Source organism: Pseudorasbora parva, chromosome 4 (assembly GCF_024679245.1).
Source record: "Pseudorasbora parva isolate DD20220531a chromosome 4, ASM2467924v1, whole genome shotgun sequence".
Taxonomy (NCBI): Eukaryota; Metazoa; Chordata; class Actinopteri; order Cypriniformes; family Gobionidae; genus Pseudorasbora; species Pseudorasbora parva.
The window spans coordinates 3860686-3987319 of record NC_090175.1 but is presented as its reverse complement, the minus strand read 5'-3'; the positions used below and the strand labels follow the sequence as shown (position 1 = coordinate 3987319).

The 126634-nt window shown below is 39.4% G+C and overlaps 9 protein-coding genes across 12 annotated transcripts; 5 read left to right on the top strand and 4 right to left on the bottom strand.

The window, feature by feature from the left end:
• The first annotated feature begins 11266 nt into the window (after positions 1–11266).
• LOC137072698 (polymeric immunoglobulin receptor) lies at positions 11267–21964 on the top strand. 2 transcript variants are annotated; one of them, XM_067440623.1, is made up of 7 exons: positions 11267–11480; positions 11671–11970; positions 12103–12426; positions 12537–12563; positions 19494–19595; positions 19704–19747; positions 21096–21964. In XM_067440623.1, exons 1-7 carry the CDS (start codon positions 11432–11434, stop codon positions 21246–21248), a joined length of 999 nt encoding a protein of 332 aa, XP_067296724.1. In that variant the 5' UTR covers positions 11267–11431; the 3' UTR covers positions 21249–21964. The 2 variants fall into 2 exon arrangements, with proteins under 2 accessions (XP_067296724.1, XP_067296725.1); XM_067440624.1 differs by lacking the exon at positions 12537–12563.
• Positions 21965–22835: 871 nt separating this feature from the next.
• On the top strand, positions 22836–29407 carry LOC137072701 (CMRF-35-like molecule 4). Its single transcript, XM_067440628.1, has 7 exons — positions 22836–22941; positions 23032–23361; positions 23978–24289; positions 25858–26025; positions 26106–26200; positions 26337–26392; positions 26506–29407. Exons 1-5 carry the CDS (start codon positions 22887–22889, stop codon positions 26180–26182), a joined length of 942 nt encoding a protein of 313 aa, XP_067296729.1. The 5' UTR covers positions 22836–22886; the 3' UTR covers positions 26183–26200; positions 26337–26392; positions 26506–29407.
• Positions 29408–30614: 1207 nt separating this feature from the next.
• On the top strand, positions 30615–36114 carry LOC137073720 (CMRF35-like molecule 6). The gene is made up of 4 exons (XM_067442424.1): positions 30615–30996; positions 32565–32732; positions 33044–33099; positions 33213–36114. The coding sequence occupies exons 1-4, from the start codon at positions 30615–30617 to the stop codon at positions 33462–33464; spliced, it is 858 nt and encodes a 285-aa protein (XP_067298525.1). The 3' UTR covers positions 33465–36114.
• Positions 36115–36283: 169 nt separating this feature from the next.
• On the top strand, positions 36284–47658 carry si:ch211-114l13.12 (CMRF35-like molecule 8). 3 transcript variants are annotated; one of them, XM_067440612.1, is made up of 7 exons: positions 36284–36391; positions 36482–36811; positions 37384–37695; positions 46055–46264; positions 46369–46464; positions 46564–46619; positions 46735–47658. In XM_067440612.1, exons 1-7 carry the CDS (start codon positions 36337–36339, stop codon positions 46969–46971), a joined length of 1296 nt encoding a protein of 431 aa, XP_067296713.1. In that variant the 5' UTR covers positions 36284–36336; the 3' UTR covers positions 46972–47658. The 3 variants fall into 3 exon arrangements, with proteins under 3 accessions (XP_067296713.1, XP_067296712.1, XP_067296715.1); XM_067440611.1 differs by lacking the exons at positions 36284–36391; positions 36482–36811; positions 37384–37695 and adding exons at positions 44266–44371; positions 44462–44791; positions 45405–45716; XM_067440614.1 differs by lacking the exons at positions 36284–36391; positions 36482–36811; positions 37384–37695; positions 46055–46264 and adding exons at positions 44266–44371; positions 44462–44791; positions 45405–45716.
• Positions 47659–54125: 6467 nt separating this feature from the next.
• nlrp3 (NLR family pyrin domain containing 3) lies at positions 54126–67543 on the top strand. Its single transcript, XM_067440551.1, has 11 exons — positions 54126–54362; positions 60720–60924; positions 61000–61143; positions 61300–61329; positions 61502–63287; positions 63730–63903; positions 63980–64154; positions 64443–64612; positions 64688–64861; positions 65401–65447; positions 65549–67543. Exons 2-11 carry the CDS (start codon positions 60798–60800, stop codon positions 66091–66093), a joined length of 3372 nt encoding a protein of 1123 aa, XP_067296652.1. The 5' UTR covers positions 54126–54362; positions 60720–60797; the 3' UTR covers positions 66094–67543.
• A 9045-nt stretch (positions 67544–76588) lies between these two features.
• On the bottom strand, positions 76589–80184 carry LOC137072717 (pyrin domain-containing protein 1-like). Its single transcript, XM_067440649.1, has 3 exons — positions 80112–80184; positions 76976–77254; positions 76589–76899 (listed from the first exon to the last, which is right to left on the bottom strand). The coding sequence occupies exons 2-3, from the start codon at positions 77241–77243 to the stop codon at positions 76733–76735; spliced, it is 435 nt and encodes a 144-aa protein (XP_067296750.1). The 5' UTR covers positions 77244–77254; positions 80112–80184; the 3' UTR covers positions 76589–76732.
• A 4668-nt stretch (positions 80185–84852) lies between these two features.
• On the bottom strand, positions 84853–87810 carry si:ch211-114l13.9 (uncharacterized protein LOC796649 homolog). The gene is made up of 3 exons (XM_067440648.1): positions 87694–87810; positions 86473–86751; positions 84853–86396 (listed from the first exon to the last, which is right to left on the bottom strand). Exons 2-3 carry the CDS (start codon positions 86738–86740, stop codon positions 86230–86232), a joined length of 435 nt encoding a protein of 144 aa, XP_067296749.1. The 5' UTR covers positions 86741–86751; positions 87694–87810; the 3' UTR covers positions 84853–86229.
• Positions 87811–88701: 891 nt separating this feature from the next.
• Positions 88702–94587, bottom strand: nxnl1 (nucleoredoxin like 1). The gene is made up of 3 exons (XM_067440640.1): positions 94354–94587; positions 91446–91851; positions 88702–89972 (listed from the first exon to the last, which is right to left on the bottom strand). The coding sequence occupies exons 2-3, from the start codon at positions 91769–91771 to the stop codon at positions 89651–89653; spliced, it is 648 nt and encodes a 215-aa protein (XP_067296741.1). The 5' UTR covers positions 91772–91851; positions 94354–94587; the 3' UTR covers positions 88702–89650.
• Positions 94588–96657: 2070 nt separating this feature from the next.
• colgalt1b (collagen beta(1-O)galactosyltransferase 1b) lies at positions 96658–111847 on the bottom strand. The gene is made up of 12 exons (XM_067440592.1): positions 111422–111847; positions 106021–106131; positions 105094–105211; positions 104439–104573; positions 101497–101701; positions 101305–101424; positions 101144–101220; positions 100202–100308; positions 99958–100090; positions 99125–99252; positions 98788–98994; positions 96658–97705 (listed from the first exon to the last, which is right to left on the bottom strand). The coding sequence occupies exons 1-12, from the start codon at positions 111625–111627 to the stop codon at positions 97438–97440; spliced, it is 1815 nt and encodes a 604-aa protein (XP_067296693.1). The 5' UTR covers positions 111628–111847; the 3' UTR covers positions 96658–97437.
• Positions 111848–126634: the final 14787 nt, after the last annotated feature.

Here is a 126634-nt window from a genome sequence, read left to right as displayed (position 1 = left end):
TATAATTACCCCTTTATTAAAAAATACTTACAGTATAATAACCCCTTAATTAAAAAAACTTACAGTATAATTACCCCTTAATTAAAAAATACTTACAGTATAAATAATTTGTAAACTTTCCTGATAGTTACCCCTTTATACCCCCAATATTACATATTGTTCCCATATACTTACTTTATAGTTACACTATAATTACCGAAAGTAATGCTGTAAATTCACTTTAATTATGCAGTACTTTCCGGGCCGTAATCTAAAGTGTTGCCACCCTCATTCCCTGAAGGGAACAGAGACGTACGTCGGACTGACCGACGAATTGGTATCAATTCTGGGAGCCTCTATCAGCTTCGAGATGTAGAGAACGGGCCACTGACTCGCACCCCGCCCCGCAGCGCGGGCATAAAGCAGAAGCGACCGCAACACACTATTGTTTTTCACTGAGGAGCCTAACTAGTGACTCAGCCTGCAGTGATGGTACAGAAGCTGTGGCGACGGGACGTATGTCTTCGTTCCCTCCTTCAGGGAACGAGGGTTACCATACGTAACCAAGATGTTCCCTTTCAGTCGGTCACGTTCGACGTACGTCGGACTGACCGACGAATTGGGATCCCTTTGGAAAACGCCACGGTTACTACCACTTCCATGGGGAAATTCCATGGGGAAATTCATGCAGGGAGAGTCACGCTGCTGTTCTGCAAGACCCATTCAGCAGACTATTGGATAAGACTATTGGTAAGATGATCCGCCACGTCTGCCTGCCACGGGTTGTGGAGGACTCAACAGGGTTCGCCATTCTGGGGAACTCGACTGGAGCATATAATCGCACGTATCCGTTACATGAGGAAGGGAGTGGCGCTGCAAGCCGACACAAGAACGGGCACTCCGGTGCTACCGACTATGAGAAGTGAGTACACGGGAAGATACCGGCTCCCCATGTAGGCTATAGAACCTAGCGAACGTGTTGGGGGTCGCCCAGCCCGCAGCTCTACAAATATCTGTCAGTGAGGCGCGACAAGCCAGCGCCCAGGACTGTTCCCCCGCTGTGGAGTGGGCTCTAATCCCGAGCAGGCAGGGAACGTCTTGAGATTCAAACGGCAAGACAATGGCATCCACTATCCAGTGGGCCATCCTCTGCTTGGAGACAGCCTTTCCCTTCTGCAGGCCTCCACAACAGACGAAGAGCTGCTCTGAGGTCCTAAAGCTTTGCATTCTGTTCACGTAAGTCCGAAGGGCTTACCAGAGACAGGTCCCAAGAGGGTATAGAGGGAGGGCGAGGTGGATTTAACCTCCTCGCGCCCCTCAGGAACCTGACGATCAGGTCATGCTTCCCCAAGGACTTACCTTCTACTAGCTCGTGATTGGCAGCGATTGCGGCCACGTACACCTTGAGGGTGTAGGGAGACAGCCTTCTCTCCAACCCATCTTGCAGAAAGGAAAGCACGGCCCTGACCGAACATCTTCGGGAGTCTTCTCGATGAGAAGAGCACCAAACGACGAACAGGTTCCACTTCAGCGCATAGAGGTGCCTCGTAGAGGGCGCTCTAGCGGAAGTGATGGTGTCTACCACAACCTATGGCAGATCACCTATAACCTCCGTGTCCTGTCCAGGGACCAGACATGGAGTTTCCAGAGGTCCAGACGTGGGTGCCAAAGGGTGCCCCGTCTCTGTGTCAGGAGGTCCTTCCTCAGAGGAATGGGCCAAGGAGGCGCTGTCGCGAGAAGCACTAGTTCCGGAAACCATGTCCTGTTGGGCTAATACGGAGCTACCAACAGGACTTGCTCCTCGTCCGCCTTGACCTTGCACAGTGTCGTCGAGGTAGTTGAGATGGGAGCAATGGCTGCCTCCACAACTTTTGTGAAGACACGAGGCGACAGGGACAGCCCGAAGGGTAGGACCTTGTACTGATATGCTCGTCCGACGAACGCAAAGCACAGAAACGGTCTGTGTCGAGGGAGAATCGAGACATGAATGTATGCATCCTTCAGGTTGATCACTGCAAACCAATCTTGGTGACAGATGCACCTGAAGATGCGTTTCTGCGTTAGCATTCTGAACGGCAGCCTGTGAAGGGACCGGTTCAAGAATCGCAGATCTAAGATTGGCCGTAACCTGCCGCTTTTCTTGGGTACAATGAAGTACGGGCTGTAAAAGCCGACATATCGGCTGGAGGGACCGGCTCGATTGCGTCCTTTGCCAGTAGGACTGCGATCACCGCCAGAAGCACCGAGGCGCCCTCCTTCGACACAGAGGTGAAGTGAACGCCCCTGAACTTGGGGAGACGCCAGCGAACTGAATAGCATAGCTGAGTCTGATGGAACGGATGAGCCAGCGGGACGGACTGGGGAGCGCTAGCCAGGCCCCCAGCGACCGAACCAGCGGGACCAATGGCACCACAGACGTACCCACAGCGGGGCAGCACAGCGGCAACCAGGGACCCAGCTTGGGTGGCATGGTAGCGGCCCGAGGCGAGGTCTAAGTGTGCGGGGCACACAAACCTGCTTCTGCTGAGGAGGCATGGGAATGAGGGGAGGCCGCTTGTGGGCGTCCCGCGCGCCCCCTGCTGGCGATTAGAAAGGCGCTTGAGGGTGACCAGGCATGGTAGCGTCGCCACCGCCAAGCGCGCTCTCTGGCACCCAGTGGTTTCGGAACTGCTCTTAAAAATTTAGATTTTTGGGTACCACTGGCTTTTTTTAACACAGTGGCAGAACAGAATATATCAATGGTTCTCCACCCGGCCCTCCTCCGGGAATTAACAGCTCCTGACCAAATCTGGGTGACCTGTGCCAGCTGACTGACAGCCGAGACGGGTGGCATCAAGGGACCGATGCCCATGGCGACGAGCAGACTGAGGGGTCGCCAATGTTTCTGGACCAGGGTGGACCTCACCTGGCCAAGGGCCAGCGCTGTGACTTTAGATATAAATCTGTCACTGTGCACAGCTCAACCTTGGCTCAGAACTACCCTCGTGCACCCAGAGTGCTGGGCAGAGGTAGCCGGCCAGTGGCACAGCCGCCTCACCAGTGAGGGCAGTGAGAGAGAGGAAACAATTTTACATTGATTATGGCCCCAATGGTGCTCCATATTCTGGCACCAGTGGCTCCAGACTGGCAAATTTTTCCCAATGCACATCCGGGAAAAAGGCAAGGGGGCAGGCAAGGTGTCGCACCATGCCTCGGCCAGCCAGGAAAGCATGGCTGTCAAGTATGAATCTGATTCAGCATGAGCACCCACTATTATAGTGGGAATCTCAGCCTTATCTTCATTTTCAACCCATAACAGCCCTCTCTTCGATGTAGCGATTGACATCTGTCCACTGCTAGAGCCCCAAATGAAGCGTCAGGTCCCTCTTTTTTTTAAAAAAAATTCAAAAATTTTAGGGACCAGGGACCCCACCTGTAAGCTACCAGCAGGCATGCGAGATAGTGAGCGTGGCTGTGAGACGGCACACAACGCGCTGAACACTCAAACCCTTTATGAAAAAGGCAAGCGAACAACACGCCAACGTGGTCATGAACCACCCACGAACAGCATGCTCGTGATGCGCTAGAGGAGTGGGGGGCCCACGAAGGTGTACTCGGCAGGGTGGCCCCACTGTAATCCTCAGATCACGCAGACTTATCAGCCAAAGTAGCTCTTTTCCAGATCCCCAGAAAAGAAACTAGATCTGGGTATAAGTGAAGGGACTCTTCCCCATTTGAGGTGTCATAGTCTCGACCCCTCATCTAGAGCGCCGAGTGACGCGCGCTGGGTTGCCGTGGCAACGCGCGATGTCAGCCGGCATACGGCTGAGAGAACATGGATTCATTCCAGAAACGCGCGGGTGGAATGACGTCTTGAAAAAGGAACGACCCAGGAACGACTGCGGCAAAACACAGGAGATTACTGCAGCCCTGTGTCTGCACTCACCATTTGGAACGCCCTCACCAAAGTGTGTGAAAACAGCAGTTTATCACTGTATCAGTGAGCTTGCGGCCGTCGCTGATCGCGCCGTCCTACCAGCACTCAAAGAAGCATCTTCTCTCGTTCTCTCTTTCTCTCTCTGATGAAGCAGGAACAGTCTTCTTCATCAAATCCGTGTTCGGCTCCTTAGTGAATGACAATAGTGCGTTGCGATCGCTTCCGCTTTATGCCCGCGCCGTGGGGCGGGGTGCGATATGTGAAACACGCACGCCAATAGTCATTGGCCCGTTCTCTACATCTCGAAGCTGATAGGGGCTCACAGAATTGATCCCAATTCGTTGGTCAGTCCGACGTACATCGAACGTGACCAACTGAAAGGGAATTCATGTTATTAATTAAACAATGTCATTTTGGTGCCTGATCTATCGTCTATATGTGGGTGATAATGAAAAATCAAGAACAAACAGTGAGTTCTTTAACATAAATATCACTGAATATCACAGAATAATTCTGCATTTGTATCAATGACAATGTAAACCATAAAGTGATGATGCTGTGGTTGACCAGATGCAAAATCCTGGGAGAAAAAGCACTGAATAAATCATACACATGATTCGTTGTCAGTTTAACAAATGTGAACCAGGACCACAAAACCAGTCATAAGTTTTTTGTTGTTGTTGTTGTTTGTGTCTCAAAATTGAGATTTATACATCATCTTAAAGCTTTCCTAAAAGGTTTAGGTTTAAGTTGTTAGTATAGGGCAATATTTGTTTGAGATGCAACTAGATACAACTTTGAATATCTGGAATCTGAGAGTGCAAAAAAATCTAAATATTGAGAAAATTGCCTTAGCAATGCATGTTACTAATAATAATACATTTTATATATTTATGGTATGAAATTTACAAAATATCTTAATGGACCATGATCTAAATATCCTAATGAATTTTGGCATTAAAGAAAAATCTATAATTTTGACCCATTCAATGTATTGTTGGCTAGTGCCACAAAAATGCCCTTGAGATTATGACTGGTTTTGAGCTCCAGGGTCACTTATATCATATACTTTAAATGGCTCTTCGAACGACTTTAGTCTTATCTGAAAACATCACTGTTTTCTCCAGAACGACTGTACAGCCGAATCAAATTGTGTTGCAATATTTTCCTGTTTAACACTGTGAAGCTGTTTTGAAACCATTGTCATTGCGCTATATAAATAAAGTTGACTTGATTAGTGGTGGTTGTTCATTATCATATATACACTCAGAAAAAAAGATACAATAGAGGTTAAAAAAAATCCCTTGGGTAACAAAACATATAACTGTACCTTTAAATGTACACAATTGGTCCTCAGGGTACAATTATACCATTGTTTTCCTCAGTTCGGTCCTAGTGAGCGCTGTCCTGCAGAGTTTGGTTCCAACCCTAAAAGACGTCTATAGAAGCTCTTATTGAGAATTAACAGGTTTAGATGTTGATGTTTTATTAAAACTGTTTGGTCACCATTATGGAGATCAGTGTTTCTTTTAGTTGGGCAGTTTGACTCTCGGCTTTTTATGTGAGTTTGTGGTTTTGGTGTTAACAAAACACATAATCTGTTCAAGACAAAATAAGACATAACCAAAATGTATCATGAAGATTAATGTTTGACTAAACTCATCACTGAATAAAAATAATAATAAAGAATATTCACCAACAATACTTTCTTGCCACAGATCAGACATTCACAATTTAGATTTTTTAAAAACATTATAAGGGGAGAAAAGTTTAGACACACACAGATATCCAGAATCAGCATATGACTCTTGTGTTTCTCAGGTTCATCTGTGATTATCGTCACTGCGGAGGCTTTGGTTTTACTCCTGATAGCAGTTCCACTGGTTATAGTGGCTGTTTTGAAGAAAAATGAAACTGAAGGTGATATTTTACACCAAATACTTGCTTGTGTTTTTAATATGACATGCATGCGAATGTTCTACTCATGAACTAAAGATAACTGAAGAAGTGAGTATCTAAGAAAGACTAATGTTGATCTGTTGCTCAGGTCTGCTGTCGTCCACCATTGTAGAGTTTAATCCAGTGATTTATGAACAGGTGAGTGTATTTTCAGTTTCTTGCATAAATAGATTCCCTGAAACACAATCTGAGTTTTACTCAATAAATAAAGAATTTCCAAGACACTCAGATGGTGTTGAAAAATTTAAAAAGCCTTTAATTTGTCATGGCTTATTCATTTAAAAACAGGTGACAAGTACACCTACGCGTTCCGGCTTACAAGCCTTCATCAGGGTGTGAGTTACAAACACAATCTCAAGTTTATTATAAACAGCTATTAATTAGTCTTATTATAATCACCTAGTGCTGTGCAACCTGAGGAGAGAAAGTTAGAGGACATGTCTCATACAGCATAGAGTTAAATCAAATGCTATATGATAGTAGAGTAATAAAGAATGAAAGGAGGAAAAAAAACACAATTCAATAAATGTAATGACAATCTCGGTTTTGACAATTTGAGTTTTATTTCTTGCTTGACTATGGTGATTTTCAATCTCCAGCAGCCAGATTCATAGATTCATAGAAAACAGATTCATCCCCTCATTGAGATCTTTGAGGGATCTGTTACCTAACTAATTAACTAACTAAAGTTCCCTGTGACTGTAGATCAAAGACACTGGACGCCACTGTAATCCAGAGGACAAAGACACAGAAACCACTGTGATTTACAGCTGTGTTTCCTCAACCAACACCACAGCACAAATGACTTCATTTCAAATAATATAACACCATATAATATAATGTACATGCACAAGCACAAGCATATTAAGAACCAAAATAAGTCATCTTCCTCCTTCTCATAATTTTCCTTGTATAATTTTTAAGCTCATTTTGTCTTTTCTACTCAATATTTAGAAATACCAGGCTCATCTAGCTTGATTATTTGGTATTTTTATTGTTATTATAGTTACTGTAGTTATACCATATTGTTTTTCTGAATGTAACATGTATACAATGTATAATGCTAAATACATCTTTGTGAGAATTCACACAAAATGTTTCATTTTCATGTACCTGATGTGGCTGCCTGATTGAAGTGAATGCTTTGCCCTTTATTTTTTGTCAACATAATTTCCTGTTCTGTCTCCTCCTCTTCACTTTTTGCATTATTAATGCTTTAAAGAGTGAAAACAATTGTGATTGACTCTCTAAGAGGCTGATTATTATGTATTTAAATCAGGGAGGATTAAAAGATCAGTGGAACTACTGTCTGCTCTCCCGTGTCTAACTACACAAAACACAACGCAGACAGAAAGGCAGATAAGTCTGGCTATGTACTGACATACTTGGTGTAAAGTAACGAATTACAAATACTCTTGTTACTGTAATTGAGTAGTTTTTCTCTGGAATTGTACTTTTTCAAGTAGTTTAAAAACAGTGTACTTTTACTTTAGTACATTTTAGGTGATCGGTCAGTACTTTTACTGCTATATTTTCCCTAAACCTGTCGTCGCTACATTATATTTATCTATTTTTCCTGTCAGCGTGATTGGTTAAGACAAGTAATCAGTCCTGTTACTCCATGCGTCACACGCGAGACTCTCGTCAAATCAACCACAGTGATCCGCCTAGAGTGAGAGGCACGCGCGCTTTATGAAAGAGGGTTAGTGCTGGCTACTGTATGATGACTGAAATCGTTATATCCCCTTAAACAATTACTACAAATGGACCACAGAATATTACATTTTCTAATACATGCATAAACAGTATGTATTCTGTTAGCGCTGCACAAGCTTGTGGTGCCATCTGCTGGAAACTTCACATTTAGCTCGATTATTTGCCTGGCTTCAGTGCATTAAGGGTCCTGCACACTGTGCGGTTTTTCAAAATCCTTTGCGAATGCCCCTTGTCAGACTGTATGAACATGATCCCCGATGTAAGCCATGTCACACTGTAAGATCTCAGTTGGCATTAACGTCAGACTGCACGATACAGAAGGCGCGCTAAAAACGGACGCGAACAAGAAAACTTGTCCGGAGTTTTATATCATCAGTGAATGACGCGTTCGGTGACGGTGAGCTGCATTACACGCGGGACTGAAATGGTGGCTACAAAGAAATCTCTAGCTCTCGTTTTGGTCATAGTTTGTCTTTAGAAACGGAGATATTTGACTGTCGTCGTAGGAGAAGTCACACTGCAGGATTGTGTGCCAAATCTTCTGACACTGCCAGAATTTCGTCTGAGGTAAAATTTGATCGCAGCGCTCATTAATCGGCTGCTGGTGAACACGTCAAACTAACAACCAAAGACGTCAGACTTTAGCCTAGGATCTGAGGAATCTTTTAGGATTTGCTAAATTTGTCTCAGACGGCCAAATCGTGGGCAAAATCGCACAGTGTGCACCCGGCTTTAGGCATTAACCGATAGTCACTGCTAGATCTTTGTCCCATACGTTGATTTCGTTTAACATGTAAACGCATTAACCTGCTTTCTGTCAGCTTACTGAAGTGCATATTTTAATGTAATGTGTTCTCACGTGGCAATTTATAATTGTAGGGCATGTATATGGCAAATAACTTTTATAAAACATCAGATTTATATCTAAGTCATGTTTATTTTTTAATTTCAAGCAAAAATAATCAGTGGTGAAAACTGTGAGTAACTCGATTCTGATTTCTATTATTTTTACAGAGAAAACATCCATTGAAATTAAAGCAGTACAATGAATGCGTCTTGAAAATAAATATTTTTTAATTTAAACATTTTTTACGTAAAAGTGTTAATGTATTATAAAGATGTCCTTTTTTTAATTAACCGCAAGAAAACCCCTACAGAATAGTTGTCATAAATGTTACCAGATTATTGATTGATTTCTCAAATATTACATGGCTGTATTTTTAGTGCTAGCAGTCAAAAATAAAAATAAATATTTAAAGAAATATTGAAATATTTGTGATATGTTTTTTGTTCTTACTGAGAATCATTTATAAAAGAGTAAGCTACATTTTTAATTTGCAGGGTATAAAGTGGACTAACATTCATAGCATAATACTCACTACTGACTACTCTTGAGTACTTTTAAAACGGCTACTTTTTTACTCCTACTTTGAGTAGTATTTAGGAGAGGTACTTTCACTCTACTTAAATTACATTTTTTGGAAAGTAAAAGTACTTCTACTCGAGTATGCTTTTTCAGTACTCTTTCCACCACTGCATACTTGCCTGTCAACATCCTCAAAGTGGCATCTTTGATGCGGCGTATAGGCTGGTTGTCAGTGAAACAAAAAAAAGCATTTTTTAAAATTTTGTTACTGATTTCAACTTCGGCTCCCCATTTTTGCAAAAGACGAGTGCAGCGGTTATACATATCCTTCCAATGAGTTCACATAGGAAAAAAAATGGAAAAGATGTGCAGTCAAATGAAAATTCACATTCTGTAAGAATAATGAAGTGTAGTGTATTAGCGCTTGCCCTCTGACTTCAGGGAGAACTGATGTCTTTTCAGTGGTGATTGGCCAAAGGAAAAACATTCAAATCACCCTGGATCAGATAGGTAATGTGGATCAAACACCTGTGTTTTATGACATGCCAGCATCTGTCACTGTACATAAAATAGTGAGAAATATATTTATTATCCATAAAGTGTTTATTTCTGATCATTTTATCAGTATTTACAATACTTTGCAGTAAAATTAGCTTGACTGATTCTCGAGCCAGCAGGAGAGCAGGTTGGCTGTTGTGAGCGGCTGAAACGGAGGGCCGCTGAGTGCCTCAGCACAATGGCAGGTCCCAGAGAGGGATGGTGTTGTGGCAGATTTAGCCTCATCAGGTCATGTTTCCCAAATGACTGGCCAGCTATAGGGGCGTGGTAAACCACGATAGCTGCTGTGTAAACTTTGAGACTCCTGTAGAGAATGGAAGTTCAATATTACTTTATTTGTCCCTAGGGAAATTTGTCTTGGACATATAGGCTGACACATAAAAATACATACAATTATAGTGCATTAACAAACACAGAAACAAGTGCAGGCATGAGTGCATTTAGTGCCTACAACACAGCCCCTCATTTCACACCCTCCTAAATTAAGTAGATTCACTCATAAATGGATGAAAAAGTTTTAAATGAGGTAGAGACCAGTCAGATGCCCATGCTGACCCCTGACCCTGCCGAAAACAGTGGCACTTGAGCATCAGAACTGGGCCGCGGAGCAATGGAAGAAGGTGGCCTGGTCTGAGGAATCACATGTTACATCACGTGGATGGCCGGGTGTGTGTGTGTGGCTTACCTGGGGAACACATGGCCCCAGGACGCACTATGGGAAGAAGACAAGCTGGCTTCAAGCTAATGCATTAGCATAATGTTTAACATGGCTTGGCCTGTCAGGAGCTTTGACAGATGCTTGTGCTGTTTAATGGGTATGTAACAAAGTTCGTAGATGGGAAGGAAGGAGGCGGGAACTGGCGAACGTTCAACAAAGACTTTTACTTCAAAATGAACAAACAAAACGAAAGTAACCCGGGCAGCCCCCCACGGACGACTGCCCACACACACACAACAGAACGTAAACAAAACAACATAAAATCCCGGCCTGGTCCTCTCTCGTCTTCCGCTGCCTTCGCTCCTCCTTTTCTGCTCCCGTCCCTCGGCCGCGAGACGAGACTGGTGTGTCGCGCAGCTGGCACTCATTAGACCCGCTCTCGCGGTCCCTCGCCTCGCTGCTTGCCACAGTGTGATATATTTCCTCAGCACAAAACTTTCATTCTACGATTATATCCTTATATGTAAGTATTAGAGTGCATCCGGGTGCCATGAGTTCCCCAGGTTTGTGACGCACACAGACCTGGCCATCCACGTGATTCTCTCTCTTATCAGCTGGTAAACTCAGTTAAACTCTAATTGACTTTTCTGTCCATTCTAATCCTCCCTGATAGTGATTTCACAAATCATCCTATGTTACAAATTCATGCAAGTCTTTCCATTTTTCATGAAGGCTTGTTCTGACAGTGTGCCTTAAACTTCAGACTTTACTGAATTAGCGCCAGATTGCATATAGCACAGACATAGCTATATTCACTACGTATGTTTTAATAGCGCTCAGCTGACACGTTTGTTTGAAGGACAGCATTGGGCAGGATGTGGAATAGTTTGTTTTGCCAATAAAAGAAAAGAAAATTGGGCTATCTGATTAATCAATGAAACATATCAAAATGATGGTGAGTTGCAGCCCTAATATATTTAGAAGCTGGCAGAAGCTTCAATCCTTCACATAAGACAAAAGAACAGAAAGATGGTCACTATCTTTGGTTCAGCTTTCTGTGCGTCAGGGACAGCAGGACTATTTCATCACAGTGAGTCACAAGAGTTTAGCAAGAAGGAAAAAGGAAGAGGCAGAGCCGTTGGTTTTCTACAAAACTCTTTAGGAGCTCAAGAGAAAACGCAAAATCAGACGCAACAGAAGAACTGATAGAGTCTCTGACTGCTGAACACAATACAAGCGGATCCACGGGGGCCAGTTCACAGGTTTATCATTCAGGATCATGAAGACCGTCCTCTTCTTCCTCTTCTTCACTCTCTGCCTGATTAAAGGTCAGACGTTTTTTTAATTATAATATCACAGCCTGTATGTGACAATCTCAGTCTATACTCAACTGATATTGAATCGCAAGCATTGTTTTGTGTGCTATTATGTGTTTTATCTGTTTTTATTTGTGCATTTCTTTCTGAGAGAGTTTTGAATGTAAGACTCTTAAAAGAGGAACTGATTTTTGACTGGCAGGTCACATGAGTGATGCTGCTGACGTCGTGACTGGAGGAAGTGTCATCATCAAGTGTCTATATGATCCAAAAAAATCGCAAACTAGAGAAAGTGCAAAAAGCTTTTGCAAAGTGTCTGGCAATGAATGTACAACCATGACAGAAGTGAATAATGATTTATGGATCCCAGAAGAGAGATTCTCTATGACTGAGAATAAATCTGTGGGCTTTATTAGTGTCCTCATTAGAAACCTGACCGTAAATGACAGTGGAACATATAAGTGTAAGGGGGTTCAGGACGTGAATTTGGATGTGAAACAAGGTAAGAATGAATATTTACCACATTACTCGTTTGCTGTGTCAGGCCTTTGGGTTTAACACTTTATCTTTATTCCTGAGATGTAATTTTACAGGATTTGTTGCCCTTTTTAAATTGAGAGTCTCTTGTTTTCAGAGCCGTGTTGCGGTAGCTCAGAGGAACTGACTGCTTATATATTAACTACAGCCGTCATCCACTGCAAATATCCAGAGAAATATAAAGATCATCCCAAGCTATTGTTCAAAGTGCAGAATGGATCATTAGAGGTTATTATTACTGTATTTGGAAGTTCGACCACCGATGGGAGATTTTCTCTGAATGTAAATGAACAGGAACATTTCTTCACTGCCTCTATCACCGATGTGAGCAGACATGACGCCGGGGTGTATTTCTGTGGAATAGACCACAGTAACCAGATCTACACTCACCTTCTCACAGAGATCCGACTTCATGTTTCAGGTGAGGAACAGTTAGCAACATATTACACATTAAATGAATGTTAATAATTAAACAATGTCATTTTGGTGCCTGATCTATCGTCTGTATGTGGGTGATAATGGAAAATCAAGAACAAACAGATGCTTCAGTCCCGTTTGGTGAGTTCTTTAACATAAATCCCATTGAATATCACAGAATAATTCTACATTTAGATTAATGCCAATGTAAAACATAAAGTGATGATACTGTGGTTGACCAGACATCTTGAGAGGAAAAGCATTGCATAAATCATACACAGGGCTCTGTGAAATACTTAAAAGGTTACTTCAGCGATTAGCATATGGCTTTGTATCAGTAGAAACCCTGGAGTATATTCAAATGATTGTGCTTTCCCCCCTCATATCCCCCTGAGACAAGAGATTTATGCATTTTATTTCTGGAAAAATTCCTCCTATGATGCAAATTGACGGTATTTGCATCATAGGAGGAATGTTTGGCCAAAGGCTAAAGACTACAGCCAGCAGAGGGAGCCATTTCCTCATGTTTTGAATCCGCGCATGAGGGATGGAGATCACACTCACAGCTCAGCTCAGCTACAGGCACTCATTTAAACGCAGCTATGGTGAGCAATGTAAGTCTTCAAACTTCTCAAATTAATTTCTTCGAAAGTTAAGCTTGCAAAGGCATGAACTGAAACACGCCAGACTGAACTCGCGTTGTGAATGTATGCTGCGAGTGTAGTCGCGATTACCTCAGCTCTCATCACGAGACCTTATTCAGCTCATTTATCTCACTCCTGCAGTTAGTGCTCAGTGCTGTGAGACTCGCGCGCCGACTCACTCATTATATTGAACAGACACGTTCAGTTTTTAATTGTAGTGTCTTCTCCAACTCAGTCACAGTGATCCAGTAGCAGTGGCTGTGGGAGTGGCCTCACAGGGCAGCGAAGCATTCTGGGTATTGTAGTCTTTCATCCCCATGAGACAAAAATACATTTTCTGTCTTTTCTCAGTCTAGAAGGCACCAAATTCAAAAATAATTTCACATTTCTACTACATTGATGACCCAGTTTAAATATACAGATTTATCTTCCCAGCGCTGAAGTACCCCTTTAAGTCTGATTAGTCGTGGCTGGTCATCATCAGCATAATTAAATGAATCATGATTAAAATAAATAAATGTTATTGCTTTGCGAGTGATTTATTTCAGTGCCTCCTCTGACGAGCTTCCTCTGATTCGGATTGGTCAGTTTGAGGATATTTTCCTAACATTCACTGTCCTCCATAACAACACTGTATGTCTGAGCGCACCGCCCATCTCACTACTTTCTCTTGTGTCTCATGCTGCCTTATGCAAAGTTTACAGTGAGCCCCAATATTCACTTGCTGAGGCTAATCTGTGCTCATTTATGCGATTGACAATCACGCAGTGTGAATTATCAAAGATATGATCTGAGAGAATTGCTGATGCTCCACCGACGGCGTACTTAATTATATTGGCATGCTAAATCCTGCTGTGTGAAATGTGCACTGTAAACCCTAACTCTCAAAAAATGTATGTGCTTGAGTAGAGCCAACTCAAATTAAACAATTTCATTAACTTTTTTTAGAACTAGTATTTAGAAATTTCTTTCTCTTTTGAGTTCACCAAACTGACATGTTTCTCTAATCTGAATTGTTTGAGTTTAATTTCTAAAGAAACAAAAGAAGTTGTTTCTTTTAAATTTAGACAAACTTAAATGTAATTGAAACTGGACTGTCTCTCAGCATGCTTGGTCATGACACTCAAAAGGTGTCATTACATTAAATTAACTGTTATATGTTTTTTGTGCAAGATTAATGTTAAGTTACTACTTAATAAGATATTAAGTTGTGTTTAATGTTTTGTTATGTTGGTTAAGAAGAGTTTCTGTTATGTTGTTTTTTGTAGGGATGAGTGGAGTATGAGCATATTTTCAGAACATATGTAAAATGTTTTACACCGAGCAAACAACATTATGGCAGGTCAAGTAAATGACACTGATGATCTCTTCATCACGGCTCCTGTTAGTGGGTGGGAAATATTAGGCAGCAAGTGAACATTTTGTCCCCAAAGTTGATGTGTTAGAAGCAGGAGAAATAGGAATTTGAAAAGGGCCAAATTGTGATGGCTAGATGACTGGGTCAGAGCATCTCCAAAACTGCAGCTCTTGTGGGCTGTTCCCGGTCTGCAGTGGTCAGTATCTATCAAAAGTGCTCCAAGGAAGGACCAGTGGAGAACCGGCCACAGGGTCATGGGCGGCCAAGGCTCATGGATGCACGTGGGGAGCAAAGGCTGGCCCGTGTGGTCCGATCAAACAGACGAGCTACTGGAGCTCAAACTGCTCCAGAAGTTAATGCTGGTTCTGATAGAACGGTGTCAGAATACACAGAGCCTCTCAGTTTGGTGAGTATGGGGCGGCATAGCCGCTGACCAGTCAGGGTGCCCATGCTGACCCCGCCCATGATGACCCCTGACCCCGCCGAAACCACCAACAGTGGCCTGTGAGCATCAGAACTGAACCACGGAGCAAAGGAAGAAGGTGGCCTGGTCTGAGGAATCACGTGTTCTTTTACATCACGTGGATGGCCGGGTGTGTGTGTGTGTGGCTTACCTGGGGAACACATGGCCCCAGGATGCACTAGCTGGTGGAGGCAGTGTGATGCTTTGGGCAATGTTCTGCTGGGAAACCTTGGGTCCTCCATCCATGTGGATGTTACTTTGACACGCTCCACCTACCTAAGCATTGCTGAGACCATGTTCAGCCTTTCATGGAAACGGTATTCTGGTAGCTGTGGCTCTTCCAGCAGGATAATGCTCCTGACACAAAGCACAAATGCTTCAGGAATGGTTTGAGGAGCTCAACAACCAGTTTGAGGCGTTGACTTAAGGCTGATTTATACTTCTGCGTTGGACCTATGCCGTATCCTCTACACCGCAAGTTACACGTTGTTTTTAATTTATACTTATGCGCTCTTGTCCGCGTCAATATGCAATTACACATGCAGACCGCTAGTGGGCAGTGTCCACAGACATGCTGATACTAACCCCCAGTCTCAAGGCAAACGCAGAAGAAGAAGGCTTGTTTACACTGTCATTGCATGCGTTTGAGACACCCAAAGTATCAGCAGTGATGGCAGCAGATAGCAGCTTTTCTTGCACCTTGAGTTGTTGTATGTATTACAAATGAAGCATCTCTAGTTGATTAGTAGAGTAACATGAGGCGATCTGGCACTGAATGCATTTGTGAAATCATGCAGAGTGCTCGTGGCTGCTGTTTTCAGGTTGCTTTTGCACGGACTAGCGCTTCAATCGATTGCTTCATTCTTGCACTCCTATCGCAGATGTGTTTATTTATAAAACTGAGGGAGGGGTTCTGACAGACCAATCACGGCACTTGCGGTCCACGTAGAATTGGCGTGTAGTTACATTTTTGGAGAGGTGCGCGTCAGGGTACGTCATAGGGTACGCGTGCATAGGCGGTAATCTTGAAATTGAAAAAGTAATCTGATTACTGATTACTCCTTTAAAAAGTAACTTAGTTACTTTACAGATTACTTGATTTTAAAAGTAACTAAGTTAGATTACAAGTTACTTTATTAGTTACATTCAGCAGTTGCCGACAACACCCCTGCCTCCTCAAAATAGAAATGACAACCGTTTTTGGCGACACACTTTATTGCATTTATGCCCGAGCCTGACGGCCCCGACTTTTTAGCTTGGGATAATAATGCTTGAGATAGCTTGTGCCACTCTCAAGATACGGCTCGCGCAGGGTTAAAGAGTCAGTTTCTTCAGTGCAGCTGCTAGAGTTATGGCCTTTTTACAACTGGTTCCTTCATTCGTTTTCTCTGACCAGGTATCTATCTGATTGCGAAATGATCAGGAGTAGACCTAAATGCCTTCCGAGAGTCTTTCGAGACGTATTTAATTCCGATCACTCAAACAAACCAATTCAGAAGGTGCATGAAAGCATTTCAGACGAAACCGGAAGAATGTAAATGTATCTGGTTGTTTAAACCACATGTGTAAATTTTACTCCTGGCAAATAATTAAAAAATAAATGTGTGAGAGCGTGTTATGTAGTCAGATAGATATGATAGTGCTTGCAACATCGCTGCAAATGAGTAAAGCAAGCCAACGCATATGGCCGTAAATGAAACTTTAAAATAAGTCACACAAAACACAATCATCTTCAGTATAAATGAATGAGACTAATGATCTTACCAGTGCTTAGGTCCCTCTCTCTCATATTGCGATCTTTGAATCTGAAATGAGCTGCTGAATAAATTGCTGGAATCTTTTGCTTTGATGTGAACTCCGTTAAATGAGCATATACCGCGGGAATTGAAGATCTGATTAATATTAATTTTGCTGAAGTGTAAGGTAGGCTATAAGACAACCTGAATGTACTTTTTTTTCTTCTTTAGATTGTGTAGCCCGTTTCGGGTTTTTTGAGCGCCGTTGCGAGCAGTAGGATAGCCTATCAGCCTGCCTCAGCTCGTCAAAAATGCCTTTGTGGTGGTATAATAACTAGCCTACTTTGTTTTTAATGTCAAAGTAGTTATATTTCGTTTCGTTTCTTTATTAAGTTCATTTAGAAAAATGTTTAGAGCAATTTTTTGTTTGTTAAATTAAAGTTTTAATTTTTTTATGTGACGACCCAGTGAGTAAACCGCATGTTTAATAGCCTAGTCTCTCAATCCAACTCTTGAATTTTCTTGCCTATATAAACTTTAATTTAACAAACAAAAAATTGCTCTGAACATTTTTCTAAATTAGGTTAATAAAGAAACGAAAAGAAAAATAACTACTTTGACATTAAAAACAAAACTGAGCAATTTTAATGGCTGCAACAATGTATAAAAAATAAAATAAAATAAAAACACGGGCTCCAACCGGACTCGGGCTGAGAATTTTGATAAGCTGTCGGTCTTTACTAAGCAAAATGACTAAAATAGTAACTCACAGTGACTTGGATAAGTAACTTTAATCTGATTACTGGTTTGGAAATAGTAACGCGTTAGATTACTCGTTACTGGAAAAAAGTAGTCAGATTAGAGTAACGCGTTACTGGCATCACTGATAGGCATGTCACGATAGTCGATAAATCAATTAATAGCACGATTAGCTTGATAATTTTTCCGGCCGCGATAATTGCCATTTGCATGCTTTTTTGTTTTCCTCGTCTCTCTCATTGACTGCGCACGCCTCGTCTGTTTAGGGAGGTGTTTATACTCGACGCGCAGACCGGGTGCGCCGTGATGAGACGTCATTCTCGGCCAGCAGATTCGTCTGGAACTCGTGGCTCTTTGGTTGCGAAGCCACACGCATAGTTACGAAATTTGACGTGCACAACGCCAACGAAATGAGGTCTCGTTTATTGTGTAACATTTATTGTGGTTATTTAAAATGTTTCCATTTTTTGTGTTAAATAGTCTTTAGAAATGAAAAGTTATTGATCTTTGAAAAGATGTACCTGCATTTTTTATGCCATTATCATTATTTAAGATGAAAATGGTCTCAGAATGACAATATTATCGTTAATCGCAATAATTTCTTGGCCAATTTATCGTCCAGCAAAATTTGTTATCGTGACAGGCTTATGCATGTAACACACAGCCTACGGTGTAGCTACTCGACACAGAAGTATAAATTGGTCTTTAGCCTCCAAATTCCCCAGATCTCAATCCAATCGAGCATCTGTGGGAAGTGCTGAACAAACAAGTCCAATCCATGGAAGCTCCACCACACCACTTATAGGGCTTAAAGCTTCTAACATCTTGGTGCCAGATACCACAGCACACCTTCAGGGGTCGAGTGGAGTCCATGTCTCGACAGGTCAGGCCAGAGCAAAATGGGGACCAACACATTATTAGGTCATGATGTTATGCCTGATCGGTGAATATTTGCTGTACTCATTGAGCAAGTGCTATGCTGTACTATCTAAGCATTGTGTTACCAATTATCAAGTTAGCATTTATTGAATTAGCCAGTTAAAACTAGCCAAGTTTCCACAATTAAAAATATTTAAATTGACATTACATGATCATTTTAAGGGTTAAATGTAGAACATTAGCTTACTAAAATATTTCAAGGGCGAATCAAATTCAATCAAATTCAAAATTCAAAATTCAAATCTGTAAATCCTGCTAACTTTGATTTTCTTACCTTTTGCCAACTTATTTGGGATTACATTGTGTTCTGTCTGAAAAATCACATCGGCAATGACCTACGAGAGAGCAAGATACAGGGCAGCAGGAAGTTAGAGAACAGAATATCAGTATTACACAAAAGCTTTACAGTCCATATCCAACAGAAACGACGCACAAACATTTGCTTAACTGGCCGCAACAGCTACCTCCAACTTTCTATGCTGAACACAGTCCTTAATTCCCCCCCCCCCCCCCCCCCCCTCATGGGATTTTGTGTTATGTCCTTATCACTTCCCGTGTTTGTGTGTGTGTGTGTGTGTGTGTGTGTGTGTGTGTGTGTGTGTGTGTGTGTGTGTGTGTGTGTGTTCTGCAAACTACATTTCACAACCAGAGCTGTCGGCGAATCTTTCTATTGTAAGGTCATGCAGTGTGAAAGCCCTGTTGCAGACCGATCGTGCAGTGTGAAAAAAACACTGACGACTTAAAAAATCTGAAAACAATGGGATATCTGATTTATGGTGAACATGAGTTTCCTAGACGGAAATGACATGAATTCCTGAGATAAACTTAGCGGAAAGGAGAACAATTGCTGTTGAGAATCCTATTCTTTATTAGTTTCTCCCACAACAACTTCAGTGCCAGTGTCTTGCTGTTGAAGTAGTCCATATTTACATTATACATAATCATTTAAAGCATATTTAATGTTTAATACACAGCAAAAATAGCATGTATACATCCCTATTCTTTCCAGCAACAAAGCACTTGAACACAAGCTCATAATCACGACTTCAGGAGGTAGAGGTACATTTCAGATAGCATATGAAGGCAGCATCAAATCTCAAGTTTTACTCTGTTTGTGTGTGTGTGTGTGTGTGTGTGTGTGTGTGTGTGTGTGTGTGTGTGTGTGTGTTTCAGATCTCTACATCACCATCATCATCATCACAGCGTGTTTGATTCTGTTGTTAGCTGTAGGACTGAGCTTGTTATTGATCAAGCGCAGATGTAAAAAGACTGAAGGTACTACGGACACAAATGCTCTGGTTTTATGATCTGAAACCAAACGTGATGCTGCAATGTTTTAACTTCTGTGCACTGTAATGTTTTCATCATTCTGTCCATCCACAGGTTCAGTGTCAGCGGATCAGAGGAACACAACAGACGGTGATGAGGTAAATTTGCCTGATATCGCAATACTAGTGCCAAAGTTTGTGTAAATGTAAAACCCCTTACCTGTCAGCCACCTTTCTGAGAATAGATGTAAAAATCCAAACTTAAATGATTTAATTCAAGAAAACGTTTTATGCTGCGTTCACACCGCACGCGAATGACGCGAATAAATCGCTCTATTCTCGCGAAGTTGGACGCGTGAACATTTTGAATCCATTCGCTTCATTCGCGTGTGACATTCACTACACAACAGACGCGAATTTGCGTCATGGGAGGGGGTTCTGGCAGGCAGCGGCAGTCGGCAGAGGGACGAGCCGAGTTAAGGCTGCTCTCACCGGGGTTGATGAGCGCTGAGCTCCGGTGATCGCCTGGGTCTCACACCTCCGAAAACACCAGATCAAATCTTCAAATAGGAGCTTTCTTAATAAATAAATCACATATTTGAGCTATAAACAACTACATTCTCGCCTGAAAACTATTAAAACTACATTTTGTGACACAATACAGTAGTATTTTTTTGAATTACTCTGGCCTCGGGGTTTCCCCTATGGGTTTCCCATCCGTCACTTCACCACGTGACAACAGTAAGCAGGCTCCTCATTGGTTAACGCGGCGCGAATATCCGCCAAAGTTCAAATTTTTCAACTTGAGCGATTCGTGCGAATCACGCGTTCAAAACGCTCAATTTGCGTGATCCTTGCCGCCTCATTCAGCGCGAATCGCGCCGCAGAATGCCTATTCGCGTCTCTGCATTGACTTAACATGTAAATCACTCGTGCGAAACGCGTCATTCGCGTGCGGTGTGAACGCAGCATTACTCTCAGCTGTAAAAATAAATAAAAATGAAATTCAGAAAAAGTTAATTTACTGTAAATCAAATTTAGTTCCAAATTTAAAGTTGATACCACAAAAATTTAAGTTCCCATTCTAGTGAATTGTTTTATGCATTCTCCTGTAACAAATGAATACATTTCTGTCCAAATTTTACAAAACAGTCACCAAATATAGAAACCTTGACTCACACATTTCTGCCGATATGTGTTTTGTCAAGATTATAAATAGTTTTGATTGTAAAGTGGTTAAAATACATTTTGTAATATGAAACCTGACACCGCCCACAGGGGGAGGAGTCTGCTAGAATAATTTAGTGTACCGTTTCCATGGTAATGCAATGTTCGATTTCAAAATGTTTTTTTCACAGGATGAATTGTGAGTTCATAACTTGTAAATATATGATGATTACTAAAATATACGATATGTAAAAAAAAATAATTTAAAAAAAAACGGCAATAAAGAAGAGATTATAATTATGCATCCTAATATTAAATATACTAAATATTTCCCTTTCAGGTAATTACGTCTGCTTATTATGAAGCGATTCAAGACTGTGCTCAGGACTCCATTGGTTTAAACACAGTTTACGCCTCAGCACATTTACCCACAAGCCCTTCTGACAGTGATTTCTACACACTGGTGGAAAAGCCTCAAAACACCGAATCCTGAAAACACTCAATGTGATCTGTCCGTTCTCTCCTCATCGATTTGACTCATGTGTGCAGTTCAATATGTTGTATAAATAAAGTTTCTGCTGATTATTTGTGACAATTAGTTTTTTTTGGTTTATTTTAACAGCCAATAGTCTCCTGTAAATGTCTATGTGTGAATAATGCTGTAATACAGTTCGCAGATGGGAAAGAAGGAGGCGGGAACCGTGAACATTCAACAACTTTAATTAAAGGAATAAATAAACTAAACGAAAGTAATGCAGGCAGCCCCTCACGGACGACTGCCCGAGTATGAATAAAACATACACGTGTATAAATTGTATAAATTGCAATAAAACTGACAATAATGTAAAATGTGTACCTTGAATGCAATGTAAGTCGCTTTGGATAAAAGCGTCACAACATTCTCACAACATTACTGTGAGATCTTCTCTGCAGATTAGTAAGTTTTATTGAAAGGTAATGGATCTCGTCTTTTTCTTGTCTTAGCAGTAAAACCAAAAATTACAACAAGGGCCAAAAGGGCAAAAACAAACAAAACTCAACATAAATCCAGGCCTGGTCTTCTCTCGTCTTCCACTGTCGTCACTCCTCCTTTTATTCTCCCGTCACTCCGCCGTGAGACGAGACTCATTATCCCTCACCACCGGCCCGCTCTCATGGTCCCTCGCCCACAAATGCCCTTCACTTTAACTTCACCTTAAGACCAAATTGTGCAAATTTGGGGCTTAAATGGCCTTTAATGAGCACAATGGTAAGAGTATTTAGAAGTAACTAATTCTGTCATAAAGTTCTTTTTGTTCCCTTGCTTTTTTTCTGACAATCACTGTGTGAAATTAAAGACATTAAAGTGAGACAATAGATTGACGAGATACATCATCTGTGGTGTGACAGACATTCTCAGAGGACTTTCTGTGACTGGAATCAGAGAGAAAAGAAGGGAGTAGGGAGAGGGTAAGTAAACCCTTACCCTAACTCATGCTCTTTCTGTGAGATCTTCTCTCCAGATTAGTGGGTTTTATTGTTTTATTCCAGAGTGTCGGATCTCAGTTTTTGTCTTTGCCGTAAAAAAAATTCCTTACAATCTGCTGTCCTACCTAAAGCTAGGGAAGGGTAGGAGAGGGAGAGGGGGAGAAGGTTTTGGGCAGGCCGGTGTCCTCCACTCTTTCTGTGAGATCTTCTCTGCAGATTAGTAAGTTTTATTGAAAGGTAATGGATCTCGTCTTTTTCTTGTCTTAGCAGTAAAACCAAAAATTACAACAAGGACCAAAAAGGCAATATTTGACAATAGCGTTATATTTGCCAAAGCAACTGAATGAATGAATGAATGAATGAATGAATGAATGAATGAATGAATGAATGAATGAATGAATGAATATACATTTTGGTCATCATTATACATTCATCCTCTCATTATAGACACTAAATGTAAGTGTTACACTGAACATAATCAATGAAGATGTCAATAGAGGGCACTCTTACTGCAAACACTGTATTTCATAGAGAGGAGGAGGAAATGAGAGAGAGAGAGAGAGAGAGAGAGAGAGAGAGAGAGAGAGAGAGAGAGAGAGAGAGAGAGAGAGAGCAGTTCTTCTTTGAGACCGGACACCACCGACCGACACACAGATAGATCAGAATGATCCCGATCTGTGATCATAAACTCCTCATATTTAACCTGCTGCTCATGTCAGGTAAGAGTTTATTCAGTTTATTCTGAGCTCATGTTCTCAATCAGGTCCGAGTTTGCTCTCAGCTGCTTTTCTCTCTCTTTATGTTTTCAGTGGTGGCATGGGAGACAGAGATCTTGACTTTCACTGCACATGAAAGAGGAAAAGTTGAAATGCGGTGTCCTTATGAGTCTGGATATGAAACAAATGAAAAATATCTCTGCAGAGGAGAATGTCCACTGACAAATAAAGACATTCCTGTTGATTCTGGATCTGGAGCTGAAGACGAGAGATTCTCTCTGACTGATGACAGAAGGACACACAACTTCACCGTCACCATCACTGATCTGAGAACAGATGATGAAGGCCAATACTGGTGTGCTGTGAGGACAGGACTGGGAAGACTTGATGACTTTAGAGAGATTCTTCTGGAAGTTAAACCTGGTAAGTCAGATTATACTTTATATCAGTGAAGTGGACAGTGCACATAGATATGGTGTAAAATACATATAAACATAATTAATATATGACTAATATACTGGAGAAGTAACATTACAGAAGTCTCTTTGTGTCTGTGAGAGTTCAGTTCAGAGATGTAGAGGCGAGATAACAGAAACCACAGTATCCTCTGCACATGCTGAGTGTGTTCACACCAAACCAACACAAACACCGACCCACAATACTAGAAAAAACTGAAAATGAAAAAAAAACTGAAGCAACTCAAATTATTTGGCTTTCATCAGCCTTTTAGAAGCAAGCCTTTTTTGTATTTGAGTTGTGCAGTTCAAATGTATTTTTATACTTTTTTTCATAACTTGCACCTGAAAATGTCGGTGTGTGTTTGTATTTTGTCACCTCAGGTGTTTCTGTAGTGAACGATGTTCTCTCCATTATCAGTGTGTGTAAGCGGAGCTCGCAGTGATAGTCCGTGTGAATGAATGTAAAGCAGCAATAGCTGACATTATTGACACGAGTCTCTGATAAAACAGGATGGACGTCAGTATGCTGAGCAATAAAGAGACTCTGAGACACTTAAATCTCTCGTTTATCTCTGATTTAGTGTCTGTCGTGTCTGCTGAGACTGGACAGCATCTGGACATCATCTGCCGTTATAAAAATGATTTGAAGAACAATGTCAAATTCATCTGCAAAGGAAGTGACCCGTCGCTCTGTAAGACATCGGGTATCAAAGTTTCATCAGAAACAAACAGTAACGGACGATTCTCTCTGAGAGATGATCAATCTGCAGGAGTTTTTACTGTGACCATCACGGATCTGACACTAGAGGATTCTGGGATATACTGGTGTGGAGCTGCAGAGACACGACTAAAGATCAAGTGGATTTCAGTGACTGAGCTCAAGATTCATGAAGGTAAGATCAGCCATTTGATATCATTTTTAAAAATATAATCTGAGTGTTAAATGAGTTAGTTAAATATTAATTTGTCCTTTGTTTAACGTAGAAGACTGTAATGAACAAATGTCTCTGGTCTCACACACACAGAACTATATTTCCACCACACCCTGACTTCAGTGAAGTGTTAATAACAGCTTTGTGACTGGAAAGTGGTCACATGACTTTGTGCCCCTTCTTCTTAAATACATGCTCAATATATACAAGCAAACAATCATAAATAGCGTTTATTCTGCTATAACTGCATAAACTACAGACTGTCATTTAGATAATGTTAAAGCTGCAATCCGTAACTTTTTTGGGTAAAAAATGATCCAAATTCCACTTTTCAGTGTTCAAAGCTATCTCCTTACCTCAGCCAGATTCCCAACGGTAAGCTTGTAATAATGTGTTATAATTTGAGTGGTACTGGTGGATTTCTGCAGGAAATTCGAACATCTCTTAGTGTCATTACGTCACGTCTGTACACATAAAGAAGAAGATAGTAGTATCAATTGTAAGGATGACGGAGGTGGCGGATCATTTTTAGCCTTTTATCATAGTCAAATAATGCTAATGATGTTAACATTAACAATTGGAAAACAAAGAATAACAATAATAATTTGCACGGTTTGATGTGATATGAGCTAAGTGATCGTTAGATTTAATCTCCGTTGGTAGCACGAATTGCTGTAATGTTTTTTTTCTCAGTTGGTCAGAACGAAAGTGGCAGACAGTTCTTATTTTGGTCATACTTCCAGATGTAGATTCTGTGATTGAAGTACAGTATCACACCGGTTCGGTGAATGAGTGACAGCCACACATATCCAGGCCGTATCCAGATGGTGGACCTGCAGAGAGTGGGTCAATTAAACTCTTCCTGTAAATGCTGACATCCTCAATAAACCTGTCTCCAGCGTGACGAGTCCAATCTTTTAAATAATCTTAAGAATATCTATTGATCTAATATGATTTCTGACCTGTAATGTTGCCATAATCATACACAGTTTTTTTTCCATTTGGCCAGAGGAGGTCTGGCACTCCGACTGAGCCTGGTTTCTCCCAAGGTTTATTTCTCCATTCTGGCCCTGAAGGAGTTTTGGTTTCTTGCCACCGTCGCCTTTGGCTTTTGGCTTGCTCAGTTGGGTTACATTTAAACCATATTCCTGATCTGCCCACATTGACACTATATGATAATTGAAATGAGCTAGATAACATCACCGTTTTCTCCAGAACGGCTGTACAGTATTTTCCTGTTTAACACTGTGAAGCTGCTTTGAAACAATCGGCATTGTAAAAGCGCTATATAAGTAAAGGTGACTTGACTTGACACACTCCTCAAAACATTAGATTCATCCGCGCTGAGGAGCCGAGCCGATGCACAACCCACCTAAAGATGATAATTCCACAAATAACTGCAGTTGCAGATTTCAAACAGAGATGGCGACAAAGAGGCAAAACTTACAGACTGCAGCTTTAATGTCCTAATCTGTAGATTATGTAGATGTGACATCATGCATTAAACCCAATGATTATTTGTGCTTCAGTCACATCAGAGAGAACATCAGCTAAACCAACCACAACAGCTTCAAAACACTCGACTAAACCAGCGTCTAAAGATGGAACATCCATCAGAACCGCCATATCTTCAACCTCATCACAACCACTTCCAGCTTCATCGTCTCTTACTTCACCATCACCACAGTTACAACTAGGTACGTATTCTGCTGCTTTCAAACATCAGATCGTCCAGATTTGTGATTATTTTCTGATGTTTTTTTGTCTGTTTTTTAAGGTTTTAAAACATTCGTCATGTCATCGGTTATGATGATTCTGATGTTGTTTGGTTTTCATCATTTATTTATTTCATAATGAGACAAAAGAGAGAAGGTAAAACTCTTTCTCTGTCAAAACATCTTTTTTTACATGCTGTAGAATATTTGTCACCCTCATTTACATAAGTGGACTTTCAGATCTTGTCAAACGAAAGGCCTTTAATTATATTTTGTCTGTTGTCATGACCCAGGAGTGCAGATGAAAGGTGTCGTTCATGTCTCGGGTGAAACCCTGCTTACTGAAGAAGTGAGTTTCATTATGTGTCAGTCTGAGTTTGATCTCAGTCTGTTGAATTCTTATCACCTTTACCAGTGTTGACCATGTCATTGCTCAGGTGACTCTTTCTTCTCTTATTTCAGGCCACTCAGACTGTCTGTCATTATGAGGAGATCATTTGCACAAATAATTCTGCTGGCTACAGTTTGGGCCTTCCAGTGTTTGGTGAACACGACGCCTTTGATACTCTCACCTATTCAACGGCCATATATCAAACTACAGATCATTCAGACAGGACTTTATTAGGGCAGGAACTATGGGCTATTGTTAGTCCATGACCTTATAAAACTGAGGGAAACTGTTCGGTTATGTATCTGGATCTGAAGAACTTTTAAGTATTTTGAACCATGAGTTTTTTTGCTGTTAAACATGAGATAAATTCAGTGAAACCCAAGGTCTAGAGACACATTTTTCATCTTTAACTTGAGCGCTGGATTTTTGGAATACCGTCACAGGGCGCGAGACACGAGCACAACGAATAAAGACGTCTAGAGCGTGTTTACATTGAAAATCAATGGAAAATATAGCAAAGTGGAATGGACAAAAGGTTCTGTGTGAACAGCCCCTAATACTGTGTGTATCTACAAGAAAACTAGGGTGCGTCTCAATCAGTTCTCTAGCTCCTGAGCTCATAAATCAGTATATCCTCTACATAAATCCGAGCACTGGTAAGGACGGTAAAGGACGCTAACTCACTTCAGTGCAAAAAATGCTCTTCTTAGAATTGTTATTTTGTTTCTAATATAGATATCTAAAATGTTTTAAATCAAGATGCATTTACTAGATAAGTAAAATGACATTAGCCTGACAAGCCAGACCCACATCAAGATGTTTGGCCTGGAAACTCACCATAGACAGCTCAATCCGAGGGGCGGGATCAACGGTTGTCTTTCAAACTCCCTCTGCACGCGATAGGATAGCGCTACAACCAACCAGAGCAACGAAGGTGAAGCAGAGCTCGCTGACAGATTAAACATTCACCGTATCCAGTCGGCAAACCTCGAACACATCTTCCCTTTTTAAGAATGACTTCAGTGCCGTTCTTTTTTCTTTTCTCAGAGAAAAGCTTAACTCCAAGTCTTCCAGAGTCGCGGTCAAAGCTGATTCGAAAGACCGCCGCCGTTCGCCAGTTTCTGTGTTTACTAGAAGCAAACGCAACTCGGTCGTCATTATGTTAATCCCTGCCCAACGACTCTATACACGATGTGATTGGCCCGACCAGAGTTTGCCGTTTACAGCTCAGAAGACTATTGAGAGTTGCTAGACGACACTCGCGGCAAATTAGATTTACTGCCGCTAGGGTATGTCTAGATTTCTAGGCTAAAATGACATAAGATAAAAAATAAAATAAAAAATACAAAAAATTATCTTGTTTCTGAGTAAAATCTTGTTTCTTGTTTCTGTCCCAAACAGAAATACAATTTATTTTTCTCACCCCATTGGCAGATAATTTTGTTCATTGTGAGCAAAAAATCACTTCATTTTGACTTTATTTTCAAGAAAACAAGAAAAAATATCTGATGTCATTGTACTTATCTAGTAAAGGCATCTTGATTTAAGATTATGTTTTTTTTTTTTTATATTTTCACTGGAAATAAGGCAAAAATACAAAATAAGAAGAGCATTTTTTGCAGTGTATACATTGGGACACTGATGACTATGTAGGAAATTATTTGGATAAAATAACTCAAAGGGGTATTGAATTACAGTGAAAGGAACCATACACATATGAAAGGATTCAAAATTAATATTTAACACTTTATCAACTATTCTTCCAGTGATACGATGGATATTATATACATTATCAATCCTGAATCGGGATATTACCCATTACAACGGCAATAATATCAATTTTATGTTCACTGTTTGTGAGCTTAGGTAACACAATCGATCAGTTTGAGGCAGTAACTTATAAACACATAGCCAAAGACACTGCTGGACTTTTGCTGTGTTCCACTCCACTTTTAGACACACATTTGTAAACTTCCCTAAGCACTTCCCCTTGGGGAATCCCAGTCGCCATTTTTCATGAAGTGGACGAGGGAAGTTTATATGGACAGACCCTCGCTCCCTCGAGGGCATAATAAAAACCAACTGGAACGCAGCTCTGGCTTCAGGCTGCAGAATGGGGCGTGGTTTCATGTGATGCTCTACTCGGATTGGCTCGGTTGACTTCCCATGCATATATGACAGGAAATGTGTTTAGAGTTGTGTAATGCACAGAAAAAACCACATTAGTCTACATCCGATTCTGTTATTAATTATAAAATGTGTATTCTTGGTGAACGATGTACACAAACTCACAAACCAATAAGTTATTTATTTGTTATTTTTGTTATTTGTTGAACCCTTTTTTATAAGTTTCTTTTGGCAAAAATCAAGTTCAAGGTTATTTTGGCTGGAAGTGGGTTACTCATAACCAGACTATATCAGGTCCATAGTTAACTGAGATGGTCAAATGATGGCTACTGCTTGCTGGGTATTTGGAAAGATTTGTATTATTTATTTGTATCTCTTCATCCAGATGAGCCGTTACTGCTTGTTCACACAAATCTCTTTTGCATAAAGTTTGTTCTACTAATTGAATTAGTCTGTGAAGGAAAATGACTGTTTTAAACCAGACGTATATCCCACTATGAACATGTTTATAGGCCTATATTTTAGTAAGTGCAGGTTCATCAGTATAGTGTGTGTGAAATAACAGCTACACTCTTTAACATCTGCTGCTTTTGTCATTCTTCATTTTTCACATTTTCTCATTTTTTTCTGATAAACTTCACATGAAGACTTAATATAAAAATTGAACAATGTCAAAGTAACATTTTATGCCCATCCTGTCATTATGGATAACAATGTCAATGTTACATCATACTGACACCAAGTGGTCAAACATGCAGTTTAAACACATTGATTAAATATATATTCAGTCATGTGTGTTCTTAAAAGTCCTAAATCTCTTCTAAGGCTGAGACTGAATTTATTTGTGTCTGCTAAATCAATAAATGTAAAATTGAAAATGTAAGATTTAATTTATTCAATGAAGATGTCAATAGAGGGAGCTCCATCTGCATTTCATAAAAAGGAGGAGCAAATAATAGTGAGAGAGAGAGAGAGAGAGAGAGAGAGAGAGAGAGAGAGAGAGAGAGAGAGAGAGAGAGAGAGAGCAGTTCTTCTTTGAGACCGGACACCACCGACCGACACACAGATAGAGCAGAATGATCCCGATCTGTGATCATAAACTCCTCATATTTAACCTGCTGCTCATGTCAGGTAAGAGTTTATTCAGTTTATTCTGAGCTCATGTTCTCAATCAGGTCCGAGTTTGCTTTCAGCTGCATTTCTCTCTCTTTATGTTTTCAGTGGTGGCATGGGAGACAGAGATCTTGACTTTCACTGCACATGAAAGAGGAAAAGTTGAAATACGGTGTCCTTATGAGTCTGGATATGAAACAAATGATAAATATCTCTGCAGAGGAAAATGTTTACCGCTAAATAAAGACATTCCTGTTGATTCTGGATCTGGAGCTGAAGACGAGAGATTCTCTCTGACTGATGACAGAAGGACACACAACTTCACCGTCACCATCACTGATCTGAGAACAGATGATGAAGGCCAATACTGGTGTGCTGTGAGGACAGGACTGGGAAGACTTGATGACTTTAGAGAGATTCTTCTGGAAGTTAAACCTGGTAAGTCAGATTATACTTTATATCAGTGAAGTGGACAGTGCACATAGATATGGTGTAAAATACATATAAACATAATTAATATATGACTAATATACTGGAGAAGTAACATTACAGAAGTCTCTTTGTGTCTGTGAGAGTTCAGTTCAGAGATGTAGAGGCGAGATAACAGAAACCACAGTATCCTCTGCACATGCTGAGTGTGTTCACACCAAACCAACACAAACACCGACCCACAATACTAGAAAAAACTGAAAATGAAAAAAAAACTGAAGCAACTTGTATTTGAGTTGTGCAGTTCAAATGTATTTTTATACTTTTTTTCATAACTTGCACCTGAAAATGTCGGTGTGTGTTTGTATTTTGTCACCTCAGGTGTTTCTGTAGTGAACGATGTTCTCTCCATTATCAGTGTCTGTAAGCGGAGCTCGCAGTGATAGTCCGTGTGAATGAATGTAAAGCAGCAATAGCTGACATTATTGACACGAGTCTCTGATAAAACAGGATGGACGTCAGTATGCTGAGCAATAAAGAGACTCTGAGACACTTAAATCTCTCGTTTATCTCTGATTTAGTGTCTGTCGTGCCTGCTGAGACTGGACAGCATCTGGACATCATCTGCCGTTATAAAAATGATTTGAAGAACAATGTCAAATTCATCTGCAAAGGAAGTGACCCGTCGCTCTGTAAGACATCGGGTATCAAAGTTTCATCAGAAACAAACAGTAACGGACGATTCTCTCTGAGAGATGATCAATCTGCAGGAGTTTTTACTGTGACCATCACGGATCTGACACTAGAGGATTCTGGGATATACTGGTGTGGAGCTGCAGAGACACGACTAAAGATCAAGTGGATTTCAGTGACTGAGCTCAAGATTCATGAAGGTAAGATCAGCCATTTGATATCATTTTTAAAAATATAATCTGAGTGTTAAATGAGTTAGTTAAATATTAATTTGTCCTTTGTTTAACGTAGAAGACTGTAATGAACAAATGTCTCTGGTCTCACACACACAGAACTATATTTCCACCACACCCTGACTTCAGTGAAGTGTTAATAACAGCTTTGTGACTGGAAAGTGGTCACATGACTTTGTGCCCCTTCTTCTAAAATGCATGCTCAATATATACAAGCAAACAATCATAAATAGCGTTTATTCTGCAATAACTGCATAAACTACAGACTGTCATTTAGATAATGTTAAAGCTGCAATCCGTAACTATTTTGGGTAAAAAATGATCCAAATTCCACTTTTCAGTGTTCAAAGCTATCTCCTTACCTCAGCCAGATTCCCAACGGTAAGCTTGTAATAATGTGTTATAATTTGAGTGGTACTGGTGGATTTCTGCAGGAAATTCGAACATCTCTTAGTGTCATTACGTCACGTCTGTACACATAAAGAAGAAGATAGTAGTATCAATTGTAAGGATGACGGAGGTGGCGGATCATTTTTAGCCTTTTATCATAGTCAAATAATGCTAATGATGTTAACATTAACAATTGGAAAACAAAGAATAACAATAATAATTTGCACGGTTTGATGTGATATGAGCTAAGTGATCGTTAGATTTAATCTCCGTTGGTAGCACGAATTGCTGTAATGTTTTTTTTCTCAGTTGGTCAGAACGAAAGTGGCAGACAGTTCTTATTTTGGTCATACTTCCAGATGTAGATTCTGTGATTGAAGTACAGTATCACACCGGTTCGGTGAATGAGTGACAGCCACACATATCCAGGCCGTATCCAGATGGTGGACCTGCAGAGAGTGGGTCAATTAAACTCTTCCTGTAAATGCTGACATCCTCAATAAACCTGTCTCCAGCGTGACGAGTCCAATCTTTTAAATAATCTTAAGAATATCTATTGATCTAATATGATTTCTGACCTGTAATGTTGCCATAATCATACACAGTTTTTTTTCCATTTGGCCAGAGGAGGTCTGGCACTCCGACTGAGCCTGGTTTCTCCCAAGGTTTATTTCTCCATTCTGGCCCTGAAGGAGTTTTGGTTTCTTGCCACCGTCGCCTTTGGCTTTTGGCTTGCTCAGTTGGGTTACATTTAAACCATATTCCTGATCTGCCCACATTGACACTATATGATAATTGAAATGAGCTAGATAACATCACCGTTTTCTCCAGAACGGCTGTACAGTATTTTCCTGTTTAACACTGTGAAGCTGCTTTGAAACAATCGGCATTGTAAAAGCGCTATATAAGTAAAGGTGACTTGACTTGACACACTCCTCAAAACATTAGATTCATCCGCGCTGAGGAGCCGAGCCGATGCACAACCCACCTAAAGATGATAATTCCACAAATAACTGCAGTTGCAGATTTCAAACAGAGATGGCGACAAAGAGGCAAAACTTACAGACTGCAGCTTTAATGTCCTAATCTGTAGATTATGTAGATGTGACATCATGCATTAAACCCAATGATTATTTGTGCTTCAGTCACATCAGAGAGAACATCAGCTAAACCAACCACAACAGCTTCAAAACACTCGACTAAACCAGCGTCTAAAGATGGAACATCCATCAGAACCGCCATATCTTCAACCTCATCACAACCACTTCCAGCTTCATCGTCTCTTACTTCACCATCACCACAGTTACAACTAGGTACGTATTCTGCTGCTTTCAAACATCAGATCGTCCAGATTTGTGATTATTTTCTGATGTTTTTTTGTCTGTTTTTTAAGGTTTTAAAACATTCGTCATGTCATCGGTTATGATGATTCTGATGTTGTTTGGTTTTCATCATTTATTTATTTCATAATGAGACAAAAGAGAGAAGGTAAAACTCTTTCTCTGTCAAAACATCTTTTTTTACATGCTGTAGAATATTTGTCACCCTCATTTACATAAGTGGACTTTCAGATCTTGTCAAACGAAAGGCCTTTAATTATATTTTGTCTGTTGTCATGACCCAGGAGTGCAGATGAAAGGTGTCGTTCATGTCTCGGGTGAAAACCTGCTTACTGAAGAAGTGAGTTTCATTATGTGTCAGTCTGAGTTTGATCTCAGTCTGTTGAATTCTTATCACCTTTACCAGTGTTGACCATGTCATTGCTCAGGTGACTCTTTCTTCTCTTATTTCAGGCCACTCAGACTGTCTGTCATTATGAGGAGATCATTTGCACAAATAATTCTGCTGGCTACAGTTTGGGCCTTCCAGTGTTTGGTGAACACGACGCCTTTGATACTCTCACCTATTCAACGGCCATATATCAAACTACAGATCATTCAGACAGGACTTTATTAGGGCAGGAACTATGGGCTATTGTTAGTCCAGGACCTTATAAAACTGAGGGAAACTGTTCGGTTATGTATCTGGATCTGAAGAACTTTTAAGTATTTTGAACCATGAGTTTTTTTGCTGTTAAACATGAGATAAATTCAGTGAAACCCAAGGTCTAGAGACACATTTTTCATCTTTAACTTGAGCGCTGGATTTTTGGAATACCGTCACAGGGCGCGAGACACGAGCACAACGAATAAAGACGTCTAGAGCGTGTTTACATTGAAAATCAATGGAAAATATAGCAAAGTGGAATGGACAAAAGGTTCTGTGTGAACAGCCCCTAATACTGTGTGTATCTACAAGAAAACTAGGGTGCGTCTCAATCAGTTCTCTAGCTCCTGAGCTCATAAATCAGTATATCCTCTACATAAATCCGAGCACTGGTAAGGACGGTAAAGGACGCTAACTCACTTCAGTGCAAAAAATGCTCTTCTTAGAATTGTTATTTTGTTTCTAATATAGATATCTAAAATGTCTTAAATCAAGATGCATTTACTAGATAAGTAAAATGACATTAGCCTGACAAGCCAGACCCACATCAAGATGTTTGGCCTGGAAACTCACCATAGACAGCTCAATCCGAGGGGCGGGATCAACGGTTGTCTTTCAAACTCCCTCTGCACGCGATAGGATAGCGCTACAACCAACCAGAGCAACGAAGGTGAAGCAGAGCTCGCTGACAGATTAAACATTCACCGTATCCAGTCGGCAAACCTCGAACACATCTTCCCTTTTTAAGAATGACTTCAGTGCCGTTCTTTTTTCTTTTCTCAGAGAAAAGCTTAACTCCAAGTCTTCCAGAGTCGCGGTCAAAGCTGATTCGAAAGACCGCCGCCGTTCGCCAGTTTCTGTGTTTACTAGAAGCAAACGCAACTCGGTCGTCATTATGTTAATCCCTGCCCAACGACTCTATACACGATGTGATTGGCCCGACCAGAGTTTGCCGTTTACAGCTCAGAAGACTATTGAGAGTTGCTAGACGACACTCGCGGCAAATTAGATTTACTGCCGCTAGGGTATGTCTAGATTTCTAGGCTAAAATGACATAAGATAAAAAATAAAATAAAAAATACAAAAAATTATCTTGTTTCTGAGTAAAATCTTGTTTCTTGTTTCTGTCCCAAACAGAAATACAATTTATTTTTCTCACCCCATTGGCAGATAATTTTGTTCATTGTGAGCAAAAAATCACTTCATTTTGACTTTATTTTCAAGAAAACAAGAAAAAATATCTGATGTCATTGTACTTATCTAGTAAAGGCATCTTGATTTAAGATTATGTTTTTTTTTTTTTATATTTTCACTGGAAATAAGGCAAAAATACAAAATAAGAAGAGCATTTTTTGCAGTGTATACATTGGGACACTGATGACTATGTAGGAAATTATTTGGATAAAATAACTCAAAGGGGTATTGAATTACAGTGAAAGGAACCATACACATATGAAAGGATTCAAAATTAATATTTAACACTTTATCAACTATTCTTCCAGTGATACGATGGATATTATATACATTATCAATCCTGAATCGGGATATTACCCATTACAACGGCAATAATATCAATTTTATGTTCACTGTTTGTGAGCTTAGGTAACACAATCGATCAGTTTGAGGCAGTAACTTATAAACACATAGCCAAAGACACTGCTGGACTTTTGCTGTGTTCCACTCCACTTTTAGACACACATTTGTAAACTTCCCTAAGCACTTCCCCTTGGGGAATCCCAGTCGCCATTTTTCATGAAGTGGACGAGGGAAGTTTATATGGACAGACCCTCGCTCCCTCGAGGGCATAATAAAAACCAACTGGAACGCAGCTCTGGCTTCAGGCTGCAGAATGGGGCGTGGTTTCATGTGATGCTCTACTCGGATTGGCTCGGTTGACTTCCCATGCATATATGACAGGAAATGTGTTTAGAGTTGTGTAATGCACAGAAAAAACCACATTAGTCTACATCCGATTCTGTTATTAATTATAAAATGTGTATTCTTGGTGAACGATGTACACAAACTCACAAACCAATAAGTTATTTATTTGTTATTTTTGTTATTTGTTGAACCCTTTTTTATAAGTTTCTTTTGGCAAAAATCAAGTTCAAGGTTATTTTGGCTGGAAGTGGGTTACTCATAACCAGACTATATCAGGTCCATAGTTAACTGAGATGGTCAAATGATGGCTACTGCTTGCTGGGTATTTGGAAAGATTTGTATTATTTATTTGTATCTCTTCATCCAGATGAGCCGTTACTGCTTGTTCACACAAATCTCTTTTGCATAAAGTTTGTTCTACTAATTGAATTAGTCTGTGAAGGAAAATGACTGTTTTAAACCAGACGTATATCCCACTATGAACATGTTTATAGGCCTATATTTTAGTAAGTGCAGGTTCATCAGTATAGTGTGTGTGAAATAACAGCTACACTCTTTAACATCTGCTGCTTTTGTCATTCTTCATTTTTCACATTTTCTCATTTTTTTCTGATAAACTTCACATGAAGACTTAATATAAAAATTGAACAATGTCAAAGTAACATTTTATGCCCATCCTGTCATTATGGATAACAATGTCAATGTTACATCATACTGACACCAAGTGGTCAAACATGCAGTTTAAACACATTGATTAAATATATATTCAGTCATGTGTGTTCTTAAAAGTCCTAAATCTCTTCTAAGGCTGAGACTGAATTTATTTGTGTCTGCTAAATCAATAAATGTAAAATTGAAAATGTAAGATTTAATTTATTCAATGAAGATGTCAATAGAGGGAGCTCCATCTGCATTTCATAAAAAGGAGGAGCAAATAATAGTGAGAGAGAGAGAGAGAGAGAGAGAGAGAGAGAGAGAGAGAGAGAGAGAGAGAGAGAGCAGTTCTTCTTTGAGACCGGACACCACCGACCGACACACAGATAGAGCAGAATGATCCCGATCTGTGATCATAAACTCCTCATATTTAACCTGCTGCTCATGTCAGGTAATAGTTTATTCAGTTTATTCTGAGCTCATGTTCTCAATCAGGTCCGAGTTTGCTTTCAGCTGCATTTCTCTCTCTTTATGTTTTCAGTGGTGGCATGGGAGACAGAGATCTTGACTTTCACTGCACATGAAAGAGGAAAAGTTGAAATACGGTGTCCTTATGAGTCTGGATATGAAACAAATGATAAATATCTCTGCAGAGGAAAATGTTTACCGCTAAATAAAGACATTCCTGTTGATTCTGGATCTGGAGCTGAAGACGAGAGATTCTCTCTGACTGATGACAGAAGGACACACAACTTCACCGTCACCATCACTGATCTGAGAACAGATGATGAAGGCCAATACTGGTGTGCTGTGAGGACAGGACTGGGAAGACTTGATGACTTTAGAGAGATTCTTCTGGAAGTTAAACCTGGTAAGTCAGATTATACTTTATATCAGTGAAGTGGACAGTGCACATAGATATGGTGTAAAATACATATAAACATAATTAATATATGACTAATATACTGGAGAAGTAACATTACAGAAGTCTCTTTGTGTCTGTGAGAGTTCAGTTCAGAGATGTAGAGGCGAGATAACAGAAACCACAGTATCCTCTGCACATGCTGAGTGTGTTCACACCAAACCAACACAAACACCGACCCACAATACTAGAAAAAACTGAAAATGAAAAAAAAACTGAAGCAACTTGTATTTGAGTTGTGCAGTTCAAATGTATTTTTATACTTTTTTTCGTAACTTGCACCTGAAAATGTCGGTGTGTGTTTGTATTTTGTCACCTCAGGTGTTTCTGTAGTGAACGATGTTCTCTCCATTATCAGTGTCTGTAAGCGGAGCTCGCAGTGATAGTCCGTGTGAATGAATGTAAAGCAGCAATAGCTGACATTATTGACACGAGTCTCTGATAAAACAGGATGGACGTCAGTATGCTGAGCAATAAAGAGACTCTGAGACACTTAAATCTCTCGTTTATCTCTGATTTAGTGTCTGTCGTGTCTGCTGAGACTGGACAGCATCTGAACATCACCTGCCGTTATGAAAATGATTTGAAGAACAATGTCAAATTCATCTGCAAAGGAAGTGACCCGTCGCTCTGTGAGACATCGGGTATCAAAGTTTCATCAGAAAGAGCCATTAACGGACGATTCTCTCTGAGAGATGATCAATCTGCAGGAGTTTTTACTGTGACCATCACGGATCTGACACTAGAGGATTCTGGGATATACTGGTGTGGAGCTGCAGAGACACGACTAAAGATCAAGTGGATTTCAGTGACTGAGCTCAAGATGCATGAAGGTAAGATCAGCCATTTGATATCATTTTTAAAAACATAATCTGAGTGTTAAATGCGTTAGTTAAATATTAATTTGTCCTTTGTTTAACGTAGAAGACTGTAATGAACAAATGTCGCTGGTCTCACACACAGAACTATATTTCCACCACACCCTGACTTCAGTGAAGTGTTAATAACAGCTTTGTGACTGGAAAGTGGTCACATGACTTTGTGCCCCTTCTTCTAAAATGCATGCTCAATATATACAAGCAAACAATTATAAATAGCGTTTATTCTGCAATAACTGCATAAACTACAGACTGTCATTTAGATAATGTTAAAGCTGCAATCCGTAACTATTTTGGGTAAAAAATGATCCAAATTCCACTTTTCAGTGTTCAAAGCTATCTCCTTACCTCAGCCAGATTCCCAACGGTAAGCTTGTAATAATGTGTTATAATTTGAGTGGTACCGGTGGATTTCTGCAGGAAATTCGAGCATCTCTTAGTGTCATTACGTCACGTCTGTACACATAAAGAAGAAGATAGTAGTATCAATTGTAAGGATGATGCAGGTGGCGGGTCATTTTTAGCCTTTTTTTCACGTAGTCAAATATTGCTGATGTTGTTAGTATCACAGCGGTTCGATAAATGAGTGACAGCCACACATATCCAGGCCGTATCCAAATGGTGGACCTGCAGAGAGTGGGTCAATTAAACTCCGCCTGTAAATGCTGACATCCTCAATAAACCAGTCTCCAGCGTGACGAGTCCAATCTTTTAAATAATCTTAAAGGGGGGGTGAAACACTCAGTTTCAGTCAGTGTCTTGTCAATCTTGAGTACCTATAGAGTAGCATTGCATCCTGCATATCTCCGAAAAGTCTTTATTTTTTTAATAATTATATAAGAAAGATGCGCTGTTCCGAGTCTTTCCGGAAAAAGCCGAGCGGGTGGGAGTGTGTCGTGTGAGCAGAGCTAAATAATGACGTGTGCGCCGCCGTGTTGAGTGCGTCGTAAAGCTGTGTCATCACTAACAGCGGGAAAAACTTTATTCAAAATAAAAATATGGCTTTTAATCAGATACAGCCATACATCTATGATCCGGAATCAGACCCAGAGGCTGCAGTTGAACAGGAGCAGCAGCAAAAACGACTAGAGCAGGACGTCTGTATGTGGTACAAGTTATACACTAACTATATAATATGCTTAGCGGCTTGTGTTATTTACATATTTATACTTGAATTATATCGTCGTATTTTTGTCTTTGAAGGTGTACATGTGGGAAGTGCAGTTGTGCACGTGTGTGTGTGTGTTTACGCGTGGTTTGTGTAGACAGTAAGCGGAAGGCTAAGTTAGTGTTTACATAGAAAGACACGGAATAGTAGCGCATTTGAATGAAGAAGCGCGCTTATTTAGTTCAACATATTTCCCCCCTCTTTGTGTATTGTTGTTTGGAGTGCTTTTACAATACACAAACATAAAGTTACACATATAGTGGCCAGCTAAACAAATGTACACGCACTACACATCGCATGCTCCATTGATCAATTAACTATACGTGATCATGTTTGGGCTACTTGATGAGCATAGGCAAAAACACAGACATTTGAAGCAGTCTTACTCACCGCCTGCGGTTCTAACGTTGGGACCTTTATCGTTGGGACTGCTCCATCCTTCAGCATTAGGCGATCGGGAAAATGCGGCGTCGAGCTGGGCCTTGTTTATGAAACAGTCGGCACCGAAATGCAGCGAACAGATATAAACATTCGCGCAACTCAGTTGCTGATCCGGAAAAGCAAATTCCATCCACTGTTGCCTTAACGCGGGGTTTTGGCGAATCTGTGCAGGACTGTCTTGGTCTGGCAACCAAAAAGCACTTTTTTGGTGACATTGTTATGTGCACATCACCTGTCCAGCATCCTACAAGCCAGCGCTTTGATGGGCGTAGCCTGTTACTTTCGCTCTCTCCCTCTCTCTCTCTCACGCGCTTCCGGTAGAATTGTCCGTAAGGCCCATACAAGGAAATTCCGCCCCCATTAACGTCAAAGGGGACGCATGATCTCAAAAAACTTGCCGAAACTTATGACTAACCGGAAGTAGTATTTTTGACAAAGAAATACTCCCATCAAACGTCCACCTTAACTTTTGAAACTTTGTCTATGTTTAGTATGGGATTCCAAGTCTTTAACAGTGTAAAAAGATCAGTATGCATGAAACAGCATTTCACCCCCCCTTTAAGAATATCTATTGATCTTATATGATTTCTGACCTGTAATGTTGCCATAATCTTATGTTGCCATAATCATACACAGTTTTTTTTCCATTTGGCCAGAGGAGATCTGGCACTCCGACTGAGTCTGGTTTCTCCCAAGGTTTATTTCTCCATTCTGGCCCTGAAGGAGTTTTGGTTTCTTGCCACCGTCGCCTTTGGCTTTTGGCTTGCTCAGTTGGGTTACATTTAAACCATATTCCTGATCTGCCCACATTGACACTATATGATAATTGAAATGAGCTAGATAACATCACCGTTTTCTCCAGAACGGCTGTACAGTATTTTCCTGTTAAAACTGTGAAGCTGCTTTGAAACAATCGGCATTGTAAAAGCGCTATATAAGTAAAGGTGACTTGACTTGACACACTCCTCAAAACATTAGATTCATCCGCGCTGAGGAGCCGAGCCGATGCACAACCCACCTAAAGATGATAATTCCACAAAAAACTGCAGTTGCAGATTTCAAACAGAGATGGCGACAAAGAGGCAAAACTTACAGACTGCAGCTTTAATGTCCTAATCTGTAGATAATGTAGATGTGACATCATGCATTAAACCCAATGATTATTTGTGCTTCAGTCACATCAGAGAGAACATCAGCTAAACCAACCACAACAGCTTCAAAACACTCGACTAAACCAGCGTCTAAAGATGGAACATCCATCAGAACCGCCATATCTTCAACCTCATCACAACCACTTCCAGCTTCATCGTCTCTTACTTCACCATCACCACAGTTACAACTAGGTACGTATTCTGCTGCTTTCAAACATCAGATCGTCCAGATTTGTGATTATTTTCTGATGTTTTTTTGTCTGTTTTTTAAGGTTTTAAAACATTCGTCATGTCATCGGTTATGATGATACTGATGTTGTTTGGTTTTCATCATTTATTTATTTCATAATGAGACAAAAGAGAGAAGGTAAAACTCTTTCTCTGTCAAAACATCTTTTTTTACATGCTGTAGAATATTTGTCACCCTCATTTACATAAGTGGACTTTCAGATCTTGTCAAACGAAAGGCCTTTAATTATATTTTGTCTGTTGTCATGACCCAGGAGTGCAGATGAAAGGTGTCGTTCATGTCTCGGGTGAAACCCTGCTTACTGAAGAAGTGAGTTTCATTATGTGTTAGTCTGAGTTTGATCTCAGTCTGTTGAATTCTTATCACCTTTACCAGTGTTGACCATGTCATTGCTCAGGTGACTCTTTCTTCTCTTATTTCAGACCACTCAGACTGTCTGTCATTATGAGGAGATCATTTGCACAAATAATTCTGCTGGCTACAGTTTGGGCCTTCCAGTGTTTGGTGAACACGACGCCTTTGATACTCTCACCTATTCAACGGCCATATATCAAACTACAGATCATTCAGACAGGACTTTATTAGGGAAGGAACTACGGGCTATTGTTAGTCCATGACCTTATAAAACTGAGGGAAACTGTTCGGTTATGTATCTGGATCTGAAGAACTTTTAAGTATTTTGAACCATGAGTTTTTTTGCTGTTAAACATGAGATAAATTCAGTGAAACCCAAGGTCTAGAGACACATTTTTCATCTTTAACTTGTGCGCTGCATTTTTGGAATACCGTCCCAGGGCGTGAGACACGAGCACAACGAATAAAGACGTCTAGAGCGTGTTTACATTGAAAATCAATGGAAAATATAGCAAAGTGGAATGGACAAAAGGTTCTGTGTGAACAGCCCCTAATACTGTGTGTATCTACAAGAAAACTAGGGTGCGTCTCAATCAGTTCTCTAGCTCCTGAGCTCATAAATCAGTATATCCTCTACATAAATCCGAGCACTGGTAAGGACGGTAAAGGACGCTAACTCACTTCAGTGCAAAAAAATGCTCTTCTTAGAATTTTTGTTTTGTTTCTAATATAGATATCTAAAATGTTTTAAATCAAGATGCATTTACTAGATAAGTAAAATGACATTAGCCTGATAAGCCAGACCCACATCAAGATGTTTGGTCTGGAAACTCACCATAGACAGCTCAATCCGAGGGGCGGGATAAACGGTTGTCTTTCAAACTCCCTCTGCACGCGATAGGATAGTGCTACAACCAACCAGAGCAACGAAGGTGAAGCAGAGCTCGTTGACAGATTAAACATTCACCGTATCCGGTCGGCTAAACTACGGACACATCTTCCCTTCTTAAGAATGACTTCAGTGCCGTTCTTTGTTCTTTTCTCAGAGAAAAGCTTAACTCCAAGTCTTCCAGAGTCGCGGTCAAAGCTGATTCGAAAGACCGCCGTTCGCCAGTTTCTGTGTTTACTAGAAGCACACAAACGCAACTCGGCCGTCATTAAGTTAAGCTCCGCCCACCGACTCTATACACGATGTGATTGGCCCGACCAGAGTTTGCCGTTTACAGCTCAGAAGACTATTGAGAGTTGCTAGACGACACTCGCGGCAAATTAGATTTACTGCCGCTAGGGTATGTCTAGATTTCTAGGCTAAAATGACATAAGATAAAAAATAAAATAAAAAATACAAAAAATTATCTTGTTTCTGACTAAAATCTTGTTTCTTGTTTCTGTCCCAAACAGAAATACAATTTATTTTTCTCACCCCATTGGCAGATAATTTTGTTCATTGTGAGCAAAAAATCACTTCATTTTGACTTTATTTTCAAGAAAACAAGAAAAAATATCTTATGTCATTGTACTTATCTAGTAAATGCATCTTGATTTAAGATTATGTATTTTTTTTTTTTTTTTTTTCACTGGAAATAAGACAAAAATACAAAATAAGAAGAGCATTTTTTGCAGTGTATACATTGGGACACTGATGACTATGTAGGAAATTATTCGGATAAAATAACTCAAAGGGGTATTGAATTACAGTAAAAGGAACCATATACATATAAAAGGATTCAAAATTAATATTTAACACTTTATCAACTATTCGTCCAGCGATACGATTGAAATTAGAGTACACTATCAATCCTGAATCGGGATATTAACCGTTACAACGGCAATAATATCAATTTTATGTTCACTGTTTGTGAGCTTAGGTAACACAATCGATCAGTTTGAGGCAGTAACTTATAAACACAGCCAAAGACACTGCTGGACTTTTGCTGCGTTCCACTCCACTTTTAGACACACATTTGTGAACTTCCCTAAGCACTTCCCTTTGGGGAATCCCGGTGGCCATTTTTCATGAAGTGGACGAGGGAAGTTTATATGGACAGACCCTCGCTCCCTCGATTATGAGACGGAGGGAAGTTAGCAAGTGAAGGGCATAATAAAAACCAACTGGAACGCAGCTCTGGCTTCAGGCTGCAGAATGGGGCGTGGTTTCATGTGATGCTCTACTCGGATTGGCTCGGTTGACTTCATATACATATATGACAGGAAATGTGTTTAGAGTTGTGTAATGCACAGAAAAAACCACATTAGACTACATCCGATTCTGTTATTAATTATAAAATGTGTATTCTTGGTGAACGATGTACACAAACTCACAAACAAATAAGTTATTTATTTGTTATTTTTGATTTTTGTTGAACCCTATTTTACAAGTTTTTTTTTGGCAAAAATCAAGTTCAAGGTTATTTTGGCTGGAAGTGGGTTACTCATAACCAGACTATATCAGGTCCATAGTTAACTGAGATGGTCAAATGATGGCTACTGCTTGCTGGGTATTTGGAAAGATTTGTATTATTTATTTGTATCTCTTCATCTAGATGAGCCGTTACTGCTTGTTCACACAAATCTCTTTTGCATAAAGTTTGTTCTACTAATTGAATTAGTCTGTGAAGGAAAATGACTGTTTTAAACCAGACGTATATCCCACTATGAACATGTTTATAGGCCTATATTTTAGTAAGTGCAGGTTCATCAGTATAGTGTGTGTGAAATAACAGCTACACTCTTTAACATCTGCTGCTTTTGTCATTCTTCCTTTTTCACATTTTCTCATTTTTTTCCGATAAACTTCACATGAAGACTTAATATAAAAATTGAACAATGTCAAAGTAACATTTTATGCCCATCCTGTCATTATGGATAATAATGTCAATGTTACATCATACTGACACCAAGTGGTCAAACATGCAGTTTAAACACATTGATTAAATATATTTTCAGTCATGTGTGTTCTTAAAAGTCCTAAATCTCTTCTAAGGCTGAGACTGAATTTATTTGTGTCTGCTAAATCAATAAATGAAAAATTGAAAATGTAAGATTGAATTTATTCAATGAAGATGTCAATAGAGGGAGCTCCATCTGCATTTCATAAAAAGGAGGAGCAAATAATAGTGAGAGAGAGAGAGAGAGAGAGAGAGAGAGAGAGAGAGAGAGAGCAGTTCTTCTTTGAGACCGGACACCACCGACCGACACACAGATAGATCAGAATGATCCCGATCTGTGATCATAAACTCCTCATATTTAACCTGCTGCTCATGTCAGGTAAGAGTTTATTCAGTTTATTCTGAGCTCATGTTCTCAATCAGGTCCGAGTTTGCTCTCAGCTGCATTTCTCTCTCTTTATGTTTTCAGTGGTGGCATGGGAGACAGAGATCTTGACTTTCACTGCACATGAAAGAGGAAAAGTTGAAATACGGTGTCCTTATGAGACTGGATATGAAACAAATGAAAAATATCTCTGCAGAGGAAAATGTTCACTGCTAAATAAAGACATTCCTGTTGATTCTGGATCTGGAGCTAAAGACAAGAGATTCTCTCTGACTGATGACAGAAGGACACACATCTTCACCGTCACCATCACTGATCTGAGAACAGATGATGAAGGCCAATACTTGTGTGTTGTGAAGACAGGACTGGGAAGATTTGATGACTATAGAGAGATTCGTCTGGAAGTTAAACCTGGTAAGTCAGATTATACTTTATATCAGTGAAGTGGACAGTGCACATAGATATGGTGTAAAATACATATAAACATAATTAATATATGACTAATATACTGGTGAAGTAACATTACTGAAGTCTCTTTGTGTCTTTGAGAGTTCAGTTCAGAGATGTAGAGGCGAGATAACAGAAACCACAGTATCCTCTGCACATGATGAGTGTGTTCACACCAAACCAACACAAACACCGATACTAGACCTACAATACTAGAAAAAACTGAAATTATAACTGAGCAACTCAAATTATTTGGCTTTCATCAGCCTTTTAGAAGCAAGCCTTTTTTAAATATTTGAGTTGTGCAGTTCAAATGTATTTTTATACTTTTTTTCATAACTTGCACCTGAAAATGTCGGTGTGTGTTTGTATTTTGTCACCTCAGGTGTTTCTGTAGTGAACGATGTTCTCTCCATTATCAGTGTGTGTAAGCGGAGCTCGCAGTGATAGTCCGTGTGAATGAATGTAAAGCAGCAATAGCTGACATTATTGACACGAGTCTCTGATAAAACAGGAGTCAGTATCCTGAGCAATAAAGAGACTCTGAGACACTTGAATCTCTCGTTTATCTCTGATTTAGTGTCTGTCGTGCCTGCTGAGACTGGACAGCATCTGGACATCATCTGCCGTTATAAAAATGATTTGAAGAACAATGACAAATTCATCTGCAAAGGAAGTGACCCGTCGCTCTGTGAGACATCGGGTATCAAAGTTTCATCAAAAACAAACATTAACGGACGATTCTCTCTGAGAGATGATCAATCTGCAGGAGTTTTTACTGTGACCATCACGGATCTGACACTAGAGGATTCTGGGATATACTGGTGTGGAGCTGCAGAGACACGACAAAAGAACAAGTGGATTTCAGTGACTGAGCTCAAGATTCATGAAGGTAAGATCAGCCATTTGATATTATATTTGAGAACAAAAAACTAATGATTCCTTCTTTGTACACTAGCTAGTGAGAATGCCAACCACACATCGCTGGTCACACTTACACCACCACACCCTCGACATCAATGAAGCGTTACTGACAGCTGTGTCAGGGGAAACTACAAAGAAATCACATGACCTCGTGCTAAAAACGACATTGCATATTTATTCAGAAAAGCATGCTCGATGTATTAAAAGCTTTGCTTAATCGCTTTTCTTTAGTGTCATCATATCTGTAATAACTGCAATAAACTGAAGACTGTCATGAATTAAACCCGATGATTATTTGTGCTTCAGTCACATTAAAGACGACGTCAGCTAAACCGACCACAACATCTGCAGATCACACCAGCAAACCAACGGCAGCAGAAACTGCATCTAACAGACCCGTCACGTCTGTATTCCCTCAATCATCATCATCATCATCATCATCCTCAATATCACCTTCAGTGCGGTCCCCATCGTCTAATATTTCAGTGTCATCAAAACCAGAACCAGAGATGATGAGTTCAGTCGCTCAAAGTTTTGAATGCCTTTTTTTGCTCAATTTTCTTTAGAAATAGGACATTTAGAGTCACATCCACGTTTTTTTTGTGTGTCTGTTTTTCAAGGTTTTACCATGTTGGTCTTGATGGTGGTCTTAGGGATCCTGACAGTGTTTGGATTCTCACTGTTCATGTGCTTCAGATGGAGACAAAAGAAAGAAGGTAGCCGTCTTCCTCAAAAACCATTTTTATTACATCTCATTTTCCTAGTCAAACTGAAGTTCAGAGTCACAAAACAATAAATCTGGTGTCATAAAACAGAGAAACAGCCCAGAGATGTGGTTCAAGGCCCGACTGAGCATCTGCCCAATGGAGACGTGAGTTTCATCATGTACCTGTTTGAGTTTGCTCTTTTATTTGTGGAGTCCAATCATCTTCTCCGATCTTAAACCATTTGATTTTACTCTGCTCTCTTCTTTTCTCTTCTGTCAGGCCACTCATGCTGTCTCTGATTACGAAGAGATCCTGAACACACTTGATCATCCTGACTACAGTTTGGTCTTTCCTGTACTATATGAACACGACGCCTCTGTCTATGCTTTGGCCCAATTACCCAGCAGCCCCTCTGACGATCTCAACTACTCCACTGTCAAGTTTTCAGCCACACTCCATTCAAACAGGACTTCTGACGGGCCGGAAACATGTGAATACGCCACCGTTATGCCATAAACGACTGTGGACAGCAAGTTAAGATTAACTCTTAAATGCGTGAATGTTTCGCTGATCATTCGTACAGATTCGGGTCTATAGCGACCCGGATCTATATCTAACATGGAACGATCTCTACCTGTCGCAATGATATAAAACTCTTAGAGTAACAATTACAGCAGGATATTTTGTTACCTTTTGGAGCTTTGAAGGGTTCAGTTTGAGGCGTGGGGGGTTGCGAGGGAATTGCAGGGGGTTTATAAGTTGATGACAAGCAATTAATTCAATTTTAATTAAATCATTAAACAAATATGCTAAATAATAGGGGTGTGACGAGATCTCGTGCTACGAGAAAAGACAAGCTTTCTCGTCAAATATAAGAAGCTGTCTTGCAATATTGCCATGAGCCTGAGGGTAAAATTAGCATAGAATATGCCACCGCTGTTACATTTACATTACCCCTCCACTGTCGTCTACTTACTGTCGGTGAGTCAGTTAGAAACCTGTCGGATTTTATAAGGGAATACAATCCATTTAATTCAGTTGCACAGCGGTCGCTTCAATTGTAAACTATTGTAAATGTCTGATCTGCTAACCCAGTTACACACACACACACACACACACACACACACACACACACACGTGACGAGAGTACGGTGAGATGATCGACAGGACCATGGCAGAGGATTTGTGCACAGCAGAGCCTGAGTGTCTTTCCACAAAGGCAGTGCTGGTGCTAGTTCAGAGCTAGAGTCTAGTTTCAAATCGGTTCTTTGTGTTTCCACAGCCAAAGCACCAGCTCCAAGCCAGGAAAAAGTGGTTCTTAAGTAGCACCAAAACATTGCTGGGCTAGAAGTAAGAGCCGCTTACGTCAGGTGCTGAGGGCGGGATCAACAAGATGAACACAAACTTGAGATCCGCCATTTTGTAAATAGCAGCTAATGGAGCTAATAGCTGCTGCTCGTTTATAATCACGTCTATACAAATTACTGCAAACTGTGTGAATGCGTTCTATTCACAGTGTTTTGATGCCGATGATTTACGATGCCGAATCAATAGTAAAATTGTGAAATTAGCATAGAATATGCCACCGTCGTTTACTTACTGTCGGTGAGTCAGTTAGAAAACTGTCGGATTTTATAAGGGAATAAAATCCATTTAATTCAGTTGCATAGTAGTTGCTTCAATTGTAAACGTCTGCTCTGCTCACCCAGTTACACACACACGTTTATAATCACCGTCTATACAAATTACTGTGAACTGCGTGAATGCGTTGGATTCGCTGTGTTTTGATGCCGATGATTTAAGATGTTGAATCAATAGTAACGCAACGTTCGGCATTGTTGATGGAAGGCTCGTTCGAGATGCATCTGCACTGTGACATCGCCGTATGACATCAAAGTAACAGCGAGAGCAAACGACTCCTTATGCTTTTGAATCGCTCGGGCAATATTTGGATATCATATGCGGGTTGGTCTGCGCAGCGTCGATGCATTAGATAGAACATGCCTGGAAATTGTGTGTGTATGTGTGTGTGTTTCCCGCTGCCTCGCTAGCAGTAGAGTCCTGCAACGGGTCAGGTATCCGCGGGCATAAAAGTGGCTAAAACGGGTGGATTGTGACATTTATAAAATACACGTGCGGGCGGATAATTAATTCCATGCAGGCGGGTAAAAGCACGGATGAAAAATATGTGCAATATTTTTCTGTGCTGTGGCGAGGGTTGAGGAGCGAGCGGGGCGTGATGGCGAATGAGCGTCACCTGCGAGCCACACCGGTCTCAAATCCTCTCATGAGGGAGCTCGGCGGTATATACGGACGAGAGATCACCAGACCTGGATTTTACGTTGAGTTGTGTTTGTTTTATAATGTGTGTGCGCGGTAGATGTCGGTGAGGGGCCGCGTTACTTTCGCTTTGTTTGGTTAAGTCTTTTAAATGTTCGCTTGTTCTTGAAAAACGATGCGGTCGTCCTTCTTCCCCCCCAAACATACTGTATTACAATTTCTATGTCAAATTTACCATTACACATACACGCAACAACGATACGCCATTTGATCCATCACGTCACCACCACTGCGACTTTTGTTGATGCCTCTCGTAGCTCAGATGGAGCGAGCGTTGCAGGATTAGCAATGGATGAAGTAAAAAGAAAGTTGGTGAGTGGAGTATATAAAATTGTTGACAACGAGTCTATAAAGGCACTTTAGCCTGTTTCTTTAGCCCATTCATGACGCTGTTGTGATGTTAAGAGAGGTGCAAGATAAAAAAAATAAAGCATTTTAATTGGATTGATTTTAGCGTGTGTGAATTATTGCGGGCACGAATCTGGCAACGGGCAAATATTAACGGGTCCGGGATGGACCCATGCAGGACTCTGGTATGACGTTAGACCTGGCTCTGTTGTGGCTCTTAGCCTGTGGAAAAGCAAACGGTTCTTAGAAGGCTCTCAAGTCGAACCAACTTAGAACGGACACTAGCACTGGCGCCGAACTAGCACCCGGTTCATTCTGGTGGAAACGAAGGAGTGTCTGATGAATCTCGAACATGAGTGGTGCGATGCGACGCAACAGAAGACAATATAACCCTTTATACCATAGTCTGTTTTAATACTCGATTCTGATTGGCTGGAAGGTGTGCAGTAAAACCGTTTAATGCACAGGTATTTCCAGTCAATTTGATTACAGTACGAAATTAATCCGCCACTATAAACACTGGTAACCATAGTAACACAGTTACGCTTGCAAACAGTGACAGTGGCAGCTGGCAGTATCAACCACAGATATGTCTATACGTATCCACAACTTTCCCGAACTCTGACCTTTCCCCTAATCGCTATGGCAATGTAGAACATGCTGGTATCGAACTTCCGGTTTACGTTAGTCTGTACTGTTATCAGCTAAACGCTTGGTTGTATTATGAGGATTCAGGAGCAGACTTTTACAACAACGCTTCAGGCAAAACAATCACATGTCCCAGATGGTCGCATGGATCTGACTATCTTACCAGAACTTACTAATATCTGTAGCACTAAGCGGTTCACCTGAGTTATGCGGTGCACACATTTTGCCACTGTGTGGTAGGCTGTTCCTATGATCCACGCGAGAGTTACCTTCCGTCCATGCGCCTGTAAATCGATTTTATTTTATTATAAATAAAGGTTTATTTGTTTCTAGTTATTTATTTTGTTAGATATTTCCACTTTGCGGGAGTCCCGCAAAATAATTTTGTTTTCCCGCGACACGCACACAATAATATCTTGCCGCCCGCATCCGCATTCACCGTCAAATATGATCCCGTGCCGCACTCGGTTGTGCTGGGTGCCTCGGTCCCGCGGAAGTGCGGGTCTCTATTTAACGTTAGGTTGTTAGAGCGGTCTTGCTACACAATAAATCTGTAAATTATTGAAAACAATAAACATACCCCTTGCAAAAAATTATACAGTTGTACTGCAGTATTTTAAATAGGTTAAACTAATATATTATATAAACTCAATAATTAAATTTACAGCAATGAAATGTTCATTTTTATTACAATGCACTTAAATTAATTGAAGTTCATGCATTTATTTTCATGTTGATAAAAAAGTCTACTGACAATGTCTGACATGATTTCAACAATTAAAATATTAAAATATAAATACTACTTCTACATCACAATTCTTGGGTTTATTTGAAGCTCGTTGGGTGCGTATGGTGCTAGGCAACATGTCAAACGGGTCCGTTTGTGTTGCATGGTTTATGGAAGCAAGTAGGTTTCTGAGGTGAGAGACCGCGGCGTTCAGCGCTCATCAACCCCAGCGAGAGCAGCCTTAACTCGGCTCGTCCTTCTGACGACTGCCGCTGCCTGGCAGAAGCCCCTCCTATGATGCAAATTCTTGTCTGTTGTGTAGTGAATGAAGCGAAAGGAGTCAAAATGTTCACGCGTCCATGTTCGCGCAAATAGCGGTATTTATTCACGTCACTCGCTTCTGATGAACGCAGCATAACTGTTATGTGTGCTAAACCGGAACTGAGATACCGTCAACCGGAAGTGTCGAGTGTCATGGCGACGCCCACTAAGACTCGCAGGAAAGTTGTGGATAACGTTACATATCTATGGTGACATTAAGTGACATGAGACATGACGTGACACGCAGAAGCCAATGGCACATATGTCACTATGCGCAGATATGTATACGTATACATATCTATAACTATGCGCGTATTGGCACATCCGTGGCACATTCGGTCTTCATTGTCATGTCACTGACATTATTGCGACTGACACTGACACGGACACCTGCATGACACCGAGTTGCGGAACATGTCCCCGTGTGTCGTGCGTTTTTTACATTCTATGATGGTCGTGACGCCTACACTGACAGACTCAAGCACCTATATTATTATTTAATTTAATGCATTAAAAGTAATGTGTCTTTATAGGTTGACGCAGGGTTTATTTCACACTAGGCTATAATGATGATTCGTTCGAATAAAGATTGCCTTGTCACTGCAGTGTTGCCTGTCATTCATAAATAATTTTAATAAATCCATTAAATAATCATTAAGTTATGTTTGATATGCTTAAGCAATGAGGGGATCTTCAGACTGACATAAAGAAGAGATCGCAAACGCATCTCTCTCTCTCTCTCTCTCTCTCTCTCTCTCTCTCTCTCTCTCTCTCTCTCTCTCTCTCTCTTCAGTTCTCTGTCTCTCTCTTTTAATAATGAATTTAAATAAATGTGATAATTTGTTCATATAAAAACATTTTGATGGCTCTACTTTATTGAAAGCGACGGTGTGCTGGAACTAACGAGACGTAAGAAAACAACCGTCATTTTAACCCGTCTCTTAAAAAACATCAGTTACAGCTTTAACTTGTTTTTAACTTGGAAAATAACCATGGTATAAGCGGGATAATCCATGGCTAGCCATGCATTAAATGATTTTAATGCACGACCTAGAGGCAACTCCGCTTCGCGACGGGCGGTTCTTCGCCTCTACGCCGTGTATTAAAATCCTTTAATGCATGGCTAGCCGTGGATTATCCCTTACTTATAATCAGTGATGTTTATAATGGGTCATATTGTCTTTTGTAGCGTCACATCGTACCGCTCATGTCCAGTGTAGACACAGCTCAATGAACAATCATTAGATAGTATGTGCAATCGCGAATCGAAAGCGAATAATTGTGAGCTCCCTGATTTGCACCTGAATTAGGCGACATACACCAGCCACTCACCTAGTGTCTGTCGGTCTGTCTGTCTGTCTGTCGGTCTGTCTGTCTGTCTGTCGGTCTGTCTGTCTGTCTGTCGGTCTGTCTGTCTGTCTGTCTGTCTGTCTGTCTGTCTGTCTGTCGGTCTGTCTGTCTGTCAGGCCAGTCTGTCTGTCTGTCGGTCTGTCTGTCGGTCGGTCGGTCGGTCGGTCGGTCGGTCGGTCGGTCGGTCGGTCGGTCGGTCGGTCTGTCTGTCTGTCTGTCTGTCTGTCGGTCGGTCGGTCGGTCGGTCGGTCGGTCGGTCGGTCGGTCGGTCGGTCGGTCGGTCTGTCGGTCGGTCGGTCGGTCGGTCGGTCGGTCGGTCGGTCGGTCTGTCTGTCTGTAATGTGTCTATCTGTATCTATCTATTTATCATGTTTTTGTTTCTGATAGAAAACTACTTTGAACATTAAACTGAATCTTCAAACTTAGCTTTAAAAACTATTTCAAACTTTCAGACTAGGCTTTCTCAATCTAAAGTTTGTCTTGACAATTTTTTTAAAACTTTTTTATGTTGTTCATAAAGTAAGTCTCTTAAGTACTTTACAGACAAAGCCAATAACACTCAAGCATATCTTTGTCTAACTTCTTCCAGTAATGCATTTTAAAATACTTCAAATATTGTCCTGGTATGACCCTGTACCATGTTAATGCCTTTCTTCAAAATGATTCAAAGGAATGGATCATTATGAATAATTCAGGCTGAGTAGATTTGAATGGACTGTTTTGTGTGTATGCGATATAAAAAATTATAATGTTTGTATATGTGTGTGTGATAATCTGTATAATTCTGTAAGTATAATCATAAAAGAGATATCTGCTTTGTTTTGAAATAAAATGAATGATCTATGTACTAAATTGATGTAGATTATGTTACAAGGGCTGGTTATTTATTTAGTGATATTATCTCATATGGTCTTACTGTAATTAGTTTATACGTTTGTAATGCATGGGCATGTAATTCTTGCAAGTTTCTTCTTAGTGTGTTTGCTGTATTGGATTGGGAATTCAAATGAATAATTTTTGTGAGGCTGAAGATGAATTTCCACCTGCGTAGACAATAAAGATTTGTAATCTAAACTACACTAGTAATTCCTTATAATTATATTGTTTTACCTCAGATGGCATAGTCAAAACTCGTTTTGTACTCAGTTTTGCTGTTTTTATTATTACTTTGGCGTTTTTAAAATTGTATTAACCTATTATGTCAAGTTTTCGCATGCATTTATGGCGTTATGGTGCATGCGTTTTAAAGATAGGCGAAACGTAACTTACGTAAATAAGTGACGTCAGCGCGCAAACGACGCCATTCTAAAGTGAAAGTAACAGAGGACGCCGAGAGCTGCAGGACATGTATTGTGAGTCTTTAATATTTCTCAACATTCGGGTTACTTTCATCTCTGTGCCATGCAAAATCTGTGTCTGGGTTTTTCCTGCTGACTATCGTTTAAATGCTGATTAAAACCAAACACTTTTAATCTTTGATAATAAATCTGCACTCTTTGCATTCACCCAGCGTTGGGTCTTAATTTTAACCTGACTAAAATTTAATAATAGGTTTAATAAACTGTCATTGATGTACATTAAATGAGTAATAAATTGTTTGTTGTTCTGTTTTGCATGCATTTGGTCTTTAAGCTCAGGCCTACTTAAAGGTAGGGTAGGACGGACTGATCTAAAACACTTTTGTCCAAATTTGTTTAAACTTTCTTTATATGTCAATGCATAATTAAAATGTAAGTTCTCTGAAAAGGAGAGTATAAAAACCGAGTGACTTTTTAATCTGCAATAAACACCGCTCATTATTTTCGTTCGGGACGAAACAAATGATTGGCTGGGGCGACTGTCACTCTCTCTTGCTACCATGGCGACCACCGCTCGCTACAGGATCTGCCAACATGCGCGAGCTCGTTTGATTTGAGGAGTTCAAGAGGCAAGAAAACCTAGACAAAATAATGGCAGAGAAAGAGCATTCAAAATTCACAGTGCAGGGTTTTACAGTCAGCGAAGGCAAACAATGCAAAAAAAGGAAGACAGTACGAGAAAAGGCAATGCACAGAAAGTCTTTAGATAAACAAAGAAATCAAACACGAGTAAATATCTGCGTGGCTTTCCAACGATGGTGAGAACTGAGGGACCTGAAAAACGACTCATTGCTGGCTGTATTTCTGCTGGACAGGTCATCTTTCATTTTGATTATACATTTTTTTTTTGGTTTATGTTTCCATGAAGCATGTATCAAGAGCACATGAAGCTGCCTAATATAGCTAACATAAGATCACTTAGAATAAAGTTACAATATTATACACTTAGCCATTAGTAGAGATGATAAATACTCAATATGCTTAGCTCAAGTTGATCGCTGTTGTGTTGAATTTCGCAAAATTAACTTTAGATAACAAAATGCATGTGTAAAAGCTCGTAAACCGCATCCAGGAACTGTTTTTAGAGCTAAGTTAGCTTTAGCTGCTACTAATAAACAATGCTTTCATCATGGAAACTCTTACATGCAAAACACAGTATATGTTATGAATCTTACACGAAATTCATCTTCATCACAGTATAACTGATGTTATTGGAAAAACATCATGCTACCCGTTTTCTTTGCCTTATAAATATAACTAGCTCGTTACCAACTAAAACAAAAATATATTTAAACTTTACCATTCTAGCTTGATAGTGAGTACTAAAAGACATCTCATTTGTTTATATTCATACTGATAAAGTTAGATGTTTTATTACATGTGATTCTGACATGATGTCACTACATGCACACCACTCCTCTCAGGTAAATAATGCGTCTTCCAGCTGATTGGTTGGTGAGGCGCGTTCATGTATTTTGGGGGCGTGGCTTTGGAAAGACCCCAGAAGGGAGAAGGTGGAGTGAATGGAAATAATGAGCTGTCTTTAAAACAGTCGTGAGAGGTCTACACACACTCAATTTATATACTTTATTTTTCAGAGTACTTACATTTTAATTATGTATTGATATATAAAGAAAGTTTAAACAAGCTTGGAAAAAAAAAGTTTTTTAACCAATTCCGCTTTTTTGCAGAATCCGTTAGTTGAGATCACGAAGAAGCCCAAAGACAGAGAAATCTGGAATAGACATACTCACGGAGATGATGGTTCGTTTAGGCGTAGACATACGCGCGGAGATGATGGTACGTTTAGGTGTAGACATACGCGCGGAGATGATGGTTCGTTTAGGCGTAGACATACGTGCGGAGATGATGGCTCATTTAGGCGTAGACATACACCCGGAGATGATGGTTCGTTTAGGCGTAGACATACACGCGGAGATGATGCTTCGTTTAGGCGTAGACATACACGCGGAGATGATGCTTCGTTTAGGTGTAGACATACAAGCGGAGATGATGCTTCGTTTAGGCGTAGACATACACGCGGAGATGATGCTTCGTTTAGGCGTAGACATGCGCACGGAGATGATGGCTCGTTTAGGCGTAGACATACACGCGGAGATGATGGTTCGTTTAGGCGTAGACATACGCGCGGAGATGATGGCTCGTTTTGGCGTAGACATGCGCACGGAGATGATCGGTTCGTTTAGGCGTAGACATACACGCGGAGATGGTGGTTCGTTTAGGCGTAGATATACACGCGGAGATGATGGTTTGTTTAGGCGTAGACATACGCGCGGAGATGATGGCTCGTTTAGGCGTAGACATACACGCAGAGATGATGGTTCGTTTAGGCGTAGACATACACGCGGAGATGATGGTTCGTTTAGGCGTAGACATACATGCGGAGATGATGGTTCGTGTAGGCGTAGACATACGCGCGGAGATGATGGCTCGTTTAGGCGTAGACACTGTATAAAGTAGTTAGCTTAGCTACTGGAAAAGCTACGCTGTTTTAAAAGTAACTGAGCTACTGACAAGCTACAGAAAAATGTAGTTAAGCTAGTAGCGTCGCTACTTGTAGCTCGCTACAGCCCAACACTGGAAATGGGCCGAAGAAACAAACGATTTGTTGTGGTATCCGATTATAATAAACCTCAAACATGACTGTTGACATATGAAAAGTCCTCACGTCTCCTGCACAGCTTAAACACGACATGTGTCATTAGAGCTGCCGTTGTTGCTATCTTCGAGTGTCTTGTTTACCACCAGTAGATTCGGCTTCGTCAGTTCCCCCTAACAATGAACATATTTGGACAGATGCAAATGTTAGGGGCTTGCATATTAATGATCCCCAATGCTTGCATCACTGACTACATTTACATGGACAACAATACTCCGACATTAATCTGATTAAGACAATACTCTGATTAAGAGGCTACCATGTAGACAGCAATTTCTAATGGCCTTAATCTGATTAAAGTCATAATCTAACTAAACATAAATCGGATTAAGACATGTGGAGTTTGCCTATTTTAGTCGCATTATCGGAGACATGTACACACCTTAATCTAACTATTAATGTTGTGTCGGAGATTTCTCCGCATTTTGTGACAGGACACATAACGTTACTCACACCAGGGAAGTGCAGAGGGGAGGCTTTGTGGGTTCGAGCCGCTGCCCTTTTTTTAAAATTAAGCAAAAGTGCCCCTCTCAACAATCATCGATAATATTGTGGCCGATAAAACAGAATTGGAATTATAATTAATATAACAACGTCTACAAACCAGTAACAAATGGCGGGAAAGTCCTGTTTATCTTTTACGTATCTGTCAGTCTGAAATGTCGTTGCCATAACGCGTTGCTATGGGCGGTGTGTGTTTTGCTTGACTGATCATTCTGAACACTGCGTCCTCTCTCTATATCTTTATTTTTGTTGTAATTATTATGCTCATTGTAAAAGTAAAATACAATAAGTTTGTATCTGTAATCGCGAACCAGATGGGTCACCTTTTTCATCATTAATCAAAGCTATTATTCTAAATGTAGGCTGTCAATAAGGAGGAAAGAGGGGCAGTGTCTCTTAAAAAAAAATAGAAAGAGACAATACATAATATTACAAAAATAAATCAACGTAAATGTGTATAAAACATTATAAAAACGCATGTTTTTTATACTGCTTAATGTAAAGTAACACTGTCCAACAGCGACACCCGCAGGTGAAGTTACAGCGGGTTTCCTGAGCCCATAAAATTAACAGACCTGCCAAAGTCACGCTATGATTGGATGTTGGAGCGTGGCATGGGGACGTAATGACGAGCCATAATCGATCTATGTTCTATCACATGTAAAACGAGAACATGAACGGAGTACTCTAAAAGCAACTCATGTAAACACCTTAATCAGAATATTGTCGTATTTAGAATAAGGTCAATAATTAGATTACTGCTGTCCATGTAAACATAGTCACTGTTGGCGTTATGTTGAGAAGCACTTTTTTTTCTGTGGTGTTTTTGATTCACGAGATTTACATATGAATTAGGAGGCAATGGTGTTTGAGAGTCACAGTATGTGATGTCCATGTACTGAACTCTTATTATTTCACTATGGCAAGGTTAATTCAATTTTTCATTCTAGGGCACCTTTAAATGGTTAAAATGATTTTTTGTTTATTTGTTTGTTTTTACGGTGTCGTTTGTTTGTTTGTTTGCTGCAAGTTTGAACAAAACTATATTTGTTAACTCACGGGGCGCTTCGACACATGCAACCACACACGCCGACACAGACATATTTCGCAAAACGAAGCAATGGGAAAGAAGCAGCCTACTGTGTGGGACTATAAAGGGTGACAGTTACGTGCAAAATAAGCTATGCATTTGTGTGAGTTTGTCCATTCAAGCGCAAGATCTGAATATTAATATTATAATCTTATCAGTTAACGGTTAATAATCGATTAATGAGCATCGTTTGTCGGTCAGGAAAATTAACTGAAATGAGCATCCATAATCACAACTACAGTAACTGTGGTTATATTTCAACACTTTCTGAAAGTAATAATATACAATAAAGTAATGAAGTGAATTTCAAGCATAAATAATTAAACTTAAATATTATACTCAAATTTAACTTTAAATATAATACAACTTCAGGATATTCAATACTGTATTTGGTGCCCTAGAATGAAAAATTGAATTAACTTTGCCATGGTGAAATAATAAGAGTTCAGTACATGGACATCAAATACTGTGAGTCTCAAACACCATTGCCTCCTACTTCTTATGTAAATCTCATGAATCCAAAACTCCACGGAAAAAGAAGTGCTTCTCAACATAACGCCAACAGTGACGCAAGCGTTGGGGATCATTTATATGCACGACCCCAACATTTGCATCTGTCCAAACATGTTCATTGTCAGGCGGAAATGGAGCGAATCATCAAAACAAACTGCTCGCATGGACACACGTCATATTCCAGGCTGTGCAGGAGACCTGAGGACTTCACATATCCTTCCCACAGATAAACAATGTCAACAGTCATGGTTGATGTTTATAATCCGATACCACAACAATTTAATTCAAGATCGTTCATTTGTTCGGCCCATTTCAAGCAAGCTTCGCTCAGCGTCTTAAACTGAAGAAAGTGGCGACTATATTCCTGCAAGCAGTGAGTAGCGATTTTATCCACTTATTGACTGTTTAAACAATTTCTGATTAAATTGAAAGTTTCTTAGGGAGACCGCATTGTCTAGATAACACAAGATGGTAGTACAGTAACAATAGGAAACACCAAGTACCATACCAAACTAAATAGTGTGTCTAATGACAAAGGGTAATATTATTTTGTATTATTACACGGCTCTGTGAAATACTTGATTCTGATTGGTCAATCGCACATTCCAGCGGTACGTTATTTCCAGATAACACCCGCTCATACGGGTACTACGAGTTATCTCGACCGGTACTACTTCTATGCTTAACGCTGGCGCCATCTTGTGGCTTAAACAGTCGTGGGTTACAATGGAAGACATCAAGGCAGGTTTCCTTTATAACGTTTTTAATATAGATCTTTTTCTTACACAAACGCATCGATTGGAATCAGAAGGCTCTATTAACCCATCGGAGTCGTGTGGAGCACGTTATTTGACGGACAGCTGCATTTTTTATGGACTTCAAACACAGCTCCAACTACTGCTGGGATTAACGTTAGCCTGGACTTTTTAAATATAACTCCGATTGTATTTGTCTGACAGAAGAATGTCATATACACCTACGATAACTTGAGGGTGAGTAAATCATAGGCTTGGTTTCATTTTTGGTTGAACTAACCCTTTTAGCATTCATTTTCAACATTTAGCAGCAATAGATAAAGGCTTAAAGCAGGTTGGAACTTTTTTCCTTCGCGGAAGCTTTGTGTAAGAGCTAATAAAATATTTAATCTCGAGACAATATTTTGTGTCTTATAATTATTTATTTGAGACTAGTAGCCGTGTAATAAGCGGGATAATGTACACCCAGACGTTTTTTATCGCAGAATAAACCCCTTCAGAGTGATGCAAGACCGATCACTCTGTCGGGGTTTATTCTGCGATAAAAACCGTCTGGGTGTACATTATCCCTTACTTACAAAATACAACCGTAGATACTTTGCTTAGATCATTCACTTGATCCTTCTAGCAAACGTCACCTTTTCCATCACATACGTTAAAACGATAGTCCTTTGACAAGGCTATTCAGTTTGTAAAAATATAAGTTATATATTTATATTTTTGAGAACTGAAGTATGGTGTATCCTATGATGTTTTTGCCTATTTGTAATTCAGATTAGGCTACATCACAGTCACTGCGTAACCTAAGCCTACATTGTGACTAACGTTATATAAACATGCAATATCGGTGACGAAAAAAAGAAAAGTCTAAAATGTAGGCTGAATGACACACTTTAAGCAGAACATCTCAAATGGAGATTGATAAAATGCAGCTTACTTGTTTATTGGTGTTTTCAGATCGTCCGTGCGCGAGAGAGAGCTCGTGTGCATATGGTTGCCAGATTGGACATGTTTAGGTAAAAAACGGAGTGTATACGGGTTTCTTTTTACAGAAAAGCTCTGTTTGGGAGATTTAATTACTGATATCTGGCAACTGCACGAACGTGAGCTCTTTCTCACGTGCAAATGATCTGAAAACACCAAATAAACAAGTAAGCTGCATTTTATCAATCTCCATTTGAGATGTTCTGCTTAAAGTTTCATTTAGTCGGTCTGTGTTGTGTCAGGACGGTCAGGACTCACTAGCTGCTTCACTAAACACCTGTGAGCTGCTGAAATAAGCCAATCAGAGCAGAGCTCAAAATTAATATTCATGACTCTTCCAAATAAGGCAAAAACAGAGCATTACATTCTAGGGACAATTTATAGGGTTGAAAATGGACCTGTAAAACTGTATCTGGATCATTTTTTCCTTTAAATAAGCCACATACCCTCTATGTAGATATCAGAGAACAATTTAACATATTGTTTCAAATAATTCTAGGGCACCTTTAAAATTTATTTTCAGTGCATTGTTACAATGACAATTTTGAGCAGTTTAAGATGCCAGTGATTTAATGATTCATTTGTAAATTTGGAGAAAACTACTAAGCAAGTCTCATAGATCCCCTCTCTTCTGATCTTATGCAAGACTGGGGTAAACAAGATGACATCCAATCCAGAGCAGCTTTTGAAATCAGTGTTTGATCTGGACAATGAAGAACCATAGATGCCAAAAAGAGAAGTTACAGCTGATGAAGATACCAGTGACGCTGTAGATGAGACAATGGAGTGTCATGGATCAGATGAAGCTGTGAAGGTAGACCTGCCAAGGAACCAAGCTGAACAAAGGAATGGTAATTAAGTAAAATGTCAGTAATGTTAAAGCTGTAATGTAAGAAAGTGTGTAAATCTCTCAGTTTCTATCCCAGTGCAGACAATTAGCCCTCTTCACACTGAAGTCAATGCTGATCTTAAAGTTGAAACGGGTGCAACTGCAATTTTGCCACTAATCAATAAAAGCATTGTTCATGGCTCAATAAACATCTACTCAAACTCCACTACTGGTGTTACTGGTAAGATTATAACATATGCAGTTAACATTGTCACTACGAAAGTGCAAATAGTTTATAAGCTATGAGGAAATATGCTTTATTACCACTTTAATAAATGATTTCTGTATAATGTATTTTCTCCTGCTTTGTTTTTGACACTTACTGCCATCCTCAAAGGGACAGAGGCAAATACTTCTAAAAAACAAGGTACAAAAAATAGCATTTATTTTTATTTTCTTTATTTTTGTTATAAATTTGACTTACATTTACAGTAGACCAATTGCTGATCTTTTGCAAGTTACTATTCCCAACATATTAATTATTTTAGGCAGAAGTCATGTTGATTATCAATAATTCTTGTGTTTTTAATTTGTTCTAGAGGATGATGTCTTGCAAAAAATCCTGAAAAAACACAAAGACAACACGAAGGCCAGAACAGGACGTGTTTTTGAGGGCAAAAAAGAAAACAAAACACATCTCAACAAAGTGTACACTGAACTCTTCATCACTGAAGGGGACATTACAGACGTCTATAATGAACATGAGGTTCTGAAGATTGACCAAGCCATGAAAACCCCCAAATTTGAGGACACACCGATAAACTGCAATGCCATATTCTGTTTATTGCGGCAAAAGCAGGAGGGAAACATTGTGTTGACCAAAGGCATCGCAGGGATTGGAAAGACATTCTCCGTGCACAAGTTCATCCTGGACTGGGCCGAAGGAAATGCAAATCTGGATGTGGATTGTATGTTTCTGCTTCCATTTAGAGAGATTAACTTGGTTAAAGATGATAAAGAGGTCAGTCTCCATGACCTTCTTGTAGAATTTCATCCTGAATTGAAAGACGTGGAAAACACTGAGTTTTATGAAAAATACAACCTGGCATTTATCTTTGATGGGCTTGATGAAAGTCACCTGGAATTGAATTTTAACTGTAAACCAGTGAAATGTGTGAATGAACGATCATCTGCTGATGCTTTGTTTACAAGCCTTGTTAAAGGGAAACTGCTTCCGTCGGCTCTCGTCTGGGTAACATCACGACCTGCAGCGGCAAATCAGATCCCTCCGGAGTACGTAGGATTGTTAACGGAGGTGCGTGGATTCACCGACCAACAGAAGGAGGAGTACTTCAGAAAAAGGATCAAAGATGAAGCTCAGGCCTCAAAAATGATCTTTCACATTAGGACCTCTCGTAGTCTCTACATCATGTGCCACATTCCCTTGTTTTGCTGGATCACAGCCACCGTTCTTCAGGACATTTTTGCTAGAAACAATGGGCAGGACATTCCCTCGACACTCACGGAAATGTACATCCATTTCCTGCTGATACAGATGAACATAAAGAACCAGAAGTACGAGGAGAAGCACGAAAGAGATCGCATGAAAGTCTTGGTTTCAAACAAAGAAATTATCTCCAAATTGGCTAAATTGGCATTTGAACAGCTGAAGAAGGAGAAAGTCATGTTTTACGAGAAGGATCTGAAAGCATGTGACATCAACGAAGACGAGGAGTCCACAGGACTGTGCGCAGAAATCTTCAAGAAAGACTCGGTCCTGCATGAGTTAAAGGTTTATTACTTCATACACTTGAGTGTGCAGGAGTTTCTCGCCGCATTGTACGTGTTCCTCTGCTATCTGAAGCTGGACATGGAGGAGCTGGCATTCTTCCTGGAAGATTTGCGTCCAAACAAAGACCAGATGCTGTACATTTTGCTAAAAAAAACGATTGATAAAGCCAAGAATAGTGAGCGAGGGCATTTTGACCTCTTCCTGCGTTTTTTGCTGGGCATTTCTCTCGAGTCCAATCAGAGACTCCTCATCGGCTTGCTGGACGAAACGCTGGACAGTAGAAAGTGCATAAATAAAACCATCCAATACATCAAGCAATTGCAAAACAACGATGAGTGCCTCGATAAATCCATCAACCACTTCTTCTGCATACTGGAACTGCAGGACAGAAGCCTGTTCCAACAAATCATGAAATATCTGACATCAAAGAGCGGCCAGCAGAGAACAATGTCCAAATCAAACTGCTCAGCGCTTGTTTATGTACTTCTGATGTCACAAGAGGTGCTAGATGACTTCAACCCGAAGAAATTCAACAACACATATGCTGGATGCAGGAGACTCGTGCCAGCCATGAGATGCTGCAGAAAAGCCCTGTAAGTAGAGACAAATGAAACAGTAATTTTTTTCCCACTTTCTGTTTAATTTTTTCAACATATTCTTTTTGGGTTTTTACCCTTAAATTTAACGTTAGATGTTTAGATGTTTTTTTTTGTTGTTGTTGTTGTTTTTTTCAAATTCTGTTGTATTTTTCCCCAAAATGTTTTTTTTTTTCAAAGTACTCAGTTAAATTTTTCCCTAAATACATTTAATTTTTTCATGATTCTGTTTTAATAGTTTACATTTTAATCAGAACTGATTACAATGAAGAGAATTCATAAAACCTTATTAGCTTTATATAAAATATTTATATAATGTCTATATTTCTAATATGTTTGTGCAGCAAATTAGATTTTAGGTTAACTTTATTGTTATCAGTATTTATTGAATATAAAGGTAAACTCTACTTGATTAGTAAACATCTTGCCATCTTTACAGGTTTGCAGACTGTGGACTGACAGAAACGTGCTGTGAAACGGTGGCTTCAGCTCTCCAGTTAGAAGATTGTCCTCTGAGAGAGCTGGACCTGAGTCACAATTACAGTATCGAGGCTGGAGTGAAGGCGCTTTCTGCTGGACTCAAGAGTCCACACTGTCAACTGGAGACACTGAGGTCATTACCGTTAACATTACTGTGTAAATGTTTACTGGCTAGCCTGAAATCTAATGCTGATATTGTTCTTGTTCAGGTTGGCTCAGTGTCATTTTGGACAGGACAGCTGTATGGAGCTGGCCTCTGCAATCCAAACAATCTCACATTGTCTAAAAGAACTTGATCTCAGTGGCAGTGACCTGCAGGACTCTGGACTCAATCATCTCCTACAAGGGATGGAAAATACAGACAGGAAACTTCAAGTTCTGAGGAAAGTATTGATGATATTTATCATTACACCAGGTTGAAATGCACAAGCAAGATGGCAAAAAAATTAAATAAAATAAATAATAATTTATATATATATATATATATATATATATATATATATATATATATATATATATATATATATATATATATATATATTTTTTTTTTTTTTTTCTTGGGGGGGGGTATCCTTATGACACACTCCATATTTGTTGTAATACAGGATATTAACTACACTGTATGAGACAGATGTTTCATAGAAGACCCTTTTTAAATGTTTTTCCTGCAGGTTGAGCTGGTGTAACCTCACTGAAAAGAGTTGTAAGTGCGTTTCCTTGATTCTCAGCTCAGATTTGCCACTGAGACAGCTGGACCTGAATAACAATGACCTCCAGGATGCAGGAGTGAAGCTGCTCTCTGATGGACTGAAAAGTCCAAAATGTCAGCTGGAGATACTGAGGTAAGACTAAGATTTTTGCTTTAATTTATTTCTTTGAGAAATGCATTGTTGCTTATCTGTTTTATCTGTGTGTAGGTTGTCTGGCTGTATGGTGACAGAGGAAGGCTGTGGTTATATGTCTTCAGCTCTGAGTTCAAATCCCTCACACCTGACAGAGCTGGATCTGAGCTACAATCACCCAGGAGATTCAGGAGTGAAGCTGCTCAACAACAAACTGAATGATCCAGACTGCTCACTGCAGATACTCAAGTATGCCGTGGGTCAATGACGTGACATTCATTTTTTCCCCAAGATCTATTAAAGTACAATTTAAGACAGCCATTTTCTATGTGAATATATAGTGAAATGTAATTTACTGCTGTGATCAAAGCTGAATGAGCCCAGATTTAATCTTGTATATTCAGACAATGGCTTACGAAATCACTTAATATAATTAAATCTGAATGATTAAATGTTTTTAAATTATTTGTATTAAAAATCTAACTGTATAGCAGTTTGGAATAAGACAAACTATTAAAAAATTTAAAACTATAAACTTTTTTTTTTTTTTAACTATAACTATAAAAATATTTTAACAATATATGGCCAATGTTGTTTAGGTTAAGGTAACAATCAGGAAGAGATTACAATTTTATGTATTTGGCTAATTTTGTCTGGATCAACTTTTAATTTGTGGTTCATTCATTCATCCATTCCCTGTAAATCAAACATATGGTATTTTGTTATCATTTGCTTTCATTCTTATACGCTTTCCTTAATTTCCTATTCTTCTTCATTTACTTCTGCAGAACTGATCCTATGGGTGAACATTTCATGAAACCAGGGATGAGAAAGTGTAAGTGAATAATTCTCCATCGTTTCTCTCTGATTTAAGTCTTTTTTTGTTTCACATATGCCTGATTGACGTTTCTAACTGAAGTGTTTTCTGTCTCACAGATGCCTGCCATCTCACACTGGATCCAAACACAGCTCATGTTCAGTTGTGTCTCTCTGATGGAGACAGAACAGCGACCCTAGTAGAACAGATGCAGCCGTATCCTGATCACCCAGAAAGATTTGAACCTGTTGAACAAGTGCTATCTAGAGAGGGTCTGTCTGGCCGCTGTTACTGGGAGGCTGAATGGACAGGTATGGAGGGGACGATCGGAGTGACGTACAAGGGCATTGCAAGGAAAAAGGATGATCTTAGTTTTGTGGAGGCCAGCGGTCAGCTTGGAAACAATGACCTGTCGTGGAAAATTACATGTGGATCTCATCCATATGTTTCTCACGCTACAGAAGACATTAATATAAAGACTCCGAGCTCTTGTTCATGTAAGAGAGTAGGTGTTTATGTGGACACGACAGCTGGAGTTTTATCCTTTTACAGTGTCTCTGACACACTCACGCACTTGTACACATTCCTCACATCTTTTAAAGATACTCTCTATGCAGCAGTCAAGGTGGAAAGTGACTCTTTGTCCTTTTGTCAGATGTTGTAACCTGAAATTCTCTTTATCTTAAAATTTGCAAACATTTCACGAGTTCACACTTACATATCATTTATAAAGAGTAGATTTAAATGCGTATTTGGCATAAAAATACATAAAAAGCTAATTTACTGCCTTTGCTGGTTTATTTGTTTATTTATAGAGATCTGAAAATCAATAACGAAATCTGTTGCTAACTTGACTTGTTGGCTGAACAAATTAAAATTGGTTTAAGTCATGTTATTAAGGACATTTAATACAACATAATGTTGAGAGAACTAAAAAAAAATCAAGTAATAAAGCTATTTCGCTGGTATCCAAGTGTGCTTGAATGGGGAAATCCTGGAATCACAAAAAATGCTTTCCACACTCACAAATAAATAACATTTCAAATAAATAAATTATGTAGTTAAATCCATTTTTTTTTTCACTTAAAGCTCTCAGCAAAAAACAAACCTTTTCTATCTCTGACAGATTTTGAGAGAGCTATTTCTGAGCTATTTATTTTAAAGGTCCCGTTTTTCGTGTGTTTTTGAAGCCTTGATTATGTTTACAGTGTGCAATATAACGAGTTCATGTTTCGTGTGTAAAAAAAAAAGTATTTTTCACACAATTTACTTATCTGTATACCGCTGTTTTCTCTGTCCTAAAAATAGCCTGATGATGTCCTTGTTCTATGAAGTCCCTCCTTCAGAAATATATAACTAGTTCTGATTGTGTCAGCGGTTCCCGTGTTGTGATTGGACAGCAGCGTACCGCACGTTGCCCAGAAAGGTCCCGCCTCTTACCATAACGGGGAGATGCAGGCGCTCATTGAGCGCTCTTCTCCACGTGGGTGAGCAGCAAGATCAGGCCCCCTATTTTGTGTGTTCTTGTGGGCGGAGGGTTAGTCAACAAACTTTTCTAGTGGAGTCATTTCTGAAGGAAGTGCAGGGATGTAGTCCAAACCGGCCGTTTGCTGTAGGCTTTGAAAGGGAACTTCTGTTAAATAAAATATCTCGCTTGGCATTGAACTTTGAGCTTTATAATTTTACAGGTATTATTTATGCTCTAACAGCAACATTTCACACTAACTAAAGTTTGAAAGATGGGATTGTGAGGAACAGGACCTTTAAACGTAAAGGTGACATAGCGTTTTCTCTGGAATGACCTCCCGCACTCAGTCAGATCAGCAAATTCATTGGCTGCTTTTAAGTCATTATTACAAACCTACATATTAGATGTAGCTTGGGGGTCAGTCTAAAGTGGCCTGGCCAGTTGGGTGTAAGTGAGATTTTTATTTTAGTTTTTACATTGCAGTGTTTGTTTGCATGCAATTTTTAAATTAAGTCTTCTATCATACTGTTTGTGAAGCACCATGGGCGATGCCTGTTGTATTATGTGTGCTATATAAATAAAAAAAAAAATACAAATCAGCAACAAAATGAATAAATGTTTATCATGCTCAAATAGATCTAAAAAAAGCCTATTCTTCAGTGTCTTATTTAATGCCATGTTTTTTGGAAATGAGTTTTGGAAATGATCTGTGCCCCCATCAGGTTGCATTCATACAGTGTTTGTCACAAGTGTGAAATAAAAATGTAAAAATAGGTTTAATAATCAATATTCTAAAGTCTCTTTTGCACACATTTGGTCTTTTTCCGTGACTTCAACAGTGCATGGTCTGTTCACTGCAAGAACAATAATGACCATAAAGTTTACAAAAGTAAAATAACCAAAGTAGTTTAGGAACAGAGTAATATGTAAATATACATTTAAGTACTTTTTTATTCAAATAAATCTGCAATAAACTGCTAATTATAATGGATTTACAGTTACTGGAGGACTAAGAAACTATTCACCAATAATGCAAGATAATGCCTTTTGATTGGTAATACGTCCATCAAGGCTTTGGCTAGGCATTGATTGGCATAATCCAACGAAAACTATGCATGCTTTGACTGACAGCTCGCAGAGCCAGTGATGTGCTTCCTGTTAATAATGAGTCTTCAGAAAGCCTGTGATTGAAGCAGAGACCTGGGAGGGGTTAACTTTGAGATGAAGAGTCCATAGTACAGGGGATATTGCCAGAAACTGACTAGCATCGAAAATGGACATTAGACTCTAACTCAAACGCTAATACAAACAAAGGAGATTTTTTTGTTTATTCCCCCATTTGTTTGTGGTTTTGGATTAAAACGTGGGATGCATTTTGAAGAGTGGACCTTTACACTGACATGTATGCGGTTGTTTCTTGGATTCATCCGACCTGATCTGCATGATAGGAGATAAAAGATGAGTACTGCATTTATTATGCTAATGTTCAAATAGCTAGTGCTTCAGTATTTAATTTAACACTTTCCTCCCTAGTTTATTTATTGCAAAAACAAGTTTAGAACACGAATCTTAAGTGTTTTAGCTTTCAAACGATGCATAATTTCTGATAACTGATTGTATATTTTGTATAAAACAAAAGTAAATAAAAGCAAACACACGCCCACTTTTGTCAACTTCCCCGCCCACGATTCGGTGCATAGTTATGAGGTTAAAAACCAGATAACATTGAATTATTGTTCTATTAACATAACTTTAAGAAAGTTGGTTTAAATCTTTGAGAGAAACTTACTAGAACATTAGACAACGTTCTGCGAAAATTCTCTTTTTGATGGAATGCCTGTGATTTAACCCCCAGGAGTCGGCTATCACGTTTTTTCTTATCAGTGCCAAAGAGACTCAAATACATTTTTTTTAATTCAGGCAAGTGTTATACATCATTATAATCTCTTAAATTTCTATAATTTTTTTTGAGTAAAGTCACAAAAAAACAAATTGTTGTGCTTCTTGCAAAATTAAGAAAACAACCATGATGCACGATCTGCAGCCTCTCTGTCAAAGACGATTTATCTAATTCTCTTCAGAAAATGATCTCTAACTTGGTAAAAACTTATCACACAAACATAAGACACATGTATAAAGAAATGTTGAAATGTCAGGTTTTACATAATGTAAATCAAATCGAAAACAATGTAATCTGTTTGTAAAGGGAGATAAATCAGTCGTTTGCAAGTGTCTCATTATCCGCTCATTATCGGCTTATTTCGTTTTGTAAAAATTGTATCTTAATTCTAATGAAGCAGTGGATAAGCTGGACAATGAAAAACCAAAGATGCAAAAAATCAAAGTTGCAGCTTTTTCAATAAACTGGAAAAGGCAAATGCAGTGGATGAGTCAATGCAGATGATCAGCCCTTCTCACACAAAATTAAACGTTGATCTGAATGTGCAAACAGGTGCAACCGTAAATACTTCAGTACTCACTGGAAACAATCCAAGGCTCAGTACATCAACATGACGTCCAGAAATCAGGAGTTAAGTTGCTCTCTGTTAGACTGAAGAAGCTGTCAGCTGGAGATACCGAGGTAATGGAGTTTGGATTTAGTTTAGGAGATTTAGTTTTGTTGTTTGTTTTTTTTATCCATCTGTAGGTTATTAGGCTTTATACTGACAGAGGAAGGCTGTGGTTATGTGTCTTCAGCTCTGAGTTCAAACCCCTCACCCTGAGAGAGCTGGATCTGAGCTACAATCACACAGGAGATTTAGGAGTGAAGCTACTCTCTGATAAATTGAAGGATCTAAACTGCTCACTGCAGATACTTAATTATGTGGTGGAATCTTCCTCAGATCTATTGAGTAATTCAAATATATATATGCCTTATGTTTACTTAGAAGACCCAAGTTAAGATTAATTGATTGATTTGAGCGCCACTTTGTCAAGCAAAATAAGTTTTTGAGGTGGGGAAATTCTTAATAGAATTTTAACTCATGTCCTCTACTTACACCGTTATTTTTTCTCCACTTCTGCAGTTATTTTTTCTCCGTTTGCATTCACTGATTTCCCAAAGTCATTATTAGTACTATGGTGGTCAGCATTCCCTTTGCTTGGGCACTTGGAACATAAGTATTACTATTGTAATCGTCTTCCTATTTATGCAGTAATTTAAAAAGAAATCAGTTATTTGAATTCAGTTGGAGATAAGTACTTTTTAGTTACTAGAAATATTGTGATAGTGAACTATACTAACAAAGCATTTGTGAGCACAGCGTACTATACCTTTTCACTTACCTTGTTTTTTTAAAGGAAATCGGTTGCCATGCTTTTTTAATTAGTCTTAATAATTAGGTTATACAGTGTATACTATATTACCACTCAAAAGTTTGGGCTCAGTAAGATTTTTTCATGTTTTTGAGGCACAATTATTTAATCAAAAATACAAGTAAGTACAGCAATAATATGAAATATTATTAATGTGTTTTATGTTAATATATTGTAAAATGTAATTTTTCCTATTAATTATTGTAGAATCACTGTAGTGAGATGGGCTTTGTAACGACATCTTAAGTGCCTTTTATGGGTTTTGAGAGAGGAGATGACATTGGTGTCAATGAAGGCCTGTCTGAGCCATCAGATTTCAACACAAATATCTTCATTGTGTCTGAAGATGAACGGAGGTCTTACGGGTGTCGAACGACATTGGGGTAAGTAATTAATGACAGAATTTTAATTTTTGGGTGAACTAACCCTTTAACACTTACGTCATAAACACCTTGTAAAACTGTTAATTAGGTTGATATGATCCCTCTATATTTGTAACAATATATTGCAGTTGTTCATTGAGTCACACAGACTTCAACATTCAGCATCAAAACACAACAATGTCAATATATATTAAGTCAAGAGTAAATCTGAAGTAAATGATCAAGTACTCTGTTCTTTTTAGTTACAAGAAATCTTGTGTAAGCTTTTATCAGAACAGCATACTATTCCTATTTCACTTTACTTTTTACAAAGATTTTTCTGAGCTGAAGAGCAGAATAAAATTTTGTATTTAAACTTTTTTATAGCCATAGGCTCCAAATTGTGTTTCTACTGGTGTATATACAATTAAAATTATACATGATGTTAGGTTGTCCTCCTTTATTAACGTTATTATTGAACCTGTTTGTAATTAAAACAATAAGAACTCATAACTCACTTTAAGATTATTCTAAATTGTGTCTAAATTTAAAGTAAATTAACTAAAACATTTACTAACAAAATGTTTCCAGTTTTATCCTAATTGTGATGTCTCCTTAACTATGCATTTTTTTGTAAATATGTAAATGTAAAATACTATTTAAACAAAATTGAATTCAAACCTAAAACTTGTATGCATCAACTAAAAAAATAAAAAAAATAATAAAAAAAACTTCAATTAACTTTCTTTGTAATGCCAAGTTAATTATAAATGCAAATGTAGATAAAAGCATGTGTGATAAAAAAGAGCATTTGCTGATACATTAATGCCACACCAGTATTATAATTATTCATGCACACCTATAGTCTGGAAATATAAAAATATGAATAAAAAAAGAAAGAAAAATATATATGATGGAGTTGTAAAGCAAATGATCCAGTAATTGAGAAATTGAGCTGGAATATCAATCATTCAGAAATTACAGACCTCCTAAGAGTTCAAGTTGATAAAGTCATTTGAAAACAATTTTATTTTACTTCACCCCTTTACCAACTATTTTTGTTTCCTTGTGTATTTGTGAGGGACTATTGTATTTTATTATATAACATATTGAAACAAAGAATCCACAGAGAGTTGAATACATAGTTAAAAATATGTTCCAACAATGTAAAACATTTATGCGTATTACATATGCTTTATATTTGGTTGTGGAAAATAATGTTTAAGTCCTTAGAGTGTCCACAGTTGTAGCTGACAGGATAACTTGTGCTGATTTGTTCAAATGTAGTCGACACTGCATCATCTTTTACATTCTTTACTTTGTCTTGTTTAATATCAAATCAGCAGTAAAATAAATCGAACAAATGAACAGTGTCTTACTGACACGATCTTAAAAATAAAGTTAATTTGCTTTCTTATTGTTAGGATCACAGGAAGGAAATGCAAAGACTGTTTTTACTTCAAAGCGTCTTGTAATCTTTAGAGGCATCTCTATGGTTTTGTTTCTGGAGTAATCCTGTGTTTGCATCTGTTTCGTATTTACTCATAGTCATGGCATGAGCCAATCGGTGGGTCAAAATGATCAATTTTTCTTTTATGTCAAAAATCATTAGGTTATTCAGATCATGTCCCATGATGATATTTAGTAAATATCCTACCATAAAAATATCAAAAATGTATTATTAGTTGTAATATGCATGGATAAGGACTTCATTTGGACAACTATGAAGGAGATATTCTCAATATTTAGATTTTTTTAGATGTTCAAATTTGTTTGTTTGTTGTTTATTTGAATAGGGACAGATACAAAGTCGACAAAGATTATTACATAAAGAATAATCCGTTGCGTGTATCACAGTGTTTTTAGCCAGGGCTAATTCGCAACACCTGTCCCTAGAAAGGCTTTTAACAGATTAAGACAATGAAGAAATAATAATAAAAAATAAAAAAAAAATGTCCAGAAACCAGTTAGCTCCAAGAAAGATAAATGTATCAGAAAAGCACATGTCTTTAAACTTACACAAGTCACATTTCATATACTCCCCTCATATGGCATGATTACACTTCTGCTGCTTTAAAAACCAAGTTTTTGTAACTTTTTTAAAGGCGGACAGTTTAGTTAAAATTTGTATGTGTTGGAAGCCAATTCCACAGATTGGCTCCTTTCACAGAAAAAACATTTTGGGCAAAAGATGTTTTACAAAAGGGAACTTTACAGTCGCCACATGTAGCAGCTCTTGTTGATCGAGAAAATTCTAATCTGTTGACAAATTTACACAATGGCTCAGGTGCTAGTCCAGTCAAACATTTAAAAAACAACGTTATGCGTCTAAGATTGACAAAATTAACAAAATTTAAGAGTTTTTGTTTACTTAAAATGTAACAGTGGTGAAATCGAATAGGCTTGTTATCTAAATTTTTTAGGGCACGGTTATAAAGCCTCTCAATAGGCTTTAGAGAAGTTTGGCTAGTCAGGGACCAAACAGTGGTACAGTATGACAGGTGAGACAGGATCATAGCGTTCAGATTCACATGTGCACATTCAAATGTCAAATGGCTCCTGATCATTCTGAAACAGTTCATGCTTGTTTTCATTTTTCTTGAAATCTTCTTAATATGACTTTTAAAATTTAGCTGAGAATCTAAAATTACTCCTAAATATTTTTCTTGTTCTACCTGATCAATAAGTTCACCATTTATTTTTATGTTAAGATCATTTGTTATCCGTGTTCTTTTTATAGAAAAACACATAGATTTCGTTTTCCTCAGATTAAGTGTTAAAGGGGGGGTGAAACACTCAGTTTCAGTCAATCTCATGTCAATCTTGAGTACCTATAGAGTAGTATTGCATCCTTCATATCTCCGAAAAGTCTTTTGTTTTATCATATTTATAAAAGAAATATGGGCTGTACCGAGTCTTTCCGGAAAAAACCGAGCGCCTGGAGGCGTATCGTGTGGGCGGAGTTAAAGAATGACGAATGTGCACAAAGCGGTGACGTCCTCAAGCGTGGAGAAACCCATCTATCTCAGCTAATACAGATAATGATCCACAATCAAATCTGAGGCTGTCTCTGTGGTATGTACTGTATTTAGGGGCCTTTGTGTGTCTTTACGCGCAGTTTATGAGGACATGATTCGGTTTATGGACTATTGTATGTGACTAGACCTTAGAGGTAGCAAGCAAAACGGTTTTGCACGTCAGAGTCAGACTAGTGTTATACAGAACAACAATGGAGTAACCGTTAGCGCATTTGAATGACGAAGCACGCGATCGTATCGTTTACTGATGTTTACTCATGCGATGGTAGCCAATAGCACAGACATTGGAAGTTGATCTACTCACCGGCTGCTTCCAAAGCAGGACCGAACTTTATCGCTGGGACCACTCTGTCAAAAGCACACTTCTTTGGTATGATTTGGTGAAGTCCTGTGACAGCAGTGACCGTGGAAATCCACTTTGCGACGCGACTGAAGCGATGTTGTGAAGCTTCCCGTCATTTCTGCGTTCAAATCGGTTCAAATGCAGCGCTGCCTTCCAGGAATGCTGTGCTGAAGCGTTGAAGTCGCTCGACGTCACCCATAGGAATAAAGTGGAGCGCGGCGCGGCGCGTCATAAGTGTTCACGGACGACTGGATCTGCACCTGAGAGACTGTTTACAGCGTGCATTTCCTCTCTCGCTCTAGTCACGCGCGCGCACCCTACCGGGAGAAGAGCCCGTACAGCCCATACAAGGACCTTCCGATCTATTTAACGTCAAGTCGAGCCATACTCGAAAAAAACTCGCCGAAACTTGTGAGAAACCGGAAGGAGTATTTTTAACACAGAAATACTCCATCAAACGTCCAACATTAGTTTTTGAAACTTTGTCTATGTTTAGGATGGGAATCCAAGTCTTTAACAGTGGAAAAAGCTCAGTATGCAGGAAACAGCATTTCACCGCCCCTTTAAACATGATTTTTTAAGCCAATTAGATACTTTCTCAAGACTTTTAGTCAGTGTATTGCCAATAACAACAGGGCTTTTACCGGACACATAAACCACTGTGTCATCTGCATACATCTGAAGGCCAACTTCAGGACACACTTCTGGCAGTTCGTTCACATACAGGCTGAAGAGGATAGGCCCCAGTATGGTTCCCTGAGGGATTCCGGTCTTAATTTTACAAGGGGCAGATTTTACATGATCAATCACCACACATTGTTCGCGACCCTGTAAATATGACGCAAACCATAATAATGTCTGGCGTGACATATTATACGAGGACAGTCTTGAGATAAGATGGCTGTGGTTTACGGTGTCGAATGCCCTCTTTAAGTCCAGGAATACTACACCCACGATGTTTCCTCGATCAAGCGGCTGCACAAAATTTTCCAATAATGCACAGATGGCTGATTCAGTGGAATGGTTCTGTCTGAAACCATACTGTTGAGGGTGGATATACTGATGTGTTTCTAAATATTGGGTTAGCTGTCCTGAAACTATTTTTTTCTATTATTTTTGACATTACCGGAACCAGACTTATTGGTCTATAGTTACTAACATCTGTGGTATCCCCGGACTTCAGGATGGGTTTAACCAGTGCTTTTTTCCAAGCATCTGGAAATACTCCAGTTCTAATAGAGACATTTATAATGTGGGTCAAAGGTAAAATTACATTTTGAGAATATTCTTTAAGAAAAGTTGCATCTATGTTGTAATTGTCTTTGGATAAATTAATATTCATGTCTGAAATAGCTTTCAGTACCACTGCTTGATCCACTTCTCTAATTTTAAAGGTATTCTCGTTTGCTGATGACAATGTGTTTAAATTAAGCTCTTCGTCTAAAAAATTAGAAGCAAGATCTTGTACTGATTCAATAAAAAAATTATTAAAAGCATTTGCAATTTGGACAGGTTCTGCTATGTTTTTTCCTTCACAATTTAGTTCAGTCAAATGATTTGTATTTACATTAGGTTTAATTAGACTGTTAATTTGTTTCCACATTGCTTTACAATTTCCTTTAGCTTCGGTTAAAATGTTTATATAATAATTTGCTTTTAAGTTACGCAATTCTTTTACTACTTGATTTCGTAAGCCTTTAAATAACATCAGATCTGTGCCATATCTGGTTTTAAGATCTGTCGCACTAACCCATGGAAGCTGTACTTTTCTCTGTGGCCTTTTACATTGTTTTAAGAACTTATTCAAAATATTACTCAATGTAGAAGTAAATATATCACAACACTCGTTTACTTGACTATGTTTGGAGACTTCATCCCAATTAATGTTTGCTAACTCTTTCTCAAATTTAATAAGATCCTTGCGAGGGATTATTAACTTGGTGGCTTTCCGGTCATATTTATATTCATTTAAACGTTTTTTTGAGAGTTTTCTAGAAATTAATATCATGTTATGGTCTGATAGGCCACACACCAAATTGTATGTTTTTAATACTCTTTCCGGCTTATTTGAGAAAGCTAAATCTATTGCTGTCTGCGAGGTTTTTGTCAAGCGAGTGGGTCCATTTACAAATTGATGAAAGTCATATTTTGATGTTAGTTCTTTAAGTCGTTTTCTAGTGGATTTATTTAACCAATTAACATTAGTATCTCCATAAATAAGCATCTCACTCTTTGGTTTAAAAGTTTTAAGAATTTTTTCCAAATTTTGATAAAAGGTTTCTAGGCAACTAGATGGTGGATTATACACCACAAGAATGTTAAACATCATGCGTGAAGATAAAACCACATTAACACATAGACTTTCAGTTGATATAGATTCATCTAATTGTACTTCCTTGGTATTAAAGGAGTCTCTAATGTAAACCAGTACTGCTCCTCCTCTACCAGTTACCCTCTCCTTTCTATAGCACTTATATCCAGGCACATCTATCATTGAGGTAGGAAATGTATCATGTGTCTCTCTGCCAAATATTTTCATAACAAACCATACATCAATGGGAATCTTATTTATTCAGCTTTCCTATGATCTGAAATCTCAATAAAAAAATTAAAAAAACTTGACTGGTCTTGTGGTCCAGGGTCACATATGTCAAAAGGTCAAGGACAATTTGATTTCTCAATTCATGACAATTCATAGATAGATAGATAGATAGATAGATAGATAGATAGATAGATAGATAGATAGATAGATAGATAGATAGATAGATCCCTGAGCATTAGCCGAAGTTCACTTCGCCTTGAAAAACAGCACCATGAACAACCGGGGCCTTTACGGTTCCTCCATTGGAAGCTTGTATGTTCATTGAAACATGTCCAGTCTCAGCAGGTCCAGCTTTCCCAGCGGATGAAGATTCACCTCCAGCAGCAGGAACATCCTCTGGAACTGATGGACAGACAGAGATAAACTCAGAAACAGTTCAGATCAAATACTGCAAATGCATATTGTGTAGTAGTGGCACCTTCCGGAAGGCTTCCCTTCAGTTTCTCAGCCAGATCATTTAGGTTAATTTTGTGTAGTGCTTTGACGGCAAGCCTCCCGGCCTCTGATTCTTTATACTTCTGCACCATGAGATCCACAACTTCATGTCGATCAGCGTCATCCAGACTTCCTCGAGGAATACAGCTGTCTGTTAACCCGCCGTTCAACAGATGCCATTTGAATTCTTTGAACTCTTTATCCCGTAGATCTTTAAGTGCATTTAAAATCACTGTTTGGGTTGTAGCCATTTTGTGTCACTCTAGGAAAAAACACAATGGTCGTGGGATCATGATCAGCCTCAATGTCAGCCAAAAGACAACCAACAGTTAAATCTGAGAAGAATCAGTAGATTGTCATTTGGTTTGAGATAAACATCCCCACAATAAGCATAAAAGACAGAACTGTGACATATATCATGACAATCATATCTCTATTATGAGATAAAATAATATAATTTTCCACTGTGAATGACAGATTAAGACTGTAATACTACAGCTGTCCACTAGAGAGAGCATCAGGTTAAGACACAGGCTATACATTATGACTGTTTTTTTTTTTTTTTTGCATCAGTTTAACTATTTCCTAATTTCCTTTTTGAAGTTGCATGCTAACTTACATAATAAGTACACTCTAAAGAAAAATGTTTCTAAAAAGTACCAAATTAGGGTTATTCGGCTTGTAGCAATAGCATAACCCTTTTATTTCTAAAAGGTTACATAAAGATGCATGCTTTAAAAGTGCTATATGACCTATATAGGCCGCACTTGATGTTGTAAATATCCTTTAAATAAATATAATAGTTAATATTAATATTTCATTAATATTAGTATTGTAATTAAATATTACATTTGTTTTTCCCCCTATATAAAAAAGGCAACATGTTGTGTAATTTAGTTACTTTTATATTTTATTGACATGGCAAATTTTAGCAAAAACAACAGTGCTCTAAAAACAGATATTAGCTGAATATATTAATAAATAACAATTGATAATGAACACTAAGTTCCAGTGAAATATCTTCATCCTCTCTGATTTATTTTGATTGGCAGTTTCTCTTTGCTGATGATGAGGCATGTGGGATGTGACAGCATCTGAAATACACAGTTGAGTTTAGAGATATAGTGTGTCTTGTCCAGGTATTTGTAAAAACAATTGTTTATGAAGGCCAAAATTAGCACAAATGGAACGAGTTTAAGCCCTTCACAATGTTAAAAGGAAAAGGTGAGGATGGCTTTACTATTGGAATATTTATAATAAAAAAGTAAACACATCATACATGTAATAATATCTCTATTAATTGCTTAGTGGAGAAGAGAAGATGAAAATCCTTACCTGAACAGAGCTGCCTACATGTGCATGTTGTGTTAACAAAAAACAGAAAGAGACATGATTGGTAGAAGACCAATGTGAAAGTTTATATATACACGAAAGAAATCATTTACCTGTCGAGAGTGTGTTGATGTTGCTGAGCTCCAGGAAATCAGTAATGAGAAGGCTTTGACAGTTACAGACTTGATGATAAAATGGATGATATTTTGTGCCCCCCTACTTGACATGAAAGTTTAGTGTTAGTGCGGCCCGTGCGTTGCTCTGAAAAGAGTGCCTCACAGCGCGTGTGTGTGTGTGTGTGTGTGAGAGAGAGAGAGAGAGAGAGAGAGAGAGAGAGAGAGAGAGAGAGAGAGAGAGAGAGAGAGAGAGAGAGAGAGAGAGAGAGAGAGAGAGAGAGAGAGAGAGAGAGAGAGAGAGAGAGAGAGAGAGAGAGCTCGGCCCTCCCTAATGCAGTATAATTGGTTGACACCGCCTGATTGACAGAAACAGAGACTGATCAGAAACGAATGGTCTAACAGCGCTCAAATGGCCAATCAAATTAAAGTAGGCGGGGTTTACATTCTCTTTTGCAATCTTCACACACACACACACACACACACACACACACACACACAGACAGATGAGCGCGTCGATCTTTTGCTTAATGCCATTGCGGAGAGAGCCTATTCTTTCCGATGAAATCCCTAAATGCGCACATAAAACGCAACGTGTCCATGCTCTTAATATACAATCACTGATGAACATTTTAATGAAGAAGAAAACAATGTGAGAGCGGATTTGAGACGATTTACTAAAAGACCCCTGAGCAACTCAAATAAAAGCAGTGGATGTACGTATTTATACACTCATGCGAAGAATCTCGGGACTAATATATCGACGCAAATTAATGCAAATATATTTTGCCAATCCCAAATAGATTATTTCCCAATTAGATTTACGTTCACTGATTTACCTGCCTCGCTTTGAATCAGTCTATTATTTTAAATAAAAACATTTAATATTTCAGTATTGCATAATGATTTAATTTAGGCTATATTTAAAAATAAATAAATAATAATAATAATAATAACAACAAGTAAGCAAGAAGCCCGTATGAACCATTCATGTTCTGAAAGAAATTTTTTAAATTCAGAGTAACAGTTCATTTTCAGACGAAACATTCATGTTGAAGAACTGTAAATATTAAAGCTTGAGAAGATTGGATCAGTTGTGCTCTTGTTGTTGTTTTTTGTGCTTTTTTTAATACTTCATACGCCCCAGCCTGACCTCTACCTCCAGCGGTCCCCGGGTAAACTGAGTTTGAGACCCCTCTTCTAAATATAACACATACTACGCATAAAGAACCTTTAAACAACTTAAATAATCTTTTTTTAGAGTGATACAACATTGTTTACTTTGCAATAAAATTACACAAATGTGGAAAGAGAAATGACAACTGAATGACCGTCCTAACCATAAGAGCTTTGGTTAAATAGCGTGACCGCACAGCTACAGTAGAGCCTCGTTTACAGATCAAATGTTTGTGAGTGAAGGAAGTGGTTTCTGTGTAGATTTCTCACATTTGTAAGATAAAACAGTCGCGATAATCATTCTGTGGCAGAAAGCTTCTATATGTTTCAGACATGCAGTAACAGATGTGTCTTGTCTTTAACCACTATGTCTGAAACCTGTTAATAACTACAAGAGTTCAGGTCTAGTTTAAACAGTAAGAGTTTTCTCTGTCACTGGTGCTAACTAATGTAAGCTGCACTGAAAGACTTGTTCAGTTAAGGTAATGTTGTACTTACAAAGGTGTTGGTATGGTTGTAGTCCACGGTTGTTTGTTCTCTGGCTTCGATCTCTCACTTCTGCGCTCTTTTTTCACCTGTTGAAGAATTGCCCTGCGGGGTTGGCTCTATTGCACAATGTCTGCGTTAGTGGTCACATTTTTCCTGTTTAAAATGAGCAACATGGGGGGTTTTTTTCTCTCAAGGCAATCAGTTTGCATGATTTTTTAAGGAGGAATTATTTCTTAATTGTTTGTCTTAATCAACAAACATGAAATAAGACATTCTGGAAAAGGTAAAGATATCTGTGTGTTGTTATACAAATAAATCAGTTTTATCTTTACAGTTTTGGGTAACAGGATTAAAAATGAGAACTATAATGGATGGAGGAATGGCACTTCTGAGAGTACTTCGACTCGGCGCAGTAAAAATCACGCCTGGAAAATCCTCCCTCACGTTTGGTGGCTTCTAACTTGATCTCTGTTTGGTACCATAGTGAATGAACTGGGCTTAGTGCGCTAAGCTAAATGCTATCAGGTCGTCACCGCGGGTCAGAGAGATTAAGAGCACACACTGAGACGAGAGAGGTGTGTATCAACTTGTCTTAGTTAAGGGAATAACATAGTTTAATATGAAAAAGCAGTGGAGTATCCCTTTAATTAATATTACTCAATAAATATAATGACAGCTTAAAATAAAGTGTTACCAATTTTTGTATAGGCTCCAAATTATGTTTCTACCGGTGTAATTACAATTATACTTGATGTTAGTTGTTCCTCTTTTATTAATGTTATAATTGAACCTCAAAGAACTTATGCTGTTAAAACAATAAAAAAAACTCATGTCATGACCCCTTTAAGGTTATTCTAAGCTGTCTAAATTTACAGTAAATTAACTAAAACACTGACAAACAAAATGTTTCCCGTTTTATCCTAATGTGTATTGTGATGTTTTCAATATGCATTTTTTGCAAATATGTAAATGTAAAATACTATTTAAACAAAATTGAATTCAAACCGAACATTTTTATGCATCAAGTCCAAAAAACAAACACTTCAATTAACTTTCTTTGTAATGCCAAGTTTATTATAAACGCAAATGTAGATAAAAGCATTTGTGATAAAAAAGAGCATTTGCTGATACATTAATGCCACACCAGTATTATAATTATACATGCACACCTATATTCCTGAAATATAAAAATCTGACACGATCTTAAAAATAAAGTTAATTTGCTTTCACTGTAAAAAATGATCGTGATTTTAACGGTCAAAGGTTGTAAAAATGCTACAGTTAAAAACTGTTATTTGGTTAACACATAGTTTCCTTACTATATACGGTGAATAACTGCAATAGATCTAACCTTATGGCCGTGAAATTTACAGAAAAACAATGTAAAATCCCAAAAGAAAATTATAGAAAACCCAAAAGCATATATATTTTTTGTTTGAATCACAGTGACATTTTGTAAACTATTAAACAGAATATTTTGTTATATTTACAACATGTGATTATAATAACATTTTATTTGATAAAACTACAAATATTGGTATTAAAAACCTGTACGTTTTTTGAGAAAATACTGTAAAAACTAGTTTGTTAATTTGACATGCAAATATTGTTGACAATTAAAAAAAATTGTTAATCTTAAAAATGTAAGTCCCTTTACACGTTTATGCATTAAAAAAATTTCTAAACATGTATTTGTATTGCATATAAATGTTCCATGCATTTGGATTATGTAATTTTAACAAACAAATTAATCAACTTACTAAGAATCACTATCTAAGAATCAGTAATAAAAATCTTATTTGTAAATCATTTATAAATGAAACGTTAAATGAACACTTCCTAGTGTTCATGTGTGTGCTCACTAATGAGTTAAAGTACCATTGAAGCAGTGTTGAAGTTAATGAGATAATTAAGAGATGATTGAGCATTAATGATGAACACCTGATGATAATGAGCACAATCACTGAAGGAAAGAGAAACACGAGAACTACGACTGACTTCAGCCACAGCTTTAGATGAAATCAACTGAAGATAAAAGAAGACATTAAATCTCTGAAGATCTCAGCAGAGGATTAAACAACTCCACAAACAGCATTACCAGCTTCACACATTACTAACCAGACTGAATTTATTTCTGTGGATGTTGATGTTTTATTGAAAATAATAGTTTTATTTGAAGTCACCATGATGGTGAGAAGTGTTTGCTTTAGTTGGGCTCTTGACCCTTGACTCTCCAACATTAGTTTTCTGGCTGCTTTAACTGTGTTTATAAAGCACTTTAGTTACAGCATGGAAAGCCAAGAAAACACATGGTCAGATGATTTGTCTCTTTGTTCATGATTATATAATCATCATCTAGTGATCACTGGTCTTGTTCAGAGTCTAAGACTCTGTTTATGTGTTATTAATTTTGTTTTCTTATAATAGTGGCCAGTTGATTCTATAGCATGAGCGCTGTCGTGGCAATCTAATATGCAGAATTTAAAAAAAATAGTGCACAAAAGGTTTTAATCTACGGCAATTATTAGACACAAACAGATATCAAGAATCAGTGTATGAATCTCAACAATGGTGACAATCAATGAAAAGCTGAATGCTGCAGTGCATGCTGGGTACCACCAATCAAAACTCTCCAATGAGTCCCAGCATGCATTGCGGCATGAATAAATTATGCAATTGTGCATCTGAATTGTGTTTTTTTTTTTTGTCACCATTGTAGAGATGCAAACACTGATTCTTGATGTCTGTGTTTGTCTAAATAATGCCATAGATTAAACCTTTTTTTGGTCCTGCAAGTTGTTTGATTGCCACAACTATGCATGAGTTTATAATGTAAACCACATGGCTTTTATTACGCATGCTACACAATTAACACATTACCTCCATAACCAGAGCATTAGAATCTGAATGAGTTTAGTGATTCAGCCACTACATGATGATTAATATAATCATCATTAAAGAGCCAAATCACCTGGACATGGTTTTTTGACTTTCCATGCCATAACAAAAGTGCTTTACAAACACAGTTAAAGCAGCCAGAAAACTAATGTTGGAGAGTCAAGGGTCAAGAGCCCAACTAAAGCAAACACTGCTCACCATCATGGTGACTTCAAATAAAACTATTATTTTAATTAAAACATAAATTACAACAATAAAATCAGTCTGGTTAGTAATGCATGAAGCTGGTAATGTTGTTTGTGGAGTTATTTAATCCTCTGATGGGATCTTCAGAGATTTAATGTCTTCTTTTATCTTCAGTTGATTTTATCTAAAGCTGTGGCTGAAGTCAGCTGTAGTTCTCGTGTTTCTCTTTCCTTCAGTGATTGTGCTCATTATCATCAGGTGTTCATCATTAATGCTCAATCATCAATTAATTATCTCATTAACTTCAACACTGCTTCAGTGGTACTTTAACTCAGTAGTGAGCATACACATGAACACTAGGAAGTGTTAATTTAACATGGGTGTTTTTCTGTGTACTTTTACATAATTCCTAACTGTTTCATTTACGTATAACTGGCATATATTAATCATATTTAGTTTATTAATTTGTCTATGTAAAAATAATCCAAATGCATTGAAAATGTATATGCAGTTTACATACCTAAATCTTATGCTTTACATTTTAATGTAATACTTACTGGTTTTCTATTTATTTTTAATAAAAATGAAAAAAAAACGTGCCTCCTCTAACCACAGACTTAATTTTGAATTTCATAGTGCGCATAGATTCATAATTCTCTGGTAACCACAGCTGCCAGCATTTTCCTGTAAAAATAACAGTTTTTTGTAGTTTTTTTTACAGTGTACACTGTAAAAAAGATCCCCATAAAATTTACGGTAAAAAACCGGCAGCTGTGGTTGCCAGAACTTTACCGTAAAAAATACGGCAGTAACGTTTAAGGTTTTACGGGACAGCAGCATATAATTTAAAGGTTTATAATGTAATAATTACGGTTAAAAAACATTTATTTTACAGTTCAAAACAGTATAATTTAAAGGTTTATACATTTTATTTTATTTTACAGTAAAATACCGTTAAATTTACAATTTTTAGAAGTGAAAAAGAACAGGTCATTGTGTAATTAACAGTGAAAAAACGTAAATTGACATTCCCAGAATTCCCCACGTGACACTTCGCATTTGATGCATTTTCATTGAATTAACTGTTTCTTCTTAGTTTTTTCTAATCACTTATGTACATTAAGGTTTTATGTTACATCTAATGTTGTTAAATTAATGTTTATTGCATTTTTAAAACATCATGTGTGTTACCATGATGGTGTTTGGTGTTTAGTGTTTGTGTGTGCACCTTCTATATGTTAATATTGTCCCTCCAAAAGCTGCGTGTGATGAGCTTTGATTCATCATGTGATTCTCATCACCACTATAATTGGTGATTGTCAAATTATATAAAAGGAAAATAACAGATATTAGCATTTCAATTATTTCAATTGAAAGTTGGTCATTTAATATTTCGGTTCAATATTTTTTTTTTTTTACCATTATTGTTTTATAGTGTACTGTGTACACATAATTATTTCTATATAAACTTTCAAATTATAGGGTTTTTAACTGTAAAATAAACCAGTTTTAACCGTAATTACCGCATTATAAACCTTTAAATTATATGCTGTTGTCCCGTAAAACCTAAAACGTTACTGCCGTATTTTTTACGGAAAAGTTCTGGCAACCAGAGCTGCCGGTTTTTTACCGTAAATTTGATGGGTATTTTTTTACAGTGTTCTTATTGTTAGGATCACAGGAAGGAAATGCAAAGACTGTTTTTACTTCAAAGCGTCTTGTAATCTTTAGAGGCATCTCTATGGTTTTGTTTCTGGAGTAATCCTGTGTTTGCATCTGTTTCGTATTTACTCATAGTCATGGCATGAGCCAATCGGTGGATGGGCTAAAGATAGCCTGGATGCCAGCTGAACTAAGCCCCGCCCACAACATTTTTAGGTCGGGCAGTTCGGTCTGGCCTCGCTCCATAGAGGAGTAATTATCCTCGAACAGAAACTGTTCTGACCAATGAGATCATCAGGGCGGGGTTTTAGATGATGACGGACAGATGATCAACAGTACCGTAATCATCTCGTCATCAAAGGGGCTTGGGTTATATTTGTTCAAATCCTAAACGGAGAGCTTGTTTGTATCTGCATCACCTTCACTATTTCTCTCAGAAATGATCATGTTGGGTAAGTACTCTGTGTATCAATAAAGTCTTTTATTTTTTTACAACACCGGCAAAGACCGTTTATTCCAGCGCGCGTGCAGACGGGGTTGCCAAGTTTTTACAACAAAATCCGCCAATCACTAGCCCTAAACAATAGCTTCTCGGGGGTTCTCCGGGGAAAAATGGCGTTTGGGGGGTAAAATGTGTGTTATTTTGGCAAGGTTGCCTTCTACATTTCGCACTCATGGGTCTATATATCACATAATAGTCGCTTCAACCCTTGGACATAGAAAACAACCGCGGAAAAAAACGCAGACTTGGCAACACAGTGTTAGCTGAGCTCTGTCTGTTGACATCTGACAATGCGTCGCTTCATTGCTCTGGTTGGTTTGCTCCATTGGACTGCAATTATGAGGCGTGTTTCAACCGAACCAGGAAAGACATCAATTGGATAGACCTACCCAATAAGTCTTTCCTGGTTCGGTTGAAACACACCTCATAATCACAGTCAAATGGAGCAGTTTCAGACTCATATTCTGACTAGAATTGAGCATGACCACGTCAGGCTAGGGCTAAAGAGGTAATAATGTAGAAGTGGCCGTTTCGTCACACTATGACGTCAAAATGTGACAATCCGAAACGAGTTGCTTTATGAGCTTGGTTTCAATCAAAGCTGTTTTGGACTAAAGTGGAAGATTTAAGTTCTGCAATATACAGGATATTCTTATAATACAATGACCTCATATATGTGACCCTGGACCACAAAACCAGTCACAAGTCGCACAGGTATATCTGTACCAATAGATCGAACTCGATCGATTGATTGATAGATCCCGATAGATAGATAGATAGATAGATAGATAGATAGATAGATAGATAGATAGATAGATAGATAGATAGATAGATAGATAGATAGATAGATAGATAGATAGATAGATAGATCCCTGAGCATTAGCCGAAGTTCACTGTGCCGTTAAAAACAGCACCATGAACAACCGGGGCCTTTACGGTTCCTCCATTGGAAGCTTGTATGTTCATTGAAACATGTCCAGTCTCAGCAGGTCTAGCTTTCCCAGCGGATGAAGATCCACCTCCAGCAGCAGGAACATCCTCTGGAACTGATGGACAGACAGAGATAAACTCAGAAACAGTTCAGATCAAATACTGCAAATGCATATTGTGTAGTAGTGGCACCTTCCGGAAGGTTTCCCTTCAGTTTCTCAGCCAGATCATTTTGGTTAATGTTGTGTAGCGCTTTGACGGCAAGCTTCCCGGCCTCTGATTCTTTATACTTCTGCACCATAAGATCCACAACATCATGTCGATCAGCGTCATCCAGACTTCCTCGAGGAATACAGCTGTCTGTTAACCCGCCGTTCAACAGATGCCATTTGAATTCTTTGAACTCTTTATCCCGTAGATCTTTAAGTGCATTTAAAATCACTGTTTGGGTTGTAGCCATTTTGTGTCACTCTAGGAAAAACACAACAGTCTTTATTATAGGGATAGTTCACCCAAAAATGTAAATGTGATGTTTATCTGCTGACCCGCAGGGCATCCAAGATGTAGGTGTGTTTGTTTCTTCAGTAGAACACAAATGAAGATTTTTAACTCAACCGCTGCTCGTTTAATGCAGGTCTAATTAGAACTGAATTTCATTTTTGGGTGAACTATCCGTTTAATGTGGGAGCACGATCAGCATTAATGTCAGCCAGAAAGTAACAACCAACAGTTTAATCTGAGAGAATCAGTAGATTGTCATTTAGTTTGAGATAAACATCCACTCAATAAGCATAAAAGACAGAAAAAATGACATATCATGACTCTCTATTAAGAGTTATAATAGACCCTCATTTGCCACTGTGATTGACAGATTAAGACTGTAATACTACAGCTGTCCACTAGAGAGAGCACCAGGTTAAGACTTTCATACTTTTATTAACTTTGTGTCTTTTCATTTTTAACCTGTGTTAATCGACAAAAAAAATCCTAATTTCTTTTATGAAGTTAATACTTTTTGAAATGGCGTGTATTTTTGCATGCTAACTTACACAATAAGTAGAGATTCAACATTGTTTACTTTATAAATCAAATTTGACCGATTTCTCAAAACTTAAGAAAAGTGAAACGAGCGTCCTAACCATAATATGAGCTTTCGCATGATTAAATAGCGCGACAGGACATTCACTAACGCCTCATTTACACATCAGATGTTTGTGAGAAAGAAGAAAGGGTTTCAGACAAGCGGGGTAAAAACGGAAGTGTCTTTGTCTTTAACCACTATACATGTTTAAACCTGTTGGAGAAGACACTCGCTGTTCAAACTCGACTCAAACTCCTGTAGTTACTGTCTCTGGTGCTCACTAATGTAGGCTGCACCGACGGATTGTCGAATAAAGTTAATGTTGTACTTACACGGCTGGTCGTATAGTTGTAGTCCGCAGACTTCCTTGTTCTCCGGCTTTCGATCTCTTTTACTTTCGCTTTACTGTTGAAAACATCTGCAGCTTTTGCTCAACGATTGGGGGTCTAGTAAATGCATGTTTTCCGCACTCTTAAAACACGTGACTATATATTTACTAATATATCATAATGTAAGCCTATGTAATTTTATATCCAGTAAAGATATGATCAGATATGGCACTGCATGTAAATAATATTGTATTGCAGATTTTTACTCATTCAGTATACTCATCTCACCCATATATAAAGGAATGTATAATGTAATACATTTATTACCACTAAACTATCTACATTATAAACATGTCATATTTCTAGTTAACTAAAGTATCAGGTAACCCCAAAACACACCAGAAACCCTTTTAAATTACAAAATAATACAACATTAAACACTATCAGATCTCCCCCTATATTAATATTGAGCAAAACACATGAAATGACACTGAATTTGAACATTTACTCTCAATCATCAGTTAACATATATATATATATATATATATATATATATATATATATATATATATATATATATATATATATATATATATATATGACGTGACATGTTAGTCAATGTTTTATACACTTATTGTAAATTTAGACAACTTTTTAAATATGCATAATGTTGTATGTACCATGTGTAAAATACTGTTTAAACAAAATGTACTTGTTTCTTTACATAGTTTATATGGAGAGTGTTATTTGCTTTTTGATAACAGACTTAAACCTGACTCTGATAAGACCTACGTTTATAAAAAAATTAAAAAAAGGAAAGAAATGAAATGAAATACACAGTGGTTTCATTTTTTCCACTTGTATAAATCCAAACCTAAAATAATTTACACATAAACTACTTCAATAAAAATGTTCAAAAACTCAAATTACATTTTCTTTGTAATTTCAGAGTTTATTAGTAATGCAAATGTTAATAAAATTGTGTGTAATAAAAAAGAGCATTTGCTGATACATAAATGTCAAACCAAGATTCATCTGATGATCCTATAGTAACTATAATAACATTCACACACACCTATATCCTGGAAATATAAAAATCAGAGTTAAAAAATATATCTAAGAGGGATTTTTAAAGCAAATGATCCTGGAAATAAGAAATTGAATATCAATCATTCAGAAATTACATTCTTTCTAAAAGGCGTCTAGGCGTTATTTTTATTTATTTATTTTAGTTTCCCCTATTAGTACTATTATTTTCCTTCCTTTGAATAACAGTGTAGTGTAAACTTACAGTATATTCCAGGTAATAATTGCATTACTTTGACATAAATTTGGCAGAAAATAACCCAGCATGCATATACTCGTTAGTCCTGTAAATTCCTGGCAAGTTTGACTGTGCCGAATTCTCTCGGAAAACCATGATGTGAAGAAGTCCAATTTAAAAGTGTGATTTCTAGACCTGGACAACTCTAAATTGGTAAAATTGACAAGAAATTCACCAAAAATTACAAGCTCTAAAGTATTTAATCGGTTAGAAATTGTGAGCAGAAATATTTGTAAAATCCTCATTAAAACTTATTCGGTAAATCATCAACAATCGGAAAAGTCAGTGTAATTTGTTGGTTGAAAAGTGTGGGAAAACATTCCACTCCTGACACACTTGGAATTCTGAAATTCAATTATTTGATTTATACAAATGTAATATTTTTAATCTGTCCACAGTTTCTGTAAATTAAAAGCATTTGATTTAACAGCCTATGTTGTGAACAATGATGAGCTTTAGTGTCAAAAACATGGAGAACTGCTGCTGTAGACCATCTATCTTCCCATTTCTGCCCTGCTATTCATCTGTTCAGTGACCTTTACTCAACGGTGTCTCTCTACAGCGTTTACTCGTGGCTTCTGTCCATATCGCTAATGTTATTAGAGCGTCAGCTGAGCCAAAGCAAATGTTCAGACCTCAACCCCAAGGTCCCCCTCCATCATTTCCATCTTCCTCTCCGTCATCGTCCTTTTTGTTCTTCTTCTTTTTCTTTTTGTCCTCCACCTTGTATTTGACTCGTCGGATGGGGTCGGTCATGCTGCGCATTTTGCCCTCGTCGAACTCCTCGTTCATCATGAAGTTCCTGTCGATCAGCTCTGCCCCTTCCTGCCAGTTGCGGTAGCAGTCGGGCCCCAGAGAGCAGATTTCCGCCACGGCGTTAGGCGTGAGGACGGAGCAGTCCGGACGCAGCACCACAACCCTGGGCAGATCCTGCACCTCGAACATCACGCCCAGCTCCCTGCGACCAACACAAACATGACACTACTGATGGAAACAGAGCTTCATAAACATCACAGCCTATAGATCAGTGGTTCTCAACCTTTTTGTCTAGAACAGTATTCAAAGATGCCACAATGGCAGAGAAAACGTTAATTCGCAAAACTTTTGTTTTCTTTAAGATACTTTACATCATTTTAGAAACTTTGCATTTGCTCACAAATCTTTTGGGTTCTGCTGATAAACTTAGCATCTATTCACTAAACTTTTGTGTCCTGCCGATAAATTTTGCATTCATTTACAAAACTTTTGGGTTCTCCCGAACAACTTTGCGTCTGTTCACAAAACTTTTGAGTCCTTTCGAGAAACGTTGTGTCTTCACAAAACTTTTGGGTCCTGCCGATAAACTTTGTGTTCATTCAACTTGTACACGGATTGGCACACTTCATGAAGCACTGGTCACTTGCCATTGTAATTTCAATGTTGTACTTCAGCAAAACAGTCCCTGAAGATGAAGAAGAGGAGGACATGTTCTTTAGGCGCCCCTTTTATACCTCCAGGTCGCACTACTAGTGACGTCATGGCTGTTGCCGGCCAATACATTTGTCATGATGATACAGTGCGTCAGTCATCAGTCAAGCTGAGGTGTTCTTCATAGTGTCTCATGATGCAGTGTATGTTAAGTATAGCTTTAAAAACTTAGTGTTTGCATGCAAAAAAATTTCGTTCCTTTAGAAACTTAGCTTTTGGTTGCAAAATTTTCACATTCCTTTAGAAACTTAGCTTTTGGTTGCAAAACGTTTGTGTTACCCCTAGAAAGTTTGTGTTCAATTACAAAACTTTTAAGTTCCCCCAAAAAACTTGGCATTTGTTCACAAAACTTTTACTTTTCCGCAAGAAACAATGCGTTCGTTCACAAAACTTTTACATTCCCCCAATAAACTTTGTGCTCATTCACAAAACTTTTGCTTTTCCCTAAGAAAGGGTAAATGGACTGCATTTATATAGCACTTTTAACAGACCGATGGCCATCCAAAGTGCTTTACATGTTGCCTCACATTCACTCTCTCTTATTCATACACAGATGGCGGTGTCAGCCATGCAAGGGAGCAGCTTGGGTTAGGTGTCTTGCCCATGGAGGGACACTTGACAATGCCGGCCCTATGCGCTCGTACAAAAAACTTTTGCATTTCCCCAAGAAACTTTGTGTTGGTTCACAAAACTTTTGCATTTCCATAAGCATTCGCTCGCAAAATTTATTTTAATGACTATAGCAAATACACAATACATATTAGCAGAACAGGATAGTGTATTTTTTCTCAAATTGCCTTTACATTTTTTTGGTCTTATTTTAAATAATTGAAAGCCATCTTGCAGACTCTTTTGATGTGTATTGAGTGGCCCCTGATAAAGAACCACTGTACTAGAAATCACAGTTTCATATTTTCCAGGCTAGTATGCTAGTAAGCTAATCCGAACAAAAAAGTGCACATACGTCCTGTAGGGGTCTTCGTAGGGCAGGAACAGGCAGCGTTTGGGCATCTCCTTCAGGAACTTCTCCTGTTGGTCCTCGGACGAGTCCAGCGAGATGTACAGCAGCACCAGCTGGGCCGATCGCTCCACATAGAACTCGTCCGTCAGCTTCTTGTAGAAGTCTTTGAGTGTTGGAGCGAAGTCCTGACACTTCTCACACTCGCCCGAGCCAAAGAACAGCATGAGGATGCGGTTCTGGAGCCGCAGGATGATCTCACGCTCGGTGTCCAGCTCATCTTTGTCTTTGTTGTTCTTTACCAGAACCTTCCCCAAGAACAGGTCCACCATGACAGCTTCTGAAGAGAGAGCGGCTGCTCCTTTACAGATCAATGCCGGACAATATTATGTGAAGGGGTAGAGCTTTCATTCTACATGAATTTGCAGGAGAAAGGAAAAAATATAAGATATTGAAAAATTAATTAATATGCATTAAACTGATCAAAACTGGCAGTAATGTTGTATAATGTTACAGAACATTTCTATTTAAAATACATGCTGTTCTTTTGAACTTTCCACTGCTCAACAAATTCTAAACAAAGTGTATAAAAGTTTCCACAAAAAATCTGCAACTTTTTTCAACATTGACAATAATCAGAGTTGTTTCAACCCAAATTTGGGTAAAATATGGACAAACCCAACAGTTTGGTTAAAATTTGTATGTAAAAAATGTAACCCAACAGTTGAGTTTCTCCTAGCCTGACAAGCCAGACCCACATCAAGATGTTTGGTCTGGAATCTCACCATAGACAATCTCAATCCGAGGGGCGGATAAACGGTTGTCTTTCAAACTCCCTCTGCACGCGATAGGATAGCGCTACACCAACCAGAGCAACGAAGGTGAAGCAGAGCTCGCTGACAGATTAAACATTCGCCGTATCCGGTCGGCTAAACCCCGAACACATCTTCCCTTTTTAAGAATGACTTCAGTGCCGTTCTTTGTTCTTTTCTTTAGAGAAAAGCTTAACTCCAAGTCTTCCAGAGTCGCGGTCAGAGCTGATTCGAAAGGCCGCCGTTCGCCAGTTTCTGTGTTTACTAGAAGCACGCAAACGCAACTCGGCCGTCCTCATTATGGCCCCGCCCACTGACTCTATACACGATGTGATTGGGCCGTCCAGATTGTGAGGAATACAGCTCAGAAGGGTATTGAGAGTTCCTAGACGACACTTGCGGGCAGATTAAATTTGCTGCCGCTAGGGTGCGTCTAGATTTCTAGGCTAAGTTTCTCCATCTTAAACCCAAATTTGGGTTGAAACAACCCAGCAAAAGCGAATTATTATGTGCGACACTGAAGACTAGAGTATTGATGATAAATTCAGCTTTAATCACAGGAATAAATTACACTTTACTGTATAGTCACATAGAAAACAACTATTTTAAATCGTAATAATATTTGACAATATCATATAACAAATTACAGAATTACAGTCAGAGACATCCCGCCCTGAGATAATGAGTTTCAGAACAAGCACTGAAACAAAACTTCAAAAATAAAAGAGATCTCAGAGTATCTTAAGCCCCGTTTCCACCAAAATTACCCGGAACTATTTGTACCAGGAACTTTTTTACAGGAACTTTTCTCCCCCCCAGACCTGCAGCTGTCTGCGTTTCGACCGCGATAAAGTTCCGAGAAGATTAGGCAAATTAGTCCGGTGATGTAGGACTGCGCGCGACTGCTCCTCCAAATCAGTGAAGGACAGTAATCATTTGTGTGTGTACCGATTGAAAGATTTAGTGATCTGTTTACATGAGACGTTATCTAAACCGATCTGGTGTTTACATGTGATGACTTTCAATCGCAATCATTTTGTCACATGCAGTTTGTCTGCCGCACCAAAAATGTCAACGCTGTTTTCTCCAGCAGCTGGAGTGTGTTGACTGTAGCCATAGCAACTCTTAACGGCCACCAGGACTAATACAGTATTATTTATAGCTATTTGTTGTAAAGTGTAATAATCATCTCAGAAAAAAAAATCTTCTGTCAGGCGCAGTTAAAGTAAAAACTGCCTGGGGCAATATACGCTGTGTCATTACTCCAACATTATCTTCATAACTTACGAAATAAAAAGTTTACCCCTCAGAAAAATGTACTTTCCTCTCTTGTCAACATGAGCGCGGCGCGCGCCGTCACGTCATGTAAGGACACACACTTAAAAGTAATCGGTCAGGTCGTTTACATGGTGAAAAAAAATTAATAACGAGTATGGAAGAGATTCAAGCTGTGCTGCTTTTGCTGGTTATGTATAGGTTTACTAAAGAGGTAATTAACAATGACAGAAAAGAGCACTAATATGCAGATTCAGCAGCATGCAGCTGCAGCATATTCAGAAAGCTTGTAAAGCTAGATTTAAAATGACAATGTATATTATTATCAGCTATTACGGACATTGAACGTGAGATGGCTGAGACGACCGCGCGCCACCAGACAGAGAGCAAAGACTGATATTTACTGAACGCAGAACGAACCTCGCAAAAGACTTTTAAAAATGCCGGTAGAACTGCGTGAGCTCAACCAATCAGCATGTTCAACGCCCAAGTCCCGCCCTCGAAAGTTCCTGAACTTTGAAAAAGTACTACCTCGCGAGCAGGGCCGTTTGGAGGGGGAAATATTTACCCGGAACTTCAATTTTACCCTGGTTCCTGCGGTCTAAACACACGAAGTACCACCCAAAGTTCCTAGTTCCTGGGTAAAGTTCCTGTGGTGGAAACGGGGCTTAAGAGAGTAGTAGGCTTGAACGGAAGTAGTAGACAACTAGAGGACCTTCTACAGTACCCATTTAAACACATAAACTGCATGTTGAATCTACAACCCCAAAAACTCACTTAATGCAAAATATGTCCAACCCAATGCATAAAAGCCAACGCTGACGTACCTCCAGTGACTGAGTCTCGCTGTCGATCAGAACCCGACCGATCATCGGTCCTGCAGAGTGGCCGTGTCGTTTCCTCTCACCACACGCCCGGTTCACGGAGATTACAGGGTTAAAGCGACACCAGACAGTGTCTCACGTCGTCCAGTCACTATGTTTATTTACTCTCCAGACAGACAGATCTGAGGATCCAGCGAACAGACCACCTTATCTACATCAACCCACCGTCATAATCCTATTGAGAGAGAGACAGAGAGAGAGAGAGAGAGAGAGAGAGAGAGAGAGAGAGAGAGAGAGAGAGAGAGAGAGAGAGAGAGAGAGAGAGAGAGAGAGATTAGTACCATTAGTACCAAAAGACTCTTCTGGTGGCATTTAATCTGACACAGGATAATTAAAATTAACCACCAGAAGCAAAGCATATGCTGATTGCATCCCTGAGATTCAAACATACATTTTTGTTTCGCTTCAATGGTGAAAAGAATCATATCACACTCTGAAAGGATTATGGCCGTGTTTGTCAGAGATCCCATAAGCCTTCTTGGCTGAAAATACACCACGGCTTTAATAATCCAATAGAGAGACTGAGACAGCGGAGACAGGAGTGGCTACAGAAGGCAAAATGAGAACGGATGGATAATGGATGAGTTTTTAATGAGATATGCAAATGACACATTCAATAATAAACATGCAGAATTAGTCACAGGCGTTTCCCCTGAGCTCTGGGCTTTCTCTCCTACTGACACTGCTCATGCTGTGAGGTTAATGCTGATCCAGGGGGCTTTAATTACACCTGCAGAGAGTGCTTTGTTTGTTATTATTTGAGTCAAACCTTGCAGGCAAAAACATCTGTCTCTATTGGTGGCTATGTGGTTTTCTGAACATATAAATCACAATTATGTCCTTAGTTGTAGAACAAACTCAAACTTGTACCTATAAACGGGTTACTCACGAATGTATATTTAGAGAATCATTGGGCAGAAAGTCTACATAAAATGTTTTGCAAGTGTAACAGAGGCCAGCTAGTAGTTGCTGTGCAAGTAAACCTCACTCCTCTGACCTCATGGGACGCTCTAGCGACTGACACTAGGGGTTGCAGCATTTAGCCTCATTGTTAGAGCGGTTCGAGCAGGAGGGTTACAAAAGCAACATATAAATCACATGTTTGTCATTATATTATATGTCGAACAAACTAATGTGTAGATTTTCTTTTTAATAGTCTACTTATTTTGTAACAAAAATGCAATAGCATGTCATAAAGCAAGATGACAACATACGTTATAACTGTAATTAAACTAAACTATCCATGTTAGCTCTTCATCAGCAGATATTCTCTGGTTCTAAAGGACCTTACAACGGTCTGCAGTGGTCAGTATCTATCAAAAGTGCTCAAAGGAAGGACCAGTGGAGAACCGGCCACAGGGTCATGGGCGGCCAAGGCTCATTGATGACCGTGGGGAGCGAAGGCTGGCCCGTGGGGTCCGATCAAACAGACGAGTTACTGGAGCTCAAACTGCTCCAGAAGTTAATGCTGGTTCTGATAGAAAGCTGTCAGAATACACAGAGCATCTCAGTTTGTTGAGTATGGGGCGGCATAGCCGCTGACCAGTCAGGGTGCCCATGCTGACCCCTGACCCCGCCCATGCTGACCCCTGACCCCGCCGAAAGCACCAACAGTGGCACGTGAGCATCAGAACTGGACCACGGAGCAATGGAAGAAGGTGGCCTGGTCTGAGGAATCACGTGTTCTTTTACATCACGTGGATGGCCGGGTGTGTGTGTGTGTCACTTACCTGGCCCCAGGATGCACTATGGGAAGTTTTGGGCAATGTTCTGCTGGGAAACCTTGGGTCCTCCATCCATGTGGATGTTACTTTGACACGCTCCACCTACCTAAGCATTGCTGAGACCATGTTCAGCCTTTGATGGAAACGGTATTCTGGTGGCTGTGGCTCTTCCAGCAGGATAATGCTCCTGACACAAAGCACAAATGCTTCAGGAATGGTTTGAGGAGCACAACAACCAGTTTGAGGCGTCAACTCGGCCTCCAAATTCCCCAGATCTCAATCCAATCGAGCATCTGTGGGATGAGCTGAACAAACAAGTCTGATCCATGGAGGCCACACCTTACAGGACTTAAAGGATCTGCTGCTAGCATCTTGGTGCCAGATACAACAGCACACATTCAGGGGTCTAGTGGAGTCCATGGCTCGACAAGTCAGCAAAAAAAGGACCGGACCATCACAATATTAGGAAAATTACCACTGCAAATAAATAATACAAAAATAGACAGAACCTACTGCATTCTTTAGAAACATTCTTTATTCTTTGGTATAAAAGGCACATTCAGGAGATGTACAGATTAGTCACATGTGATGAACACACAGGAGAAAACAGAGGAAACTGATCGAACCATGACGAGATGTTACTGCCAGTTAAATATCCTGTAAACATTAGTTTCGTAACACAAGCATGTCTTTGCTACCTAGCTTTAAAAATATATTCAGTTGATTTGTTTTCTATTCTCCCATACAAATCTCTTAAGGCAACTGAAAAAACTCAGACAAGAAAAACAGAAGACAAAACACGGTTCACATGACGGGAAGCGTCCATCGGCTCTGACATCAGGACTATGAACAAGCCGAACAAGCAATAAATTAGTCGTCTGCAAGCAAACTCTCCGATAAAAACGCCGTCTCTACATGCCGATCTCATCCTGACCGCAATCCGGGATGCAGAAAAACAGCTCAAGTCAATGCTCACTCGAATCATGAGATAATAAAGGAATGGCATGTTAAAATCACATACATCGATCCCTATTAAAGGATGGGCCAGGACTCCTGACCGTCTAAAACTAATGTCACATCATGCTGATTGTCCTTGAGACTCCCATTCAAACGAATCAAATCAAGACATCACATCATATTTACAAAGCCGGTCGGGCTTCTGCTCCCAGTCAAGCATTTCGGGAGAATCCGAGGTTATTATCTACGTCAGAAACACTGCTGGGCTTCAGTCTGGCCTCTGATCTGGCAGAGGCTGTGTGTGTGTGTGTGTGTGTGTGCATGTGTTGAGTGTGTGTGTGGTGTCCTAGAGCTCGTCTCGGGCCGTGCTGTCCAGCGGAGACTGCAGGACATCTGAGTTTTGCGCGCCGCTGCTCAGCTCCTCCTGTTCGCGGCTCTTGCGCGAGCGTGCGCGGTCCCAGTCGGTGAGGACGGTCTCGTTGTCCCAGACGGTGGAGGTCTCCGTGTCGCTGATGTAGCCGGCGTCGCCTGTGTAGTGTGTGGGGTAAACCAGCAGCGGCTCGGCCGAGAACGCCCGCAGGTCCCGCCGCTCGAAGTGAGACATGTAGTCCTCGCTACACACACACACACACACACACACACACCAGTGTTGATACACAGCCAAACAACACAACACACACAACAACAGAACGACTGATAGAGTGATAGAGACACAAACATGTCTGAGCCCCAGAGACTTAAATAATGGCTTCTTAGGTTTAAGATATTATTAACAATAAGAATAATACAATAAATATTTTTATAGATTATATTATTCTTATTGCTAATAATAAAAATAATCTATTATTATTATTATTATTATTATTATTAACAATACGAATAATTTAAATCAACAAAATTATTTATATTCATAATAATTGTTTTATTAATAATATATTATTATTATTATTATTATTATTATTATATTGAAAATACAAAATTAATAATTTAACTGACAAAATAATGCATTATTATTATTTATAATGTTGTATTTCATTAATATTTATTATTATTATGATCATCACTGAAAATAATAATTGTAATAAAATTATTTCTTCTTCTTATTAATTATTTTTATTATTATGAAGATTAATAATAATAATAATAAGTATAGCTTTTTATTAGCTTTAATATATTATTGTTATTATTGTTATCATCATAATCATAAAAAATAAGTATTTTACATATACATGTCTTATTTTTAATAACATTAATGTATTCCTATTATTATAATTATTATTAATAATAAATGTATTATTTGTATTATAATTATTATTATGATCATCGTCAAATACAATTATAATTTTTAAAGATGTAAAAAAAGTATATTTATTTTATTATTTTTATGAACTTAATAAAACCATAAACACATACAAATTTGATTAATTAAAAAAAATGTTTTGTTTTGTTTCCATGATCTTGGCTCATTATGTGATTTTGGAGATGTTTTATGATATTGTATGTAGTTTGACGGCCGCTATGAGACGTTATGATCATGATCAGGTCAGAGGGCATCTGTGATCTGCTGTGCAGGTGAAGGCGTCTCTCACATGGGGTGTTTGTTATAATAATAATAATAATAATAATAATAATAATAATAATAATAAATATATATGTTTTATTAGCTTTAATGTATTATTATCAAGGTGTCTCTCACATGGGGTGTTTGTTGTACATGACGGGCAGGAACTCGTCCACCGGCAGCATCTTCTTCAGCGGTTGTGCCCGCAGCAGCTTCTGAGCGCCGCGGAGCGAGATCATGTATCCCAGAGTCCAGTACGAGTAATCCGCCTCCACCAGGTTATGGATTCTGGGCACAGATTTCTCCGGACGGTCCACTTGCATCCTCTTCCGGCCGATATAACTGAGAGGACGAGACCGAGACAGATCTATCAGCTCCATTCAGACATCGCCTTACACATACAGACTCGTGTGTGTGTGTGTGTGTGTGTGTGTGTGTGTGTGTGTGTGTGTGTGTGTGTGTGTCTCCTCACATCAAGTCCCAGTCCAGCCGCTGAGACCGGATCTCCTGCATCAGATTCTGCAGACGACGCTTGAAGAAAACCTCGAAGCGCAGATCGTCCTCGATCACCAGAGACGTCTCCAGCCCCCGATCCACAATCTCACACATTTACATCAAGATTATTCTCTCATAATAATTCATTTAACAAACAACACTATTTCGTATTATTTTATTTAAAAAGTCACACAGTGAGTAGACACATTGGCATAATTTATTAAAAAATATTTTATTTAAAAAAATAGATAAATAAATAAATATAATAATAATAATTGATATATATATATTGAATATTGTAAAACATTTAAATAGTATATTTAAAAAAAAATCACTTTTATATAAAAACTATAGATTTAAACAATCAAAGATTTAGTTTTTCTAGAATTTTATTGAAACATTTTTTTTAATTTTATATATATATATATATATATATATATATATATATATATATATATATATATATATGTGCGGTGAGGCAAAAAAGTATTTTCAGACACCAATTGTGCAAGTTCTCCCAAAAAATCCAGAAAATCACATTGTCTGATTTTTTAAGTATTTATTTGTAAATTATGGTGGAAATTAAGTATTTGGTCTCCTACAAAAAAAGCCAGATTTCCGGCTCTCCCAAACCTGTAACTCCTCTGTCCTCCTGTATTAATGGCTCCTGTTTGAACTCGTTATACTTTTTTACTAAATACTTTTTTGCCCCACTGTATAGAAAATGAGTTTTACTTGATGGACATGTTGAAGTTGTAGCACTGCTCATCTGTATCTGTGTTGTGTTTCTGAAGTTAATGAGCGGCTCACCTCCGTCCAGATGTTGAAGTGCGACAGGAAGCAGCCCAGCTCTCCTTTAGTGAGCGGCCGGCCGTGATACGGGTCGCTGTATCCGGGCAGCATCTCAATGCCCAGAGCCTCCACCTGACTGGCGTTCAGCGCCCTGAAACACACACACACACACACACGTGTCAGACACGCTAAACATGCTGTGTGTGAGGTGAGAGAGGGGCATTATGGGAAGCTCGTGTTTGCCTGTGAATGTGAGACATACTTGCCATCTACAGCTGTGATGATCTTACACGCGATCTCCTGTTCAGAGAGAGTCCTCAGCATACGATCCCTGCGGTCCGAGCGCCTCAGCAGGTTTATCATGAACACCTACACACACACACACATACACAGAGACACACACAAGCAAACAAACACACAGGCACACACACACACACACACACACACACACACACACACACACACACACACACACACACACACACACACACACACAGAGAGACACACACAAGCAAACAAACACACAGGCAAACACACGCACAAGCACACACACACACAGACACACACATGCACACAGAGACACGCACAAGCACACAAACACACAGACAGACACACACACATAGACACAGACACACACACAAACACACAGGCACACACACACACACACACACACACACACACACACACACACACACACACAGGCACACACACGCACAGAGACACACGCACAAGCGCGCACACACACACACACACAATAATGATATATCATACCTAAAATTCTAATGTAATATGAGATAATATATAATAATGTAATATAAAATGTAATTAAATAATAAATACAATATAAAATAATATAAATAAAATAACAATTAATATAAAAAAATTATATTGATAAAATTAAAGTATAACATAATATAATAAAATACAATTAAATAAAAAATAAAATAAAAAACGTTGTAAATATTACACAAGTGTATACTATATACTAATTAGATAGATTAGATTTAATAGAATTAAATAAAATATAAAATACAATAATTAATATAGAATAAAAACTAAATTCAAATAATACAAAAAAACAACAATTACAATATAAAATAATAAAATAAAGAAAGTATAATAAAAAATACTATTAAACATATATATATATATATTTTAAATTTTTTTTATAAAAAAACAGATAAGCAAGCAGTGGCGTCCTCACCTCATCGAAGCCCATTTTATCTGCGTGTTTGGGAGGAAGCGAGAGATAGACGGACGGCTCTGTCGGAGGATTGCGCACTGAAGACGAAACAAATTCAGATCGATCAAGTTGGATTCGCCTTGAGGAAGTTCCTACAGGAACTCCAGAGTCACGTGACTCACCCATGACCTCCAGCTGCGAGTGCAGGAAGCTGTCCGCCTCGTCCTGCAAGGTGTTGTGGGAGCGCAGGGGCACGGGGAAATACCCATAAGCCTCTCTGTTGCAGACGTACATCTGAACATCTGCGGGGGACGACATTCAAATTCAGGCAAAAGTAATCCTACACGATAACCGAGCGCGAATCCGAGACGCACCTGCCATCCGCGCGGAGAAGGCGAAGATGATGATGTCGTCGAAGGCCCAGCTGTAGTCGGGATGAGGCGGGAAGAACGCCAGCTGGCGGGACGCTTCCTTCCTCAGATCCACCAGGAAGGTGGAGTGAACCATGGGAACGGCGAAGCAGCCCTTACGCTCCTGCCGGCGGATGGGCATGTAGGCCGGCGTCCGCTTGTAATAACCCTACACACACACACACACACAGCTCATCATCTGAGATCAGAGGAAACGTCTTCATTTCAGACACAGATCTGTTTTTCATGTGATAGTCATGTATTGTAACCTGACATTGGCACTTTGCATTTTAGATGTAATATATGCAGTTTTCAGTTGAGGTATTTTAAAGGTGTCATGAACTGGCTTTTTTTTACTGTTGTCTGAGCTCAACTAATGATATTCGTGTTGTTTTTACATTCAAAAACATCATAATTAATAAGTAATAGGCTATTTTCTACACTGGTTGTGAGGCTCTCTCCTGAACGCTGGGTTTTGATGGGCGTGTCACTGGGGACTTGGAAGTAAACGCCCACGGCTAGGATTGGATAAGATTTGCATATTTAATGAGCTTTAGCTCCTGTCAGTTCACATGAGGGAGGGATTGATTTGAAAGCAGCAACCGGAATGATTCTCTCGTAAACGTCACACAAATCAAACAAACATAATGATTTATTTCTCATCCACCCGTGATTGATTGGACTATTATTTTTGTATTACATGGCCTGCACAATCGTTCGATATAAGCGCGATCCGCGTGCACACACATACACGTGTGCCCATCAGATGTCAAGTCACGAGAGAGAGAATAGCAGAACAAGAAAGGAATATTACAAGATTCATCTGCCTTTGAATCAGGACGTTGGGCTTTGTGAGCCCTGGCCCATACGTGTCTGAGTCCGGCGTGGTAAAGGTACGTTCTGTTAGACACATACACACAATCAAAACGATCTATAACAATGCAGTACTATCACATATAAAAACACGTTTTACTCACATAAGTGTGTTGCACCATTCCTGTCGGATCCAATATAGAAGAAAAAACGTGTTTTAATCTCAATATGTCTGCAAATCCAGTACTTGAGATTTGTTAAAAAACAATTCCGCAGTGAAATTAAGTTTTTAAAAAGTCATTAAAAATAAAGTTCAACCACACATTCCTAATATTAGGCTCTGAAGGAAGCTCATGCAGCGACTGTGTTCTTCAGCAATATCTTGCTATCTTCCTTTGCATGTTTATTGCTGCTGGCTAGCGTGATGCGATGAGTCGGTGGGCGGGGCTACAGATCTACACGTGATTATTATTCTGTAGAGGCGTGTTTCGTCAGTCGATGACGTCAAGATGCGCACACAAACGTTTTCTGGGCCTGGTGTCTATAAAAGCTGTTCTTTGACCAACAAGGAAGTTTTCAGCTCTGAAACTTAATGTTATATTACCATGACCTTTTATATATCAAAAGCTCAAGGGAAAGTTGATTCCTCAATTCATCACCACTTTAAAAGAGCATCTGAAATAATAAACTAAGTGCAATATAGTGTCAAGAAAATAGATTATTTCGATACTGAAATGATTTTTCGATACTGATTTTCCTCAGATCGGACACACGACACATCTCTCTCATCTCTCCGACAGCGAGTGACAAACACACACACCCGCCTCCCCTTACACACTCGTTTAATTTGCTCGGGATGAATATCATTGTTTGTCTGGCTATCACCAGACCAAGCTCAGTTTAAGATTGACCATTGGTCTGGGGAGTCTGCTCTGTGTTTTCTACAGCACAAGAGGCGTAATCAACAGGCATTATTCAAATAACTCTGAACACAATTGGATAGTCCTTCAACCAATCGGACCACAAGAGGTGTGTTCAACAGGCAACGACCAATCACTTCTCTATCTGTCATCATGTTAAACCCGCCAATAGCGCACCAGGAGGAAAGCCAGTCTGTGATTGGTTCCCGCAAAAGTGTAACAGAAGCAGTAGAAATGAATGTACGGGTTTCCAGACTGAGGGTGTTTTCACACTTGGTCCTTTTCAGGGGTCTGAGCGTGGTTCGCATGGTTTTTGGCCCATATGTAAACACTCCTAATGATCTCAGACCCCTTTTAAAGCGAACCGAGCCGAGACCAACGCGAGAGGTTGTCTGGGTACGGTTCGATATCATCTTGTGGTATGGTTCGCTAAAAACACGCAGTCCGAACACAAACTGCTCTGGGCAGATTTTTCTGTTCGCGAATTCCAATATATACATATATATATATATATATATATATATATATATAAAATGTTTTTTCTAGAAAAGATAAACTAGTTAATTCAACAGCATTTGTAGCAATGTCATAAAGTACTAATAATCTTTACAAACAAATATCATGGTTACAAACAATGTAAGTGAATGGGATCAGATGTTGAAGGCCATAAGGTCAGCCATCAAACACTGAGCTGGACAAGATCCAAAAAGCAAAAGTCTGAAAACAAAGGGGTCTGAGACCACATTCCAACTAAAGTGGACCAAAAAGGATCTGAGTCCTCTTTCATGTACAGGGACAGTGTGAACGTAAAGAGAACCGGGTCCTTTTTCACTTGGTTCACTTCTTGGTCCACTTAAAGGAGTCTGAGTTTGGTTCTTTTAAAGAGGACCCAAGTGTTAAAACACCCTGAGATGCCGCTCAGTTGCCACTAAATTGAGCTCTTTTTGTGTATTTTTGCACTTGAATTGTCAAAATCATACACAGTTATGTCAAAATGTCAGTGTCATATTCAAGCAACAGTCGTGTGTTGTGTAATCAATACAGTTTAACCAAACTCTTTAGATTTTAGCTGACTGAAACTAGACTAAAACTAAAACAATTCAGGAGACTAAAACTAAATGACAATGTGCTGTCAGAATGAACACAGGTCTCCAGTCTCTCTCACACACACACCTGAGACGTCATGCCGCACCAGAAGTTTGAATACGCGGCTCTGGACTCCAGCATCGGCGCCGCGATCGTCTTGTTCTCCTGCATCAGCTTCCATAAAACATCCCGGTTGGTCAGCAGGTTATCACAGTCCACCATCTGCAGACAGAGGCCGGGAGTTTATCTCACTGCTGTTTGATTTGAGGTTAGTTGTAGTAATTTCAGTAAATTGTGCATAAATTCATCCATGTAACAAGGACACTGTACAATAAAGTGTTTAGTCATTGCGGTTTTGACCCCTCAGCTCGGACAGGAGTGTGTATAATCCCATAATGGTACAAGTACTTCGACTAACAAACCTCGAAACTGTGCAGTTAAACTACTGGACTGAGGAGCTGGAGCTGATCACAGAGCTGAAGAAACGGCAGAGCATAAATAAACACACGCAGAAATACCCCGACAGTGCTGCTAACTTTAGATGGCCAAGCTTCAGGCACTGACCGGTGACCCTCTTCAGACTGGAGGTCAGCTGTAATTACGTGAGGCGGGTCAGTTTGGGTCACACTACTGTAACATTATCTTCAATTACAGCGGTGGATGCTGGCGGTTGACTTTAGCTCAGGGTTAGTGACCCGTCACAGACACAAACGGGACTTTGTGAGGATTTTAGATGGCGCACCAGGAAGTAGTCGGCCCACATTTCTCGGGCCTTCTCGAGGGCCGCCTGACGCAGCTTCATCACATGCTCGTATCGAAGGTTCGTCCAGTGCTTCGGCCCGCTCTCGTCCTCGTAGGCGCTGAGAAACAGACAAATAAATATTTATAAATATTGATATGGTGGACAGGGGTCAGCATGGGCAAACTGACTGGTCTGAAATATGCAACAAACTGTATTTATATCTTTTTTTTTACCTTAAATACAACATTATGTATAAAGCCGCGAGCACGCCATCACTTCCGGCAAGTGAAGGTCAAGATACGGCATATCTCAATGGGATACAAGCGGCGGAAGTGATCTCTTACGCGTATCTCTGCGCCTTATCGTGTAATTTGACCTCACAGGCAGTGATGGCGTGGAGACAGCTGATGTACATAGTGTTGTCTTTTATGTGTGTTACATGTTCTGTGCAGGACTGTAGAATGGACTGGACCGGTCTTCCTCACACCCTAGACCTCTCTAGGACCCCCTGACGTCAACACTTCCCCAATCTTGGGATTGTCTGACATAGATATCCTGCCTAAAAACAACACCATCTCCTATCTATCCACGCGTGACAAATTGTTTAGACTTTATATTTTCTTAGCCAATCAGGAATATTCCGTTTGTCTGTAACGAGGTAAACCATGCCCTTGAAACGGGTATAATTAGGGTGGTCATTGTGTGTAAGATAGAGTCTTGGCTTGCGACCTCCTCGAGAGACTCTGACGTTGGCTTTACTGATGAAACTGCAAACTATTCTTCAGTAAATTTTCTTCATTTGATTGAACATCCTGACTCCTGGTCCTCTTTTCACACATCGGGTCCGTGGGTCAAAACTGTTAACAGTAGAATCAACACAGGTTTGTGTTGAGTCCAGCTTAAGTTCAGGTCTGAGGTTCATCTCACCTGGGCTCCTCCTGAGGTCTCCACTCCACATAATGATAGAAGTTCTGGACGTTTATCAGCCACTCGCGCAGAACGGCGGTGGTGTTGTCTGAGTTATGATCCGTGGCCACCCTGAGAAGAGAAAGATCCTGTTTGAAGTTATAATAGACAAGGAAAAGATGGCCGCTCTCCAAAATGAATGACAGAATAGGAAGCATGTGAGCATAATTTGAGCTCTTTAATGTTGAGTTTGTGCTGGAAAATCACCCCATATTTAACTTCACTACATGACGATTGGAAAGCGAAGCTTGTGTTTACAGTTTGGCTGCAGAAGGACCAGATGAGAACCAGAGACACACACACACACACACACACACACACACACACACACACACACACACACACACACACACACACACACACACACACACACACACACACACACACACACACACACACACACACTTGCGCGCTCTCTCCCTTTCTCTCTCTCTCTCTCTCTCTCTCTCTCTCTCTCTCTCTAACACACACACACACACACTAATTTCTATAGTTCCAATACGTATAAGTCCTGCAGGAACTGGGAGCGATTATTAGTTATAGGAACACCTACTGGGGAATCTGAAGGGCACTGGGTGATTATTGGAAAGTGTGTATCGAGTGTGTAGTGAGTTAGTGGTAAGTGACGCTCACTGACTGCAGTATTAGTGAACTCAACATCACCTGTTGATTTCAACAGACACTTCTTAACACACGTCTGTACACGTACAAGAGGTGCTGGTTGATAGCGGGGAGCAAATTGTCCAAATTCTACTAACCAGGTTTTGTCTTGTGTGTGTGTGTGTGTGTGTGTGTGTGTGTGTGTGTGTGTGTGTTCAGCAGATGACTGGTGCAAAGTTGATAAATCAAAGCGATTGATCACTGAAAACATGAATCCCATCTGCAGGAGATCAAGGTTCTGCTGTGATCAGGCCCAGGTGCACAATATTATATTAACACACACACACACACACACACACACACACACACACACACACACACACACACACACACACACACACACACACACACACACACATGAATGTTCCTGAGGCAAATTCCATTCCCTCTTCTTTTTTCTTTTTTTTACCAGAGAGCTGTTGCAGTAGTTAATCTCCATCAGTATTGTGTGTGTGCACGAGTGTATGTATTTGAAAGAACGTGTGTGTGCGTAAGTGAGTGTGAGAGAGAGTGTGTGTTAGAGAGAGTAAGTGTGTGTGTGTGTGTGTGTGTGTGTGTGTGTCCTAGAGCTCTGAATGCTTCCATCATTCACACTAGACGTGCCGAGACGTGCCGTGCTAGATCTTATCTTCTGAGTAAACTCTAGAACGCTCCAGAAACAAATGATTTTTCGTTTGTGAATCTTTTGGTTTACATTAAAAACGAAAAATTAATTAAATAACATCCTCACAAAACATTTCTTTTTCTAATTTACATAATATACATTTGAAAGAAATGTATACTTTTATTCATCAATGTGTTAAATTAATGCAGAGCGACAGATGTTTATAATGTTACAAAAGAGATTTCTGTTCTTTTGAACTTTCGGTTTATCAAAGAATCCTGAAAAGATTATTAAACAAATATAAAGCAGCACACTGATAATAATAATCATAAACGTTTAATGAGCATCAAATCCTTATATGAAGGATCATGTGACACTGAAGACTGGAGTAATGATGATAAATTCAGCTTTGATCACAGAAATAAATTAACCTTTACTATATATTCACATAGAGAACATATTTTAAATTGTAATAATATTTCACAATAGTACTGATTTTTACTAGAGCAGAAGAGACTTCATTCAAAAACATATACACAACCTGCCAATGTTAGTGGTAGTGTATATATTACAGTTACATATAAATATAATGGGTGTAAACCCACATCTGTGGGTGTAAAATCACATCTGTAATGTGGCTGACTGATTCACAGACAGTCATCAAACGAAGGCGATCATTTGATAATTAAAGTCATTAAGACACAGGAGACCAAACCGCAGATTCACAGCTGAGGCGGGAACCAATCACGCGGCTGCAAGTGCGGACACGCCCAACCCACGGCAACCAACACTGAATCTAATGGTAAAAATAAGACCTCAGCTGGCAGAGAAACGCACAGGAGATGTTCAACATGAGTGTGTTTGTGTGTGTGTGAACGAGTGGCGTGTGTGAACCACAGAGCTTTTCCGCTGTAATGCTATGCTCATGTACCGAGGCTACTTGTTAGCGGTCAGCGCCTCTCATAATTGATTTAAGTGCAGTTTGAGTGTACTCCTGTAATAAAGCTTCAGATTATGTGTGCGTGCTGAAGCCCAGATCTGCCAAGATGTTCATCAAAGACTTTTTTAAAATTCAGTTCAGTTTCAGACGTTGGTCTTGAATCAATGGCGGCTTTGCTAAAGCACTAGCGAGCGCTGAAGCCACCCAAACGCCGCTGGGCCGCGTGTGGTTTAGCTCTGGTCTGTTTGTGGCAGCGACACAAACCCTGGTGGTTCGGTTTCGGCTGTTAACTACACGCTGGAAGCGATTCTTCAGCTCTGGATGCATGCTGCGAAACTTTTGAACTGCACGAGACGAGGACGATACAATCTCCAAATATATTTGTACGGAGTGGCTTAATGTAAATCTGCAAATGCTATTTTAAACTCACCCAACAATTAAATATTCACATTAAATTAAATTTTGTGGAACAGAAACATAAATATATTTTTTAGCTGAGCTGCATGAGATGCTACAAAATACGTCAAACACATCCATCTCACAGCAAAAACACAAGTGTTAAATTAACTCTCTCAAGACGTTATTTGACTCTGAATCAGTGTTAAAGTTAATGAGATAATTAAGTGATTAATTAAGTGATTATTGACCATTAATGATGAACACCTGATGTTAACAAGCAAAATAACTGAAGGAAAGTCACCATTGTCACCATTATGAAGATCAGTATTTGCTTTTGTTGGGATCTTGACCCTTTACTTTTAACATTATAGTTAGTCTCCTACTGAGTAATAACAGCCAGACAAACCAGGAAAATTCTATGAACAGGTGTTATCGTGTTGAGATCTGAATCACTGTTATTATAAGGCCTGTCACGATAGACAATAAATCAATTAATCGCAAGATAAAAATAATGACCCGCATTATTATGCCATTATCATTATTTTAGATGAAAATGGTCTCAGAACGACAATATTATCGTTTATCGCAATAATTAGGGGCGGCAGTGGCTCAGTGGTTCATGTAGGTTACACAAGTTCAGGTGTCCTTGAGCAAGACACCGAACCCCAGCTGCTCCCGACGAGCTGGATGGCGCCTTACAGGGCTGACATCGCCGTCGGTGTATGAATGGGTGAATGTGAGGCAAAAATGTAAAGCGCTTTGGATAAAAGCGCTATATAAATGCAGTCCATTTACCATTTACAATAATTTCTTGGCCAATTTATCATCCAGCAAAGTTTGTTATCGTGACAGGCCTGGATATCATTTATATCCTGAGCGATATTTACCTGAGTGATGCTGTGATTCTACAGCATAAGATCTGGTGTTTCAATATAATACGATTTTATTTCAAGGTGTTGTGATCGGAAAAAAATTAAACACTCAAATGTTGTTTAGACATCAAGAATCAGCGTATGATTCACAACAATGAGCCCATCAAAAAGCATGACACAGTACATTCTGGGTACACCAATAAAAACTCACCCATTGCTCCTTTTTAATTTTATTACACATCAGAAGCAACCTAACTTCTATTTCACCCAAAAATTATCCCAATATAACATATAATATAATTTTGAAGCCCATAAAAGTATTCATAAAGGTAATCCATACAGCTCCAGGGGGGTTAATAAAGGCCTTCTGAAGCGAAATCATGTGTTTTTGTAAAAAAAAAAAAAAAATTTTTTATAAACTATAATCACTGGCTTCCAGTAATAGCTGTACATGAGTCTAGTTCTGGGGATGAGTGACCTTCGACCCGACGCAGGATGTAGAATGTAGGAGTAGCAAGCTCAGGTGAGAGTCAACTACTCTCGTGTGCAAACTCAAACTCCTCCCACATTTCTCTTTAAAAATTCTCGTTTTATACTTCTAAAATTCTTGAGCGGTGTTTTGTTCGACTCTATCCTCTGTGCTTCTGCATATGGATATGGAATATGTCATGAGTTGGGTGGGTCGGTCAGAGGTCACTTATTACCAGAAATCAGTGATGAAAGTTTATTAAATCACCAGGTTTATTTTGGGTTTATTAATCCTTTTACTAAGTACAGTTTTAGGAAACTCTACCACTTTTAATATGAGTGGATGAGAAAAAATTATGTAAATAATGATTAATATGCATTATTATGAAAACAAAGGTTAAACATAACTCCTTTAATGACAGTACACACTTGGGAAGTGTTTTGGAGAGGCTTACACAGCTTTGTTATTATAGTCCAGAAGCTGTATGAATGGACCACTTTTTTGGTGTTTTATTTTATTTTATTTTTTTTTGTGGAAAATTCAGAGCTCGCGTTCACTTCCATTGGGATATGAAACAGAATATTCTTGAGACAATATTCTTACTGTTTTCATTTTAGTTGAACAGTTCCTCAATGCTTTTTTATCATGAGAAACTAAAGTGCTTTTCTCAAAATAAATACAACTAGTGTGATATTTTGCTATTAATTGCATTTTTGAAGTTTTCCATAAGTCTCAGATTTATTTGTGAAGCCAACTTTCATTTATGGAATTTGCTTGTAAAGAGATTACATTAGCTTATGGTCTGTATGAGGTCTGTAGCACTTCTCCAGCTGCCTATGATGAATATAAGGCATAGTTCACTATGCCCATCTTCCCTATAGTTTATGATGTGCGTGTTATTGAGGCCATAAGTCTCTCAGAAGGCGTTTCTTTTCATCTCGCTGTCGCCGTGGGGAAAGTGTTGCGCTCATTCATGCGGATCGCTGTTGTTTTCTCAGAATCCGCTCGTTACAAAAGACACGTCGGCTGATCGTAAGTGGAAAAGGGGGCAGAGCTGAACCTGAGGGGTATGAAGGGGTGTCTGTCTGCCCTGGACACGTCTAAACTCGCTCATTCCCCCTCCATGCACACACACACACACACACACCAAAACTGTACATCCAAACCTCACTCTCATTCCCAAACAGAGATAAATCACGCACCACATCTCAACACACTCATGTAAGCACAGCTGGTGTTAGTTTTGTTCACTCATCATCACGCAAACCTCTCTGCTGTTTACTTCCCCTCCTCAATTCATCTGTAGAAAGTCACTGCATTATAGTAAACGCGCAAAACATCTGCTGGACGCGCAATTGCGCAAAACATAAATTCTGGTAAACTACGCCAAATAATCTCGATCCGTCGGATAAACTCACCATACAGCCATGCGGTCTTTGGGGTAGTTGAGGCGGTCGATGGCGCCGAGGACGTGCGGCAGAGAGTGCGCGGAGTTGCGGCACACCAGCGCGAGCAGCACCCGCGGGGCGAGCAGCGCGGACTCCGGGCTCCAGCGCTCCTCCGGGAAGTAAGTTCGCACCGGACCGGTCCATAGTAGCAGGAAAAAGAAAGACAGCAGATGCATGGCCGGAGCACGAAAGACACCCGAGAAAAAGCGGAAGATCAGGCAGAAAAGCGGAGCAGACGGATCGCGCAGCGCTGACGCGACCAGTGACCATTGGCGATTTATTCCCCACCGACATAAATACAGAGAGACTCTTGGTGGTCCCTGGAGGGGAATTAAAGGGAAGGGTTTCTTACTAAAACGAGAAACATGGTGTTACAAAAAAAGACTGAAAATCCACTATCTCAGTCATCTAGCAAATGACAGAGAGATTATAATATCTGGTAATTAAACTGTACAGTGTGTAGAGTTATGAGTGACAAACCCACAATCCTGCGTTTGCGCCTTTAATTTCGCGGCGACCCCTTTAAGAAAAGCAGCTGTTCTGCTGGAATCTGCCAGAAAGTTTGTGGGCGTGGACACACACACACACACACACACACACACACACTAACGGGACACTGGACAGAGAGCCTGTGTAAGCAGCAGTACAGACTCTCAGTAGTAGATCAGAATACAAGTGTAAGATCAGAGGATCAGATCATTAGATTAGAATACAATCGCACTGGCATGCGCTGTCCCTATATAAAGCAGGGGTCTCCATATCAGTCCTGGAGGGCCACTGTCTTGCAGAGTTTAACTCCAGCCCCAATTAAACACACCTGAATCAAATAATCAGTGTTTAACTAGGACCATGTAAAACAATGATTAGGATTAAATTCATATTAATAAAAAACAAATGAATAAATTGTGTTTATTTGGGGTTGGAGCTAAACTTGCAGGATAGTGGCCCTCCAGGACTGAGTTTGTAGACCCCTGATATAAAGGGTAATGTAATTCACTTTCAAAACTTTTTGTTTAGACGTTTAGTGAGCTGAAGAATCAGGATGTTGTTAAACTACTATCCATTGAACACTCTACTTGTATAGCCCTGTTTTCATCCATGTCAAAAATTAAACATGGCACTTACCTGACTACGGTCTGAAACACAATTATAGTACTACAATTTGTTTTCACTTAAGTGCAGTCTGCAATATTACATTGAAATGTCCAATATAATGTACTAAAATAATTGCCTTTTTTTAAAAACGTTGCATCACACAAACCTGTTTCACCTCGAGAAAACGAACACATTTCTTTGTTCTTGCAGAGTATGTTCCAAGCTTTAGTACACAAAGTAGAAACTTCTAGGCAAGGCAAGGCAAGTTTATTTATATAACACATTTAATACACAATGGTAATTCAATGTGATTTACATAAGAAATGAGAAAGAATAAAACAATAAAAAACAGGATAATTAAGACAGTTGTAAATAGAATTAAAGTTTAAAAAATGGTGATAGCCATACAGTTGTAAAGGGATTAAAAATAATAACATGATGAAAATAACAAAGGTAAACTAAAACAGTTATAAAAAGATGCATCGATAAGATAAGGTGCAATCAGTCGACACACAGTGCTCAGAGCTCATTCAGTAAATTCACAGCTGAACAGATGTGTTTTGAGTCTGGATTTGAATGTGGCTACTGTTGGAGCACATCTGATCTGTTCAGGAAGCTGGTTCGGCTGCGGCTGGCATAATAGCTAAAGGCAGACTCTGGGGTGAAGATTGTCGGTCCGGCCTCATCACCAGATGTCAACTATCTTAGAAATCTAGACGCACCCTAGCGGGAGCAAATGTAATCTGCCTGCGAGTGTCGTCTAGCAACTCTCAATGCCCTTCTGAGCTGTAATCGCCAAACTCTTGCCTGGCCAATCACATCGTGTATAGAGTCGGTGGGCGGGGCGATAATGACGACGGCCGAGTTGCGTTTGCGTGCTTCTAGTAAACACAGAAACTGCCGAACGGCGTTCTGTCGAATCAGCTTTGACCGCAACTCTGGAAGACTTGGAGTTAAGCTTTTCTCTGAGAAAATAACAAAGAACGGCATTGAAGTCATTCTTAAAAAGGGAAGATGTGTTCGGAGTTTTGTCAACCGGATACTGCAAATGTTTAATCTATCAACAAGCTCTGTTTCACCTTCGTTGCTCTGGTTGGTTGAAGCGCTATCCTATCGCGTGTAGAGGGAGTTTGAAAGACAACCGTTTATCCCGCCCCTCGGATTGAGTCCTGTCAGTGGTGAGTTTCCTGACCAAACATCTTGATGTGGGTCTGGCTTGTCAGGCTAGATGTCAGTGGGATGGGAGGTTGAAGACCTGGGGTGGAGATTGTCGGTCCGGCCTCATCACCAAATGTCAGTGGGATGGGAGGATGAAGACCTGGGGTGGAGATTGTTGGTCTGGCCTCATCACCAGATGTCGGTTGGATGGGAGCATGAAGGCCTGGGGTGGAGATTGTCGGTCCGGACCATCACCAGATGTCGGTTGGATGGGAACATGAAGGCCCGGGGTGGAGATTGTCGGTCCTGCCTCATCACCAGATGTCGGTTGGATGGGAGCATGAAGGCCTGGGGTGGAGATTGTCGGTCCGGCCTCATCACCAGATGTCAGTGGGATGGGAGGATGAAGACCTGGGGTGGAGATTGTTGGTCCGGCCTCATCACCAGATGTCGGTTGGATGGGAGCATGAAGGCCTGGGGTGGAGATTGTCGGTCCGGACCATCACCAGATGTCGGTTGGATGGGAGCATGAAGGCCTGGGGTTGAGATTGTCGGTCCGGCCTCATCACCAGATGTCGGTTGGATGGGAGCATGAAGGCCTGGGGTGGAGATTGTCGGTCCGGACCATCACCAGATGTCGGTTGGATGGGAGGATGAAGGCCTGGGGTTGAGATTGTCGGTCCGGCCTCATCACCAGATGTCGGTTGGATGGGAGCATGAAGGCCTGGGGTGGAGATTGTTGGTCCAGCCTCATCACCAGATGTCATTTCGCCTAGAAATCTAGAGACACCCTAGTGGGAGCAAACCTAATCTGCTTGCGAGTGTCGTCTAGCAACTCTCAATACCCTTCTGAGCTGTAATCGCCAAACTCTTGCCGGGCCAATCACATCTTGTATAGAGTCAGTGGGCGGGGCCATAATGACGATGGCCGAGTTGCGTTTGCGTCCTTCTAGTAAACACAGAAACTGGCGAAAGGCGGTCTGTCGAATCAGCTTTGACCGCGACTCTGGAAGACTTTGAGTTAAGCTTTTCTCTGAGAAAATAACAAAGAACGGCACTGAAATCATTCTTAAAAAGGGAAGATGTGTGCGGAGTTTTGCCGGCCGGATACGGCAAATGTTTAATCTATCAACAAGCTCTGTTTCGCCTTCGTTGCTCTGGTTGGTTGAAGCGCTATCCTATCGCCTGCAGAGGGAGTTTGAAAGACAACTGTTTATCCCACCCCTTGGATTGAGTCCTGTCAATGGTGAGTTTCCAGAGCAAACATCTTGATGTGGGTCTGGCTTGTCAGGCTAGATGTCAGTGGGATGGGAGGATGAAGGCCTGGGGTGGAGATTGTTGGTCCGGCCTCATCACCAGATGTCAGTGGGATGGGAGCATGAAGGCCTGGGGTGGAGATTGTCGGTCTGGCCTCATCACCAGATGTCAGTGGGATGGGAGGATGAAGACCTGGGGTGGAGATTGTCGGTCCGTACCATCACCAGATGTCACTGGGATGGGAGGATGAAGAACAGGGGGGGAGATTGTCGGTCCAGACCATCACCAGATGTCAGTGGGATGGGAGCATGAAGGCCTGGGGTGGAGATTGTCCGTCCGGCCTCATCACCAGATGTCAGTGGGATGGGAGGATGAAGACCTGGGGTGGAGATTGTCGGCCCGGACCATCATCAGATGTCAGTGGGATGGGAGGATGAAGACCTGGGGTGGAGATTGTCTGTCTGGACCATCACCAGATGTTGGTTGGATGGGAACATGAAGGCCTGGGGTGGAGATTGTCGGTCCGGCCTCATCACCAGATGTCAGTCGGATGGGAGGATAAAGACCTGGGGTGGAGATTGTCGGTCCAGACCATCACCAGATGTCAGTGGGATGGGAGGATGAAGACCTGGGGTGGAGATTGTCGGTCCGGACCATCACCAGATGTCGGTTGGATGGGAGCATGAAGGCCTGGGGTGGAGATTGTCGGTCCGGACCATCACCAGATGTCGGTTGGATGGGAGCATGAAGGCCTGGGGTGGAGATTGTCGGTCCGGATCATCCGCAGATGTCGTTTGGATGGGAACATGAAGGCCTGGGGTGGAGATTGCCGGTCCGGATCATCACCAGTTGTCTGGAAATTGTTGTGGTTGTGATCCTCAGCTCTCCATCAAGGTGGCTCTTCGCAAAATGAATCCACCTCTTCTTGATATCATTGTTTTTAGGAAATTTAAATAAGGAGACAGAGCTGTTAATATGCATTTATGTGACAAAGGCACAGCTAGTTAACAGTAGCAGTAGACAACTGTAGGCTGTAGTTACTAACGCTAATGACAGTAACTACGGATCAAGCAGGTTAACCACTGATGCTAATGTGCTCTAGTTATGAAAATGTTAGGGGAGGGGTAAGGCTCAGTGGCTCCAGTGCATCATTGAGCCATGATTTCAGGCCTGCCCAAAAAATCCTGAACACAAAAATGGTGAAAAACGGTCTAACTCCCTAATTCAGTGCTACATGGATCACAATCTTTGTAACATGTTTTCAGCAATTCATTTCTAACATCTATAATGTGTTTAGAAACACATTTCTGAAAAGATGTGAAGGAAACTCGTACAGATTGATGCATCTTGGGCCTCAAAGCTAAAGATTAAGGGAAATCTTGAGGTAGTCAGAGTAAAGCTTGAATACGGTCGTGATGATAGAGGGATGTGGCTCGTGAGGTTTTTTGATGCAAGGAATGATATATTCATTGCACAAAAGTGCCATGATCATTAGTCTTACCCTTTGTGATCCCAGAAGATACTAAACACTTTAATATTGTGAAATATTGTTGATTTAAAATCTGTTGTTTTCTAAAACTGTGATTTATTCCTGTGATCAAAGCTGAATTTATCATCATTACTCCAGTCTTCAGTGTCCTTCAATAATTATTCTTATATGAGATTTGATGCTCAATAATTGTTTTTTATTATTATCATTAATGATGAAGACAGTTGTTGTGCTTCATATCTTGTAGAAACTGTGATACATTTTACTTCTCCAGATTTTTTGATGAACAGAAAGTTCAAGAGAACCTTTAAACAATAAATTGAAATATTGTATAATTGTATAATCACATTTGATCAGTTTAATGTGTCCTTACTTAATAAAACAATCTCACTGTAAAGAAACATTTGAACAGAAGTGTATTTGTAACGAGTGTAAAAATAAACATTTATTATTATTTTCACCCAATCTCTTATTTGTTATTAAAAACTCTGATCCCTTTATTTTGAATTTATTTCATTTTCATTGTATTGTTTGATTTAGTTATACTGGTATATTTTTGGAGTTGTATGTAGAATTTGTAATGAGTGTACTATTAGTGTACTGGCCCGTTAAAAATCACTTAATCACTTAGGGCGTGTTCTCTCCTCTCTCAGTTAGTGCTAAGCTACTCTGAGATGAGGACATGTGGTGGCTCATGGAGCTAAAGATGAAGTTTTCGAAAAGCCACACAATACATGCTTTCTAATATTATTCTTCGTTTGTCTAGTTATTTCGCCTGTCCAGAAAATAAAAAGCCAGCCAGAGACCAGTCAAAGAAGTTTGGGTTCCCTTTTTCACACACACACAACGCAGAGTCTACATCCCATCATATGGGACCGGTTACATATTTATATTTCTCATTTACGTCTGTGTATTTATTTCAAATCAGAATTATGAAACCTCTTAGAATGCTTAGGAAAACCTTCGCCACATCTAACAATATTTACAGCATGTAATATTTAAAAAACATTTTAAGCCAGAAAAGTCTGTTTATGCACGATTTATGTGCAGAGGTGTTTTACAACACCTGGCCATTTACAATCCTGAACACCTTGCAGTTTTAAACTCTGCAGGGAGGTGGACGTCCAAACACCGGATTAAATACTTTTGAATGTATTGTTTTGCAAGATGCAGATGCAAGAGATGCAAGTGACTGCAAGAGAGCCAAAGTCTGCATAAGTCTGTAATGTTCTGATGCTGAAATATGGCTTATTCATGAAGTTACACGGTTGCTAGGGCTCTCTAAATGGTTGCTAGTGCATGGCTACACAGTTAAACTAATAGACTGGATGTCTGCCCAAATCAAAAGAGCCAAGCTCATGTGTCTCAATAATATTATAATTCATTCATATTAATCTCATCTATTGTTCGATGGAAAATATATAGGGTGGTTGCTAGGGTGTGTCTATGAAGATTTTAGTTCATTAATTACTATTAGGATGGTGGATGGACTGATGGACGGATGGACGGAGATAGATAGATAGATAGATAGATAGATAGATAGATAGATAGATAGATAGATAGATAGATAGATAGATAGATAGATAGATAGATAGATAGATAGATAGATAGATAGATAGATAGATAGATAGATTTTGTTTTTCTAAATAAAAAGCCCCAAAAGTCTCACAGCTTAATAAAATTGTCACAGAATATTAATGTGTGAATAACTACATTTTGACAAAAATGTCAGATAGAACCTTTTAATAATTCCAAGGTGATGACATGAAGCAGGAGGCAAGAGACAAAGGCATGGTAACAGATTAGAAAAGCTTTATTGATTAATTTGCACTTTTATCATAGTTATCTAAAAAAGATTAGTAAATATTCTTATAACAAGCAATCTGATGGAAGAGGTTGTGTATTTCAACACTTTTCTATATGGCGACGACTCCATGGCAGTTAAATGGTTACTATAGCAATACGACAATAGCAAAGAGAAATGTCATTTAAATGAATGTATATAAAGGATGACTGCATGTATATATTTGGCCTATGTTTTTCCATAAACTGCCGCTTTAACTTGATTTAAGGCAAGATGCTACCAGTGACCAGTTTTTTCATCTACTGTCATCTGCTTTTTATTACACTTTGTCTATTTCTTTTCTCAAATCTCTAAATCATTTCTCAAAATATTTTTTAACCATCCAATTTCTGCTCTGCAAATGTCTTCAAATTCATGCATATTTATTTAGATGATGCCTCATTTCATTTCTTACTATTATCCAGAGGCGTCTTGCCTTAAACTGATTTCAAACCGCACATCTTCAGAGTCCAGGGAACAGGTAGAATTTCTTGGGAAGTGACTCCCTGTCAACACATGGCATTATTTTGGCTCCTTGACCATCAACCTCTGCAGTTTCGAATAGTGGGTCTCTCTCCATGTTTGAAGCGACCTATGAAAGAAAGATCATATTTCAGTGAAAAGAAGCAAACTCCAGTATTCATTTTAGCTGAGCAGTGAACTGAGGAAGAGATTGTTCTGACTTTGGGCTGAAACAAATCAAATCAATTTGAATGGGATTAAACATTTACCTTCCTGAACAACTCCCGAATTTCATCAGCATGAGCACATTTACTGAACACCTGCACGATGTAGCAGATAAAAAAACTTCCGTTGGCACCAGTCCTGAACGCACAGACACCTGTGGAGAAAGAGGTTTAAGTTCTTCACAAAGCCACCCAAACTTTGCTCCCTGTTAGCAGAGAATCACTGAATCAAGTTTGAACATTGATTTTTTTTAATCTGGATTGCACCATTAAATAATATTTATTTCAATGATAAAAAAAATAGAGCAAGATGGACATAAACTCAATATTTGTTAAACTTAAATTCAATTAAACTGCTTATTTACATCAACTCAGCATTAAAACAATAACCTTATACATAAATAAACCTAAAATAAATAGAATAAATCTTGCTTTATTTCTATGTCAGTGAATCCCATCTGTTTTGACTTCTTTCAAGCAGAGCAGGGCTGAAATTATCATGGTTCTGAACCAACAAGTCGCTAACTCCCAAACAAGCAGTGTTACCCTCTTCAAAACTACACAGACTGACAGAAAGCCAGAAACAAAAATGACTAGGTGTCACATGCCTGTCCTGTCTTTTGTGCACATGTGGGTTTTGCAATGTTGAGCATGTGCTCCTGTCATTGTCAGATCCATCCCCCTTGTTATCTGATTAGTGGTTTATTTGCCCCACCTGTGTTCCCTGATTTCCTTTTGATTTCTTACCTTTATAAGCTTCTTGTGTTTGTTAGTCTTTGTCGGATTGTTGTTACGTCTATGTCTCCCGGGTCCCTGTGATTTTCCCAGTTGGTATGTTTTTGAGTTTATGTTTTGATTATGTGTTTTGCCCCCTCGTGGGTTTTGTTTTGTATTTATGTTTCTTTTCATAAATAAATCATTTATTTCTGCACCAGTTTTCTTTGTGTTCCCGACCGTGACATAATGATCCAACCCTCAGAGGACTACCGATTCCCATCACCCTGCCCTTCCGCTGCATCAGGAGAAGGTCAACACAGCAGACTCCTTTACCTCCGGCAGCAGGGAGCTAGCATAAAGGAGTTTGCTTACCAGTTTCTGTTTGCAGTGGAGGGGCTCAACATCAGTCAGGCAGAGCTCAAGGACATTTTTAACACCCGCCTTAATGAGCCTATCATTGCCTGGGAGATGGGAATGCTGGGGACGCTATCATTTTGGCAGTTTGTGGGGTATATGTACAATCGTGATGGTGGAGTGCCCTGGAGGGGTGGTCTTCCACCTCTTGGGCCTCCCCCTTTTTCCCCACAGAGTGGCCAAGTCCCCAGTCCTCTGATGCCTCCTTTGGGGAGAGGGAGGAGGAAGAATGGCACCACATCCACCACCCAGCCGGAGGTTCCGAGTCCAGTGCTCCGTGTTCCGGTGGACCTAGTTCCAGTGGTCTCTAAGCAGAGGAAGAGAAGAAAGGCTACTTCCGTCTTAGTCCCGGTGGATTATGTTCCATTGGGCCTACTTACGGTGGACTGTGTACCGGTGGACTGTGTCCTGGTTGACTGTGTCCCGGTTGACTGTGTCCTGGTGGACTGTGTCCCGGTTGACTGTGTCTCAGTGGACTGTGTCCCGGTTGACTGTATCCCGGTTGACTCAGTACCAGTGGATTATGTTCTGGTGGATCTAGTTTCGGTGGACTCTGTTCCGGTGGTCCCAGTTCCGGTGGATCATGTTCCGGGGTCCCGAGTTTTACGGTCCAGAAATGGAGGAGGAGGAGGAGGAGGAGGAGGAGGAGGAGAAAGGCTCCCTTGGTCCCTGCGCTGGTGGACCCAGTTCCGGTGGTCCCTGTTGCGGTGGACCCAGTGCCGGTGGCAGTGATGGGATGCTTCATGGTGGCATTCCTGCATGCTTGGGAAAGGCACAGGGCCTCACCCAAAACTCCGGAGATAGTGCTGGTGGTCCTGGTTCCGGTGGATTGTATGCCGGTGGTCCCAGTGCCGGTGGATCATGTGCCGGTGGTCCCAGTTCCAGTGGATCGTGTGCCGGTGGTCCCAGTTCCGTTGGATCATATGCCGGTGGTCCCAGTTCCGGGGGATCGTATGCCGGTGGTCCCTGTGCCGGTGGTCCCAGTTCCGGTGGATCGTGTGCCAGTGGTCCCTGTGCCGGTGGATCATGTGCCGGTGGTCCCAGTGCTCCTGTCACTGTCAGATCCCTCCCCCTTGTTATCTGATTAGTGTTTTATTTGCCCCACCTGTGTTCCCTGATTCCCTTTTGATTTCTTCCCTTTATAAGCACCTTGTGTTTGTCAGTTTTTGTCGGATCGTTGTGATGTCTATATCTCCCATTTACCCGTGATTTTCCCAGTTGGTATGTTTTTGAGATTGATTTGATTATGTATTTTGCCCCCTCATGGGTTTTATTTTGTATTTATGTTTCTTTTTATAAATAAATCATTAATTTCTGCACTTGAGTCCTCGCACCAGTTTTCTCTGTGTTCCCGACCGTGACATCAGGTTTTATTATCAATAAGTAGAATAATTCACTAATCTAATCACTGACCAAAAGTGGACATTTGTTATTAATAGATAAGTTGCACCAAAAAAATACTTTCTTGCCACATATCAGACATTAATATGTTTCATTACATAAAGCAAGAGTGATTTGATATTGTTTCAATGTTGATCCAATGTCAAATAAGTGATACAATTTAAGTATTACAGGAAGTGTATGTAAAATTGTGGCCAAAACTTGTATGCAATCACTTTCAAATGACTGTAGAGCGGTGTATCCCCCTCCCCCTGACTCAAGGTTGCCAGATTGGCTGCAGGATCAGCAGGAACATTTGTAGATCTCCAGCTGTGGTAACTAGAGCAGATCTGGCAACCTGTATGCTTAAACACTACTGACTTCGTGATTGGTCGATAGGTGGAGGCCGGAGCTTCAGGCCAAAACACAACATGTCAACATCAACATCAGCTGAGGGCTGCAACAACAACTTTTAAATGACAATATCCTGGCCAGACAACTTTTGTTAGTGATATAAGTATTTGAAATGAACATGATTTCTTAATGTCTAGTGACATATCAGGGCCAGTTTTGAATTAATTGAAATATATTTCTTACATACAGTTCCTTTACATATGGATTTTATATCCATCTTAATCTATTTTTGTATGTTAAATTTCACCCTTGATTCAGAGTTAGTCCGCTATTAGGCTCAACATAAACAGACTGATTCATGAGCTTTCATCAGTTCGCCTTCAAAGTGTAACTCCACATTAAAGCATTGCTAAAAGAGACAACAGTTGCTTTATGTTTACCAGCTCTTTGAATATGAGGAAAATGAACAGAAGTATGGGCTACAAATCAATCAGTGAACTCAAACCAATCAATTGAGCAATCAGTGTTTTCTGCGCACTTACCAGGGAGGGTAGCCTTAAAACTGACAAAGTCCTTCTCTGTGTGTACAATGGCATCTGATTTTATTGCCGCACCTCCTTTGCCACCTGGACAAAGAAACCGTTAAAAATAATGGATGACAAAAGTAAAATAAAAAGTAAAAACTCTCAGTGAAAAATAAAAGGTGCAATGTAGTTCCTTGAGTAACAAAAGGTATAGCTGTATCTTTAAAGGTACACAACTGGTCCTTAGGTTACAATTATACCATTGTTTCCCTCTACTTAGAGCAGGGGTACACTCTCCAAAAAACAAAACAAAAAAAACAGAAAAAAAGATGTACCTGTTGAGGTACAAGTGGTCGTCACTGGGTCTGTACCCTTAAGGGTACATTTTTGTTCCTCTAAGTCATGGGTAGGCAAGTTCAGTCCTAGAGATCTGATATCCTCCAGAGTTTGGCTCCAACCCTGAAATACATCTATAGAAGCTCTTATTGAGGATTAACGAGTTTAGATATTGATGTTTTATTGGAAATGTTTGCTCACCATTATGGTGATCAGTGTTTCCTTTAGTTGGCCAGTATGACTCTTGGCTTTTTATGTGCGTTTGTGTTTTTTTGTTACAGTGTTAATAAAACCCAGTGATCCTACTTGTACCTTAAAAGGCACACTTGTGTACTTTTTTGGAGAGTGTACAAAGAGAAACAGCAATGTGATAAGAGTTTAGTTTCATCAGGCATGTTGTACCTCCTCTGCAGGCTTGAATAAGAATAACCTTCGGTTTATCAATCAGAGCCGGACAATTCACCGAGTTCAGATGGGAGAAGATGTCATTAACAAAGAAGACATCCTGGTTGTCTAGATCGGAATGAAAACGGACTCCTAAAATGGCATCTTTATTTTGGATTGTGTCCCCGTGAGACATAATGACCACAAAGGTGCTGTCCGAATCGTGATGTTCAGGACGTGCAGCAAAGTTCTTGACTGCATTCTCTATTCCCTGTCAATAAGAGGCACTTTATTAAAGAGAAGACCAGAAAATGCCATAAATCATTGATAGAAGAAATGCATTTATAATTAAACTATATTATCTGTTCACATTTCTATATCCATACTACAGGTCTATTGTCAATATTATTTTCATGAGGCTGGTCTTTTGTCTTACGCACTTTTCCAGAGAGATTTCTGTGTTTCACAACAGTGTAATCCAAAGCCTCCAGCAGCCACTCCATGTTCTTCTCATCTTTCTCTGCTCCGTCCCTGTTGTTACTTTTATCCTCAAAATGTATGTTGGTGATTAGCAGAGCTAGACGTTTCCTCTGAGACTTCTCCTTTGGTACATAAATCTATGAGAAAACATCAGTATATGCAGAATTAGAGCACAAGCTGTTGGGGCTGAAGCGGTTTCTAATGCAGTCGCCAGAACTCAAACTAAATAAGGATTTATTATAAATGCATTGCATAAATATAGATGATTCAGCAATATAAAATCCATAATAATATAAATGTGATTTTGATTAAGAAATGTTTGAATGTTTTCCTTTATTATTTGGTGATATCATGAGAGAAAAATATCACGTAAAGGAATGGCTATAATCAATAAATAAAAAAGTATGTTCCTGAACACTTGCTGTTTCAGCTGCTGGATGGAGTTAAACTCTGCAGGACTGGCAGTCCCTGAATTAACGGTTAATTGAAACAGATACTTGCATCATCTCTGTTTTCTCTGAGCAATCTGTCCTTAGTCTCTTGGCTGCATGGAATAATCCCGTTAGGTCTCCTCCAATCAGACTTGATGAGCAGCGGCTCCTCCTCGGGCACTGGAGCATATCTTCCATCCACCTGGTCAGGCTGTTGAGCTGAAGCCAGAAAAACACATCGAAATATATATCAACAGCCCATAAAACAAATTGCACAATATTCACATGGTTTTTGTATTGTATTACTTATATAAAACACATTTTGAATGCGTTGAATGCATTTTGAATACCTATTGAATGCGTCACAATCCAATCCAGTAGGTGGCGGTAACGCACCTTCAAGACAACCACCAATCAGATCAAAGCGCAAATGAACAGACTTTCAAGCGCAAAAAGGACACAGGACAGCGACAGTGTTTTTTAGAGGTAAGTCCAAAAATATGAATACAAATCATCTCAATTGTCATTTTGTGCTTTATCTAACTTTATTTCTAACAACGTGCTTCTCCTGGGCGAGTGTGCTGCGATGTAAATAGAGTGACGTGAACGCGCTCATACACAACCAACGTCCAGGATAATCTTAGTACATTGAGTTTCAGTTTGTTTTTCACCAAACCCTATCACATTTTTATTCATCCTTATTTCTTAAAATTGGCATACACTGTGATTTTAGTCCGATTTCAAACCGAACTCTGACTCGTGCAACTCTTTTTTTCCCCTTTTTTGTGCGTCATTTGTTGTGAGGTGTTGGTCTATGGGATGATTTAGTATCAAGATGATTAACGTTAACGTAATCTGTGTGTACAACGTGTAAGATGTGCATTTGTGGAAACAGTGCCCTGCATGCATTCATTGACTTGCTAGTCAATCCTATTTGGATTTTGAGACAATATGATTGAGTCAAAAGTCAATGAATGCATACACGATTATGCGGCACCGGATCCACAAATGCACATCTTACTCGTTGGTGTTGCATGCACAGATTAATCGTTTTGATGCTTAAATCATCCCATATTTGCCCAGTGTAGAAACGAGAGGCGATCGGAAGGTTTGAATTTCTGGCATGGCAGTGATTGTGGTTTGGAAGAGATTATCGATTTACAACACGATCTGGAGGCGCAACAGTTTGCTAAGGCCATGTCCACACTAATACGTTTTCATTTGAAAACGTATATTTTTCTCTCCGTTTTGGCCTTCTGTCCACACTGAGAAAGCGTTTTAAGTCAATGAAAACGTATCGTTTTGAAAACGCTCTCCAAAGCGGATAATTTTTAATACGATGACACATTTAGCCATGTGATGCAGTCATATGACCAATTCAGCCAAGATGGTGAACGACATTGTACAGCAGTTGTTTTGTATGCTTTCTGTTTTGACAGCCTTGTTAAATATTAATGTCAGTTTGTACATACTGTTAAAAAAACTCAGTGCCTTTTCTCACATTGCCATAAAATTTCAAAGAGTAAATAAACGAGTAGCGGAAATGACGCAAGTCGAAGCGTCTTGGATTTGCTCATGCGCAGTACGGGGATGTAAGCGTTTTCAGACGTTTCAGTGTAGATGAACATTTTTTGGAAAACGATTGAAAATGGTAGTGTCGACGCGGAGCGTTTTTAGACGAAAACTCAGTTTTTAAATTTATCTGGATTAGTGTAGACATAGCCTAAATTTCTGCAGTTTGATATAGCTGCCTACAGAAGTTAAAGATCTCACTCTTTTCGTTTTCTTTCTTGCTGCATTAAAGATTAAATTGGAATGACGTAATTGTGGTCATGCCTCGTGAGGGTATTGCACAGCTGAAGCAGAGCTAGAACTGATTGTCCTCTTTCCCCCCACCACACCACACTCAAATAAGGCAACTAGCCACTTGATTAAAGGGGTACTTCAGCGCTGGAAAGATGAATCTTTATTTAAACTGGGTCATTAATGTAGTAGAAATGCGAAATTGTTTTTTACTTTGGTGCCTACTAGACTGAGAAAAGACCGAACATGTATTTTTGTCTCATGGGGATGAAAGACTACAAGTCCCAGAATGCTTTGCTGCCCTGTGAGGCCATTCCCAAAGCCACCACTACTGGATTACAGTGACAGAGTTTGAGTTAGAGAACAGACATTACAATTAAATAGTGAACGTGTCTGTTCAATATAACAATCGAGTTGCCGCGTGAGTCTCACAGCACTAACTCAGATTAGGAGTCAGATTACATTTAACGTCATAAATGATCTGATGAGCTCTCGTGATGAGAGTTGAGGTAATCCCAATCCCACTTGCGGCATACATTCACAACGCGAGTTTAGTCTGGCGCGTTTCAGTTCATGCCTTTAGAAGCTTGACTTTCATAGAAATTAATTTGAGAGGTTAAAACACTTACATTGCTTAGCATCCGTTTAAATGAATGCCTGCAGCTGAGCTGTGCTGTGAGTGTAATCTCCCATTTCCCATGTGTGAGTTGAAAACATGTGGAAATGGCTCCCTCTGCTGGCTGTAGTCTTTAGCCTCCGGCCAAGCATTCTAAAGATGACGCAAATATCGCAAAAATAAAATAAAATGCATAAATCTCTCCTCTCAGAGGGA

Coding starts and splice junctions, on each gene's coding strand:
- si:ch211-114l13.9 (XM_067440648.1), bottom strand. CDS start 86,740: ATGGCTACAACCCAAACAGTGATTTTAAATGCACTTAAAGATCTACGG. Junction 86,397..86,472: donor GAAGGGAAACCTTCCGGAAG/GTGCCACTACTA, acceptor TCTGTCCATCAG/TTCCAGAGGATGTTCCTGCT.
- nlrp3 (XM_067440551.1), top strand. CDS start 60,798: ATGCCAAAAAGAGAAGTTACAGCTGATGAAGATACCAGTGACGCTGTA. Junction 64,613..64,687: donor TGTCAGCTGGAGATACTGAG/GTAAGACTAAGA, acceptor ATCTGTGTGTAG/GTTGTCTGGCTGTATGGTGA. Junction 64,862..65,400: donor TGCTCACTGCAGATACTCAA/GTATGCCGTGGG, acceptor TTACTTCTGCAG/AACTGATCCTATGGGTGAAC.
- LOC137072701 (XM_067440628.1), top strand. CDS start 22,887: ATGATCCCGATCTGTGATCATAAACTCCTCATATTTAACCTGCTGCTC. Junction 24,290..25,857: donor TGAGCTCAAGATTCATGAAG/GTAAGATCAGCC, acceptor TTTGTGCTTCAG/TCACATCAGAGAGAACATCA. Junction 26,026..26,105: donor ATCACCACAGTTACAACTAG/GTACGTATTCTG, acceptor CTGTTTTTTAAG/GTTTTAAAACATTCGTCATG.
- LOC137073720 (XM_067442424.1), top strand. CDS start 30,615: ATGGACGTCAGTATGCTGAGCAATAAAGAGACTCTGAGACACTTAAAT. Junction 32,733..33,043: donor ATCACCACAGTTACAACTAG/GTACGTATTCTG, acceptor GTCATGACCCAG/GAGTGCAGATGAAAGGTGTC. Junction 33,100..33,212: donor AAAACCTGCTTACTGAAGAA/GTGAGTTTCATT, acceptor CTCTTATTTCAG/GCCACTCAGACTGTCTGTCA.
- LOC137072698 (XM_067440623.1), top strand. CDS start 11,432: ATGAAGACCGTCCTCTTCTTCCTCTTCTTCACTCTCTGCCTGATTAAA. Junction 12,564..19,493: donor AGATGCTTCAGTCCCGTTTG/GTGAGTTCTTTA, acceptor TGTGTGTTTCAG/ATCTCTACATCACCATCATC. Junction 19,596..19,703: donor CAGATGTAAAAAGACTGAAG/GTACTACGGACA, acceptor GTCCATCCACAG/GTTCAGTGTCAGCGGATCAG.
- si:ch211-114l13.12 (XM_067440612.1), top strand. CDS start 36,337: ATGATCCCGATCTGTGATCATAAACTCCTCATATTTAACCTGCTGCTC. Junction 46,265..46,368: donor ACCAGAACCAGAGATGATGA/GTTCAGTCGCTC, acceptor CTGTTTTTCAAG/GTTTTACCATGTTGGTCTTG. Junction 46,465..46,563: donor ATGGAGACAAAAGAAAGAAG/GTAGCCGTCTTC, acceptor GTCATAAAACAG/AGAAACAGCCCAGAGATGTG.
- LOC137072717 (XM_067440649.1), bottom strand. CDS start 77,243: ATGGCTACAACCCAAACAGTGATTTTAAATGCACTTAAAGATCTACGG. Junction 76,900..76,975: donor GAAGGGAAGCCTTCCGGAAG/GTGCCACTACTA, acceptor TCTGTCCATCAG/TTCCAGAGGATGTTCCTGCT.
- nxnl1 (XM_067440640.1), bottom strand. CDS start 91,771: ATGGTGGACCTGTTCTTGGGGAAGGTTCTGGTAAAGAACAACAAAGAC. Junction 89,973..91,445: donor TACGAAGACCCCTACAGGAC/GTATGTGCACTT, acceptor TGTTGGTCGCAG/GGAGCTGGGCGTGATGTTCG.
- colgalt1b (XM_067440592.1), bottom strand. CDS start 111,627: ATGCATCTGCTGTCTTTCTTTTTCCTGCTACTATGGACCGGTCCGGTG. Junction 106,132..111,421: donor AAAGACCGCATGGCTGTATG/GTGAGTTTATCC, acceptor TTCTCTTCTCAG/GGTGGCCACGGATCATAACT. Junction 100,091..100,201: donor ATCACAGCTGTAGATGGCAA/GTATGTCTCACA, acceptor TGTGTGTTTCAG/GGCGCTGAACGCCAGTCAGG.